The 115,294-nt window shown below is 35.2% G+C and overlaps 15 protein-coding genes across 21 annotated transcripts; 7 read left to right on the top strand and 8 right to left on the bottom strand.

Annotated features, from left to right (window-relative positions):
- The first annotated feature begins 7,437 nt into the window (after positions 1–7,437).
- LOC132795817 (trithorax group protein osa) lies at positions 7,438–14,802 on the top strand. Its single transcript, XM_060806725.1, has 4 exons — positions 7,438–7,541; positions 11,372–11,880; positions 11,978–12,629; positions 12,850–14,802. The coding sequence occupies exons 1-4, from the start codon at positions 7,539–7,541 to the stop codon at positions 14,476–14,478; spliced, it is 2,793 nt and encodes a 930-aa protein (XP_060662708.1). The 5' UTR covers positions 7,438–7,538; the 3' UTR covers positions 14,479–14,802.
- Positions 14,803–16,340: 1,538 nt separating this feature from the next.
- On the top strand, positions 16,341–19,891 carry LOC132796385 (G1/S-specific cyclin-D2). Of its 2 annotated transcripts, none has more exons than XM_060807543.1 (6): positions 16,341–16,521; positions 16,880–17,633; positions 18,088–18,309; positions 18,648–18,822; positions 18,945–19,090; positions 19,154–19,891. In XM_060807543.1, the coding sequence occupies exons 2-6, from the start codon at positions 16,968–16,970 to the stop codon at positions 19,379–19,381; spliced, it is 1,437 nt and encodes a 478-aa protein (XP_060663526.1). In that variant the 5' UTR covers positions 16,341–16,521; positions 16,880–16,967; the 3' UTR covers positions 19,382–19,891. The 2 variants fall into 2 exon arrangements, with proteins under 2 accessions (XP_060663526.1, XP_060663527.1); XM_060807544.1 differs by having other exon boundaries at positions 16,342–16,521; positions 17,122–17,633.
- Positions 19,892–21,262: 1,371 nt separating this feature from the next.
- On the top strand, positions 21,263–22,297 carry LOC132796128 (uncharacterized). The gene is made up of 2 exons (XM_060807178.1): positions 21,263–21,351; positions 21,457–22,297. Exon 2 carries the CDS (start codon positions 21,458–21,460, stop codon positions 22,058–22,060), a length of 603 nt encoding a protein of 200 aa, XP_060663161.1. The 5' UTR covers positions 21,263–21,351; position 21,457; the 3' UTR covers positions 22,061–22,297.
- A 643-nt stretch (positions 22,298–22,940) lies between these two features.
- Positions 22,941–27,979, bottom strand: LOC132796352 (autophagy-related protein 101). The gene is made up of 3 exons (XM_060807496.1): positions 27,843–27,979; positions 27,415–27,762; positions 22,941–24,938 (listed from the first exon to the last, which is right to left on the bottom strand). The coding sequence occupies exon 3, from the start codon at positions 24,616–24,618 to the stop codon at positions 23,962–23,964; it is 657 nt and encodes a 218-aa protein (XP_060663479.1). The 5' UTR covers positions 24,619–24,938; positions 27,415–27,762; positions 27,843–27,979; the 3' UTR covers positions 22,941–23,961.
- A 938-nt stretch (positions 27,980–28,917) lies between these two features.
- Positions 28,918–31,486, bottom strand: LOC132796370 (probable arginine--tRNA ligase, cytoplasmic). Its single transcript, XM_060807524.1, is given in 6 exon segments — positions 28,918–30,070; positions 30,072–30,126; positions 30,335–30,676; positions 30,749–31,092; positions 31,166–31,309; positions 31,378–31,486. Coding segments are annotated over 6 exon segments (2,025 nt in total). The 5' UTR covers positions 31,423–31,486; the 3' UTR covers positions 28,918–28,975.
- Positions 31,487–32,083: 597 nt separating this feature from the next.
- On the top strand, positions 32,084–38,596 carry LOC132795296 (ran-binding protein 16). Its single transcript, XM_060805951.1, is given in 19 exon segments — positions 32,084–32,280; positions 33,052–33,447; positions 33,519–33,748; positions 34,234–34,333; positions 34,398–34,589; positions 34,591–34,614; positions 34,769–34,915; positions 34,980–35,276; positions 35,278–35,660; positions 35,795–36,087; positions 36,147–36,300; positions 36,372–36,777; positions 36,859–36,997; positions 37,072–37,149; positions 37,205–37,266; positions 37,649–37,788; positions 37,856–37,975; positions 38,189–38,259; positions 38,362–38,596. Coding segments are annotated over 19 exon segments (3,285 nt in total). The 5' UTR covers positions 32,084–32,277; the 3' UTR covers positions 38,412–38,596.
- Positions 38,597–39,251: 655 nt separating this feature from the next.
- LOC132795297 (myb protein) lies at positions 39,252–42,459 on the bottom strand. The gene is made up of 2 exons (XM_060805952.1): positions 40,276–42,459; positions 39,252–40,107 (listed from the first exon to the last, which is right to left on the bottom strand). Exons 1-2 carry the CDS (start codon positions 41,729–41,731, stop codon positions 39,470–39,472), a joined length of 2,094 nt encoding a protein of 697 aa, XP_060661935.1. The 5' UTR covers positions 41,732–42,459; the 3' UTR covers positions 39,252–39,469.
- A 1,062-nt stretch (positions 42,460–43,521) lies between these two features.
- Positions 43,522–45,074, bottom strand: LOC132796771 (nucleic acid dioxygenase ALKBH1). The gene is made up of 3 exons (XM_060808047.1): positions 44,884–45,074; positions 44,197–44,762; positions 43,522–44,133 (listed from the first exon to the last, which is right to left on the bottom strand). The coding sequence occupies exons 1-3, from the start codon at positions 44,998–45,000 to the stop codon at positions 43,761–43,763; spliced, it is 1,056 nt and encodes a 351-aa protein (XP_060664030.1). The 5' UTR covers positions 45,001–45,074; the 3' UTR covers positions 43,522–43,760.
- Positions 45,075–45,979: 905 nt separating this feature from the next.
- LOC132796102 (uncharacterized) lies at positions 45,980–57,432 on the top strand. Its single transcript, XM_060807145.1, is given in 12 exon segments — positions 45,980–46,442; positions 48,527–48,678; positions 49,240–50,211; positions 52,110–52,206; positions 52,625–52,716; positions 52,718–53,544; positions 53,626–54,105; positions 54,631–54,906; positions 54,969–55,121; positions 55,396–55,628; positions 55,631–56,666; positions 57,043–57,432. Coding segments are annotated over 10 exon segments (3,927 nt in total). The 5' UTR covers positions 45,980–46,442; positions 48,527–48,678; positions 49,240–49,539; the 3' UTR covers positions 57,104–57,432.
- A 3,124-nt stretch (positions 57,433–60,556) lies between these two features.
- Positions 60,557–65,600, bottom strand: LOC132796375 (forkhead box protein O). Of its 2 annotated transcripts, XM_060807529.1 has the most exons (4): positions 64,527–65,597; positions 62,544–62,652; positions 61,954–62,118; positions 60,557–60,828 (listed from the first exon to the last, which is right to left on the bottom strand). In XM_060807529.1, the coding sequence occupies exons 1-4, from the start codon at positions 65,187–65,189 to the stop codon at positions 60,764–60,766; spliced, it is 1,002 nt and encodes a 333-aa protein (XP_060663512.1). In that variant the 5' UTR covers positions 65,190–65,597; the 3' UTR covers positions 60,557–60,763. The 2 variants fall into 2 exon arrangements, with proteins under 2 accessions (XP_060663512.1, XP_060663513.1); XM_060807530.1 differs by lacking the exons at positions 60,557–60,828; positions 61,954–62,118 and adding an exon at positions 62,396–62,478 and having other exon boundaries at positions 64,527–65,600.
- A 1,587-nt stretch (positions 65,601–67,187) lies between these two features.
- LOC132795240 (guanine nucleotide-binding protein subunit beta-1) lies at positions 67,188–71,130 on the top strand. The gene is made up of 3 exons (XM_060805854.1): positions 67,188–67,390; positions 67,862–68,558; positions 68,807–71,130. Exon 3 carries the CDS (start codon positions 68,919–68,921, stop codon positions 69,939–69,941), a length of 1,023 nt encoding a protein of 340 aa, XP_060661837.1. The 5' UTR covers positions 67,188–67,390; positions 67,862–68,558; positions 68,807–68,918; the 3' UTR covers positions 69,942–71,130.
- Positions 71,131–77,690: 6,560 nt separating this feature from the next.
- LOC132795775 (BTB/POZ domain-containing protein 7) lies at positions 77,691–84,342 on the bottom strand. The gene is made up of 4 exons (XM_060806657.1): positions 84,028–84,342; positions 82,199–82,726; positions 79,268–81,865; positions 77,691–79,037 (listed from the first exon to the last, which is right to left on the bottom strand). The coding sequence occupies exons 2-4, from the start codon at positions 82,574–82,576 to the stop codon at positions 78,879–78,881; spliced, it is 3,135 nt and encodes a 1,044-aa protein (XP_060662640.1). The 5' UTR covers positions 82,577–82,726; positions 84,028–84,342; the 3' UTR covers positions 77,691–78,878.
- Positions 84,343–85,856: 1,514 nt separating this feature from the next.
- Positions 85,857–86,823, bottom strand: LOC132796778 (uncharacterized). The gene is made up of 2 exons (XM_060808056.1): positions 86,393–86,823; positions 85,857–86,326 (listed from the first exon to the last, which is right to left on the bottom strand). The coding sequence occupies exons 1-2, from the start codon at positions 86,660–86,662 to the stop codon at positions 86,114–86,116; spliced, it is 483 nt and encodes a 160-aa protein (XP_060664039.1). The 5' UTR covers positions 86,663–86,823; the 3' UTR covers positions 85,857–86,113.
- A 718-nt stretch (positions 86,824–87,541) lies between these two features.
- On the top strand, positions 87,542–92,225 carry LOC132796326 (leucine-rich repeat flightless-interacting protein 2). Of its 5 annotated transcripts, none has more exons than XM_060807465.1 (7): positions 87,542–87,632; positions 88,156–88,398; positions 89,051–89,308; positions 90,308–90,671; positions 90,831–90,989; positions 91,052–91,236; positions 91,926–92,225. In XM_060807465.1, exons 2-7 carry the CDS (start codon positions 88,312–88,314, stop codon positions 92,034–92,036), a joined length of 1,164 nt encoding a protein of 387 aa, XP_060663448.1. In that variant the 5' UTR covers positions 87,542–87,632; positions 88,156–88,311; the 3' UTR covers positions 92,037–92,225. The 5 variants fall into 5 exon arrangements, with proteins under 5 accessions (XP_060663448.1, XP_060663447.1, XP_060663446.1 ...); XM_060807464.1 differs by having other exon boundaries at positions 87,588–87,869; XM_060807463.1 differs by having other exon boundaries at positions 87,588–87,883.
- Positions 92,226–98,470: 6,245 nt separating this feature from the next.
- Positions 98,471–100,781, bottom strand: LOC132796936 (nuclear hormone receptor FTZ-F1-like). Its single transcript, XM_060808297.1, has one exon. The coding sequence runs from the start codon at positions 100,543–100,545 to the stop codon at positions 99,013–99,015; it is 1,533 nt and encodes a 510-aa protein (XP_060664280.1). The 5' UTR covers positions 100,546–100,781; the 3' UTR covers positions 98,471–99,012.
- Between the last annotated feature and the right edge of the window lie 14,513 nt (positions 100,782–115,294).

Below are 115,294 nucleotides of genomic sequence, written 5' to 3'. Positions count from 1 at the left end.
CTGCAGCTGAAGTTTGTTTTTTTTTCTGTTTTTTTATTTAACTGTTAATATTCTTATTTGTTGCTACTCTAACACTCAGCTATAATTTGGTCATGTTTAAAATAAATGGCAATTAAGTGAAGTAGTAGCTGTACAGAAATCCTTAGCGAACTTCCATGATCCAAGCTATAATCATGTCTCCTCATTTCCGCTCTTTTACGTATGAATAAGTAATATTAATAAGGATTTATATTATTTATGGAGTCGAGAATATCTCATTTCATTTTGTCATTATAGCATACTATATGACAAATTTAATTTTATTTAATTTTCCATGTTCATTCGTAATTCGTGTATTTCATGTATTCAACACGGCACATTAAGCTAATGCTCTTATAACTATATAACTATAACTTATAAATAGTTACAATCCAAAATAAATAACGAAATATTTTAAGTTTATGGATTTGTTTGTAGAAATTGTAATTATCATTAAAATTTACATATAAATAAGTATGTTCTATTTACGCATCTCAACAAATAGTTAAGTCTTTCTTTCTTTCGTTTACTGGCGTAAATCAACAAAAAATACTTTCATATACAACAATATGACGCAATTTTATAGTATTTAAAAATCAAATCTTAAAGAGCAACACTCAACTAAACTATGTAAGTTGCAATAACGCTATGCGCATTAAATTTGACTTTCTGATCAATTTTTCAAACAATAACAGCTGTTTACAGCTTTATCGTCAATAAACTTTTATATTATTTTTTAATTATCAGCTTATAACAGTATTAATTACAAGTGCGAAAGCTACTGTCGACTGTGAAATACCCGTTAACCATTCGGAATGCAAAATACATTTTCGCTGACAAAGTGATGTGACTTGAGCGCTAAAATAAAATGTAACGACGATATAAACCATAATTAGTATTAAAATATACAATTCTATTTGAATGACACAATAATATGTAAGTTATATAGTAAACAGTGCCATTGTAAAGACCCCCACATTATTTAATCAATAATTTTCAGTTTTTTACACGATCGTATTGATTATAGATGGGGATTATTAGGCAAAAGTTTTAATTTGATATAACTAGTCTATTGAGATATAAGAAGAACCGACATACACAGAAAAAACGAGCTAAAATCAAGAAAGACGAAAACAATAAGATAATTCTTTAGTTTGAGACATTTTCGATCTTGAGAAAAGTAATTTAATCTGAAAAAAATGATTGAAGAACGAAATCTTTCTTAAAGATTCTGGAATTTTTGTATCAAGAAATTTTCAAGATTGAAAAGTTCTTTACTCAAAATTAGCAATCCACTTTTCAATCGAAGTTCTTCAGTAATAAATTCTTCAAAAGAATTTTAATCTCAAAGCAATGATTGAAGAACGAAATTTCGCTTAAATAAATTTTCAATTTGAAATTTTTGTTTCAAGATATTTTCAAGATTGAAAAGTTCTTCACTCCAAATTAGCAATCCTCATTTCAATCAAAGTTCCCCAATCCAGTAATAAATTCTTCAAAAGAATTTTAATCTCAAAGCAATGATTGAAGGACGAAAACTTGCTTAAAGAAATTTTCAATTTGAAATTTTTGTATCAAAATATTTTCAAGATTGAAAAGTTCTTCACTCAATATTGGCAATCCTCACTTCAATCGAAGTTCTTCAATCCAGCTTTTACAGATACAATATATGCTTCATAGAGACGGAGATGTCTTCTCTTCTTAGCACAATATTAAAATACCTCTCTACCCTTACGGATTGTCATTTCCCTTATTATTTTCTGCATTTTATCGCAAAGGCCTAACACTTAAAATCGAATGATCTTAATGATTTGTTTCTATTTGTTGATGCGGAAACTCAAAAAGAGAAATAATACCATTGCCTTATAGTCTCTGCAGTCAATGTATTTATATTTCAGCTACATATATTTCCTAATTGCACTTTATGGGGTCGAAAATACATCCTTCAATCTATCGCTGTAATTTTCCGTAGACCCAAAGTTATTATAGCGTCTACGCTTTGGTGAGTTATCTCATGATTCTGCTAGTTTCGTAACGAATGGGCCATAAATAGCAGACATAATAAGGAAAGAAAGTTTTTATTGAATTCCATTAAGCATTGGCACAGCTTGTTGATGTTGCCATACAACAGGTAGCCAATAGTGAATAGTCTACTATAGTATTCATTTACATTTCTTAATAGATTTGTGTGTGAAGGTTCGCATGAAGGAATATGCATTTCATTAACATATTATTATATAATAAATAATATAGGCGACATCGATAATAAATGTTGGCAAAGCATTTAAATTTGGAATTGCGGAATTTATTTTTGGATCGCAAATTGGTTTTATTTATTTAATTAAAGTGTATTACAGATACAACTAAATAATTAAATGCAATTGACCCATATTTTTGAATATAATACAACTATTCATATTGTATTTAATTTGCAAATACAAATTGTCGCAATCATTGGCAATTTGTATTATTCAGCAAATTAAACATATATTATTATTTGTTATTTTTCGCTTACTGTGTCAATGAGTAATCAAAACAAATCGCAAGCGATGTCTGTCAATGTAAATATAAATAAAAACTTGCGAAAATCGAAGGTAATGAACATTACTAAACATTACAATGATGTCAAATTTGGGGAATAGAATTTATCGACTATATAAGACTATATAAGATGACTTAATTAGCCCGAAGGTACCGAAAATGGAAACCATGGTTAATATGTAGTTAATTAAGCTGATGCTGGAAACTGATTATGTTAAATTTCATGGACTCACTAATTATAATTAACGATTTATTAGCAATGCCCATGACATGCAAATACAAAATAGTGTGTGTTGTTTATCCAATTACAACCAGAGAAAGCTACCTTGAAAAATGCAGAAGATATTCGTATTCGTATTCGTATTCGTATCTTTCATTGATTAGCAAATGGTTATTATACATCGTAGCATATTCGTAGTACTCTCAGCATGACAAATCTCAAATTGTTGTGTTTTGCCCTCGCCAAGAGACAGTCCCAGATGCGGATGCAGAGCCACCGCCACCGCCACCGCTACCGTCACCATCACCATCAACACCACGAGCCGCAGCCGCAGTCGCAGCCGCAGCAGCCGAAGCAGCGGCAACGTCAAGTGTCATAGAAACGATGACCAGAGAATGAGAGAGACGACAAAAAGAAAGCGGATTGCGCAATATTTGCGTCATCGCATTAAGCGAGACGACGCAGACCGTCGCAGAGCAGAGCAGAGCAGCGAAGAGCTGCGCAGAGCTGAGCTGAGCAATGGAATACAGACTAGGGGCCAGAAACCAGAAGGAAAAGGAAAAGGAAAAGGAGAAAAAAATGCAGCCACCACAAGTGCCCCAAACACGTACACAGAGAGAAAAAAAGCAGATGTCAATGATAAGAGCATTGCTTGGGAATTGATGATGTTATACAACTATAGCAAATGCATAGCATCATCTTATGTACGTGTTGACTAAAATTCAAATTTATGATATTTTAAATTTTAAGAGCTTCTTTAAGCATAAACGAAATTTAAAAGAGCATCAATTTTAATTTCTACTTTAGCTGTTTTAGCTGCATTGGCTGACAATATGGTATATTTTGACCTCTATGGTATATTTGGATTGTAACACTTCAACGATATACCAAATATGACCTTCAATATATTTTAGTATATTTTTGGTTTATTGTTTGGTATTTTTAAGGAATATTACATGACTGCGTAGCGAGTATCTTACAGTCGATCACTTTCGAGTGTTTTTTATTACTTGTTATTACACAGTAGTAGATGAGGAAGTATATTATACTGAATTAAACTAAGGTCACACTAAAAAATATTGAACGCCATACGTGATTAATAAGAGGTCCACGTAATGTTCATTTAGAGTTTCAGTACTCTAAGTGTTTTGACATGTCCTTAGTGCAATGAGAATAAGGGCAATTCCTCTTAAAAAAAAAGTCCGCAAAAGTTGTGAAGCCAATTCAAGTCAATAGAACATATGAAAGGGTTAATTTCGCAGGTGTATATTAATATTTTTTTGCGAGTTATGATATTATTTTTTAAAGTTCGAAAAATGCACATAAAGAATTTCATTTGAATTCCACATTTAGTAGGCAGCTTTTCGCTCGGTGTAGCTTCAGTTCGACCGGCATAATTGCGGATACAGATACAGCCGAAACCTGGAACCGAAATACTCGTAAACCGAAATGTGGGTGAGGCCTACGCGCAGCAGCCAGATTTGAAGCGAAGATGAAGACGGCGACAACGACAACGACAACGACTGCGTTACGTTTCAGTCTCACAACGTTGGAATGCAATTTCTCTTCTTTAAATATTTTTTCAATTGTTGTGCGTTTCGCCTTCACGTTGCCAATGCTTTAGAGTAGTATTAATCAACTTTTTGGCAGGGAGATGCCAAGCCGTCGTCATATATACATACATACATACATACGTATGTATGTACGAATGTACGTACTTGTGTACATACTTGAATGTACGTTAGTTACTAGCAGGTATTATGCGGCTTTGTCCACGCGTCTCGCGTCTGTCTAAAATATTGACTAAGTTTTATATGGGCCAAATACATAGCTGGAAATGAATTAAACTTTCACTTATATCACCTTGGATTGCCCAAGTTTCACCAAGAAAAAAAGGCAAATACCTTTAATATACAGATCTTTTGGAAGTCATGCAAGTGACGAAGATTACACACAAACACACACACACACACACACACTCATACATTCAGTATAGTCTATAGCATTGTGCGAGTCAATGTTGCACACACAACACCAATTAACTTTGGCTCTATAAAATATTTATAGCCATCGAAGTTATTTACGAGTTTACAAACTTTGTTTCTACCATATCTAAGGGGAAGGGTGCATCTAGAAAACAGCTGGAAACGATTCGATTTCAATAATTACTTCTTGCGAAGCGAAAATCCCACATTATTTATGCATATTCCCATTAGAAACTATTACCAGCAGACACTCTCATTTGCCAAGTAATGTACATTAGGCAACAATTATGCAAATAAAATACTTGAAACTGAAGGAAGTGATTCTTGCCCTTTCCAATTTTTCATATATCTCGCAGGTTGACACAAGTAAATAAATAGTAAGGAAGCTAAAGTCGAATCTGCTGTATTTGTTCTTCAAATATACCAAATTAATACACCGCAAAAAACTAAGATTTACCAATGATTATATTTAGTATATCAATATACTATAAATTCGAAATGTACCAGAGTACAAAGTATGTCAGTCAAGGCAACAAAACTTCGACTGCAAAAGCCGTTTTTGTTCTATAAAATGATTTCTTAAATAACTTAAGCTTATCTTAAAATAACTTAAATATCAATACAACCAAAAATTATAGCTACATCTCTTATAGCCTCTAAGATGCAGTCATTCAAACGGGCAATTGGACAGACAAACAGACTAAGAATATATATTCTTTATGGTATCAGAAATGACATATATTCCCTACAGGCACAAAATTATAATACCCTTCTCCCCAATGGGAATCCGGATATAAAAAGTATCTTGAGAATGAAAGAAGAGTAACTTTCCTTGAGGGAGGCGGTCGATCACATGATGGCCGAGTGGCCTACTGAATGCACTGCACCAGGAAGTCTTTTCACTTGGTCAAAGCAACAGAGTGTTATCTAAAACAGCATCCATGAAGTCATCTGCTGCAAAACTTGCTTGCCAACGATGTTGGATGTTGGATGTTGGATGTTGGCATAATCTTTATTTACGACAAGCTGGGCGAAGAAGTTGAATGATCGAGCAACTAGTTACATGGGTAACCGATTAACTCGATTGAAAACTTTTTGCAACGATTGCGAGATTAAAAAACATATTTGATAATTTGCAAGTAAGCTGCTCGTTTAAATCAATATTTGTTCTTATTTTGCCACACACTCACACAAATATTTGTTGGTTGTACATAAGTGTGAAAGCCAAAGTAAACGCGACTTGAAATTGTATCTTCCACTCTTGACAACGACACGGCCTCGCCCGACATGTTTATAAAGTTATTTATTTCTGAAACTTTACCTCGACCCTACTAAAATCGTTTTAAAATAAGCATATTTTTATTGGCTTTTAAGTATTGTCACCTCGTTATCCAAAAATTGTTGCATTAGGCCCAAGAATGTATCTTCGACCCTATAAATGCGTACTTAGTTGTTATGATATGAATATTAAATTTTAGAAGAAGAAACACCAACTTATCTTCTATTATACTATATAATATGATATATGTAGTATATCAAATTAATATATACTATCTACTATATACTATCTATTGGTTAGAGTATTTAAAAGTTAAACTGCTAAAAATAAACCCATTATAGGGCCCACAGATCAAAATTTTCATAGCGATTTGACACACCTTCTGTTGCAGACGACAAATTAAAAGGCAAAAAAAACACATTCATAATGATTGAATTTTTGTTAGTTACATAAGTTGAGAGACTTTCTATGCATAGCATAAATTTCGTATTGATCGCATTAATTAACATTAATAGTAACCTGAGAATCACAAACAACATGTAAATTGGAATCATTATGTTATGTTATTATTTGTTATGTTTTAGTTTCAGATTCACCTGCTAAACAGGTCGAAGCTGAGCTTAGTTCAGACTAAGTTGACCCGAGTACTTTAAAGCTTTACGCACTCCGCACTCCACACTCCGGGTAATGCCGGATTACATCAGATGCTGTGAGTGTCTGTCTTCAAGTACTCATACAAATTGGAGTCAACAATGAATTTGGTACCCTCAAAAAAGTCTCTTGGTTGCAGCCAATTGGCATTCAGCATTCAGCATTCAACATTCAGCATGTGGCAAGCGCTGTGCCATGTGAAAATGTTGCAAAACTGGTCGCGTCCGAAAGACTCTCTCTTTCTTTCGCCCTCTCTCTCTCTCTCTCTCTGTGTGTGTCTCTGAAATTGTCTCTCACTCTGCGGAGACAAGTTAATTCTATGAAGGCGGTCCCTTTGGCGAGCATATTGTGTTGAGTCAGACGCGCAGTCGACTTGGCTTGGCTTGGCTTAACTTGTCTGTTTATTTTGTATTTGTTTTTTTTACCTTCACAAAAATGAATTCACTTTCGATTTCCAGCATTCGTCTTTACATCGGCGGCTGCGCAGCCGCCGACGACAGCGTTGAGTATTACCTCTATATGAACTGGCGTTATCATCCATGCCGCAGCATTTTCAATTCGAGTGTGATAAGTAGCGGACGCCGGACCGGAACCGTACCGACCACCGAATACATTGTGTTATCTCGCAGTTGTCAATTCGCGGATTCGCAGTATCGCAATATAACGGTGCAAAGTTGGAATTTTTTTTATTGTTCGGTTCCTTCGTGAAACACAGTGCCATCAAATCATCATTTTGGTTACTCCTCTTATTTTTTTTTGAGTGATTATTTTTGCCAAGTCAAAAGTTTGGCTCGAAACAACAAGTTACCAATAAAATCCATCGAGTTGCTGCGTTATCATAGCCATGGTAAATTTGTGAATTGTTTATGTCCCTATAACGGGAGGACATTGAATTTGTTTAAGAAAATATGAACATTTTGTGTGGTGATTATCGCTCCTCCATCCACTCAACATCCATCTTCCGATTAGGAAATACTCTACATTGATTCCTAGCTTATTCAATGACACAACTTAAAGAACGGATCTAAATATTATATATAATAGCGAAAAAGGACGTAGGTCTAGTTTAAAATATTTATATTTCTGAGAAAGAGTTTCTTCTGTAAGAAATTCATGCTTCAAGTCTCTCACACCTGTTTAAATATTAAACAGGAAATCCCTTTCACAAAAAGTACCAAACAGGAATTCACGCTTTTTATGCGAAACGCATCATTAAAAATCGTGAATGAAAAGTTTCAACAGGTCAAAGGATTTATTTTATTTGATTGGTTTGTAATAATTGCTAAGGAAGTGTAAAGTAGCGTTATAGAGGGATATATTATTGTTAGTATTGCATTAAAAATCAAGAGCAGCGATAATTTGTATAACTTTATACAACAGTATGAAGTTATAGCATAGAAGATTATATATTTTGTTCTATAAATAGGCACAGATGCTTTCAAAGTCAACACTTTTTGATAATATCAAATAGTATGATGTTTTATATCCGCTATACCTCTATATAGCATCTAAACATTCCATTCGAAAAAGGTTTTTTAAATATAATTATACATAAGTAAATGCCAATCATGTTTATTTTCTAAAAAATAAAAAATCAACTTTTCATTGGTGTAACTTGTTTTAAAATTAACTAAATGAGAACAACACTCCCAAATATTTGTGCGGATTACACTGCAATCAGTTTTTTAATTATTGAAAACCCCTTTATACTATGATGCACAACGATGCATTGGCCCTGTAGCTTTGTCTTCCATATTTCAAGAGTAATCTTAAGCGAACACGCACACGTACACGTACATGCATATTAAGTAGTTGAACACTCCAATAGTATGGGTATTCCCTGGTGTTGATGTGACCCACATTCCATTGTCAGATAAAAAGTAAGAGAAAGAAAGAAAGAGCATAAACGTCACAACGTGCATAGCGTGTGCATCGTTGTATGCATGTATGTGACATACGTGTGTATGTGTGTGTGTGTGTGTGTGTTAAAATATATGCAATGTGAAACTGTGTTGTTGTTGCAGGGTAGCTTAAAGTCGTTCTCAGTTGGTGCAAGAGAAAGAACTTGAATGAACCTTCAGATAGCTGACCTAAAGAGTTGTAATCACATTATCATTCCATTAATAATGTTGTTATTTCTGGTGATCTCAAAATCTCAATCTCAGTCGCTGTCTCCATTCCCATTCATATTTATTGGTCATCATTTACATATATGTATGTATGTATGTGTACTATATGCATACATACATATGTACAAAGAGTTAAGGTTGTTGTTGTTTGTTTGGCTCATTCGTTCATCTGCCAACTAAATTATCGTTTTCTCAACGAGAGTGAAAGCTTGGCGCTTATTTTTTGTTATTTTGTTTTTTTTTTGCGGCTCGCGTCTCATTTATTTGATCTGCTATTGTTGTCGTTGTTGTTATTTTTACCGTCGCCGCCGTAGAAGTTGTTGTTTTTTTGTCAATTGCTTAGCATCAATAACAAATATTTGTAGGCTATGCTAATGAGCAGAAACCAAACGAAAGCTAAAACTGTGCGCCAGCAGCGACTGCGACTGCGACTGCGACTGCGACTGCGACTGCGACGCAGCTGAAGCTGAAGTCGAAGCCGAAACCGAAACCGAAGCTGAAGAGTCTTCAGGCCGTTAGCTGTTCAGGCACTCATTCATTTTGCATTTTCTGTTATTCAATCAACATACAGTGCACGCTCTTAAGTGTGAACATTCGATTATGTGAACTTTCTTAAGAGTAAACATCAAATTTGGTTCCGCTAAAAAGTGAGTGTGGTCTTCCCCCAAAGCAAAGTACTATTACAAAAGACTCAGTATAACTATAAAAATCATTCAAAGAGATCACAACACTTTAATAACGCATACCTTAATTCATTTAACTCGTTAGCGTGCACATTCCTGTCAACTGTAACGGGTGTGCACTGTAAATACGGAGTGCCAAAGCTTAACTGCATATTAAATGTTGTTGTTGGTGGCATTGTGCGGGTCATTTCAACTTTTCACAAATGTACATACATACTTAAACATCATCTGCTGCACTATCACCAACCACATTACCTCCCTTCGCATTTTATGTTAATCATTCTCTCTGTTTTTCGATGGCTTGGCACATTTTTAATTGTTTGCCATTTCTTGTATAACATATTTTCATTATGGACCGCGTAATTTCACCGCCTGCATTTATAACACCTACGAGTACTCATCTTCACTCAAGAGCGCGACAGAGATAGACAGACAGAGACAGAGACAGCACTTGGCAGCCCGCTGATCGCTGATGTTGCTTGCTACCTTGCCTTTTGTTTTGTTTTGTTGTTTTTTTTTTCGACTAACGGGAAGTGAAAGTTTTCACCTCGGACGCGGCATTTCTTTTTGGTTTTTGGCATTTTTCATTCGTTCGCTCGTTCGTTTCTTCTTCGCTTGAGGCCACTGGGAGCTTATGACATTTTGTCCAAAATCCCCCAAAATCGTTGTTGCTTTTGCTGCTCGCTGTGCGTACAACGAGCTCATTATTGCTGCACAACGCAACGCACCACAATGATCATCGAACTATGTTGAGTTGTTGATTAAACAGTGTGCGCCGGCCGCTTACGCAATTTTCATGATTATAATTGGTGAAAGGGCATCTAGTTATTACTTCACAAGCCAGTCAGCCAGCCACTTGACCAGTTGCCCCTCTCAGTGACAGGATGATGGCACCGAAAACCGAAACAGGTTTCCTCGACGTACCGACAATCAAATACCCTACTTGACCGACTGACTCACTGACTCAACTATTATTGCACAGCATAAACTGTGGGATGCTGAGATACTGAGATTCACAATTGTGTGCAAATACGAACGATCCAAGCAACACTTGAAAACTTGATATATAACATATATATACTATATGTACTATATTTAGCCAAACAGTAGTCATGTTATACAGTCGAAAGATCCTAGCTAAAACATTATTTGTATATTATTGTAGACATAAGATATCGACGGATATTGACAGATATCTAGACCCTCCTAATACTTGACTGACTGAGTCTCTGATTAAATAAGATCATTTCAATGGTGTTGGTTGTTTCTGAATGAAAGACTTGAGTATATTATTTTGTTGAGAAAATTCCATATTCCCACTTTGAATTCATTAGCTTAATAAATGCACTGGAATTAATTCAAGTTCACACTTTAATTCATTCATTTCTTTAGATGCACTTCGCACGCGATAAATCTCAAAATATTCGCTTAAAATTATGGTCGCGATAAATTATTTTAAAAAAAATCTACTTTTTCCATTTGTCGCATAGCGAAAACATTTTACAGAATATTTTTGTTAATTAGTTTGCTTATAGTTGTAAGTGTATTGCATAATATTGCCACTCAATCATTTGAGGAAAACCTTTAAAGTACTAAAACCAAAGGGGAATTAAAGGAAGACTTTTTCGCATATTTCTAAAATTCAAAAACATTTTGAATGTGGGGACTACTTTGATTTAATTTAGAACAAACAGATTTATTTATATTTATTGTATTATAGTATTATTATTGGTACATATAAAGCATAAGGCATAAATATTTATTTGTTATCTTTATAACTCTACAATTTAATTGCTTTCCAAAGTGTCTTCACCTCTAATCTGACTTCTTCTCTCTTTTGCTCATCCAATGCTAATCTCCTACAGAGGCTGTTATGGCTGACAATTGTGACGGCGTGCTGCTTTTGTGCCGCTCACGCAGTTCTAAGCGGCAAGGAAGCAAAACGTCAAGCAGGTTTTGATAGATATGGACCACCACCAAGACCGGCACCACAGTACGGACCACCACCGCCACAACAACAACATATACCACATCGCGAATACGGCGTGCCCCAGCAAATACCCTTCAGGGAATACGGTCCACCAGCGTTGAAATATGGACCTCCAAAGCTGAACTTCTTGGGCGGTGGCTCCTCATCATCATCCTCTTCATCATCAGGTTCCTTGCATGAGCAGGTCAAGACGCACTTTGGCGTACCGGTGCCCTTCTATGGTCCACCACATATTCAGAAGAAGCCTGGACCCCAATATGGACCACCTCCACCACCAAGCCCAGTGTATGGACCACCGCAAGCACAGTATGGCCCACCTCCACCACAGCCGTCGCCACAATACGGCCCCCCTCCGTCACCCCAATATGGTCCACCAAAGCAAAGGTACAAAGGCGAAGAGTAACCACCGTAACCACATATCTGGTAACCTTAATAGGGTGGAGTCGATTACTAATCTGCATTTATCTTTATCCCATCACAGGTATGGTCCTCCTCCACCACCACCATCGAAGATACAGTTCGGCGGCCCTCAGCCATTGCCTGCACCTCATCCGGCGCCATTGTTTAAGCCAGCCCATCAGCCAGCGACATCTTATGGACCACCCGCCTCTGGCCCATTGAACTTGCCACCTAAACCAGTGTACGAACCTCCACCAAACTATGGACCTCCACCACTTCCCATTAGCTTGCCTGGACCACAATCACCGAACTTCCACAGTGTGCCCCAGTCTTCTGGAGGCCCATTGCAGCAAGTGCGCATTCAAATTGATGCCTCGGGACACACACACAGTGTGAGCGGCTCCCAAGTGCCATTCCATACTGCCTGCGATGGCTGGAAACCAATTCCAGCACCTGTCGGCGCCAACATTGAGCAGCATCACATTGAGAGCCAGGGCTACAGTGGTGCAAACATCAACCAGGGTCACAGCCAGGTCAACACCCAGGGCCAGCAGATTGTCACTCAATACAATTTGGGTGGTGCTGGTGCTACCGGAGGGTCAAGCAGCATTGTTGACGGCCTTACCGACGAACAGTTGGTGGCTGTCGCTCTTCAAGGCGATGTCAACAACGTCATTACAGGTCCGTCAGGTGGCGATGCTCATCTCAATAGCATTGACTCTGATGCTTTGCAGGTACGTAGATCACAGCATTCAGTTAAGAGGTGGATAGCTATCGATCGGGTCGTTGACATCAATAATCATCGATCGTTTTCGCCAAAGCAATGATGAGTCTCAAGTTTACGGCCTTAATGACTTTTGTTAGCAGAATAAGGCTGAAATAGTTCTCCACCTTGAGCTTCATTTCAGAGTCAAGAACCCTTAATTGTTTACCGATCTTTATTTATCTATCTAGATCACCGTTGAAAACTCGAAGCCAACCGAAATATTTGCTGCAGGTGGTCCCAACTATCAGCCCACAGGTAATGGCCCAATTCCTGGCCCTCAGTATGGACCTCCGCCGCCAGCTCCTCCACCACAGTTCGCAGCTCAAACCAGCAGCCATGCGCAGTCCTCAAGCCAATCCCATTCGCATTCGCACTCACAATCAAACGTTAACATCCAGTATGGACCTCCCTCAGACAATCTACTGCCACTACCACAGTACAACGTTGGTCCACCCAATAAGCCAGTTGCTTATAGGCCACCAGTTCCCGCTGGACTGTTAGAGTCCATTGGCGCTACAGTGCAACATTTGGATCAATTCGGTGTTAAGCCGCCTCAACAGTCACCCAACTACATTCCACCCGCGACCAATGAAATTGCTTTGAGTGGTCCATCAGGTCCACCACCTGCCCCACAAGCTCTATACGGAGCACCAATCAACCAGCTGCCTCCACCACCACAACAGATCATTTCACAGCAACAGTTGCCACAAGCGCAACCCGGACAAGTCTTTGGACCACCAAAACTTATCGCTGTGCAACCCTATAACCCAGCTGCCCGACCACCACCACCTCCAAATGGTCATTTCGCACAAGGACTACTGCAACCACCAGCGATTCAGCAACAGTACTTGCCTCCGCCATCAATCTTCGTGCAACAACAGCAGCATCATCAACAACAGCAACATCACGCCGAGAATAGCTACAGTGCATCGCAGTACACGCAGCAATACATCAATTCGCAGGGACTTCCCTTGGCCCAACAATCACAACGTTTTGACTTGGATCCACGACAAAACACCCTTCACCTTCAGCCCCCAGTGACCGTGCACAACTGCGGCCACGGACCTAATCTTGTCAGCAGCACTGGCTACGCCGTTCAGCAACAACAACAGCAGCAGCAGCACCAACAGCAACAACAATTTGGCAGCATTTCGACGGCTTCGAATGTTGGCTATAATGCCATTGCACAAAGCATTCCCCTAGTTGAGCAGCACACTGAGTTCCTAAGTGGTGGCCCTTCTGATAGTTATGGTCCTCCACCGTCGGGCAACGATATTGATTTTGATCATTCCGGTTACGCTTCTCAAAAGTCCGCAGTTGCCGCTTTGCCCGATGGCACAGATCCTAATCAATTGCCTGGTCTGAATGGCTTAGATGTGATTTCAGCGCAGAAATCGCAAAGTATCCAACTTAATGCTGGTGCTGAGAAATCGGCGCAGAACTTTGAAATTCAATTTGGCACTTCATTGAATAATGCAGCTGGTAGCGGTAACGGTAACGGTAATGCTAACATTGCTAACCCCACAAACCTCGACGAACATGGTGTTAATCATGAGGAGATTTTGTCCCAGGGTCTACTGCAGTCCATACTTACGGCAATTGAACAACCTCAATCGTCGTCAGCAGGTCCACAGAACCATAGGGCCCAAAGTCGTTCCGATGAGCCATTAGATGATGCTGATGAGGATAAAGACCTGCATCATCACGATTCCAAGCACGATGAATTGCACGACGAGAATGATGAGGAACTCCATGCCAAAGTTAAGGAGATTGAACCTATTGTAGCAGCTGATGTTCAGGAAGAAGCCAAGAATTAAATCGAGTCATTAATTACTTACTAGTACGTGTCAATCCATAACGATAGAGTTCATGTCCCACATTATCGATTCGCTTTAATTCTTTATTTATTGCATCATTATCTTTATCACACCCATATAGTACTCTTATATTTTGCGTTTTGTATTTATCATTTAATTTTCCTGAACTCCCTTGTTGGACAACAAGCCATTAATAAGTGTCACAGACATGGGACGGAAACTGATTTTAGAAATCAATCCTTGTGGAAAGAACCACTGAGTCGATCGATGGGGATACAGATAAAAAACGAAAATAAAACAAAATGTCTTATTTAAGCTAATTGTTTAAAACTATATTAAATAAACAAATTTATTTATTGTACATACAACACGTCTTTGAGAAAACATTTTACATTTTAAAAGAGCCACCCCTCAAGTCCTCAATGATGTCAATGGAGTGACCGATTATTGGCGGGGAGTTGGAGCCTCCAACTCGGAGGTCGCCAATCAAAAACATGTAAGATAACTACAGTGAAAAGCAAAACAGTGCGGTATTATTCTAAATATATACCAAATTTATACACCTCAAACATTCTAAAATATACCAAAGGCTATATTTGGTATATTAATATAGTACTGCGTTCAAAATATTCCAGGATGTCAGCGAAAGCCGCTAAGAGCCAATTGCATTATGTGCTTTTAGCGATACAATTTATTTCTTAAATAGTCTGCGTGCAAAAATAACAAATTGGCGAAAAATTATATTTCTTATAGTCTGAGATATCTAGGTGTAAATACGGGCAGACAGACAGACATGTTTATATCGTTTAGGATGTTGACGCTGATCAAGAATATATATACTTCATGGGACCGGAGAAGCATCCTTTTACCTGTTACATACTTTTCCTGCGGACACAAAGCTGTAATACCCTTTTAAGCTATGAGTAACGGGTAGAAATAGTTAGCGTAAGAGCAGGAGGCTGAAAAGGAAAGAATCCAATTTTTTTCAGCACTGACTGTATAAAGAAAATTAAGCAAAATATAAAATAAAATTAACTGACATACATAACTATTGGAAAATGTTATTTATTATTTTAATTAATTATTATTATTATATTTTATGAATTACACTAAAGATTAACAGTCGTCATCTATAGCAGAGTTCTCTGTAAAAAGCTGACTGATTTTCTCGAATTATTTCATAGCAGTAAGCATTTAGGTACACGAATTCGCGTGTTGAGAACACGAATCCTATGAAGCATTTGCAATATTAACACGTGAATTAAAACTAATCGAAAAAAAAAGCCAAAACTTTTTTATGTTTATATAATTATTGCTTCTATATATATTTTTTTTGTTCATTAAAAACAAATAAAATTTACTTGGCTAATTTTTTTAATTATTATCTTTTTTTTTAAATTTTGTATTATATTTAATTTTTATTTTTTTAGTCCCCGAATTTATTTTTTCCTACTAAAGTGATTTATTTAATTGCATTTATATCTTTAAAAACATGAATTTTTGGTTTTTGAATTTATTTTGTTTTTTAAGATCAGTAGATATGAGGTCCACATTAATTTTTAAGTATCGATATGTTTTCAGACCAATAAAAAGCAACCAAACTTTAAATAATTGAATGAATTACGAGTGGCTGAACTCTTTAATATAACAATTTATTGTTGAATTGAATCTGGAATTAGGCTTCGAAAAATAAATTTTCTTTCGATTAATTATCGGACGCGGAATAGTAGAAACTCATTTATTTTTTCGCGTCGGCGTTAACGCATAAGAATGCATGGAATATATTCGATATTTGATCGTGGAATCCACAGCTTAAAACAATATGCAAATCGATGATTTGATAATCGATAATTTGTTACAACTCTATTTTTCGTCGGCATAAGAAAAATGTTTTTATAATTTATTTGTTAATTACAAACAAAAAATAAGTGTGGAACGGATAAAAGTTAAATAAAACCAAGTCGTTTTACCTAATTAAGACACTAGCGGTATACTGCGACTAAGTTGAATAAGCTTGTGTGCTCAGATAGCAATTGTACATACGTATGTTTGTATACCAAATATAAATAAGTATTGAGGAAATACCCAATATGAGAGTATATGAAAATATTTGTGCGAGAAGAAAATGATGAGAACACGTGTATTTGTAGTGTAAGATTCAAAATATTGTCTGCTTTGTTCAAAAGAAATGCTTCCGAGTTGCCGCAGATCGTGTGTTTTGTGTTATCCCTAAAAGTGCAAAGTTTTTTTATATGAAAATATTTGTGATGAGTTAAGAAGTAATAAAAAAAATAACAAAGAAAACTCAACATTGCATCGGTCCATTTTTTTTATAAATTGTATATTATGCATATATTGATAATACTTATGTATATATAATATATATTTAATTTTTTTTTAGTTGGTATGTTTTAAAATATAGTTATTGATAAAACGTGAATCGTAAAAAAAAAAACAAAAAAATAAAACGAACATAGAGCACAAACGACATGGATCTACTATGTTCGGAGAGTTTACAAACTGATTCCGAGCAGGCCTTAAACGTTGTGATTCAAAACCAATCGAAGTCCACCGCAGTTGCTGAAAGAACTTCAAAACAACAACATATTAATATTAATGGCAACTCTCCGCATTGCTCTTTAGGCTGCGATTATCGATCGAGCAACGTTAAGAAGAAGACTTCCGCCGCCGCCGACAAGAGTGATTTAATTAAAGATTCGCCCGTTGTTGCTTGCAATATGAGTAAGCTCGTTTATGTATTCACTTCTGTCGCGTCTTCTCCTTCCACTGGTGAATCAACAACAACAACAGCTACATCAAACAGTCCACAACAAAATACGCAGTCAATCGGTTATCAAGCCACTAATCAGCAGCCGCCGCCACCTACGCATAATTCTCCAAACACAAAAACAATAAATCGATCATTAACAACCATAAATACGAATGCCGCTGATCCCGATCCAGATATTCATAATAAACATGCGAATGCACATTTGGTTGTTAATGATCCCACATTCAAAACTGATCGCTGCTTAGAAAATGCGCTCAAAACTGAAGAGAAACATCAACAGCAAATTACCAAAACATATTTCCAAACGATTCAAAAAGATATAACGCCTCCTATGCGCAAAATTGTTGCTGAATGGATGATGGAAGTAAGTACATTTTATATGAATTAACTTTTATTTTAATAGCAAAATGTTAAAATCTCTCATCCATTTAAGATTATGAAAGTAGGGCAATCACAACATAATATTTTGACTACTACTTCTATATACCATAAGTAGCTTGATTTATCATGAATTGAAATGGTTGGATAAAGTGATTTTATTTTTATTTTTTAGTTTAAAGATTTAATAAAACCACATATGAATAGTAACGATTCGAATATTGGCGATCTTCTGCGCAGTTCATGTTTTATTTTATATTTTTACCAAACAAAATTTTTTTTTCAAATGAAAAATTAAACATACTAAAAGAAAAACATACAGCAAAAAAAATAAAATATTTAAAAATTTTTAAAATATCACTTCGGCATTACTACTACTACTGTAATATTTCCTACAAAAACATTTTCATAACATTTTTTACTTTTCGTATGTATTTCAGGTGTGCATCGAGGAGAAATGTCAAGAGGAGGTTGTTTTATTGGCGCTAGGCTATATGGATCGTTTTCTATTTTCTAAATCGGTTCGAAAAACACATCTACAAATTTTAGCCGCCGCCTGCTTACTGCTCGCTTCTAAACTACGCGAACCTCATTGTTATGCACTATCCGCGGAGCTCTTAGTTTTCTACACGGATAATAGCATAAACAAAGATGATTTAATAGTAAGTTTAACAAACAATTTCTTGTATTTTAAGTGCTTTATAAAATAACATTACCGCTATCTCATGGGAATTTGTCCATGTCTCGATGGTCATTACAAGCAACTTAATTAAATGGATTTAAGAAAGAGTTTCTTGGAACCTTTTATCAAGTGAATTATTTAATACATTATAGATAACAACTAAAAATAACTAAAACAAATAATAATTTATGTTTTAATAAGTCTTATTATCTTTCTTTAAATATCAAACGATCGTGTTGACAGTTTTTTTAACATTCAAAAGTAATTGAATTCAAAAACCATAAATAATTATAATAATTTTATGTTTTTTTTTAATAGAAATGGGAATTATTCGTGTTAAGCCGTCTAGGCTGGGATCTTTCATCGGTGACGCCCTTAGATTTCCTAGAGCTCTTGATCATACGTCTGCCCGTCAAGAATAAAAACTTTTCGGGCTTGAACATTGAGCAAGTACGCCAGCACGCTCAGACATTCATATCATTAGCTGCCAAAGGTAAGAAACATTTTAATATTTCATGTCATACAATTAAAGGAAAAAAATAGAAATACAAGTTTAAATCACTGAGAATTAAGAATCTTAATTAATTCCAATTATTCTTGTGTATAATATTATAGAACACAAGTTTGCTACATATACGGCTAGCACAATTGCGGCATCCAGCATTGCTGCATCGATTTGTGGTCTCAAATGGGATCTGAGCACTGGTCACAATATTCATTTTCTATTAAGCCTGCTTACTGATCTAACTAGTGTGGGACAGGTGAGATCATTAATGAAGGCACTTAAATTCTTAGATTCATTAATTTACATTCTATATCGACAGGATCAACTTCAACAATGCATGATGCAAATGGAGGACATATTTAAGGAGCACAGTCATAATTTGCAACCATATTTTGTGACCGTTGAGAATCCTCCAGCGTTAAAAGGATATTATAATCAATATTCACATCAGCAGTATCATCAGTATCAAAAGTCCATGATGCCAGTCTTGCAGACGTGCAAAATGCAGGCTCAAGGAGCAAAGGAGCTACACGAAATTGAGTTTTGAAAATTTGGTTAAATTTGATAATTTGGAAATTAATATGCAGTCACATCGCATATGCTAGAAGCTGTTAAACAAATTTTTGCTGACTGAACCGCCTTAATATTAACATAATTTAACATATATGACTCATACATTTGTAAATGTGTACAAGTTATATTTTAAACAGGATCGTATACAGGCACGCCAGCTAGCTGCCATTCTATACTATAAATAAATAAGACAAACACTGTATTCACTAGTTATTTTTTATTTAACACACTTCCACAAGATAATTTTAATTTTTTTTTGTTTCTCCATGGGCTTACACATAACGCTTTACTTTTATATATTTTGAACTTGTACAGATTTATGAATATATCTGAAACTATAATTTTATGAATTATGTATATTGAAGCTACAAATTTAATAATGAAAAAAACGGAGGAAAAAAAAAAGAAAACAGACTGATTGTGAAACAAAAGAAATCACTTATGTATGTATAATTTACGAACTATATTAAAAATGAGTAAAATATATTCGATAGTTGTTTAATATATAGCATTTACGTTACCAATTAAATATAAATACTTTTATCGCTGGGTACACCCTGCGTTGTGCGTGTTATTATACACAATAAATACATTTAATTATGTCTACGAACAGAAACAGAGTTGGTACTTTTTTGTTTAAAGATATAAACAATTTGATTAATTTTCGCAAACATTATTAATACGAATAAATGTTCAATGTTCAATAATATAAATATAATTTTAATATCTTAAAGTTAATACATTTTTTTATTAATAGTTTTTATGAAAGCGAAAGGTATTGACAATTGGTAAGTATGTTACATTAGGCCACAAAATGTATTTATATTTATATATTTGCATATGATTCAATATCTGATTTTTATACCTTATATCCTAGTGAGGTATTATGCACTTTTGTATATGCTTTTTTTATTCCAAAACGCATTTATTCAAAAGTGAAAACTTGTTTGTGCATTGGATAAGATTTAAGTACGATAATTATTTGAAAATTACAGCCTTCTAAGTCTTCACGGCTTGGGCAACTGTGAATTAACGAGCGCAAACATTCGATGAGGGTTCAGAAAACATAAATTCTACGACTGATCATTTAAAAATAGCATCCTCTTTTCCTCATTCAAAAAAACTTGAATTGCGTCTAACTTAAAATTTGTTACTATCTCTGCTCGAGCTATTTGCATGTGTATAACATTCGTATTTAATAGATCGGAGATGGCATTTTTCCCCATCACAAATATTTTTGGTGGTAACAATTTGCGCTTATTAGATTATAGCGACTGTGTAGAACCAAATTAAAATCTGCTTCATAATGGTGTATATTTAAATGATCCGTTTTATTGCTATTGAATTATATTGCATTTGGCATGTTATTATTATAGCAGTTCGGATTCGATATATGTACATAGTAAGAGATCGCGATTTAACGAATTTTGATGATGATTACTATCATTTTGACATGAATTGAATTGATACGAATTATGAAATTTTAAGATTTAAATTAGTATTATGTATACTATGCCTATGAATAAAGATATAGCCATTATTACGTATTCACTGAGTTGGGATCTTGAATTTAAAAAATTGTATAGATATGGTGCATGATTTTTATAACATGCGTTGTTGATCATATAATCATGTGTGGTATTAAATATGATCAAATTAAAAAAAAAAATTAAATCTTTAGTACTAATTTATATTTATGTTGAACTTTAATTGCAATAAAGATGGATCTACATTAGAGTGTTTTTTAGTGTTTCTTAAATCACTGAAAAAAATACATCACTGTGCATAAATACATCTCTCGCAAAACAGATTGAATTGCGCAAATCATTCCATCCTGTGTATAAAAGCATCGCATGCGGAAGCAACCACTCAAAACGTAGATTGAAACAGAACAAGTACCTTCATTTGAATACCAATTTTTTGGATTGAAAATAATATTATTAGGTAAGTTATTTTTTACCTGATTTATTGATTTAATAGTACTTAAAGTCCCGTATACCAAATGTTATTCAAATAATAAATTATTATTGTTATTATTATTACTTACAGGATGAAGTTTCCGATATTTCTAATATTGACAGGATGCTTGGCGAGCATCGCATCGCTTCCGCTGCCTGTTCCCGACGAGGAAGTAGCACGAAGTTTTTCGTCGGATAATCAAACGGTATTGATTGACAAAGCTGGCAATTTTATTTCGATTGAGCAACCCGCAGGCAAATTAGTGGAAACCAAAGGCAAGACGACCGACAAGAACGACATCTTTGTTTCAATTTCGCGAAATGAAGTTCCGTCAAAAGCAATACACCCTCAAATGCATTCAATTCCCGACATTGAGAAACAAACCACATTAACAGTGGCCACACATAAGGAACTACCTAATATTAACCAAGAAAAACAGGCATCTGAAATTGACGTTGTCAAAAGCGAAACCGAAAGCAACACCCTAGTGACAGTTCAATCTGAATCAGAATCAGAATATACTACGCTTTCGCCCACAATGGATATTCAATCTATCATCGACAAGATTCATGACAATAAGTTGTCCGAGAACAACCCCATCGCCGATTTAGAGAGGATTCAAGAGTTAACTACTCCGCCTACAAACGTATCTTCAATGGAGCCGAAAGTGACGCTGGACAAATCAGCTGCTTAAGACAACGGTTTGCATAAAACCAAATAATCTTTTTAATTTAAAAACGTTAGATAATAGGGTAACGATCCAACCATTAGGCATTAACATTAAACGTTATACTATTTTTAAGGATTATATCAGCTTTTAGCGTCCCGCAACAAACACAGTTTTTTGATTAATAAATACTTTTTTTTTTCTTATTGATGTTAAACAGGTTATAGTGAATAACCTCAGCTATTTTTTTAATAATACAATAAAGTAATTTATAATATGCTTAACAATCTATTGTGTGTTAATTGGCATCAGCTTCTAGAGTTGAAACGAACAACAAAACAAAAATTGAACTACTGACGACGTCAACGTTCGATGCCGATAGATCTAAACCGACTTGCCTCCACTAACTACTGGCATGTAGCCTATTCTCTTAAAACAGCGTTTGACAAAAGCGTTAATAAAATAAAGTAAGTTATAATATGCTTAATAATGTATAGCGTTTGAATACACTTCAGTTTATACGGCTGATGGCTGTAAAGTTGACATTATCGACAAAACACAAATTGAACGATTTATGTCGAAAGTCGATATCAAAAGATCTGTACCTAAAGACTTGCCTCCACCAAATACTGGCATGTAGCTTGCTTATCGACTCGCCTCCACAAAAGCGTCCTAAATCCAACGCTAGCTAATAGATAATATTCAAGCCAGCCACTCTAATTTACTTTACGCGGCTAAAACTGTTTTGTTGAGATGAGAAGACAGTCATCGTTTAGGAAAAAGTGGTCCTTAATTGTCTCCCTGAAACTTCATGGTCTTCAGAATTAATATAACATTTGATTTTATCTTACCAACTCCATGTTTTTTTTAGCCTAATTAAAGAAAAAATGAATGCTCATAGTTTTCAATTGTTAAAATTTATTTCTTCGCTTATTTCAAGCATTACAACAATATTTAAATTCAAATTTACATTTAATTACATAATATACAGTTACAGTGTAGACATACAAATAAATAATTGTATTATACTTGATGCACTACATATTTAGATCAGCTGTAATTAACCAAATCTTCATACCACTGCAAGAACAATCACAATAATTTGAATATTTATGCTTATCTCCTCCTTCCATCCATTCCCTTCCTACCTTCAATTTTCTCTCATGCAAGACTCCAAGGCTTAAGCTATGAATTCCCGACTAGAAGATATTCTGTTCCCAGGTCTACTCATTTATATAAACATACACACATTGGCGAACGCGCTTTCGACGACGCTCGCCACTGATCAATACAATTGTTCGGGTTTCAATTATTTCATAGTGGCCAGAAATTCGTGATCGTTATAATTAAAATGTGTTTTTGTATTGCTTTGATCCCATGCAGGTGAGATCAGCATACGGACAGACCGGCAGGGTTAAATTAACGCGATTATAGATACAGATCAATGTAATATAATAATTTTTGCCTTGTTTTTTTTTTTTGTTGTTTTTTTTTTTTAGTTTTTGTTCTTATATCTTTAACATAAAATAGTGTTTTCATTGACCAAAAAAAAATAGTATAAATTTCACAAGATTTGTATTTCCGAATTAATCTTTTCACGTGTAAATGTGTAATATATATTGTTTGTCGACCATATTACACGATTTTGTACTAAGCTGAATCGTGGTTCACACTCTTATTCTATTATATGGACGCAAATCTTTCGATCAAAAAAGAATTTATACGAATATACTTAATTGGGCTAAATATGTTTCTTAGTTTGCCCTTTTACGTCCATTTTTTTAAAGGTACAGCGTATCGACCAGCCTTCAAATCCCTTATATCAGAAGCAAGTTAAATTTTTTACGAGAACAGAAATGTTTATAAAGAGTACATAGATGTTATGGTGGCCCAGTTGAGTAAACACCCAAGTCGCTCTGCCCAGTCAGTCACATTGCAAGTGTTTCTTTGATAATTTTCTTCATAGCATTTCCCATTGACGGAACTGTCGAACCCGTCGTGGAATAATCAAATTTAAACAAATATGGCTGGACGTCGGGAAACGAAGTGTCAAAGATCAGATCCAGCTCACTTTGACTGGGTGTCTTTGGCACATAGTCGTGTCGATTCATTAGTTCCGTTATGTAGATAACCTTCTCAGTGAGCATGTCGGAAACATTTTCGCGACAAAGCTGACGCTCATCTTCGTTCTCATGCTTAATTAAGTCCAAATGAACAGTCCAAACCTCCCAGGGAATCGACTCTTGTGGAAATAACCAGCGATTTTTCTTTTTTTGAAAGAACTCCAAACTTATTTGGCCCGACCCGCAGCTTTCGTTTGAGCGTAGCTTTTCGCTAAACAAATTAATGGCACGCTTCACCCGCTGCGTCAAGCTATCGGATGTGCAACATACGTAGGTGAAGTCGATAAAGTCACAGTCCACATCCGAATATCCCACAGTGCCAATTGAGTATTGAGCATCACCCGTATACATATATTTGCCTAAGCAGCGATGGAAAAGCACTGTATGAAAAATGCTTGCAACCGCCTCGTCAACCTGCCGACCCTCCATTGTGAGGTCGAATACCTGAGACCTTGCATTCATTTTTACACGCTGTTTTTTACTTGACTTTATAAATACGGCTTAGATTGAATTTGATTTTTCGGTATAATGTGCTTATTTTATATATTATAGTGTCTCAAATTGGTCGAAGTGGTTTAAGCGTAAGTGAATACTTTGAATTTGATTATAATTTCCCTTTTTAAGCTACCTTGTGGCTGTTTACTTCTATAGCTACGTAATTACAATTTATATGATTAACTTAAGATCGTACCCAAATGAATCTTACTGTTCCATAAATATAACTCTGCTTCGACTTTCCTGATGACGTCCTGGCGTGAACTGATCAGCGATATACGGCAATTCTGAAGATAAGAGAAAAAAGGAATTAAGAATAAATAGAATATATCTGTTTACAAATATCAGTATCACCATTATTGATAAGGCTCTCATGTATCACACAGTATACATCATTGGTATTATCTACAGAAAATATATCAAACTGAGAAATGCAAATCGCGGGTTTCTTCAGTACACAACTTTTTCATTCTAGCCAATATAAGACCAATATGTTTTCCATTTTCCGAAATTAAACAAAAATAAAAAATCATAAGGAAAAGTAAAAATATATCATACTCTCTAACTCGTCTGAAAATGACGCTGTCTCTGTCTAACTCGTGTTTTGCAACAGTCAAATCCTTCAGTATCACATTGAACAGAAAGGACCGAATCACAAACTTAGGAGAAGACTCCTAAGTTTGCACATTATACTGAATAATAAAATAATAATAATGCAGATAACCATTTCTTCTCATATATAATCAAGTTTAAAATTGCCTAATATAGAATTTATCAAAAATTGTATACTGTATCATATAAACATATCACAAAAAAAATCGGGAAACGAAAAATCTACTACCGATGTCGTCCTTGAAGATATATTAAACGTTCTTAAGGAGAATACGATATTTTTCCTTTTATTGTCAATGTTTTTGCTTACGAAATTCTGACAGCACTGGGTTAGCTCAAATCTTTTATATGCACATACATATGTAGTCTTTGAGATCTACCTGTACTTACACATGCACAACATCTAAACTGTTGAGGCTAATGACCAATATATATATATGTATATGTACATACGTCACATGTACATGTCCATATACGTTTTGTGTCAAACTAGTAGAACCTACCTGAATACTCATAAATCGGATGGTTTAACCCAACCGCCATATTCCTGAGATACACACAAATAACTAAATTCGTGGAAAGCCAAAAATATGGAAAATTTTATGCTAACGATCTTAAAGTGAAAGATGAAAATATGTATGTAAGTTGCAGATGACGATTAATATTGCTTCGAATAAGTGACTTGTAACCCATTATTATTGGTATAAAATCAAGCAACAGTTGCATTTGGAGCAAGTACGTAATACCCTTCTATCCAAAGGAATATGATTACTCTAACTAAAGTCTTATCGCTTGGCATTGTAGTTGGCGCTTTTCTCATCGTCATTTATTGCAGAAAACGCAATAATACTGTGGGCAAAAAGTAGTAAGACTTTGTTCATCATTTTAAAATTCTTTATTTATTCGGCCAAATCTATTTCGTCCCCCCTCAAATTAATCCCCGCCGGCCACAATACACTTTCGCAAACGTTTTTTCCAATCCTCGAAATAGTTTTTAAAGTAGATTTCCGGAACAGCCTTCAATGCGCGTAGCTATTCTCGTTTAATGTCTTCAATTGACTCAAAACGATTTCCCCGGAGCGATCGTTTGAGTTTTCTGAACAGCCAGAAGTCACACGGAGCTAAATCAGGCGAATACGGTGGTTGTGGAACGATATTGGTTGAATTTTTGGCAAAAAACTCACTAAGAATCAATGCAGTATGCGACAATGCATTATCGTGCAGCAGAAACCAACAGTTATTGATCCATAATTTTGGTCTTTTTAGACGAATTGCCTCACGCAAACGACGCATAACGTTCAAATAATAGTCCTTATTAACAGTTTGGCCGGATGGAAGGAAATCATAGTGCGCAACACCACGAAAATCGAAAAAAACTGTCATCATGACCTTGATTTTTGAACGACTTTGACGAGCTCATTCTTGACCCTCCTTGAAGTCTTTGTACCACTTATAAACCTTTTTTTGTGACATGGTAGAATCACCGAAGGCCTTTTGCAACATTTTGAAACATTTCGGCACCCGAAATTTGATTCCGCACACAAAATTTAATGGAACTTCTTTATTGAAAAATTTCACTCATTGTAAAAAATCGCCGAATGCACTTTTTGTACTTCAGAAAAACAGGCATATATTAAACACTAATGATTATTTTGATATGATATTTGGCATAGAAGTTACTGACAGTCTTGCCAACCTAGAAACAAAATATTTCGACGAATGGACTTCCGCACGAAATATAAATTAAAAAGTCTTACTACTTTTTGCCCACAGTAGTAAAACGTGTTACATCTGTTACATACAAATACGCAATTATGGTCAAGGCAATGCAAGGATTTAGTGCATTTTTCTATATGTTCTATGTACCCTAGTTCCACGCCAATCCAATAGCCACGATTTAGACTGCCCCTCATTTACCGCAGTATGGAAGCATGTGTGGTAAGCACGCATTACCAAAACTATAGTCCTTAGCTGTACACAAAGTAGATAGTTGGAGACATTCGACACCACCATACCTAAAGAGATGCGCATTGTATTTATGCATGCCCCTGAACACTTACATATATAAGTATGTATGTACATATGCATGTATTTGTGTTTGTGTATAAGCACGTTGTGTGAATTTACTTTGTACGATTTATGATTACATACCTGCTGCTGCTGCATCGAGTGATTTGATATCAATGTGATTACACCAGCTAATAAATGCTGATGTGTTTGTTGTTGTTTTTGTTGTGGGGGTTGGGTGGGCTGCGGTGGCTCTGCGTAACAGTTTTTGCAGCTGCAACCGCCGCAGCCAAAATGCTTTTGATTGTTTTGTTGTGGTGTTGCTTGCTTGATGACTTTACGAATTGTACCTCGTTCAATGTGTCACTCCTCGCTGTATAGTCTCGCTCAATAGATAAGAAAATTGAAGCGCAGGCGTTTATACTTTATTTCCATACTTTCATGCACGTTGTTGCCATTAATAGTTGTTTGTTTTTGCTCACACTGTTGTTGCTATTATACAAAACACAAAAACAAAAAAAAAACAGTTTAGTAATCAGTGTTTCACTAAAATGTCAAATGAATTCAAGTACCTTTACGATCTTGTAATGGAATATTGAAGCAATTTCGTTTTATATACTATACAAATCTTTATTTTGTGTAACTTCGTATTTAATATTTATTCTGCGATGCAGCAAACACACGGAGTAGAGGTGGATTAACATACGCTCATTAATATCGATATCTTTACATGTTTTTCAGAATCGATATTATTGCGAGCATCGATATATTTTATTGTGCAACTCACGTATGTTCATATGTTTGATTTTTAGTTTTGGAGACAATTTTTAATTTTCGATATTGAATTTATATGAAAGATATACAAAATTGACTACTATACAATATCAAAAGATCGTTTTGCCGAAGCCAAACACTATTATATCGCATAGTTGTTTTCCGAAATCAATTTTCTGAAATTAAAATACTTTATTACTTGAATTTACATAAAAACGTGTGCTTTTTATTATTAATAATAGGTTGATCATATAAAAATATGAAGTTGAAGTTACAGGTGGAACGTTCGCGGGCTTTAAACCATTTTTTTTTAAGTAACTTGTAACTTTCATCGATTGCTATCGAGTTTTATTTGAGCGCCAATTCAAATCTCATTAGTTAAATGTTGTTTAAATATCGGTTTTTATTTTAGAAATTTAAATTACAAGAAACATGTAATTTGTTGAAATTCGGTCCAGTCAGCTGTTATGTAATTGAAATTTAATCCAATCAATTCAAACCAGCACCATTAAGGATTAAATTGTTGTAGAAAATAGAAACAAAAATTTGAATCTGATGTTTTCAGCTATTTGGCCAGATGCAACCTACCTCTGTTCTTACCATACTTACTCACAATAATGTAAAACTACTAATAAAATTCTTAGGCATCAACATAATATAAGTTAACTGTCATGTCGATGGTCTTAGTAGCTAGCACTCCCCTATTTTAGTTATTATATTATTTTGTATAATAATTAAACACGTAAATAAATAAATAACAATAAATTTGAAGAAAAATCGAATCCGACCTTTGAAATATTTTTCACAATAGTTATACAAATAAATGAACACACCATTTTTTATATTATAAAAATTGAATTTATAATATGTAATTTATATATTTATTATTTTCAATTACTGGTTTGACAATTTCATTCTTTTGAAGTTCTGATTAAATTTTAGCAACTGGCTTCAAGCCTAAAATTTTAAAACATTGTCGCAAAACAGCGGCGGTTGCTTCGCATAGTAAAATGCGGCTATGATTAACTTTAACAATTTTGCCTGTCTTGTCTTTTTCAATGCAGTAGCAACTGTCATAGAATTCGGTGAAAGCAGTGCAGACTTCATAACAAAATTCGCAGAGGAAGTGAAGATACAAGCCACTGGAACATTTGATAATGATGTCAAAGAATTTGAGCAATGTTTTCGCAAGCTTCCACTCCTTTTCATGATCCAATACAATGTTAAATGCGTCCAATATCTTTGCAGGATTACTGAAATCTTCGCCAGAGCTGCGAGCAATTGAACAAATACGAGAGTATGTGTACAGTAAATATACGGCAGTATTTCCTCGATCATCCAGCATTTTCTCAAATGAAAACACATAATCACTAATACGATTGTGACAAAGATCAGCGTATTTGATACAACCGTATGCCACTGATTCTTGAGCATCGCTCAACTCCTGTGGTGTTAGTATTTGATCACGACCTCTGTCCTGCAACTGTTTCAAAGAACATTTCATTCCCTCGTCGAGTAAATCAGACAATTTAACGGTATCGCCAGAGCGAGTCTTGAATTTTTTGCCATCTTCACCCAACACGACGCCAAATTGCACATGATCGATACGATGTTCGTTCGGATTAGCAATGCCGCAACGCTGAGCAGCTTCAAATATGGAATTAAAGTGCGTGCTTTGTCCAGAATCCACAACATAGATGATCCAGTTAACACATTCTTCTTCTATGCGGTGTCTAATTGCAGCCATATCTGATGTATCATATGTGAATCCTCCATCCGATTTCACTATTGTTAGCGGTATGCCAGTTTTATTAACATTCGGCCACATAATTTCACGGCCATCGTCGTGCTCCAAGAGATTCTTGCTTCGCAAAAACTCGACAACAGACAACATGCGCGATTGATAAAATGATTCGCCACGTTCCTCAATCGTGACGTCTAGTCGATTGTAAATCTTTTGGAACTCCTGTCGCGAAACGTCACATATGAGTTGCCAGGCCTTTATTGATTTTGGATCACCTGCTTGGGAGAGTGACAACGTGCTGGTAAGCCCGCTTTTTGAAGTGCTCATCATCGTCAAATCTGTAAGTAAAAAAGACAATACACCAATAATTTAGCTTTACACAAATAAAAAAGGGTTTCCTACAACTTTTACACAATTTAAAATTAGTCTGCGAACGAGACTTTCACTATGTTTTCTTAATAATAATTTAAGAAGACATAAACCAAGACAACATAATATAAAGTTAATGATGAAACTTTCGGGTCTTTCCATTAAATGTGCTAACACTCAATACTTACCGCTTTTTTGGACTCTTTGTAAAATGCTTGTAAATCCCCAATTGGTGGACTCTCATTAATGAAGTTGGGAAACCGATCTTCCAAATGGGCAATGAGCATGCCGAACTGTGTACCCCAATCGCCCAGGTGATTAATGCGAAGCACATCATGTTGCAAAAACTCAAGAAGGCGGCAAATCGATTCGCCAATTATCGTTGATCGCAAGTGACCAACATGCATTTGCTTGGCAATGTTTGGCGATGAAAAGTCAACGAGAATGCGTTTCTTGGGCACATTCGGTGGACTGATACCATCACGCAACATAGTGGTCAAGGCACTTACAGCATGTTGCCTACAAAGAAAAAAGAAATATATATTTGTATGCACAACTAATTAAACGTGGAGGAACAAGTAGTAAACTTACTTGCTGAGGAAAACGTTCACGAAGCCAGCACCAGCAACTTCGATTTTATCAATTAATGGTGAAGCCGGGCAACATCTCTTGATCTCAGTGGCAATATCACGCGGTGATATGCTAATGCCGGCTTCTTTCATTTTCTTCGCTAATCCCATGGCATTATTGCATTGGTAATCACCGAATTTGGCGGACACATTATTCACAGCTGCAATAATAACTGGAGTTTTACTGTATAGAGGATAAGCTTCTGCAATTGCTGCCGAAAAGATCTTCTCCAAATGATCCATTATCAAGAGAGTATTATCCGAATCAGTTTCTGGCGACATATTCTTCTTCTCATCGGCTATTGCCTGTTGTAACACAATATTGAGCAACAGATATAAAAGTCATTGGTCAGATATATAGATAAGACAAATTACATACTTGATTAATTATGGCAAGACGATGCTTAAGTTTCGCATTCTCATTCAACAGCTTAACCACGGTGTCATCACCCTCTACATATGGCGACAATTCTTTTCGTGTCGAGTATTGGACTTTCGTGTGCAATTCTTTCGCTACACGTTCCTATTGAACGGATTAAACATAGTTTGTAAATAGTGAAAACAATTCTAATTTTTCCATTATGAACATACCAAACTATTCAGCTTGTTTAACTCTGTTATTAGCCCAGTAGACATACCGCAGTTGTTATTTACTTAGATCTGACCACGTTACAATTCTGAATAAAAGTAGTTGATGTACAATAGCTCTATCGATACTATCGATATTATAAACAAGTTAAAGGAGGAAATAGCGTTGTATTTTCACTCGATAACATATCCGTGTCAAGCAAATGCTGACACGGAATACTACAAAACATATGCAAGTGGGTTGAACAGGTTAAGTAATTCCAAAATACATAAAAATACAAAGATAAAATTTAAAAATCACCATAAACATAAACTCTTTTGGGCTATGATTGGAAAAACACGTGTAAATTATCAAGGACTGTTTTAAAGGTTCAAAGTTATATAATGTTAAAATTAAGTTTATATTAAATCATCAAATTTAAATTTATAGATTTATTTTCAAATTTAAGGATTGGGAAAACTATTTCTGAAATTTTTAAGAATTGTTTGCAATAGTTTTGAATTTAATGAAGCAAACGATGATTAACATAAAGTAAAATAAATAAAAATACTACTTAGGCATACTTGGTCCAAATATTTAAATTATTTTAAAAATAATAAGTGTAATCTAAGCATTCGATGATTTAAACGTTCATCTCAATCAAAGAAGCGTTTAGAAATCGATAACAATATTGTAGACTCCTAAATATATCGATGCATCTTACATCTCTATTCGCTGCATAAATTGCTTTGTTATTGCAGTTATAGAAATTTGACATCGTTTTCTTTACAAAAAATTGAAATAGTTCTTTTTCTGGAAAACTGTGCTAATTTACAGAAATCACAGCTCTTTGAGCGCAATCGTTAATGGTCTAACGAAATACAATAAAGACATTGCTTGTACTTTGTCATCAAAACAGCATTATGGTATGTCTTCCGACATGTTCGTATTTTTGTACGATTTGTTATTTAGTAGATTTGATTAATAATTTTAATATAGATAAATGGAACATTTATATTGAAGCGGTCTGTTATAAGTGCATTAAATATTTATACAACAAAACCAATTCAATGCACACGTCAGTGCAGGCAAATTGAACTGAAAATGATTGTAAATTGCAATGCGACTCGTGATTGGTCTAACATTATTCATTTTGCAGAATTGCGTGTAGTTCTTGCGAAATTGTGATTTACTTCAGCCAACTTATCATTAACAAAATGCGGATTTCCCTAATGTACCGCTGCTTAAGTGCTTTTTTATTTTTGTCGTACTATATTGCAATTAAAGGTTAGCTCTTGTATAGGTTAAAGGTATTTGACAATACAGTGAAGACTCGCTCTGTGGAACGGTCTAGAAGGCTTCTAGTGATTGTTTTTCAAACTATAGTAAATGTGTTAGGAAAAGTGTACATGAAGCAAACTGACCGGCTAATAGAAATGTTTGCATCGGTTTGCAATGAAATCATTGCAATGTAGTAAACCATAAAACTGTAGCCACAATTCTTAAATTATTGTCTAAATTACAATTAGGTGCAAACACAAGCGTAAAGCTACAAGATAACTAAAAATTGCAGCCTCCTAGGTCTTCCCCATTGTGTGTTATAAAATTTGAATGTCCTAAACATGCACATCCATTTATTTTATTGAATAGAATATCTGCAAATATCATAATAATAATCATATTATATATTTTTATAGGATATCCAACAATTGGAAATATTGTGCAAGCAACTTTATGAAGCAACAGACGCCACCATTCGAGCTGATGCTGAGAAAAGTCTCGTATCCTTTGTCAATAGCCAGGATGCCTTACCAAAGTGCCAGCTGCTGTTGGATCGAGCTGATTCAAGCTACGCCCAACTGCTTGCTGCATCAACCCTAACTAAACTAATACAGGGTATCACTTTGACACAGCGCATTGATATTCGCAGCTATGCTCTTAACTACTTGGCAACCAGACCAAACTTGCAGCACTTTGTGGTTCAAGCACTCGTCACGCTGCTAGCGAAGATCACAAAGTATGGTTGGTTCGATTCATACAAAGGTGAATTGATCTTTCAGAACCTGCTTGAAGATGTCAAAAGGTTCTTACAGGTATGCAATGCATATACGATATGTGTACTTCGTATTTAATAGTTATTTATTTATTTATTCGATTCGTTAAGGGATCGGTTGAGCATTGTACAATTGGTGTACAGATTCTCTCACAGCTGGTGTCCGAAATGAATTCAATTGTCGAGTTGGATGCACATCTATCATTTTCCAAAAATCGAAAGATTGCCACATCCTATCGAGATCAACAGCTGTTCGACACTTTCCTACTCTCCTGCTCGCTTTTGGATACAGCGCGCGACAATAGCAAGAACTTGAATTTTATGGACGAATCACAACAAGCGTGAGTTAACATTTAACTTATCCATCCATTTTTTCGATTTGTCTATATTAAAAAAATGCGACATTGCATATCACCAAAGATAACCTAGCTTATGATCCACGATATTTCAACAGTAATAAGCCATAAGAGACACGGGACTATTCTGCACGAGATTATTTTAGAATTTTGGTATTTCTACTTGACTTCTTAATAATTACAGTTACAACCACGAAATCAGCATATTGGCTTTTTATATTGATTCTATAAACTTCTCAAAGATCGAACAATAAGTGTAAAAGAGTGAATTTCAATATAAAATTGCGACGTAAAGTTCGTATGTTAATGTTTTCGTTTGCAGAATAAAAGAATCAAATTTTTCTAAAGTTTGCATTTTGTGAACATTACAATTAATGTTTTAAATAGAATAAGTTTTAATAATAATTAATTTCGTGTATATAAAACAACGGTCTAACGGTTGATTTTTCTTTTTTTATTAATCTGTTCAGTTTAATATCACAAGTGTTACGTCTTACAAAGAATTGCTTGAGCTTTGACTTTATTGGCAGCTCTACAGATGAATCAGCTGATGATATGAACAATGTGCAGGTTTGTGGTTAATATGATGAATGGTAAAACGATGAATGGTTAATTTAATTATTTTTACCCACAGATACCGACAGCATGGCGTCCGGCTTTTCTTGATTCCAACACATTAAAATTGTTCTTCGATTTATATCAAATATTACCGAATGGTTTAGCGAGTTACTCACTATCGTGCCTAGTGCAAATGACATCGGTTCGAAGATCTCTATTTAGTAACTCGGAGCGAACAAAGTTTTTGACCCATTTAGTTGAGGGTGTCAAAAAATATACTCACCAATTTACATGTAAGTATCAATTTGTATTGCCATTGAAAAAGATAGATCAAAAGAAAAATGTTTATTATGAATGATGCTCAAAGAATGAATGAATAACATTTCCAGATAAAACAACACTTTACTTCTTAGTTATCTAATCACATTTTAAATGTATCTTTTACAGGGACTTAGTGATCCTGATAATTATCATGAGTTCTGTCGTCTGCTTGCCCGTCTCAAGTCCAACTATCAACTGGGTGAACTTATTGCTGTTCCTTGTTATCCCGAAGCCATAGAACTGATTGCAAAATTCACAGTACAGTCGTTACATGTAAGTTTGTACTGTTTTATTTTTTTCGAATTTGTAATAAGTACTGATTTATTTGCTTCATCAGATGTGGCTCTTTGCTCCAAACAGTGTCCACTATTTGCTTACGCTTTGGCAGCGTATGGTTGCGTCAGTGCCATATGTTAAATCGCCGGATCCGCATTTACTTGGCACATACACTCCGGAAGTGGTTAAGGCGTACATTGAGTCTCGCCTGGATGCTGTGCCTTTAATTGTTCGTGATAATATGGAGGATCCATTAGATGATCTTTGCATGGTGCAGCAACAACTCGAGCAGTTGTCGGTTATTGAACGTTGCGAGTACAACAAGACGTGTAATTTTCTAGTGCAGCACTTTGATCAAAAAAGCACGAGAATACGAAAATCTAATACAAATGCCAAATGCCAACCCCACAGATATCACTGTACATGAGCTGCAGTTAACGTGGTTGGTCTATATAATTGGCTCGGCCATTGTTGGCAGACTTTCAGTAACAACCAGCGACGAACATGACAATATGGATGCCGAGCTTGTGATTCGTGTATTGCAATTAATGAGTTTAACTGACTCCCGTCTACCGCAGACCGGATGTGAGAAGCTAGAGTTGGCAATTCTAAGTTTCTTAGATCAGGTTCGGAAGATGCACAGCAGTGACCAAGCTCAGAAAGCAACTGTATATAAGCGACTAAGCGAAGTATTTGGATTGAATGATGAACAAATGTTGCTCAGTTTCATCAATCGTAAAATGTAAGTGTTATCTGTAATCAGTACAGAACTTAATGCATTATATGTTCGAAGGTATTAAGGAAACTTAAATCGACCTTTTCTCCATAACTTTTCTTTCTGTAAGTCACGTCTTTTTTATATTTCTGTCTTTTCAGTATAACTAACCTTAAATTCTGGGGTCGCTCTGAGCAAATAATAACAAAAACATTAATGTTATTGTCGGACCTTTCGGTGCACTTTAATTCAGTGCGTAAATTGGCACGTTTAGAAGAAGTCCAATTCATGTTAACACATCACACAAGCGAACATTTTCCCTTCCTTGGTACGAGTTCGTCATTGAACGAAATGCGTTGTCGCACAATGTTTTACACTTCGCTCAGTCGCTTATTAATGTTTGACTTGGGCGAGGACGAAGAGCGTTTCTACAATTTCTTAACACCACTCACAAGTAAGTCGCATGAGCTAAGTTTAAATTATACATATATATTTTATACAGTTTGCTCTCAGATCAATTTGAATCACTTGGCAATGTGTTGATGGACACCAAATGCTTTCCCAATGATGAAGTGAAGAAGGCGATTATTGGTCTATCGCGAGATTTACGTGGTCTGGCATTACCTCTTAATGCTCGCATTCAATACACCATGCTATTTGAGTGGCTGTAAGTATTCGTCGATTCGCCCTCGATACTCATTCCCACTTGATTTCCTATTGATGGTACACTAATTGCAGTTACTACACTGATTATTTACCAATACTTCTTCGTGCTGTTGAGCTTTGGGCGCATGAACCTGCTATCACGACACCTGTGTTAAAGCTGTTTGCCGAATTGGTGCATTGTCGCACTCAACGTTTGGCTGGCAATGTGTCTAGCCCAATGGGCATTTTATTGTTTCGAGAGGCATCAAAACTGATCTGTATTTACGGCAATCGTATTTTGCACCTTGAAGTGTCAAACGATCAACTATATCCGATGAAACTGAAAGGGATATCCATATGCTTTCTAATATTAAAAAATGCACTTGGGGGTAATTATGTTAACTGTGGGGTATTTAAATTATATGGAGACGACACATTACACAATGTTCTTGACATCATCGCTCAGCTTATTCTGTCTATTCGCCAAAGCGACTTGTTGGTAAGTTAAACTGGTAACCGTAACTGGTAACCACAAAGTAAACATCCTCACATATCTTAAATACACATTTACAATCAACAGGAATACCCAAAACTGGCGTCAGCATATTACAATTTATTGAACTGCCTATCTCAAGATCATGTCACATATCTTGCTGCTTTTGAACCTCGTGCGTTTGTCTACATTCTTGAAAGTTTGACGAAGGGACTTGCCGCCTTAGGTGGGTATTTTCATTTATTTGTTGCCCCCCTTTCAATGCTTGAAACTAATGTTCTAATTTTTATTAAATTTTAGATTCAGCAATTTACATCAGCTGCTGCACCATTTTGGATAGCATCGTTTCGTATATCTTCAAGCAACTGCAATTGAAAAGTAATTTATTCCGATATTTTGTTTTTAAAACATATTATAATCTTTATTTTTCTAGTTTCAACATTCCCCAATAAGAAGCTACGTAGATTGACACGTGAAAATTCACAGTTTCTTAAGGTAAGTATGTGACACTTCACAATTATTTATAAAATATCTCATTTTTGACTTTAAAAAAGTCAACTTTCAATCTTCAAACAATTCCCTTCATAAGCATTTTACTTTGTTGTGTGTCGTCCCTCTCTTTCTATTTGGTGTCTGCACTTGGATTGGGAACCAATCAGACGAATCACACTACAATTATAAACAAAGTACAGTGTACCCAACATAGAACAAACTGGTTTGAATGTAAAGAAAGTGAGTTCTCGCTTTCTGAAATTTCAAGTCGGAAATTCCTTCATTTAAATAATGTAAATTATTCAAGAATTATCTTATTATATGTTAGGCATTATGATAATATGAATATTCTCACTAAGTAAACTTTCTACTTCAATATTTTTAGGTGGTTGAATTGAACTCGGAGTTGTTACAAAGTATGATGTCATCTTTGTTAAACAATGTACTCGCTGAAGATGGTAGAAACCAATGGTCCATGTCTCGTCCACTTTTGGTACTTATTCTGCTTTATGAGGACTATTACCGGTAATTATCCTTTAAAATGATTAACAACAAAAATGCAAATGAAAAGTAACTTTTGTTTGTTATCTAGATCATTAAAAGAAACAATAATACGAACACAACCTGTAGAGAAACAGCAAACAATGGCTCAGTGGTTTGAGGACCTAATGCTTGGCATAGAGCGTAATGTGTCCAGTAAAAATAAGGAAAAGTAAGGATAAAACCACATTGTTTGTATTACAATAATTAAGTAAATTAAATTGTTGAATATGTGAGATCAAGAGATTGCAAAACTTTAAAAAACACTTTTGGTAAACACAAAGGCATACAAATTTGAAAGTAGGAAATCATTAATATTTTAAAGAGTTTTACTTTATAAAGTTACAAGTAATTTATGTGAATATTTCCTTCTATTTTGCTTTAGGTTTACGCAGAATTTATCAACGTTTCGGCGAGATGTCGTTAATCTACCAAAATCGACGACGTACTCTACAGGTATTGATTACTTTATATACATATTCCCTATTCACAATAGAATAGTATATGAGTATGCATCAGAGTTAATAAAAACCGAATTCTATTAATTTATTTTTGCAGAGAATTCATACCAGGTGTATACTGAAACAAACTACTCAATATCGGTATAACTGTTGGATTTGGATTTTGTTTGCTTACATCTACTGGTGTTACCTGTCAACAAGCTGTCATAACACAATTTTATTAACATTATCTTGTATTTGTATATAAGTAACTCATTTATAAAACAAACTAATTTAAATTAAGAAATAATTCTTGATAAAATTATACAATTGATAATGTCAATCAAAATAAATGATTAGTTTTATTAATATAACATAAAACGATAAAATATTGAGACAGCATTCCCACAAAACCACAATCTCATTCCTATCGGAATATTCTTTACATATTTATTTTATGGTATAACAAATACAGCTTGTTCTTGTAATTTACCAGTTTGGGAGTACAAATTGTAGTCCGGTTCCTTACTTGAATTTTCAAATTTTAATGGTGAAATTAAAAAACATTTAAAAACTTGTTTCAGGTCACACAATTTTTATTTGTTGTTTTGCGCATTTATACATTAATGGTTCAGAGTTTTCAATTAGTTTCCCCAATATTCGCATTATTATACCAAATCTGGGAATAATTTTTGTTTTTTGGCTTTTATACAATTTATTGCAAACAGTTATGGTCAAATGTGAACAATGGTAGCCTTAACAAATTTATAGAGATTTTTGTTTACGAATGACTTTGGTCTAATGGATACAAGTTATCACTGGGTAAAAGAGAGAGAGTATAAAAAATAAGTAAATTGACTTTCTTATATTTGCCATTTCGAACGAAATCCTAGGAGTAATCGCTTAGAAATATATGGATGACCTAATGCATATTCTACCAATAATATGTATATTAATTACTATCATAAATATGATATAAAACCTTTATGAAAATGCATTTTGCTCTCGTGGTGTTTATACGTTTATTTGTTGTCATTCTACCGCTTTTATTAATTCTCATTCAAAAGTTAACTACATTTGAAAAAAAATATTAACAATCTTGTGCCCATCCCTGTTAAAGAGCGCAAATTGAAGTAAAGTGTAATAGCAATTAAATGAATTTTCGATGTAGTTGGGAAAGTTCGATTTAATAGTTTCTTTTTACATGATCTACATTGATTAAGAACTCATTTTTGCTTCTCAAAATTTAACGATCGCGGCATTAAGGCGAGACATGCATGCGCCTGCTGTTCCATGAAAATTTGATCTTTGGTTTTTCCGCAAGCAACACGAGCCCATTTTGGATCTAACAGATGATCGCTCGTTGAGCCACGAAGCCGATGATAATATGGCCGATTCTCTTTTTTGCCCTCATCGAAAAGCAGATCCTGACCGCCGCATAGTGAATCTTTCATAATGTTGCTTGGCGAAAAATGTGCAGGCGATTGCTCCGATGATAAAAATTTACTTGGTGTTTCGGTTTCGAACGGTAACGTCTTCTTTCCATATTGTATGTTATAGCCCCAACTAGGAAGCAATGATTTTCTCGTACGCTTTGGCGCTGGGGAATGTACGCTTCTGTATGCAAGTGAATTGGAACACTCAAGATCCGAGCGATCGTCGCGTTCAGTGTTTTCGCCGACACCTTTGCTACTGTTGTTAAGGTCTGAATCATTCATCTGCTCCTCGTTGATAATTTCGGCCAAATCCTCAACCAGACTCGACGGGCTTGAGGGAATATAGGAGCGTCCATCACGCTTCTCGCGTTTACCAATGGCAGCGAGAGCATTCTTAAACGGAGTTGGCGTCCGCAGCCCAACAATACCTGCGGAGGGAAAGCAAGAGGGATACATTTTTAAGAGTGTACAGTGAATAAAATATATAGAATTTTAAAGAATATGATTCTTAAGCTATTCTACAATCTGTCTGCCTTTAGCAATAATTCAATTGGATATTTAATCGTTTTATAGATTATCATTATGACTGTACTCACTTTTATGTGGTGTTTCAATTGATGATGATTCCAATTCCTTCTTAATTTCCATGCCAACGCGATTATAGACTTTAGTCACGGGCGTGCTAGCTCGCAAGTTCATATCCTCGAATGTGGTCAGACAGGGTGATCTAAGGAATTGACTCGGCGAAAAGGGTAATGATTTGATTGGCGTTATAACTGGCGATTCGGGCAGCTTGTTTTTATATTCGCTCTTGAGTTCAACATACGGATGTTGTGTCGTTGCCTGCCCATTGTCGACAGCAGCATTTTGCTTGCGGGATCGCTTCAAGATATTGGGTGTTGGTCTGTGGCCCAGTTTTAGATCCGTGTATTGCAAAAGCGATTGCGCCGAAGCTGATATCGATACTAGTTTGCCAAGTCCATCGGCTCCGCCCCCGGCAGCTGCTGTTGCATTGTTTGCTTTGACATCCTTCTTGGCAATATTCTCCTCATTGCAAGAGTCACTTGTGGCCATATTCGAATCACCATTTAATTCGTTTATCTTGCCATGGCCAGCCTGTTGTTGTTGCTGCTGCTGTTGTGGTGGCTTGGCACCAATGCCGCCTATGCCACCGGATTTGATCAAAGTGATGAGATGCGTGCGAGAGCTTTTCAAATCGCCCGTTGTTAACGTATTCACCGATCGTCGCTCAGCATCATATTTGCGACGCATTGTTGAGTTCCAATGATTTTTAATCGCATTATCTGTGCGTCCTGGCAAAAGTTTTGCAATCTTTGCCCACTGATTTCCCAGCTTGATGTGAGCATTGTAAATGATCTTATCCTCCTCCTCGGTCCAAGCGGTCTTCTTGATATTGGGATTAAGGTGATTGTGCCAACGTTCCCGACACTGTTTGCCAATGCGACCATTCAAATATCGCGCAATTAGTGTCCACTTCTTGGGCCCAAAACGTCGCACCAATTCAATAACTTTCTCATCCTCATCGCGGGTCCACGGGCCTTTGATGAGCTCCGGATTAAGGACTTTGGCCCAACGCTGCTGGACTTGTTGCTCAAGCCGATCCTTAAAGTGTGTGCCAATAATGTCCCAGCTTTCACCGTGTTTCTCCACCAACGATTTGAGCAAAACATCTTCGGACTTCGACCAACGCTTGCCAAAACCATAGTTTGGATGTCCAGTCGTCGCAATCTTTGATGTCTGTGTCTGCAGCTGAAGGTGAATTGTTTTACCCCTCGCCAATTGTCCATCATTATCGTCATCATCATCATCATCGCCATCCCCATCCCCATCTCCATCACCGTGAGTATCGTCATCATCGGCAGCAAAGTCTGCCTCCAATTTTGCTTCTTTATTTTTTAAATGATCGGCTGTAGCAGCAGCTACTTCGTGGCCATCATTTTCATGGTCGCTATATTCAGATGCTTCAGAGTCCTCCGAAAGAAATTCCAAATTCTCATCGCCAAGATTGGCGTTGCACACACTGTCTGCCATGCTGTGTGAGTGTCTGCTTACGACTTTCGTGGTGAGCAGAAATGAAAGATTTCAGTGCGCAACGTGCTGTCGCCGCAGTTTCTAGTGTAAAAATGAACGTGTCCGCGACAGTACAAACACTTTATAGCACTGGCATGCGGAGGCGGATGGTGTAAATAATGTTCGCAAATATCACTGAATGTGCTACTGGGTATTCGTTCTTTACAGCTGAGGCACTGTATCACATTGACCGGATGTCGCTGATCTCCAGACAATAATGGATGCGTTGCATCACTTTCAGATCGGCTGAGGTCAGTTGTACTTGCAACCGAAGATAACATTAAGCATTTAAAAAAAAAATAGAAAATAAACGACTTGTGTACAATTGTGTTTTCTTGCAATCCTTAATAATCACAATCCAACACATCAAAATTAATATCTGCATATATGTATAATTTCAATCACAATGTCGATACGCCTTAACTGACGTCTCCTCCAACTGTAGATTTTTTAAATAGCATGTAGTTTATTGTAAATATTGCGTTTATCCACATCCGTGATTTCAATTTATCCGGCTACGACGTAACTTTAGTTATTTTCATACTAGAACCGAACTCGTAGTTTTGTTAACATTTGACAGTTATTTATTCGATTACGACTTTTAATAGTCCACTTGCAAGTAATAAACAATTTAATTAATTCTGTCACAAAAGCATTGAATTTACTTGACGGCGTCGATTACAGTTTGTTATCGAACCACGAGTTTCATGAAACGGAACCAAAACGATATCATTGAGCAAGATAGCATCTAATCAATCCGAAACGTGGAATTGGAACAAAAAATTGGGAATTGTTTATTCAGTTATCGATTGACAATTTTTCATGTTCGTTATATTTATGTGACTTAGGAAAATGTTATCAAACAAGCATAATAGCAGGAATAACAACGCGAAACGTTTAAAATAAATATCGTACACAATATTTAAAATTACAAATATCGATATTTTATTATACTTATTTATTATTTTTATTGTTCTGTGTTAAAATTTGGAGAATATAATCCCGATATATTCGTTGTTAAGCACTTGTTTTTATTCTATTTATTTAATTTTTTGTATAATTAGTGTTTTATAACATTTAGCCAACAATCGTAACTATAAGTAAAAATGCATTGCCAAACTACAGCTTTATTGTAAATTATTTCTCTTAAATTTTTCACGACGTCTGTCGACCATACTCGAACCCAAGTGGATAGCGCGATTACCAGCGAACATTATATTTTATTTGCAATTTAAGCTTCGATAGGTGTTTTGCTTGTCAGACTTAAACCCCACACTCTGATAATATATCATTCTACCCTTTAGGCCTTTGCCAATATAATGATAAGTCTTAAAATTGAGCCTTTTAGCTATTACCATTTCGGTTGTGCTTGATTGGTTCAGTCAGTTAGAACAAACATAGATTATTCATTAGACATAAACATATTTTCGCAAATTTTTGAGGAAAATTCGTTATCCAATTAAAAGAATTCAGGCTTCTCAGTTGAAAAAATATTCAGGAACTAAGGACTCAGAGAAGGTTGCAAAGTGTTGATTTTACAGACCTCCCAATTATTGTCGTATTAAATTATATTGCTCATTACTTTCCTCAAGAAGTTTATATTTTTAACTATTATACACGTATTTCGTTGAATTTTAAATTTTACTATAGGTCTTAAAGTGAAATGTAGAAATATTACTCAGTTTCCACCTATAAAGATAAAAAACTCACGATGATCATAGTTAAAAAAAAAGTTAGTTCCAGATTATTAGTCATTCACATTTGAGGTACATTCTTTTCATTTATTGTAGGAAATTACTTGTATCACAAAAATTGTATGGGTTGTTAAATGTATTCCTCATGAATAGAAATTATCAACATATTATGATAATACTCAGTTAATTTAAATGTACAATAAATTACAACGTCTTTGTTCTTACAACGTAAAACACACACATAAAGTTTTAAATATAAGTACATACAAGTCAATTGCCAATGACAGTCAATAAAATCAGGTCGGGATTTGATGCATACCCATTGGCAACACTTGACGTACATTCATGTTAATGCGCGATTCGTGAATGAACTCATTAAACGGTTGCCAGAATAATTCATCCTTCACTTTTTCGAATAATTTCGAGTCCAATGCATTATTAAGATTTGTATCCATGTTCCCAACGTCATTGTTTTCTTTAGAGGTATTAGCTTTTGATTCGACAATATTCCATGGCTCCTGATCAGTTGTCATAACACGTGGAACAGCATGATAACAAAGGCGGGATGCTTCCGACATTACTAGTACATCGCCGCTACGAAGATATATCGCCGAAGGTTTCTCATTTAATGTCGTGCCACCTATAAGGAATATCGCAGATTGTCCGAAACTGTAAATATATAACGGAAAGAAATAGAATGTTTTGCAAACTAATTCATTATTATTTATGTACCTATATGAGAACAATGGTGCCGAATGATTTAGCTCCGAATGATCTGTGTGTCCTGATAAACAAGTGCCGATGGGATAATAATTGACGATGGCAGCTTGTGGCACAAAGTTGGTGTATCCAAGTGTCACACAAAATGCTTCGCATAAACTTGCCAAATCTGAAGGAAACGTTGAGTGCATTGCTTCATCGTAGACTTTGGTGTCCCAATTGTGATGATATCCTAACGTTGTCCAGCGCATTGCAACCTTAAGGCGGCTGGCCAGCTTAACATCACCATTGTTGCTGCAGTTTTGCAGCTCTTGCCACCAGTTGGATAGAGCAGCAGGTGAAAACTTTGTGGCATCCAAGTTAGAGACGTATGGCGGTTGTGAATAGTCTCGAAGACCGCGTGCAATCCAATAGCGTTGACCGCTCAATGTAAACGGATTCCGAATGAGCAGTAGTCCAGGATGATTTGACAGTTGGTAACATCGCCACAAATGCTCCGGCTGCAGTCCAACAGCCTGCCGCAGTCTTGCCTCACTTTGAATGAATGCAGATTCAGAGATATGCACAGGTTTCACCAACTACATATGTATGTACATATGTGTGCGAACACACACACACACACATACATGTGCATATGCAACTCATCAGTTTGCTTCCCACATGTTTAGAACATACTCTGTATTGTATTTATGTACTTACATTATGCCAACTGTGAGATGTAATTTTATTTTCTTCGTACAAGTCAACGTCAATCACATCTTGTAGGTCGGGCGGGGGATTTTTCTTTTTATATTGCTGGAACGCTTGTTTGAACATTTTGCAAATCTTTTTTTGTAATCACAATAAACTCTCATATCTCTGAGTAGCTAGTTCTACCAGCTGTGAGAGCGTGTGATTGCTATCGATTCTTAATCGGACTTTTTGGCGTTTTTGGTATATTCCAACTGTGTTGAAATGTACATTTTTTAAATATTGATCATGGTTACACTCTGGCAAGTAAAACAGTTTTGGGAAGTTATTTTTTTATGAAACAAATTGTCCCAATCGATCATAAATTTATTTTTCTTCGAAAAGAAAATATTTTATATTTTATTTATGTTGCTGCAAAAAATATATTTTCATCTCTAAATGTTTTTTCTTTACAAGAAATTTAACTGCTAAATAAAATTTCAAATTATGGTTTTGTAACAAACAAAATAGCAAATAAATTTAAAGGAATAATCTATAAATAAAATTCCATGAATTTTGTTGAATATACATATGTTTGAATTCTGGAAGCTATGAAAACGGACAATAGTCCTGTATCAAATTCTTCAAATTGTTTTGTAATATTGAATGGGCACATATGATATTTCTAAAGGAACCCAAAAGTCCTTTTGTGTGTGTGACGCAAGATCCCCTGCAAAATACCAACCGACCAAGCAACCAACAATAACAATATGAGAATTCATTCATCTAACGAGCATAAAAACAGCTGGTCGCACTCAACGCTGTATTCTTATTAGACAGTCTGGTGTATCATTGTGTGTACCACAAAAAAATGTACCGAAATGTACCAAAAATGTTCGGCGTACACTTGCTTTTCCTCTCAATTATTCTCTTACTTTCATTTTATACTGTACACGTTGTATACGTGTATGTATGTATGTCTGTACATACATACGTATGTAGGCATGAATGTATATCTCTCTCTTTTTAATCTTGCACTCCTTGTAATTGCGCTGCGCAGCAAAAGCAGCGCGCGCCACAGAGCACCGAAAAAATTCATTTTCCACATTTTTGTTAGCCACAGGCGGGCGGACACAGGCTCAGAGTGCCGAGTGCGTCGGATGTCCTCTAATCGTGCGAGTGTCCTTTGTGTCTCTTGACGTGCGTCGTCGTCGTCGTCGTCGTCGAAAGTCGACAGGAGAAGCAAAAACCAAATCGTACAATTACACAAAAATTATATCACAATTTCTCTCGACTGCAAAAGAAGCGCTCCAAGAATTCCAATAGGAAAAATATATTTTAGTTGTATATCCAATTGGATCGTCTATAAAACATACATACATATAAATGTAATACATATTGCCTAACAATAATAATAAGAGCGAATATTTGTCTGTTTTTTGTATGTGATTTATTTGTTACTTACAACAATATTGTGTGCGAAAAAAATCAAAGAAAAAATTGAAACGAAAATCGGAAAAACGAAAAAATAGAAAAAGTTTGTAGCCCAATACAGAGGGCAGTATTATGGAATCGAAGCAGGTTGCAAGGTAATGAAAAATGTCTGCGAATGTGTCTGTGTGCGTGCAAGTGTGAGTGTCTATGTGAGTGTGTGATGCATGTGACAGTGCTGTATTATTGTTAGGTGCTAATATACACACACACACACACACAGAAACAAAAATAAAAGTACATATTTTATGCTTCTATGCCGTTTTTGCAATTTCAATCGTCTTTCATAAATAACACGATATCTATGGGTGTTGTGTATGTATGTAGCTTTGTTGCGCCGCCTTTCTGTCATATATTTTGACATACATACATATGTATGTATGTATACGCAAATAGTGTATGTCGATGTATGTACATATGTACATAAATGCGCATATGTTTTTATGAACGAACATTGTTCAAGTTATTTATCTTAACTAAACGTATCTGTGAATATGCATATGTACATACATACTTATACATATGTATGTATCTATATTATGTGGTTCATTCTGCACACACATACTCATGCAAATGTATGTGTATACACATATATATTTACATGCATATGGTCACACACACACAGGCAAATGTATGTGCATGTTTATTTACATTAAGCGCACAAAGCATTCTTTGCTTTTTCAAGTTCATATTGTTATTGTAATTAATTGTTGTTCATTTGTAACGACAAGGTCGTCATTCAATACTTCAAGCCTACGTACGTTTGTATATAGACTTCTCTATGCTCTTAAGGATGTCTGTATGTATTTCAAATATACATATCTATATACATATTATGTGAATTATATGTGCAAAGCAATATGTGAGCCTGGATCCTAAGCTATGTGCATTTACATAAGTTCAGCTGTAATTTTTTTTTTGTGATGCATACGTAAAAAATGTATGTTTACACTATCGTAAACATTTGTGCAGTTGTTGTGCATACATACGTATGCATGTTTGTATGTACATACATAGAAAAATAATGAATAGGATGAGAAATACAAAAAAACGGTCTGTCGAGAGTACTCGACAACGATTTACCAGCTTCGAGATGCCCTAAACACGCACGTATTATCCCTCATTAGTATGTGTGTGTGTGTGTGTGTGTGCATTAATACGTATACGTATGTATACATACCTCCATGCCTATGTTTGTGTGTGTGCATACATCTATAAGCGAATAGATACGACGAGGGTACAAGGTCGTTCCAAGCTACGCAGCTGTCGGCGATACTGCTCCACACATCGGTACTTATTGCATTTTGTACCAAAGCTTGTGTGTTCTTCTTCGTACATTTGTAGATCACCTTGTGTTCCAAGCGGTACAATTGGTGTTTCTAAATTATGTAATTTAACTCGGTTTGTTTATTATGTAAGAGATGCATTATTATGATTTCACGGATATGAAAGTGAAACATTATTTGGTTTTTATGTTTGCACTTTATTTTTTATTTTTATTAAAGAGTTGCATCGGATTTATATTGAGAGATTATACATTTTAGTCAAGTCAAGTTTGGAGTAGAATTTATCCGAAGATTAAAAAAAAGAAACTGCTTCTTTCAAGGTAGTGTTTATTTCCGGTGAACACATTCAAAACTATATTGTAAATAATATTTAAGTACAGTTTCGGATCGGATGTTAATCGGATCTTATAAACGAAAGAGTTATTGTTTTCATACTCTTATCAATCGACTGCTGCTAACTTCTATTCAGATCTGCTGAGATCAGGTTCATAATATATGCATATTCTGATATTCAGATATTGATGCTCGTTCCTTATGATTATCAATCATCTTTTGATGAGCTAAATTTTAATCATTTGAATTTAATGAATGGAGCACAATCAACCGAATCAAAGAAATTGAAGGATGATCAAATAGCTTCAAGCAATTTTTTTTATTCGGATAAGCAAAGATTCTCTTCTTGCATTTAAGACCTCCATAATTAACACTATGTAGTGTTTCTTAGGCATTAAAAAACAATAGTCCCAATCCGCAATTATTATTCAAATTTCCACAATTCATGAACCTTTGTGATAGATTTGAATATCATTAATAAAAATCAGAAGATCTTCCTATGTAAGTCTGTTGATGGGGTACAAAATCTATTATTTATTTGTGTTATTTGTGTTTATTTGCAGTGGTATACCCGAAACATTCCGAACTCCAATCACATTTATGATCACTCAAGGTCCTCTCAATTCCCTATATGGATAACGCAATATTTTGTTAATTATAAGGATTCTACGCTTGTCGTAGAACAATTCTAGAAAATCATCAACAATGAAACTATGTAAGTATAATAATAATATATCATTAAGTTTTAACAAATCAGAATCAGTGCCAGAATATCGTTGATAAGTTAATAGTGATAAAGCAGTAATAATTTTCAAACAAATTTTAAGAAAAAAAAAACACAATTATTACAAAAATGTTTCAAAAAACCTTTAATGTGATCCGTTGATAAAGTTAAAAATGATTTACGAGATACTTTTTATAGTAAGAAATTTAAATCTATAAGCTATATCTTCAGTTATTAGAACAGTTTTTCAGTATTATTGAAAAATACAGTACCGTTTAATACATTTGTGTCAAGCTAGAAAGCTTTATGGTACATTGCAAATGGTACATCCCCAAGAACGGTACATTTTTTGATAACCTATGTAAGATCTTCAACTTGAAAGCCTAATGGATTGGTTCAATTTGATTGAAATCATGGTTCAATGCAATGGTAATCAGTGCAAATAGGCTGAAATGAAAGATTTTTGTAGCAGACAGATTCGATTTACAATAATTACACAAAAAAACAATAGAACACTTTTCTAATAAAGCTGATTTCTTCTGCAATTTACAGCAAACATTTTTACATACTACAACACCTTGGAATTCGGGTAACGGCAACAGGAAGTCTTCAAATATTGTAAACATATTAAGTATTCAAAACCAATTTAAACATATTGCTGAAACCGACAAGAAAATAGCCCAAAGATACGTTGCAGTCACTTAAGCAATTCGAATACGTAAAAATCAAGATCCCAAGAGAAAATCAAAAACACCCTGCGAAAAAAGAAGCAAGAACAACAAAAACAACAACAACGGGGGGTGCTGAACCGTCTGAATAACGGCGGTTTATCCATTATCCGAAAAGAGGGCCATGGAACCGCCTGGCTTGCCCGGCTTGCCGCCATCTAGAGATCGACAGTTAGTTCTGTGCAATGAGTCAACATCGCCACACATTGTCGTCACAACTTCCTCAACTATATCGAAAGAGCCACAGATTCAAAATCCGCAGCAACATGTGAAGCCAACTTCATTGAGTTTGCAGCCGCTGGTTGCGTTGCCACAGGGACAAGGACAGACGCAAGAGTTGCCCGCACACACACAAGCAAACAACAATCGAATAACGTCCACAACAACAACAACAACAACTACAACAACAGCAGCAGCAGCAATTGGCAGCGGCAACAGCAGTAGTAGTAATATTCATTGTGCCAGCAGCATTCCCGATTTGGCATCCACGGCAACTGCCATATCTGCCACGACTCAGGCGGCAACTGCATTCAGTGGCAGTGCAGTAGGTCATCACCATCCACATCAGCATCAGCACCCACATCAGCATCAGCATCCACATCAGCATCCACATCCGCATCCACATCCGCATCATCAGCAACATCAGCCAGCGGGCTCAACAACAGCGGCTTCTCATCAACACCATGGCTCGACCTGTGGCTCTGGCTCAATCGGCAGCAATTCGCCGTTTTGTGCAACCCAACTACCGCAGCCCCAAACAATTGAGAAGCTCTCCCGTCCGATGTCGTTCGACAAGGTGAGTGTACCTTTATGTAGATATATATACCTTATATAGAACACATTAAATTATCAAGCCTGTTGGTGATCGTGAAGTTTAATCAAGTTGACGTCACAAGTGAACATTCAATGAGTGAGCTTTTGTAGCAATACAAGTAATGTTTATCTATTCAACTTCACTGAAACCTTAAACTTTACATATACTCTGTATGGTTCCGATTTTTATACCCGCTAACTATATCATAGAGTGGTATTATAACTATGTGCCTGCAGGAAATGTATGTAACAGGCAAAATAAGTTATCTCCGATCCTATAAAATATATATATTCTTGATCAGCGTCAACAGCCAACACGATATAGCCATGTCCATTCGTCTTTCCTTCCGTCGTCCGTATGAACAACTATGTTAGATCTCAGAGACTATAAGAGACAGAGATATAATTTTTTTTAGGCACCACTTGTGATGTTTACATGCAGATCAAGAAATACATGCGTCATTTTAAAGCTAGAGCCGATTTTTGGTACATATAATAACAACTGCCGTAAAAAATCAGATAAAAATTGTACATGTTATTTAAGAAATAGTTTTGTATGGGGAGAAACTCCTGCCAAGTACGGGACTTAGTTGTTTTGGCTGACAACATGGCATATTTGGTACTCTAACGTATATTTTTAATGTTGTACTATATCAATATATATATTATATCAAACATAGCCTTTGGAATGTTTTAGTAGTTTTGCGGTATATGAAATTGGGAATATTTTCTGAATAATACCGCACTGTTGCACACTTGAATATAGATTCCTTACTTGCTTTTTAGTTTGGCTTGATAATATTAATACAAAGCAATATAAGCTACTATTGCTGAAAAAGAAACTCCGAAAAAAAGATATAAATACAAAGAAAAATATATTGAAAACAAGACGAAAATACGTGTACTTTGAGCAATCGTTAATTAAAACAAGTAAGAAAGCTACAGTCGAGTGTACTCGACTGTGAGATACCCGCTACCCAATTTGATTAAAGCCAATATATTTTGCGGTATTATTCTCAAAATATACCAAATACACTGCAAATATACCTAAAATATACCAAATAGTATACTTATGTGGTATATCGATATAGTACCGCATTCAAAATATACCATGGACGGCTCAATATACCAGATTGTCAGCTAAAGCAACTCAGACCCCTAGTAAGTAGGCGATTTGCCCATACAAAAGTATTTCTTTAATAACTTTTTTTATTTTATCTGATCGCAACCAAATTTTCAGGAATCATAACTACTATAGTAATTATACTATATACCAAAATTCGTAACTCTAGCTTTAAAATTACGCTTTCTATTTGATTTTTTTTGATTTGCGGGGGCGGAAGTGGGCGTGGCAAAAATTTGAAACAAACTTGATCTGCGTGCAAACATAGCAAATGCAGTCGAAAAAAAATTATAGCTCTATCTCTTATAGTCTCTGAGATCTAGGTGTTCATACGGACGGACGGACAGACACACAGACGGACAGACGGACATGGCTAGATCGTCTCGGCTGTTGACGCTGATCAAGAATATATATACTTTATAGGGTCGGAGATGACTCCTTCTACCTGTTACATACATTTCCTGTCGGCACAAAGTTATAATACCCTTTTACCCTATGGGTAGCGGGTATAAAAAAACTTTCAAATTTGGAATCGATCGATGCGTTCTTTTATTTGCTCAAATCCGAATAATTGATCGCAAGTTTGTTTTTCGATTTGTGATGATTAACAAAACATGTTCCTTGAATACATTTACTTATATTACATTATCAGCAATATTGATCAAAGCTACTCACTTAGATCCCATACTCAAATAAATATATTTTAAATGTACATTTAAGCAAATATTTTACATTGCACACGATTTTGGTCTTTTCAGATGGAAATGCTGGTGCGTGAGATGCAGGATCAAGAACATGGAGTTCCAGTGCGACAACAGAAGATATTCCTCACATCCATACCATATGCATTTATGGGTATGTAAATACGTAGTACATATGTATATAAAAGATTCATAAGATGTTTGGAGAATAGTACAAAATGGTTCTGATCTCTGTAGCAGCAGTTTGGCGCTGAGTATCTGAGATCAGATTCAATATTGGATTGATTGTGATTTAAAAATATTGTATTTGCTTTTAAGCAGTCAGAATCCGAGATTAACAGACTTAAAAGGATATTTGTGGGTGGAAATATGCAAATTTTAAATTTTAAATATATGTAGCATCAATATATATTTGAATATTAGACTATAATAATATATATATAATATTTCAAAGGAACCTTTCTCAGAACCACAAAATTATGTACCATGAAACTTTTTCGCGTTTCCTAAATTTCCCTTTTTTGTGTATAACCAAAATGAAAAGAGAAAATATTGTTTTTTTGGTATTACAGGTTACGATCTAATTGAGTGGCTCATGGATCGCCTTCAGATTGAGGAGTCGGAGGCGTTAAACATTGCTAATCAATTATGCCTTCATGGCTACTTTTTTTCCTGTCAACGACTCCAAGATGCTGACCGTCAAAGACGACTCATCGCTTTACCGCTTCCAAACACCTTACTATTGGCCCTGGCAGCACAAGGCACCCGACAATGTTGAATACGCGATTTATTTGGCAAAAAGGTCACTACGCAACAAGCAGAGACATGCCCTTGAGGATTACGAGGCGGAAGCCTTGGCATCGCTGCACAAGAATCTAAAGGGCAAGTGGGACTTCATTTCCATGCAGGCCGAGGAGCAGGTGCGCTTGGCCAAGGATCGCAAGAAGGGTGACAAAATCGTTGGTGATTCGCAAGAGCGTGCTTATTGGCGCGTTCACCGTCCACCACCTGGTCAATTTACGCCGCTTGAGCCGTGTCCGGTTCCATCGCGGGATCGCCAGGGTCTTAAGTCAAACAAAAAGAAGACTGTTGTTGATGATCTACAACGCGAAGTCGACTATTTGGAGAAATCGTTGAATCGCACACGCATGAAAATGTCGCAAGCATGCGAATCTCTAGTCGCGTATTCGGAAACGTTTAGCGAATACGATTTCTTTCTGCAGCCAGCTCTGCCCTCGAATCCCTGGGTCACCGAGGATATTGCATTTTGGCAATTGAACAGCACTTTTGTTGATATACCCACAGAGAAGCGTGTCAAACGCTGGGCCATTTCCATAGATGAGCTTGTCTCAGATCCAACGGGCTTGCATGAATTCACCGTGTTTCTCGAGAAGGAGTATTCGCATGAGAACATCCGATTCTGGATTGCCGTGAATTGTCTCCGCCGATCTGCGCAGTCGCAAGTAGCGCATAAGGTTAACGAGATATTCGAGTAAGTTGCTCGGTTTTTGTTGTTGTTAATGGAAACATCAATTTCTAATGCAAATATCAAATTGAAATTTCACATTTGCAGAGAGTTTCTCAAGCCTGGAGCTCCCTGTGAAATCAACATCGATGGCAAGACAATGGAAAGCGTTTTACGCGGTCTTAAAAATCCATCTCGCTTCACATTCGATTCCGCTTCCGAGCACATCTACATGCTGCTGTTGAAAAAAGATTGCTACCCACGATTTGTACGCTCGGAGCACTACAAACGTCTTGTAGACAGTGGCATTCAGCCGTCGCACAAAAAGCGCTTCTTTAACTTTGGCGGCGTTAGTGGCGCCAAGAAAAAGATGACTGCTGCCCTTTCCAGTCAGCCGCATTTGGGGGATGCGTCCAAAGTCTCAATTATACCCACACCACCTCCAGGAAACTTGGCTCGTCGTCGAGGCAGTGATCGGAGTCTCACTGGATCGGCACACGAGCTCGCTGTCATTGGGGTTGACAAGGACTCCGGCTCGAAAGTGCCACACTCCCATTCGCAAAACAATCTCTGCGAGATTCCATACAGGTAATAAAAGTGCTCATCTTTGAAATCACAATTCGTAGGGGTAAGCTTAGATCAAGTTAAAATACTCAATGGGAAATCTGCTAATAGTGATAATACACATTATCAACGAAAATTTTAACTTAGCACTAACTAATAAGCATTTGCTTAAAGCTATGCAATAAGATAATTTAGAGAAAGCAAAATAGAATTTGGACGATTTCAAAGTCAATAAGAACATGTAAGAAAGCTACAGTCGAAGAGAAACCAAATTAATATACCTCAAAAATACTAGGGTAAATACCGAGGGTTACATTTAGTATACCGATATACTATTATAATCAAAATATACTATAGAGTATGAAATATACCAGATTGTCAACCGTTTGTGTCGTATAAAATCGGTTGTTTGCCCTAAAACTAAATGAATTAATAAGATAGAAAGGGTTGAGCTTTGTATTCCTTAATCAGTACTCCTTTTGTAGATTTTAGCAGATTAAACAATCGTCAATTGAACTTTAACACATTTGCTACTTTTTGACTTCACAGAGAAACACCTAACACGAAAGTCATTCAGCTGGAGGTCACCGAGGAGAATTTGCCAGCTGCAACTTGTAGTGTCTGCCCTTGGGATAATTTGTCACCAGTTCCAGTTCCGCCAGCAGCACCTGTTAAGCTGTCTGTTAGTCCATGCGAGCAGAAAACTCAAACATCCAGTTCAATGGTGACTACATCTCCATTTGATGCAGCTTCCACTTCAACTTGGCTGTCAACTTCGAAGCCAGATAAACTCAATGACAGAAGCGATCCGAAACCTTTAACTGGGTAAGCAATTGATCTCAATTATAAAGTATACTTAACACTAATGACGGTTTCGACTCTTTCAGCACATTTCCGGAATTGTGCGAGTTAGGCGATCGCATACAACGTAATATAGGCATACGGCATCAAAACACCGTAGACAGTGGCGAGGCGGACAGCAAACGTTTGCTGCCCAATTTGGTCGAGCAACGACGTGCCTCCGTTTCCTTAATGCCCAGGTATAATCTTTAGCATTGTAATTGACGTATAAACTTTAGCATTGTAATTGAATCTCTATCACAAGCTGGATCGTCCGATTGATACTGATATTGTATACTTTCTACTTCCTCGCGGAGAGGTTGTTGTAACTTTTTTTTTATAATTTGTAGTATCCGATTAATTATCTTGTAATACATCTTTTGGTACCACATCACATTCGATTGGCGCCTATTATTGTTGAATACTATTTTGCCATACAAATTCTATAGCCGATATTTGTACTTTTGTCCATAGCTTCAGGGAACCTGAATTCGCACGCACTAGTTGCTTGTCGTCTGCAACCTCGCCCAATGTTAATGACAGCTTCCCACCAGTAGAGGTCCGAAATCAATGTGTTTCCAGTGAGAGTCAGAGCAGCATTACAACTACAACTGCAACAGCAACTGCAACTGCAGCTACAACCACAACAACTACAAAAGATCTGCCAACTAGCAGTGGTGAAAAAAGTGGAGCTTATGGGGGGAACTCAACAAATTGTCAATGTCACAGCGTAGCAGCGATTTAGCTGTTTCCGAGTTGCCAGCATTGACCACACCAGTGCCAACACCAACACCAACCGCAACCGCAACACCAATAGCAACAGCAACAACAACACCAACACCGCCGTCTAACACCAAGTTAACCCCATCGCCCAAAATATGCACACCTTATGTACAAAGGACTCTTAAAAGTCAGGACTCAACGTCCGCAAATGCAAAAGTTGAAACAGACGATCCAACTGGAAGTGTCCTCAGCAGCATCAGCAGCAATGAGGCGGCGGACCAGAAGTTCGACTTTGACTCCCAGACTGTCATCAAAGAAGTGCAAATTGAGCTAATTGAGCCGATAATTTACAACAATAATGAACTACAGCTTGAACTTGCCGATAATAAAGTGCAGGAACAACAGGCTCAACACGCCAATAATCCGTGTCTGAGCAGCAGTAACAGTAAAGATATCCAATGCGATCCACAACAAGATAAACAATTTAAGGAACTGATTGAGATGGAAATCGCCGAATCGGATGTAACATCCGATTTGGAGGTGTTTGTACAGGAAAGTGCTGAAGGAGAGCTATCGCCCACCACCGAAGAATATCAGGAAGGAATGCATTTTGGAGATGCCAGAAAGGATATTGTTTACGACATCGGTGATACGGACAGGCATCTTGGCTATATACCACCCGCATCTACACCAGTGCCTTCAATGGCGCCACTCGCTGTCCTAGATATCGACACAGTTGATGATGAGCACTTTGACGACGATCTTGTCGTCCAAATACCAGTGCCAGTGCCAGTGGCAGTCCCAGTGACGGTCCCGCTGCCAATTCCAGTGCCAGTGCCTGTCGCAGTCCCAATGTCGGGAGTCTTGAGTAGCGACGAGGTCCGACGGCGTCGCAAAAAGCGCAATTTGGAAGCTGGTAAAAAGGATGAAAAGGACAAGAAGAACGAGAAGGCAAGCGGCACAGCGGAAACAGTCACGGATGTCGAGGTCGAGCACAACACTATATGTCCTTGGGAAGATGAGTACGTATATTTTGAAAGTCAGGGCTGCAATCCTTAAGCTAAAGATAAAGAATGCTGCTTTACTTCTTGGAATTACTTTAGGCCTAAATACCAATGTTTCAAAGTTTTCTTCAGTAAAGCGACATAGAGCCATAAACAAAATTACTTATTTATAGAAAATAATCAAAGAACTACACTTTATAGACAAGCAGTGAACATTGAAGGTTACTCGAATTTAAAGAAAATCGGTTACACCATCGAAATAGTGTTGTATATATATATTTTCTAAAGGGACGTCTGGTTCAGGTTTTGTTTAATTCGGTTCCGAATTGGTTTGCAGCCCTGCGAAAATCTATGATTAATTCGTGTACTAACTTTTCGTCTCATCCATCCACAGAAACGTTGACACAAGTGACGGAACCTTTGTAAAGACATACGCTACGCTTGGGTACTTATGAACAAAGCCGAAATTTTTAAAATTAGTGGTCAACAAGTTTCTGAAGAAGTAGCAAACAAACAAAATAATAACACTTATCCATACAAGAGTAACTTATTTATTGTACTGTGTACTAAAGCACATTTTGCATGTATTTATACAAAAAAATAATACGTACATATATAAGAATATTTATCTGTTTGTCTTTAACTCAGTGTATTTATGTATTTATATATATTTATACATACATACGTATATATATACATATATATATGGTAGATGCATAAACGCTTCACAATTTCAAACTAAACAGATACATATATAGCTAGTTGAAAGGTTTGTTTATGTCTAAAAGACCTATTAAAAAAACGAAAATATAGTAGTAAAGGCAAGTAAAATGAAATGTTATTTATCGACTTATTATACTAATTATTGTGAACAAATTTGAAATATAAAAATAAACAAAAAGTATAAGAAACAGATATCGTTCCAGTATGCTTGAATACTGAATATATTTATTTGAATTTGAGTACAATCTTGAACAAGAATGTGAGAAATTATCTTATAGACATCTGGGATTCATCAGACTAGGTAAGAATCTGATGAAATCGAACATTAATCATTCCAAATTTAACAGGTCGTTTAAATTTTATATTTATTTGAATACCTTATTCCTTCTGATAAAGAATTTTTTAGTTCGATCCTTATATGACCTTAACATTTGTGCATTTATGTGCTATCATTGGGAATTCAAGAATTCCCAGGAAAAAACAAAATTATTGATTGCTAATTTCTCAAAGCAAAAACAAGGTGACTACTTGTATGTCATCTCGCTCTTAGTTTATGTGCGCCTGGTCACCTACTTATTTGGAACTTCTGAAGAAGTCAGCAAAAACAAATAAAACAGCTACAGTCGAGTGTACTCGACTGTGAGATACCTGTTACCCATTTCGAATAAAAGAAATATATTTTGCGGTATTTTCTCAAAAAATACCGAATATATTGCAAAAATACTAAAATATACCAAATCGTATATTTGGTATATCGATATAGTACCGCATTGAAAATATACCATAGACGGCACAATATACCAGATTGTCAGCCAAAGCAGCTAAGACCACTATTAAGTAGGCGTTTTTGCCCATACAAAAGTATTTCTTTAATAACTTCGACAATTTTTATCTGATCGCAACCAAATCAAATCAGGAATCATAACTACTATAGTAATTATTGTATATACCAAAATTCACAACTCTAGCTTTATTACGCTTGTTATTCGATTTTTTTGATTTGCGGGGGCGGAAGTGGGCGTGGCAAAAATTTGAAACAAACTTGATCTGCGTGCAAACATAACAAATGCTGTCGAAAAATTATAGCTCTATCTCTTACAGTCACTGAGATCCAGTGTTTCATACGGACAGACGGACAGACACACAGACGGACATGGCTAGATCGTCTCTGCTGTTGACGCTGATCAAGAATATATATACTTTATAGGGTAGGATATGCCTCCTTCTACCTGCTACATACATTTCCTGCCGGCACAAAGTTATAATACCCTTCTACCCTATGGGTAGCGGGTATAAAAATCCACAGCAATAATTATTCCAACAAAAACTGAATTTGTTGATATGTACGGCTCCGAGAAATTTAGACACGATTGGTTGAAGTAGTAAGTTTATTTATTTACTTATTTATTAAGTGAAGAGCCTGTACAACTTAATAAGCACCTTAACAACACAGGAATGGTAAATGAAAATTAAAACAAACGCCAATACAATGGAATAGTGAGTGGAAATACAGAAGAATATTTATAGCATACTTTCAGGAAAATAAAAATTACGACAACAACACCTAGGTGGCGCCACAAGCAACTTGATTTTTCCATGCGCCTGATGTAAACTATACTTACGAAGTTCTCAATTATCAATTATCTCAATTATATCATGTTGAAGATAGATTCAGTATATAATCGAATTTCAAAACGCATAACAGCACTATCGATAAGCACTCAAGGATTTGCAGGATCAAAGCAAAATAAACATCAAAAGTGCTTCAAATAGGAAGGCATGCAAAAATCGTCATAAAAGCATTTTTTGCGTAACTTCTCAGTTGAATAGAATTGAATTGAATTGATTAATATCTATCAAAAAACACAAAATTGCAGAGTCCAAATATTTACACGGCTAAGATAATATGATTTAACCGCTATCTCTAAAGTGGTTGGTATCTTACTATATTAGTTAAAAATAAAACATTTTTAACAGTGAGTAAAATAAAACATTCATAACCAGACTACGCTAAAATGTCATCTAACTATATCCGGAGATACCAAAGATTTTATGGTTTTGACCTTCGCAATACAAGACATTCTGCATGCGATCATTATAAATGTAAAATATGTATGTATATATATAGTATATATTCTATTCCGTATACAAATTTTCCAAGCAAATCTGTGCTTTTTTATTTTGTTCTAGCTGAAGAAAATATTGAACTTTTATTGCCCGGAACTTTGTCATCTTTTTGGTGTTGTTATACCCTACATTTTCTAAAACGATGAATAGGTTTCCAAATCATCATACCATCTCTTAAAGCGGAAAGCAACACAAACAAAATGCGAGTCGTTTCTAAAATTTCCGGACTTTACCAGTTGGCACAATCGTGATGATTCTATTCAAATGTATCAACTTATTAAAGATATAAAAGTAACGCATTAAAATTGTTGTAAGCATATAAATAAAAAAGAACCGTGATATTGATCTAAAACATGTTTAGCAGTCCTTTTTTAAAAAACTTAGTCTTTTTTTCTGTTATTTTCACCCCTGTCACTTTTTAATTACCTGATGGCAACAGTATTCCATATATGTATATAGCTAGCTCTTTGTTCAGACTGACAAACAACTCCCAGTCCAACGCCAGAATTTAATAAGATAGTTTTTATAACTTGAATCCATGAAAGCCTACAAGTCGCGTATATTTTTCTATATTTTCATATTATTATTAGCTCTTCGCAACGAATTATCGTTTACTTTGAATATGAGTACAATAGCAATAAATAGCTCTTTTCCTGAAATAAAATCCAAAATTAAATATGAAAAAATAAATTCGGGATCAAAAGCTAAGTTAATCCGCAGCAGTGAACAGTAAATTGGCTAAATTTAAGAGATTGGCAACTTTGAAGAAGTTTCATACTAACTGATCGAGCAAGTGAAATTAGAGTTCATCCAGCGACTATTCAAGAGTGCTCTGACAATATTGAATTAAAATTGATGCCATCATGCTGAAATTTTGTGTTTAACGACCGTTGATCGATAGAGAATAGGATCGCAAAAAAAAGAGGACGGTGATCAATAACTTTTCGATGTATTACATAAGTGTTAATCATAAACAGAATGTACAATTTACACTTTTATTATATTTACTTTGTATTTTTCTATATTTTTTAATCTAAAATCTAAACAATTTCAAATAATTATACATTTCTATTTTAGACCTCTAATAACATACAATTAAGAGTATATGGTACAATATTTAATGCAGTCAAGCATACTTATGTAATATTAAAAAAATTTGGTATATTTAAATTTAAAACAAATGATGCTACCTGCAAAAAATTATTATGTTGTATATATTTTCTTTAAAACTTAAGATATACACATATAACTATGAGACAATTTAGTTACAAAATACAGCAAGAAGTAGAACAGCAACGTCCAGATCCACCTTTACTCTTCTGTCTTTGATCTGAAAAATACAAAATAAATAAATAAATTAATGCTAATTAGTGACTGCGAAATCTGGTCAATATTCATACAATTTGTACAGAACGTATAAAAATTAATAAAAATAAAAAGAACTCAAATAAATACAAAAATGTAATGAAGGCTTTTTTTTAGTATATTGATATACTTTCGTTAAAAATATACCAATATACTCACCAAAGAAACTAAAACCCGACTGCAGCAGCTGTTTTTTGTTTTGCCATATACAATTTTTTCTTAAATAACTGCAAACATTTGTATATAGTCGCAACTAAATTTTCAAGAATCTGTGTAAATCGGGCGTGGCAAAAATAATCGAAATAAAATAAGTATGAATGCTACAGTCGACTGTGCCATATTAACATACCCCAAAAATACTGAAGTACAGAAAGCATTTGGTATATTGATATAGTACTACATTTAAAATATGGAATAGAGTACAAAATATACCAAATTGTCAGCTAAAGCAAGATATCCGTAGGAAGTAGGTGTTTTTCCCATACCAAACTATTTCTAAAATAACTTCTACAATTTTTATTGCAACCAGATATATGTAGGTTTTCATATATGAACGTATATACTTTATGGTTATAAATACTGTCTGTTACATACATATGTACATTTCTTGTTAGCACAAAGTTGTAATATACTTTTACTCTATTGGTAGCGTGTATACAAATTTGCAGACTGTCTCTATTCAGAGTTGCAGTTGCCATTTAATGAGTCTTTCTCTATTTGTTATATTGTCTGCAAATAATAACCAATATTAAAGCAATTTATTTCCCATCCATTCATTATTGTGCTTTATTATTAATGCAAATAGTATAATGATCGAGTCGATTGCGACACGAGAGATGAGGAAAAGTGTCTTCATAATAGCCAACGGCAAAATCGATACGCCCCTGCAAGACGACAGAGAAAACTATCCCTGCAATGATGATGAATTGAAAAGACAATCCTAAAGAAAAATAAGTACACGATTCCATTTGTAATCATGGGTTGCTTAAAAAGGTAAAATTACAACCAGCATTCATTCAAATTTAGCTTCCGAACGAGATATTATACCATATTATTAAAATCTTTTTTAATTGAATTATATTTCACTTACCTTGCGAATTAGGTTCCGGTAAATTATCACGGGGCACTAAATGCATAACAGTAGTTTTTCCCAACGGAAGTCCTAATGCTCCCAATGTGACATTGCAATGTAAAAAGCGACCTTGATATATTAGACGCAAGATTTCGGCTTTAGTTACGGCTTCTTGTGACCAATCTGAAATTAAATAAGATAAAAATGTAAAATCCGTAAAAAAAAGATTTTTCTTTTATATTCTCACTTGTTTGACTTTTATAAAATTGGTCTAAATTCATTGGAATACATTTTAAAACCAATTGAAGTAGTCTAGAAAATATGTCACACTTGACATTAAATATATGTTTTTGTGAATTGACCAATAAATCAAAACAAAATCATATAAAATCTTATTATTGTAATAGATAACATCACATTAATATATACATAAATCCATCGATATAATATTGGTTGTTTCATTTGTAACTTTCTACTAAATCCGAAAATTTGTTCGTTGATATATTAAATTCCTTATAACCGAAATAATAATTGTAAAAATCTCTATAAAAAAAGCATCAAAGCTATATAAGTAGAGTATTCAATAAAATGAGGAATCATTTTCTTACCTGTGGGCCAATTCTCAAAAACAGTTTGTGCAATATCACCAGCGGAATCAGATGGATTAAATAAGAATTCTTTTGTTTTTCCGCTGACAAGGATTAAACGTAAGTTAATCTGCAAAAACAGAAAATAATACTTAGTTCACTGGGAGATTCTGATATTCTATGCGCGATTCGTATATAAATACGTAATAGTTTTTTTTATGGCTTATGGGTGTAATTAGAAATATACCTTATATGCATATTGAATCCAAAAACCTGCATGGGAAATTTAAATATTTCCTTACTTTTTAAATAGTTTGAGATTCATGTATTCCATAAAATTGTATACGTATTGTTTCTTCTCATCTTATGATATCCGGATCATTTTTCTTTATATAATTTCGAAATTTTTTGTAAACTTTGCCCCATTTTCACCTTACGATAAGGATCAGATCATTGCAAAAGTAGTTGATTTCTTCTGAATAAATATTCTTTCAAAGGCTAACAGCAATGTGTTCCTGTCTCCACTGAACTTATAAGCAATCTATTAGACAGACTCGCAGTTATCCTGAGAATTACAATGCCTCAAATGTGGCATTTTATTTATTGCCAAAATTTCATAATGATCAAGAGAAAAATAGTGAGGAAAAACTAGTATGCGAGTGGTGAAGATTTTAAGTATTTCTATAAAGAAAAACATATCCATTACAGTAAAAACTTGACATGTATTTGCCAGAATATCTCAAGATATGCGGCGTAAAAATTCTCAAAAGCGAGTAGATCCCACAAAAGAAAAAATAATCAGATATAAGGATAGATCACACTCTATTGATAGAGCGGATGTTGAAACCTAGACTCAGATTTTTAATGTACCCTAATTTAACTTTAATGTGCCTTATTATATTAATTAATCGGGCAATTTATGTACTTCGGACAATAATTAAATTGTTTTTCAATTAACATAGCTACCCCTTGAAGGTTACATCAGGCTATGAAAATTGACTCTTAAAAAACATGCTTAACTCTTTGCAACTTGTTATTAAGGATCGATTTTTCGGGTTATAGTAAAGGTGATAGTCGCCACACGAATATACTTTCTGGCCAGATAAAATAATTAGAAATTCTTAATGTTCGTGACACTCAATTGATCGATAAATGATCATACATTTTTTAAAAATCAATTTTAAGCATCCTCGACTGTTTATGCCTTGTTTACAATTGGAGGATTGTACAAAATATTATAATTTTTATATTATACGCTCAATTAGTGTAATATCCAATGATCCAGATCACTTGGTTACCAAATTGTGTAGCATACATAAGCTTGAAATTACATGCAGTGCCTAGGAATGCATTTAAGTACATATTAATTTTTTGCGTTATTCAGACAGCAGATTATTTAACTTGAAGCTTAGCAACAGTCAAGCCTTAAGACTTGACGCATTGTTCAAGTGGTCAGTCGAGGTTGAAAAAGTGATCCTAAAGTTATTCAAGAATTCCTTGAATTCAATTAAAGATCACTGCCTTATCTCGTTAATGTCATTATCCAGTTTATCGTCGATAGTTATAAAAGCTTAACATTACAAATGATGCAATTATCTGCAATTACAATTAAAAATATATTTGTGTTTATTTATACTTCGAACGTATGCGCACAAACATTTCACAATCACAATGATCGTACTTTGTTTCTGCTGACTCGATAAATGATGCAACGTCAACAGCTGTTGTCCGTGCAACTGAAACTACTCATGTATGTATATATGTATACAAAGAAAATTCCCAATTGGCATTGCCATTAAACAGCTGTTGTGCGTTTAACTGAAACTATTTTATGCCCAAAAATGATGCAATAATCCCAAAGGATATCCCACGCACTTTAAGTTACAAAAATTGAGAGTAAATAAAATTAAATTCGCAATTTCCATATTCTAGCAGTTGCAATTAAAATGTTTCTGTATCTTTTTTTTTAAATTTAAGTGTCAAATATAACCATATAATACTTACTTTATCTGATGGTATAGTTCGTGTCATCTTTTGTAAAATCAATGGATTTCCACTGGCTTTCATGGCAGTGCTGCAGCAAAGCGATGATGTTGGAGTCTCTAGTGCAAGTGACGTATTTTGTTGTCGCTCTCTCCACTCTTTGTTGTTCTTCGAACTGTTCTCAGATGCAATTTGCAGTCCATATTGTTGTTGTTGTTGTTGTTGTCGCTGTTGTTGCTGCTGCTGTTGCTGTTGTTGTTGGTGATGGACGGTCGCTATAATGGGTGGACTTTTAATGCAAGTTGTCAAGGATGAAGGGTGGTGATGATGATGATGATGATTGTGGCTGTGGTGAGTAAGCAACGAGCGTGTTGTTGTTGTTGTTGCTGCTGCGGCTGTTGATGCGTTGCTCATATCGGATGACGATGATGATGATGCATCAATAATTAACGAATCTGACAAAGTGCTGGATAATTTGTTGCTGCGTTGCTGTTGCTGCTGTTGTTGTTGCTTGTGACAAAGTATTTGATTTTGCTGCTTGCTCGGAATGGGAACTATTGCTGTTGTTGTTGTCGACGAAACGATCATATTTTCATTATGAATAATGTCCTCTCGCGACTCTCGCGAGTCAATAATAACGGGCTTTCTTCCAGTTGGCAACGATGTCGAAGACGTGGAGAGCATGACGTAAAGTTGGCAACTCGATTGAAATCCTTGCACAGTCGTAATTAAACTTTATTGATTTTCATTGATTTAGTTATATTCATTATTTTTGTGCTTTTTTTCTTTTGGAGGACACGTTAATTTTGTTAAGACATTTCACTGCGCATATCTGTCTGTTTTAAGTTTCTGATTCAGTTTTTTTTTTTGGGCCTTGTACTTGACCTGTAAATACGATTTTGCACAAGAGATGGCCACAAAAAAAAATACAATTACATTTAACGTATCTTGGATTTTACAACGTCCAACGCGACGACGACGACGAAGTGTATGAAAATACCATAATATCAATGCACATTGACAGCAACATAGGACAGTCGACAATAAGGAGATAATATATTCTCCATACACTCAGTAGAATTAATTACGATTTTTGCTCACTTTCATTTGATTGTATAAACTGTATACATACACATACATACACATGTGTTTACAGAAACTGGCATATACAAGCTTACATGCATACATATACATATATGGGTATGTATGATAACTTTGGCGCACGCGTAGAAATGATTACATTGAAAATGTTAACATAAACGACGCCAACAAGCACTCATACACTTTGATTTTGCAATTATATTTGCACTACACCCAAATTGTTTTGATTTTTCAAATTATTTATGTTTTAAATCATTATTATTGAATACCTAAATTTTCTTTACCAAAGGAATGCACTTTTCTAAACGTAAATAGGTGTCTTTTATTTCGATGACACTATCGATAAATCCAATAAGCATATATGAACACTTCGCTCGATAGCTTCCCTCAATCGATGAGCTCGATATTAATAGCACAGAATAACAATTTTCAAGGTAAATCGATAAAAAAATGTAATTGGTTTTCACTTGTATTCATAAGTACTTATATTTTTTCAATCTTCGCTATACCAGATATTGCTCTTGGTTCATAATAATAAATTAAATAATAATGAATCTAGTCATCACTAAATTGTAAAGAACTGATGAATTATAAAGCTCATCTTTTATTTTTATCGGTTAAAATTTTTGCATTATGAGAAACTTATATTTTGAACTCAAATTTTAAAATTGTTACTAAAATTTTTGTTGAATTTTCCTATACAATAACTATATATCTTAATTTTGTATGTCTGATGTTTGAGTTACTGAGTTTCACTATCCACAATCGAATGTAGAAGAGATCATTTTTTTATTTATTAAAAAAATTGTGAAACACTTGTTAAATCAATTTAATTGGTTAAACAAAATTGTACATCTCTTCTTTAATTATTTGATTATTTCTATAATTTACAATTTTTGGACGGATATTTAAGTTATTTTGCTACACCATCCACAATCGATTGTAAATGGTATAATTTTTTATTTGAAACATCTTTCTTCTTGAAAGTTTTGAAATGCCACGAAATGCCAATTTATTGAACTTATTTTTAAATTATCCTATGCTTAATACATTTGTTAATACTATTTTAACGAATTTCTTAATTGAAATTTATTAAAAATTTTTTTTAAAAAAAGATTAACAATAATTTTTGGAATAAGATTATATTGTTTCTATTTTTTTTCTAATATTTTGACTATTGTAATATCATATTTTATTATTTTATTCATACAAAATAAGTTAAAAATCGCAATCTACAATCGATTTTAGATTATGATAATGAAAAGAAATCATGAATTTTAAAATCGTTATAAATAAATTTGTTCTATATATTAAATTATTTTTGACATTTTGGTATTATTTTTTCACACCTGAAATCAGCTGATTATATTTAAGAATAAAAATCCTATAATAAACGTTTTTAATATAAACAGTTACAGTTTTACTAATTTCGCAATGAATGTTGGTCTTCCAACTACTATAGGAGTTTATACGGCTATCTGTTGACGTAAATGCAGTGCGGTGTAAACGCAATGTTTTATTTTAAAGTAGGATACATCGATGAAATTATTGTAATCGATATTTTGTGTGCATTCCTGGAATACTAGGTGTTGGCTGCCAATTGTAGAGTGCAAATGAAAAGTTGTGTTAAGATTGATATATGTGGAAAAAGTTGTCTACGGACGATAAGTTCACAATAAATAAATACAAATATCTAAGTTTTGCATACTGATTTTAAGCTGAATCTTTGGAACTAAGAAATAAAGCTGTAAAGCAACTCATACGCGACAGAGGTGCCCCACCAGGTGAACTATTTTAAATAGCTCAAATACTTATGTGTACACATATATCTACATATGTATATACATACATATATGCGAGTACTTATATATTATATTGAATACGATTTTCAATTTGAGTTTTTCGGTTAAAAATGATTGTATTTGCTTGAACAAAAACGGTTTGTTTGTGCTAAATGATGAAAAATACGTCAATTTTTACATGCAGAATTTAAATAATGTAGTATAAAATAATATTTGAGTATTTAAAATTGATTTTTCTTTTGTATTTCTTTCTCGCTTTATCAATGTAATGGAACATCACTTTTCATTGGTGCGAATGGGATAAATGGTCATTATCATTTATCTATGCTTGTCGCGCCGCTGCCGCCTGCTATGTGTGTGTGTGGTGGTCACGTTCGAGTCTGCTTTCGCTTACGTTCGTACCGTATACTTGCCACAACGCGAAACACTGGCTGTACTGCTTTCTCCTATTAGTTTCGTTGCCATTGACAGCGGTGGTGCAAAAATTGCAATTTTGGTGTACCAAAAAACCGAATCGAGTAACCAAAAGGAAAAGGCAGCAGCAAGCAGCACTGGTGAATTCAGGCGGACCAAACGAGCGAGCAGCCAACATCAATTTTATCATCAGTGTAAAAATTATAGTGCTGTATAACTAACAAAAACACACAAAAAAAACAAATTACTTAAACGGAGTAACCTTTTTGTTCAAGTTCAAACCAACAAACCAACAAAAACAACGGCTATAGTCCATCAACTAAATATTTTTCACTAGAAGACTCGATTTTGTAAAAGGTGCATACTAAAAAAAAAGAAAAAAGTACGAAGGCTTCTTTGAGACCCCCAGCAAAATACCATCGTATTGTTAGAGTTTTAACTTGAAACAAATGCGTAAAACGTATAAATCGTAATAAATTATAAATAATTCAATTGTCTGCAAAGAAAAAAAAACGAGTGTATATAAGCAAGTAAACTCCAAAGATAAAACCCAACGAACATTTTGGCTGTAAGAGAAATACTGCAGATCAGATAAGTCAACATCGCTAATACGCTGTGAACGCTCCAGGAACATATATATTTATATATATTACGGTTATTTGTATGACGACGTGAAGCAAACGGAACACAAAAAATCAACAGGAGACGCGCTGAGGAAATCAAAATAGTTATAACAGTAAGTTTTCTTTTTTTCTTGATAACGTGACCGACTAACTGCTATTTTATATATGTTCAAACCAAAATCGGGTGAAAACTATGTATATACATTTGTGGAAAAGTCAAAACAGATATTGATATTATTTTGTTTTTTTTTTCGAGTTGCCTCGTGAGTTTGACTATATATATAGCATGTAAAACCCGGCACGCTGCATTTTGTGTATTTCAATTACTTGAACCTAATTTCGAATGTTTGTCTTCCTTCAGTTTTGAAAACACAGCAGCAGCAGCAGCGAATAAATCGAATCGAATCGAATCGAGCAAAGCAAACCAAAGTTGCAACAAAGAGATTTAAACGAACCTCAACCAGCATATAAAGATGAATGAACTCGACAGTCTACGACAAGAAGCCGAATCTCTCAAGAATGCCATTCGCGACGCAAGAAAGGCGGCGTGCGACACATCGCTGTTGCAAGCGGCCGCCTCGCTGGAACCAATTGGCCGCATACAGATGCGCACACGCCGCACACTGCGCGGCCATTTGGCCAAAATCTATGCCATGCACTGGGGCAACGATTCGAGGAATCTGGTATCCGCATCACAGGATGGCAAACTGATTGTTTGGGACTCGCATACCACAAACAAAGTGCACGCCATCCCATTGCGTTCGTCGTGGGTGATGACCTGTGCATACGCTCCATCGGGCAGCTATGTTGCCTGCGGTGGCCTCGACAACATGTGTTCAATCTACAACCTAAAGACACGCGAGGGCAATGTGCGTGTGTCGCGCGAGCTACCCGGCCATGGTGGCTATCTGTCATGCTGTCGTTTCATCGACGACACTCAAATTGTGACCAGCTCCGGTGATATGACGTGCGGCCTGTGGGACATTGAGACGGGCCTGCAGCTGCATTCATATCTGGGTCATACGGGAGATGTGATGGCTCTATCGCTGGCACCGGACTTTAAAACATTTGTGTCGGGCGCCTGTGATGCGTCCGCCAAGTTGTGGGATATTCGTGACGGTCAATGCAAACAAACGTTTCCCGGCCACGAATCGGACATCAATGCCGTTACCTTCTTTCCGAATGGACAAGCCTTTGCGACTGGATCGGATGATGCTACATGTCGCCTGTTTGATATACGTGCTGATCAAGAGCTGGCGATGTATTCGCACGACAACATTATTTGCGGCATCACCTCGGTGGCGTTTTCAAAAAGCGGCCGTCTGTTATTAGCTGGCTATGATGATTTCAATTGTAATGTCTGGGATACAATGAAAGCGGAACGCTCTGGAATTCTGGCTGGCCATGATAATCGTGTATCATGTTTGGGCGTCACCGAGAATGGCATGGCAGTGGCAACAGGATCGTGGGACTCATTCTTGCGCGTGTGGAACTAAATGTGGGCGGTGTCGATGGCGGTGGTAATGGTAGTGGGTGGTAGTGGGGTATGAAGTAGGGTCAACGTGGCATAGTGGCTGCAGGCAGTCAGCGTTCAGTTCAGCAGTAGTAGCAGCCAGCGACAATAACAACAGAGCACAGCAGCAACACACAAAAGACATCATCTCTCATAATGTGTAGATGATGGTCAAATGGTTCCTTGTAACTGTTGTTAAGCTAAACAAAATAAACAAACAAACAAACAAAAGCACAAGCAGGCAGAATATGTTGTAAAGCGCTTGATTGATGATTGATAATGATAATGGAGATGGAGATGAAGATCAAGAAGGAAATAGAGATTGAGATGGAGATGGATATGCAGATGCAGATGTTGAAGGGGAAATGTAAACGACGTTGACTGCAACAAAGACCACAGCAAAAACAAGAACTTTATATACAAATTATTTATATTGCTATATACTTATTATACTTATACAACAACAACAACCAAAACACACAGACACAGCAACAAGCAACATGCAAACATGCAACAAAACAACTAGACATACACAGACACACACACATACAAGAATATTATTAGTGTAAATGAAAATGAAAATTCGAAGCAAAAACCTATGATGATGATACTGATGATGGAGCTGTCATTGATCAGAAGTCAGATTGAGAAAGAGAGATAACAGCTACAGTTTAAAGTACGTAAAGTTAGTTCAAATCGTATATAGTCATATACAACAACAACATTTAGTGTCGGCGACGTCTGCTGCGCTGCTGCTATATTGTCAAATGAAAATGAAATGAAATGAAAATGAGTGTGCACCATTGTTGATTACTATGATAGCACCGTACATTATGGTAATTATACTGTACTGTATTATCCGTACATAACTGTATGAATAACGACGGGGTGACGTGACGACGACGACGCTTCACTTTAATTTGTCAGACATCAAAACTTAAACAAAAATTCTTATATGACTTCATATATATACACACATATACATACACACGGCAGAAAGTTGTTCTTAATGAAGTAAAGTCAAATAAATTTAAAGCATTTACAACAACAACAAAAAAAAAAATAAAATTACAGATAGAACATAAAAAGGCATGAAAATATTGCGTAAATTAAAAAATTTAATGTAATGAACAAATTAAAACCAAAAACCAAAAAAAAAAAAAAAACAACAATACACTTTATAAAACATTTTTCTTATAACGTTTAAGTCCTTAATTTATATACAAACAAAAAGAAGAATGATTTAAATAACATAATTATTAGTGAACAAAAACAAAACTATTTACATATAATTGACGGCCATATAAGCTACAATAATAAATGAAAAACAAAAAAATTAACTTTAAAACCTAACAAAAATTTATAAATGTTTAACGAAATCTTAACATATAGACTAACAAAAGAAGTATCGATCGCGAAGTACAACACTCAACCAAAAAGCATAACTAGTAGAGGTGGATTACTATCGCTAGTCGTCACCATCGATGATCGACGATCGATTTTCACCAAAAACCATCAATAATTATCGATAGTATTTTCCATTAAAAATTTAATTGGATTTTTATTAAACTTATAAAGTTTTTGTTATAATTTGAACTCAAATATGCATTAATATTATTTTCATTACACTATAAGTTGATACTAAACTGTTCATGTAGCCAAGCTCTTCTATCAGATGCCTGTAAGATCCTTTCGAAGAAATTCATACAATTTTTTTACTATACAATCTCTCTCAAAGAATAGCACAAATAACTATCGTCCACAGTCAAATAGTGCAAAGCGCCTAACTATCGAGAATACCGATAGTGACGTCGATAGTTCTCCACCTCGAATAACTAGTAGCAACGCAGTGTTTGATTTGATGATGAATAGTCAAACCTTGTGACCGGCGCATGAACTTCATCAATTGTAAACAGGATAAGTGAATTCGCGAGCTCGTTATGAATAACTTTACAACTTGAGAGTTGCGATTTCATATGTATTTTAGTTATTGTTTTGACCATAAGACACGTATGAGCTTCTAATATTCCAAATGTATTTATGTTCATGTACCCGCAAAAACTCACTAAAAACCATTCACAACGGTAAACAAAAATGATAGATAAATATGTTGTATGTCAATAAAAACAACTTAATTTCAATATACTTTTAAGTTTAACTGGAACGAAAAGCTTGCACGCAGTAACATACACAAAACACGTAACACGTTACTAAGTAAAAATGACTGGTCCCCCCTAAAAAATATTATAGTGGAAATAAAAGTTAATTCCTTTAAACAAAAAAATTCAAAAACATCACAAGAAATTTATTCTTATTATTAAAACAATGAAGGTAACACAGTTTAGTGCATATATGAAACAGCCTGCAATCAAACAGACAATTAGCTTAATTCCGTTCAAGGGTAAGAACGAACGGAAATTCCAGAAAATAAACTTGTTCATGACCTCTATTAAAAACATCATAGTTGTATTGTGCGCGTAGAGATTTAAACAGATAATTTAAACAATTAATTAATCTTCATAAAACCCATTTTCGTTTAGAAGACAATTAATAAATAAAACAAAATAAAATTGTTAGTTATATGCAAAAAAAATTTGATAATATTCGTCAAACTTTGAAAACGCGTCAAAATGGAAGATAATGCTTAACGAAAAAACTACTCTTTAAATGTTTTCTGGTTAATAAAATCACATTACAAGAAGAAACCATATATTAATTATGTTAATATCAGAATCTTTATACAAATTTATATGTTTATATGTAAATTTAAAAAAAAAAACAAAAACTGTATACATGCAATACATTCTTACTTATGTATATGCCACAAAATCACAACAAATGCATACGTACAATATTGTAATTTTATTATGATTTCTTATGTACAATTTATACCTAAATCAAAAGTAATAAATAAAATGAATGTCTGTAATTAGCTGAATTCATCAAACAATGAAAGTAACCCAACAAATAACAAAATGCTTATGGTATTATCAATAAACTAATAGATAACAAAACGAAAAATACATGTTCATGTTAAAATTACATTAAAACTCAAAAATACATTTTGCTTACATACATACATATATGTATCACTTATGTTGAATCCGATTCACTCGGCATTTATAATGAAAGTGTACTTTAATTTTAATAAGTAAACATGTGGCACCCACTAGCAGCTCGGGAGCTAGTTGATTAAGATTAGTATGTTGTCATTGGTGGGCGGAATGAGGAATTATGATGTATGTGACGTAACGTATGTAGGTATTTCGAGCAATAAATTGACATCCCAAGAACTTAAATGTGAACAAAAATCTGCATTTATGTATTCGTTCTGAATACCTGATGTATGAGGACATGATGTAAGTACTGCAAATAATCAAAATTACTTATAAATTGAAGTCTCTTTTTCATCCATATTCAAATATCAACTATAACAGATTGAATCAAAACTTCGCAATACATTCACTGAAAACTAAATGTAACTTAGAAATCTTAACTCAATCTTCATGCCGCACAGAAAAGTGATATTTCAAAATGAGGACAGTGACATCGCCTACATGATCAATGTTAACAAGTGGATATATGTAAACGTCAGTCGCGTCAACATCTCATAGGCTATGAGCCATCGTAAATTCAGGAAGTAAGAAAGCTAAAGTCACTCTTCAAAATTATTGCTTGTTATTTTGGATCATCTCAGAATGTGTAGAAATTATTCAAGTCATAGTTGCTAGTGTGTGCATCAACAACAAATCATTTTGCTTAAAAATTGCACTTGTAAAGTAGGTATGGCCCTTAAACAAAGTCAAGACCTCTTTGAACACGGATTTCAAGTGAAATTACGGTTGCATTTTGGGAGAATTAACATCCTAATCCGTCTGTTCTAACTAGAACTGTGACTAACTTTTGGTGTTGGTACATATAAAAAAAATTTGAAGAAATGTGTAAGCCAAACTTTTGCGGAGATTTCAGTATCGTAGCGCCTACCATCTGATCAGTCAGGCAAAGACATTTTGATAATGGTCTTATCCAGGATAACGTAAATCGGAAAAGAGACCTTAACTTATGTTGAATTTATATCAAATTATTGTTTGTAATTTAACATAACGCTTCAACGAGACGATCTTTGGAATTTTCTTTGGTACTTCCACAAGTGCTTAAAAGTTTAACGAAGACACGAACCTGATGTATCTATTAAGCATTAAGAGCTGTGTGAATGCACATGCGATTACATATGCAAAAACATTCGTAACTAAAGATAATTGAAGTGCAATGCCTTCTCGCTCAGACACAGTTGTTTATTTTTCTTAACTGTGAGTACATGCATATGTATATATATGTACATACAGGCATAAACATCAAAAAGAAAGAGAAAGATAATATCGGCATCCGACCACATGAAAATAATTTTGTTGTGCCAACACCCATATACTATGTATGTATATATATATACATATGTACCATTTACGATAAAATACAAAATCAGAGCCACAGTATACATTGTTGAGTACAATCTTTACAAAATGATTTGTAAAACTTAGTTTTTGCAAGGAAAAATACACGTAAAAGTATTTAATGAAATAGCAGTTCTTATTAAAGTTTAGAACTATGTACCATTTAAAGGAAATGGACTAAATGTACCAAAGAAAAACGCAATGGAACATATTTTAGTACATTTACATTAAATTTAGCAACTATAAACGCAGGCGCTATGCTGTATTGTTTGACAAAATTATTTAATTTTTTATTATATGTATTTATGCATAATTATTTAATGTTACATTTTGTTTATTCCACTGTAGAATAATTTACTATTTAGAAAAATGAATCCAATGTACCAATGGAAAATTTTTTGTACGTTCTTGTGAAAATCAAGAACTAGCGCTAAACGGAAACGCTGCGCTATGTTCTTTAGAAATTGTATTATTTTTTTTGAGTAACCAAGCAAGAGCAACTTTAGTCTTAATTAGAAACGCGGGAGGGATATATATTTGCTATTTATTTATATTTACATATATATTTAAATTTATACAATATACTGGTAAAGAATCGCTTAAATTAAATTTGTGGTTGGTGCTCCGTATTACTATCCGCAAAAATACAAATGATTACTAAGCGTAGCGCAGCTGAGGGTGAAAGATTAGTAATCAAGTTCCCTCATACTCATACCTTCATTATATTTGTAGCTTAGAAATATATTACTTTTTGTATAAACAATGGAGTTATGAGTTTGTCTAATATTAACTCTGCAAATATGTTCTCAGAATTTCAACTTGATGGCTCCCATTCCGTTGTGTTATGGAGCTGTCCCTGATTTCATGCTACACATTAAAATTATGGGTACACAAATACTATTAGAGTTTCCAGAGTTCCTTAAGTGAAGTACATATAACACTAGGATCCGTAAAATGAAAATATTCACGAGTAAAGTAGTCCAGTCCAAAAGAAGTACTCTTTAATTACATATTTATACCCGCTACCCATAGGGTAGAAGGGTATTATAACTTTGTGCCGGCAGGAAATGTATGTAACAGGTATCAGCGTCAACAGCCGAGACGATCTAGCCATGTCCGTCTGTCTGTCTGTCCGTCTGAACACCTAGATCTCAGAGACTATAAGAGATAGAGCTATAATTTTTTGTTCGACAGCATTTGTTATGCTTGCACGCAGATCAAGTTTGTTTCAAATTTTTGCCACGCCCACGTCCGCCCCCGCAAATCAAAAAAATCGAATAACAAGCGTAATTTTAAAGCTAGAGTTGCAAATTTTGGTATATAATAATAACTATAGTAGTTATGATTAAAAATTGTCGGAGTTATTAAAGAAATACTTTTGTATGGGCAATTGCTTTGGCTGACAATCTGGTATATTATGCCGTCTATGGTATATTTTGAATGCGGTACTATATCGATATACCAAATATACCATTTGGTATATTTTTAATATTATTGTATATTGATTTTATTCAAATTGGGTAGCGGGTATCTCACAGTCGAGTACTCTCGACTATGTTCAAGCTGAAAAAAAAACTTAAAATCATTTATGTAGACATTGTTGCTGTTATTATTGATTTTACTGTTGTTGTTGCCAGTTTAAGTCGTAAGATATGTAGTTATTATTGGCTGCTTGATGCCTTCAGAATCTGAAGTTTAGATGCATGGTTATTGCTCTTTGATTATGTTCGCCTGGTATTTGTCTCGGCCTATAGCCAGCTCAGAGAGCGGGTTGCCGGATGCTCTTTGGTCCCGGATTATAACAGTGACAGTTGCAGATAATGTTTTGTGGTTGGGGGACAGCTACAGATGGTGGCAAGTAGTCCATGATTGTTAAGGTAGGGTTACAATTCTTCTTTTCGACACCAGCCCACAATAGAGGATTTGCTACACAGTTTCAGAACCAATATCTCTATCACATTTTGCCAGGATTCGTGGAAAGTAAATCTATGAATTGGCATCAAAAAAAAAAACTTGGTGGCATTCAACTCTTGTAAACACACGGTAAAAGGAAAATCGTCAGAAAGCGAAAATTTGAATTTTTCAAAAAGTAAAACAATGATTTCAATATTCATTGGTCAAACAAGAGCGCCTTAAAAATTTAGCTGAGTAAACAAAATTATCCTGTTATATCAGCCGCTTGGCAAAACCCCTATATCTATATCTACAAATACAGCTGTGAATCTTGAAATAGCAGTGATAGCGACCTGTGTGTTTAAAATTTAAAAAACCTGTCATAAACACAAATTTCAGATAAAATTTAGTTATAACAGCATAAAGTATTTAATTTTTAATAATTAAACCCTTATTCCAGTTTGGCGAATTCAATATTTTAGCGAATATAGATAATACAAAATGAAATTGGGTGCTTTATGAATAACTTTGAAATAGCAGTGTCAAAAAGTTAATAAATTTCAAAAAATCATATAAATAACTTTATTCTACTACATTTCAAAGTGCCTCCCAACAATGGTGCACGAATGTAAAAATATCAAAATATCAGAAAAAGTGAACAAATCTATCGGGGGTTTTGCTTGTTTCCTATCTCTATGTTCCATTTTACAAAAATAATGTGCCAGAGATCAACTAACAAAAAGGAATAAGCTAAAAATCCGTTACTTAGTTTCTTTTGTGTCGCACTGCTATTTCAAAGTTTACAGCTGTACATATTTGCAAATTTGATAAACGTCTTTTCAATCGATTGATCTTAAAATAACGAAGCTTCTGCAGAACATTTTGGACCATTTTTGCACGTCTCACACTTACTCTTGAGGTCGTCGATGACTTTTTGGTTTGAATCTGCAAATCCTTGAATGCCAAACTATTCTGCTAGGACTGTGTGTAAGTCAACAGATTATAATTCGACCACATCCTGCAGCGTAATAGATATAATTATGATAACCTTTATCGAAAAAACGGACATATTCTTACTGCGTATAGTTTGTGGCCATAAACGATCAACTTGCATCATACGAAATTACTTTCTGTCAAATCAAAATTAGGTATTTTGCGAAATGTTGTTAAGGATATGCTAATCCTTCGTTTTTATGGCATACAGGCAGCAAATTGCAAGAGTTTATTTATTGCTTAAATTAACCAAGAAGTGCAGAATTACATACATCCTATTCCTCTAGTCACAATTTTGAAATAAACACCTTACAGAATTATAGGCGCATCTCAAGTTGTTCGTTAAAGGAAGTCGACTAAGCTTTTCCGGTAAAACAGATTTCCAAATTGAAGACACAATTGGTAAATATGAGCAGGATTTCTTTTATTCGAATTTTCCCAATGTATCCGATAATATACGTACATAATTATATGGTTAATTTGTCGAATTTGTTGCCATATTACACTTGTTTTAAACCATTTTGTTTCAAACCCATATTTGTAATATTATTTTAACCTGAACTGTATATTTGTTTGCAGCTATTGAATGTTGAAAATATTTAATTTTTAACTAATAATATACTCGTAATCAGTTCTGTTCATTATCAGTCTGGCAAAGACAGTACAATGACAGCTACATGTCGGAAGAGGAATGCAAATATACCTTGATTTTTTTTTATGTTTTTTCCTTTGTTTTTGTCTGACAACAAGTTAAAAATAAGCCTTATTGTGAATAATATTTTATATAAGCTTTTGCAATTTAAACGTTTTTAAATAACAGCTATATGTACATAGTATATATTCTATATATAATATAAATATAAATACAGACATATATATATATATATATACTTGTGTATATTCAGGACTACAAATCTCTAAGCACAAGATTTTGAATTTGAATTATAAACTGAAGTTCGATTTGTGGAACAGTTTTGAACAGAGCCATCAATATTGTGATTTAACTGAATTACCATTATGAATTCTTTCCTAATCCATTTATGTTAATTCCAAAACAAAAAGTTACACTTGAGTTGATTCCTTACTTCAATATTTGTATCATACATTGATATAAATGAATAGAACCAAAATGTACAATTAAATTCTTTTTTTGAACCAATCTTCACGATATATAATTTTGACGCTTCGGCTTTTAATATGGTACACCGAGGATCGGTTTAGAACCGATTTGCAGCCCTGCTATATGTATATATTTATATATATACATACCCAGATATATAGCTGTTATTTAGATCATTATTGTTATAAAAAACTAGCTTTACTTTCAATTGCGTCAAATGTTGGTATGTTAATATTCATATTTTTTGTTTTTTTTGTCATTTGTACATACGCCAATTACTTCTAAGATGTAGTTGAACGAATCGTCATTAAGAACGCACATTTTTAGTTTTTGTACGGTACTTACATTAATTTGTTTTTAATTTAACTATATATTTTGTTGAAATTTTAATATTAATTATTTTTATTATTTATTAGAAAGGAGTGCTAAAATAAAGCCCCTTATCGGGAGCCACTTGTAACCTCTATAAAAATCGAGGTGGCCCGGAATTCAGCGCACCTGATGGGGGATGCGGGTGCTGCGGAGGAGCAGGCGAGTGCAGCCCCTGTCGTAGAATATCAAATGGCGAGTTGGAGCGCTGCTGCATGATGTGGTGATGGTAGTTGTTTTGCGGCAATTGATGCTGTGCAGAATGAATATTATTAATATTTTGAATTTTGAAAATACATAATTAATGATTAACCACAGTATATATTGGTTGACGAATCTACAAAAATTGCACAGATATAATTGCAATTTATCAGTTTAGTCGTTAAATAAGAACAATCACATACAGCATTATGCTTAGTAAACTGTTTTACTGATGCGTACAACCGATATATAATGTATATAGCACACTTTATAAGTACTCACTTGCAAATTACGCAAAGATATCACACCAGCAGCGGCAGCACTATTGATTATGTGAGGACTTGGGCCATCTCCTAGATCAAGTTGCAAACTTTCGGACATATCACTGTTGCTGCTACCAATGAGACGATTGGGATGATTACTCACGCAACCAGAGCCAGATCCTCCACCAGCGGAGAGATGCAGCTGGCCCAGTGATGCTGTTGCCATTGCCACATCTGGCATCATATCAGAGAGATGCCCATTGCCATTACCGCCGCCTGTGTCAACCAATCCACTCGAACTGTTTTCAGCTATTCGATCCAAATTCAAAGCATTACCGCCATGCGGAAATCGAAAATCTCCTTCGGTTATCAATGCTGGCAATTCATTGCGATGATGCATTGCTGATGCCGATAAGCGAGCGTAACTCGATTGCAGTCGTCCAGCACTTGAGTTGTTTGCCAATAGAGTTGCAACACCAAGTAAGCTACTTGATTGCTGCTGATGACGTGGGAAAGTCAAATTTCGACTATAGCACTGTTCTGTGCCGCACACAGAAGATGCTGCTGATGATGATGCCATCGATGATGTTGTCGTCGACAAAAATGAAGCGCCAACGGCTGTTGCCGTATGGCGAGCAGCTGAATCTGTAACTGCTGGCGACGGTGGTGGACTTTGGTCGTCATGATCTTCTAATAGGCATTCCTCTGTTTGATGAGTGGTCGAAGCAACATCGTTGCATTCTTCTCGACTGGTGTTATCTCCCTTATTGGTTAACATGGAGTTTTCCAATAGATCGGACACCTCGTCTGGCAAATTAAACTCTCTGACAACGCGCAAGCGAATTTGCCGATCAATTTCATGACGCGATGAGAGGGGCAACAATAATGCTCTTTGACACATTGGCGACTGTCGAAGCTTATGCTCACGCTTGCGCATTGCTGAAATCGTTAGACTATCTGGTGGTGGTAAAGCGGTTGGATCAACTTTATCCGGTCCATCGTTGCCGATACCAGCAGCAAAGCCACCGCTATGCGTGGACGCGGCGTTCATACGCGACACCATATAGAGCGTATCGGGTATATCGGGGAAATGTCGTGATCGACGCATGCGCTGAAGTTCAACTTGATGATGCGAGGTGGCCATGCGATCCTCGAGCAGGGCCTTCACCTCCTCAAAATACGGCATAAAGAGCCGCGGGCGCACAAAGAGTCCTTGATTCTTGCCACCGCGAATCCATGCATTAACCCGCAAGTTTTCACGTTCATCGCTGATCATATGCGATGGTGGTGTGCTAACAAGACCACGACGAATCGCTTGACATAGGACCTCACTGTTTGGCGGCAACACGTGATCCATTCGCACCAATGGCAGCAATTCGGATAGAATTTCACGCAACTCAATGTCACTGAGATCACGTCGCTTAACGCCTTTCCTAGAGACCGAGTGCGCTGTGTGTGATAAGAGATTTGGCTCGCGATCCTCCATGCGCCGAATAAGCTCCTGTTCACCCCACTTGAGCACAGCTTGTAGAATCTCCAATTCGGAGGCTTGCAAAAAGTTACTTTGCAGAATGTGCACAAGTTGCCCCTTGTCCAATTGACAAAGCACTGGTGAAGCGCTGACGGCAGCAAACTCTTCCCGCAAGTATTGACAGGCCTGGCGAAATACCCAAGCGGAGCCATGAGGTTGACATCCCCACTTAAGGACCATTGACAATGTATCCAATGACAACCACTCGAGTATCAAGTCTTCACAGCCTTGCGCCAATATATCGAGCTCCAAAAATCTTCCAATTTGATACAACTCCATTGCTTCTTCCAGCGTTGTCGGCCGCACCCGTCCCGTATTCGTTAGGGCGTGCACCTCACCAAGTGAGCCGAGGGAACCAACCGAATTCCCAGTGCCACCACCGCCACGCAGTATCAGCGTCAAATCGACAGTGTCCAAATAAATGGCTTGAAGTAGAACTCGAGCGTAACGCTTCGGTATAACAGATTCATCGAGAACTATGCGTGTGGGCACATGAGTCGATCGCTCTATGTACTCATCAATGTTACGCGTTCGGCGGGCAATCAGATTACGAAAGAACGGTGAGCGGGCACTTAAGATGGCCTTGTGACATGGCAGCTCCAGCTTCGGTCGAAATCCGTACTCGGAGGTACCAGCGTCCTGACGCAAGCAGCTATCATTGGAACCATCCGCTGTGAACACAAGTGCAGCATCCGCATAATCTCCGGTTTCCAGCAAATAACGTAGATCATGTTCTAGGGGATTGGGTGTGCCGAAGTCATCGCCCAGTTGACGCAGCAAATTGATATTAATCGTTGGATCATGTGGACAAAGATCACCGGTATACAAGTAACGCAACAATGATGAGAAGATCTGCACATCGATTGGTGATGATGACAACTCCAGACAAATGCGTGCTCCAAATCCCGGACAGCCCGAAAGCAAATCGCGAAAATAAGTGCAACGCGATGATAATATGGAACGATGCACGGGAAATATTGAACCACGAAATACGAGATCACAATCTGTACACAAATTTAAATCATATAATGCTGCCAAATCTTGTTTGTATGTTGTAGCCGGGGGTCGTGCCAATTCCGCTTGTACCTAAAAAAAATATATATACATATATTATATACTCAAATATTTAATAATCATCTTAATAACTTCATTAAATTCAATTAAGTAGATTATATGATATTATGTAGAAAAACTTGTTTATTTTATCTAATGTAAATGTATGTATAGAAAAAGTCGACTCAAAAAAAGAATTAATTGAAAAGAACAAAAAATATATTGCACTTTATGTCGGACAAGTATTGCTAAATTCTGACCTACAATCCATGTACTTTTTATGATAGTAGCAGATAATCTATCTAAACCTAGTCCAATGTGGTTGCTCAATTTCTTAATAGTCATTTTGTTTAGATCATTACTTACGGATAAATCTCTAAGAGCCGACAATGCTTCAAACTCCTCGCAGAGTGCTGCCAATTCAAGGGGGGTCCAGTCACAGACAAAGTCGCGTAGAACACGTGCGTGATCGCAGGCTTTGGATGAACGTCGACGTCGAATGAATTTCCTTTTTAACGTGGCAAATCCAGTAACTCGCTTTCGCCTTTGGTCTCGATGATGATAGTGAATGCCGCTATATGCCACACTTGTCCCAGGTCCTCCACCAGAGCCCGATGAGCCCATTCTTGTGGTCGTAAGGGACTGAAGGACTGATACGTTTCCGCTGCCATTTTCACTATTCGCACCTGCATTGTCAGCAGGTGTGGCCATGGGATAACCACCGCTGGAAGTATTTGCTCCCATTTGCTTCAGTTCCAATCAAACTGCTTCCAGGTTAGCAAACGTATTTAATATCCGTGCTTTTTATTTGATTTTGTTGTATTTAGAGCAACATTATTTGCAACATATGTGGTTTTCTCTTCATGTTATCATCTTTTAATTCATGAGTAGTTTCTAAAATTAGAAATTTATATTTGTGAATATTGGTTAAAAACGGTTAAAAAAGTAAAGCTACAAAATTATACAGAATACAAATTATTCAACTTATTTATTTTAATAGTTCGACCACTATTGTTAGCATTAAAACATCGAATGTTGGACTCTTCAAATCCTTTTAAGCTGTACATCCCACAATTCAGGCTCAAGGCCTGATATATAAAGACCAACATGGGAAAACGGTCGAAATAAAGGGACTATTAGAATCATTTAAAGAATTTTCAACAATGCATCGTTAACCAAATACAACCAGTTTTTGATAACTGATCTAAATTTCAATATCGTTACTATTTTCTACGTCAAAATTGATCTCTAGATAATACAATTATAACAATCTGTGTCTACATTAATAGTTACCAAGGCTGAGTCTAGGTTTTCACAGAGGAGGACGGACATGAATGTTGTTTATAATTTATTAAACATTATGCCATACGTGATACCAACCTCATAGAAAATAAATGTCTACGCAACAAAACCATTTACAAGATAGCACTTTTTGTTTAGCTTTTGCATTGCAGTGGTTAAGTTGCAATTAAGTAGATTTGTCCACTGCTGTTATTTTTTGGAAACATATATGGTATAATTATAAAACAATCTTGTAAAATCACTTAAACATTTATAGTTTTAATTAAATTTTACTTAGAATTGCTGGGAAAAATATCCTTCTTTATGGAATATCGAAAAGTTGCATACCATATTTATCATTTACTTTGTGTGCATTAAATGAATGGAAAAGCGACCACAATACAGAAAATATGTACATATATGTATGTTAGTATGTGTGAACATTCATGTCAATAGGTTTGTATGCATTAGAAAATAAAAGAGATGCACACATACATACATACGTGTTCGCTTATATACATGCGTACATATATCCTTGATACACATACATTTGCATTTAGATGTATGCGCATACACGCATATGTATGTATGGATGTGGGTTCCATCTCAATGCATTTTTGCTACCAAAAATGAAAATATCACGCACTATGTAGTATTTTTTTTCAAGTCCTTCAAGATTTAAAGGTACACACATTTCACACACATACATATGTATATGAATATATAAATATATTTATATAGGTCTATTTACATACATACATACACACACACACTCGCGCATACACACACACAATGTGTTTATGGACAGCCAAATCAATGTACATACATATGCGCTTATGAAATCCCAACAAGACATTCACAAAACCAATTCAGAAAAATGCAAACTCTCATGAAATGGAATGATTTTTACTTACACCTTCAACTATATGTATACATGTATCTAAATTTCAGCTGCAAACATCCTACACGAATTTCAGCCGCCTACAACATATTGTTATCCTCTATACAGAGCCAATAAACACTTTTCGCACAGCAGTTTGGATCACTTTAAGTTGCACTGCACTAGCATAAAAAAAAACAGTACATTTGTATAATTGATTTTCAAAATGTATCCCATTATGATGTGGACACCACACTATTCACATTATTCAATTGTTTATTTTATATTCATTTTCATTTATGTCGCGCACAGTGTAATTTTCACAAATTTGGGGTGCAGGCCAAGAATACAAAAATACATCGATTGTATCACCTGATTAATATCGTTTACAGCGCATTCAATACTTCATTACCTATCGATGTATTCGATAGACCATTGAATGAATTGGTTGCTTACGGTGTTGCTCATCAGAGGCTTCGACTTATAATTAATGGCGTCAAAAATAACATTAAATCGACGTCGAAATTATAATAATAGCAAATTAAAAAAAGACAGGAAACTAAATAATATTATAAAAATTATTTTTAAAATATATTTTTTGTATCAATAGAAATAAAAACACAATGGCCAAATATTAAACCAAAATTGAACAGAATTTCAAGCAATTATAAAACATAACTTAATAATAAATCTGCTTGGTCGGATTTGCTGGACCAAATACAGCAATTGAAGTCATAGTTGATCATACCGAAAAATTATTTTTGTTTTTGAAAAATTAATCAAGTAAGACGAATTACCCATAAAAGTTAATTTTTAATTAAAAAAATATATCTTTTGAATTTTGATGTAGCATTTAGAGATTAGAATTTTGTCTGCAATACAATACAATATTTGAATGTTATCAAACTTAAAATTTTTTGTTTAAGTTAAAAAAACAGATTTTTAAATCAATATCATATTTGTACAGTACTGATTTAAAATGTATTTATATAAATTGTATGTGGCTTAAAAGTATAACGAATATAAAAGTCTGGATAAATTACGATGTTTTTAAATTAATTAAATTAAAAAATTAAATTTAAAAAAAAACATCACCGAATATGAATTTTAATAGGCCAAATAAAATCGATTATCGATACAATATCGGAGCTACGTTTATTTATTTACACATTTCTTGTTTAATGTTTTGAATGACAACACGTTTGATTATACTTAATAGCCTCTGACAATGTCTGCTTGTAGGAATTAAACACAAATAATCTGTTTATTAAAATAGCAAATATCTTAATTCCTGAACTATTTAAAACTAGGCAAGAGGCAACTACATCGTACATCAACATAATTTTTCAAAAAGATCATGACTTTGAGGAACTCTAAATTAGTATAAATATTTTGATATTTGAAAATTCTGGAGATTTTAATGAAGTGCGTTTTAAAGAACATATGTATATCTTTCATGTTGGCATATATGTTTCATGGTGGCTTATGCGGCAACTGCACAATTGAAAAGAATCTTCGATTGGCACATACAAATATAAAGAATAAATGACAACAAGTGCACAGATCTCATTTCGAAAAAAATACGTCGACAGGCTTAATAAGATAAGCATCCATGATAAATCAAAAGTTCATGAACCCAGTACATCATCCAGATTTGCTGGACATTTTGCCTGAATACACGACCATAACGACAGCCAAGAAAAATTATGCATAAGTAGGATACACAACTTGTTTTAGATGGTTCATAAAATTTCCAATATGCTTAGTCTATCAAATATGGCAGTAATATGATTATGGCTTTGGGTTCAAAGCGAGAAAAAGAAATAAAAACTTTACACAAGTTAAACAATTATTTGTCCACTGTTCGTTTAAATTATTATTTATTGATGGGTAGAGTGAACCAAATTGCCCTTTGATATATAAGCAGCAATTGTTATTAATGTGTTTTTCCTTTTTACCACATTTAAATATGTTTATCTTCCTCCAGCTCAACAAATTTAAATATAAAAGTATATTTTTTATCTAGGCACTAATGTATTTGTTTTTTTTTTTTTTTAGTTGTGTGTATGCGGGAAACGCTTTTCGTTTATGCTAGTAGAAGCACCATGTCAGATGTTCATTTAATTTTTACTAGCACTTTCTGCTAAGCTGCGTTGATATTGCTCTTTGGTCACCATGATTCCATCCATTTCAATGAAGCGTGTGTGCATTCCCGATGCAATAAAGCGTTTGCTTGCTGCGATGTCCAAGCGTGGTGCTGTTAAGGAATCATTTATTTCCTTTTCACGTGCTAACATTTCTTTGGCTCGACGCAAATCATGTAAAATGTAGTGCTACGGATAAAAATTAGGCTGAGTCAATATTTATGTACAATACAAACAATGGCTCATGTGTCTTACATTGGACAAATCGGTTCCATTGAGTTTTAAATTCATCCAAAACAACGTGCTATTTACATAGGCCAAGTATGTGTCCAGTTTAATTTTATCGTCTGTATTTAAGCCTGACAAGCTATGCGTAATTGCATAATTTAGATCCTTTTCCACCATGTCTAAGTTTGCTGCAAATTTGTTTATTTCCTCAAACATTTGTTTGTTTTCCACAGTTCGTTCATTAGTGGAAGCCGTCGAGCTATTTTTTCGTTTTTTGGAACCCTTTACTTCGGCCATCACGTGTTTTTGAGGGTATGTTCGAGTTATTAGGAATAGTCAGAAAGCAATGACGATTTTGTAGTTAGAATTTAAACAATTTAAGCAATACAATAATTGCATAGAAACACATTGACCGCGTTTGGGATAGAGCTGTCAAACTTTATAGAGTAATATCGATAATATATGATGGTGACATCTGATCAATATTATTATCGATATATTAAATACATCGCATATTATGTGTTGACGTTGTTATTTCGATTCATAAAATATTCGATTATCAACAGCGTCTGCATTGATTGTTTTTAAATGTTCAGAAATTTTAAAATATATATTCTTGTTCTTCAGTTAATTTATATTGTTATATCATTAATTATCCATAGAATTTCTTACTTATTACTAATAAGTTGGTATCTATTTAAGTTGTTATATTTTTGAAATATTATTACTGATGAATGCTTCAAGTAAATAATTCGATTAAAATAAATTTAATATAGATTGGAAATTTGAGTGATAGAAATAATTCGAACAAAGAAATAAATATAAATAATTATTCTTGGCTGTAGTTTCAGCAAATGTGTTCTTTAAATGTATATTGGTTTTTTTTCTAATACTACTACTTTTCAAAATTTTTTATGTTGTCAATATTTCTTAACAAAATTAGAATTATATTCCAAATTTACAAATAATTTACAATGTCTTATATTATAAACTATCAAAATTGGGAGAGAAACTTAAAAAAGAATTTATATAGAGCGCTATAATCTGAAGTCCCTATTATCGATTTTTTAATGGATGTGGACGTGATATGGTGGAAATACAAAATGATGGATTAAGACTATTCGATAACAATGCAAAAATGACTCAAACGAACAAAATAGGCAAAACGAAGGAACTAAATGACCTCGTTCAAGTTGGTGACTCGATGTTCAATTGAACTTATTTCGAACAATTCGACACAACTAATATGGACAGTTCTAACCCCTAAGTAAACCGTAAAATATATTGTTAACAGAATATATTTTTGATTCGCGAATATCAATTATTCAATATATGTATATAATAAAATTCCGCTATAATATTGGTAGCAATTGTCGCGATTTGCCTTTAATTTTAATTTGTATGTGCTATGGGCTATCGGTCTAATAATAATACGCAACTCAACACTAATCAAATAAAACAAATATAGTCGGTTTGACATATATATTAAATTCTTTGATAGAATGTGTGTACATAAAGGTGAACACAGACATACATATTTGTTACTTGTATTTACAAGCAATACAGGTCCCATTACGGATTAACCTGCACACATACAAACATATGTATGCTTGTACAAATCTATATTTTTATGCATGTATGTATGTACAAACATAAGTAAATGTGTTGTGTATATTTGTATGCTACATGTGTAAATATATATGTACTAATAAACATATGTACTTACATATACTTACATATGTAGTTTGAATATCTGAAAAGTTCATTTTTTGAAATCAATTTAATTGCAGATTACAACAACATTGATTTGCCTTAATAAATATAACTTAGCAAACGTGAATTCGGTCAGCCAGCGATATTCAAGCCATAAAAGAGCAACACTTGATGCGGTTAATGACACATATGAACAATAGACATATAAAGATTTCATTAATTTGGTGAACACCATGGATACCACAAGTACCACAGGTCGGAGGCGAAACAATATCTGTGCTAATGCCGAGGATAATGCGCTCGACCAAATTACAAAGGAGGTAATTTCCGTTTCGACTCTAACCACTTACACTTGATTTTTTATCCCAATAGCGAAGGGGTTTGATGAATGACTTATCCATATGTTTGATTTTCGGATCGTGGTACGGACTGATCATGATTTGATGATGAGTCAACATTTGCAAGCAAAACTTGACGCCGATCATTAGTATATAGTTATTTTGAGATAGTCATGTTGCCTAAATTTATTTCCTGACACTACGTTTTGAATCCGTTCTACCGGTAAAGGGCTGAACCTTATAGAATCTGATTATCTATTAAAAAATTAAAAAATAATTTATACAGCTTCGATCATTATTAACATAGATAAACAATTTTGCTGTGTTCCTGATTAGTGATTTTATAATATTTACGAATTTCTATTATTTCAAAGAAGAAATATCTATTGAAAGACAGACCAAATTTAAATAGTTTTTTTTCTTCTCAAATTGAAACTGATTTTGTCATGACTATAAACGGATTCGAATGTCAACGAGTTATTCAAGAAACACTTTATTATTATATCATTTTGGATTAACTAAATTGGAGTTTAACTGATCTTTTATGCTTGAATTATTGAAAACTATATGGATTACACATCTGTTGTTGGCGCCTAACTAATAATATAACTTATTCTTATACCTTTTTGCACAGGCTGAGGCGCGTCTGGCAGCTCGTCGTCAAGCACGCGTAGAAGCTCGAGAAATACGCATGCGTGAGTTGGAGCGGCAACAAAAGGAACAAGAGCACAATGCCGATCGTGCCTTTGATATGCAAAATATCAGTGGCAGCGTCATTCACGATATACCTCGTCTTCTAAACTTAACACGTGCAGCAGCTTCGCGACGAAGTAGTGAGGATTCATTGGAAGAGGAAGGCCGCAGCGTTCGTGACATCAAACATGAACTTAAAGTAGGTACCTAATATTTCCGCATAGTATAATGATATTATTATAGTTTATAAACTCAATAATTAATATATATGTCATTATTGAAAGCCAGAGAGCAGCTGTAAAAAAGAATATTAAGTAATTATCCCTTCTAACAAGTAGTTCTTTTTTCTATACTGTGGATTGTTATTCAAATTTAAGAAAGAGGAAAGGAATATTACGTTTAAAAGAATAAGAATGTTTAATATTACCCTAATATCCATATCAAAAGTCAAGTTGATAAACTAAGTCAGCATACCGAACCTAATCTTGTTGTTAAAACCATATTTTTTATTTAAGGCAGTGATAAACTCCTGAAAAATTTGAGTATGGACAACTTATTAAGGACACAGCTTTGTTGAGGGCACCACATGATCAGTTGTTTTGGCCACTTCAGTTTTTTTTTTATTCATTTGCGAACTGAAGCTGTCAGAGTAATCTTTTAGCAATATTTCGGTGCTAAGTCGTACTTACGTATGTGCTTTGTAGTATTTTAATTATAATACAATAGTTATGTGTAGTAATTTGGAATTGTTGTTTTTATGTCATACATAATTTTTTTTGTATTATTCGCACTTTTAAAGGAAAAATGCTGGGCGTCTCACAGTTGATAACATGGACTGTGGCCTTTCTGTCCTGTTTTATGAGATCGGGCAGATTGATGTCCTGTCCTTAATATTCGGAAGAGGAGAATTGGAGAGTAATTGGTGGTTTGGCTGTAAGATATTTTCTTTTGTTATGTAAGATATTTCTACACGGCATCGTCCAAAAGTTCTTCTTCAGATAATTGTCTGGGTGGAATGTTAATCGTTATGCCAAAGGGTTAGCAATGAGATAAAGGTCAGCGCTGACACAATCTCTTGAATTGAATTATAGTCTAGAAGTATACTATTTATGAATTGTAATGAATTAAATTTAAATTGATTGCATTTTTACTATATCTTTCTTGTTGGTGTTATTTATAAATGTTGTTTGTTTTGCAGGAAGTCGAAGAGCGCTTTCGGAAGGCAATGATAACAAATGCTCAATTGGACAATGATCGCTCATCTCAAACATATGAGGTTAAACTACTGAAGGATAAAAGAGAAACGATGCAGGAGTCTGTTGCCCAACTACAACGCGAGCTTAAAAATAAATTGCGAGATTGTAATGCGCTTAAACGAAATTTGGACCGAACAACACTTGAATTGAGTTTGGTCCAAGGCCAACTAAGCGAACGAGATACGTTAATAGCAGAGCATGGTCTTGTTATTGTTGCCATTGAGAATACGGACGGCAGTGATGCCAAGAGGGCGTTAGTTAGTGTTGAAAACGCAAATATTTTGGCTACCGTTCAGGGATCAATTGGTGAGTACAATAGAATGTTAATAAAATGATCATTGGATTTTTGCAAAGAACATAAATGCATATATCGAATAATTGAATTTTTTTCACTGTCTATTTCATTTATTAAAATGAATTTTGTATAATCGAAGTGTGATTTAATTTTTAATTGAATACTTTCAGATGTAAGACTTAAAAAGTTTGCAGAGGAAAAGCAGCTGCTTTCAACGCAAGTACAAGTACTGCATGAACAGTTAGATGCTTATAAAAGTGAAGGAAGATCCGGTCGCTGTGGTTCGTTAAATAACTCATTGGGCTATGACGATGATTATGATGTTCAAAGTATGTATCAAATCGATTTGTTTACGTATATTTTGGAATTAATATTTTTGTGTAATTCACAGGAGAAGCAAATAAAGTCATATCAGATTATAAATATAAACTGCAAAAAGCTGAGCAGGAAATTGCTAATCTGCAAGCAAGTTTGTCACGTTCGGAGTCGCAGGTCATCCGCTACAAAAGTACAGCCGAAGCAGCGGAGAAAGTTGAAGCAGAATTAAAAGTGGAACGACGAAAACTGCAAAGAGAGGTGTATTAATACTGATGAAATTAAGTATACTATATAAGCAGTAGAATATCAATCTTCATAGCTCATTTTACCCTATTTTATTCTTACCATAGCTTGCAATTTATAACTGCAACTTGAATTCATTATCAGCAAATTTTTAGCTTGTGAATCATTTTCGTTTATTTTCATTTCGAAGTTCGCTGATTAGTCCGTTGGCTGATAACAAGTCCAAATGTGTGGATATAGATACATACACGCAAATATCTGAACCCATTCTTCGTCAGCGAAAACCTCAAAACACGACAAAGAAAGAGAAAATAATACAGAGTTGGAGAAACTAAAGAGAGATAAAAAAAAAATTGATGTCTCTTTCTTTTTAGATATAGAAGGATAAGAGTGAGATGGAAAGACGCGAAAGACATAAAAGAAACATCCTATGTTCGCAACATGAATAAGAAATATTTTTGTTAGTTGGTTTTTATAACAATTAAATTTTGTATGGAAGCTTAAGAGTGACACGAAAAGAAATATTGCAAAAATACAATTTATATTGTTTATGCTAGTTCATAGTTTTAATAAAGAACCTTCATACTCACTTTTCATAATGATTGTAACTGTTGTGGAGGCTTTCTTTAAGCATATTTTCGATATGCATTTATTTGCGTCATTTACATTGCATTAATGCCATTATTTTTTCATTTGTATTGCAGCATCGCGAGATTCTAGAGCGTCTGGAAGAAGCAGAAACTGCAAACAACCATCTTCTGAAGCGGCTCGATAAACTAAAAAATGCAAAAAGTACGATCCTGAAGGATTTATGACCGACGATGACAAAGAACCCAGTAACCGAAGAAAGAACAACGATTCTTCCGTAACAAGCTAAAAGAAAACCTTTGATGTCAGCATAAACCAGAATAATTGCACAAATAATACATTTTTACAACAGTCATGTCCAAAATAATAATCTGAATAGCAAAATATTAAAAATTCACAGAAATAAACTATTATTCAATTTCCATTTATTTATATTGAACACAAGGGCCACGTTGATTAAAAATCTCTGCACATGGTTCTAGTACAAATTACGGGGTAATATTCATAGAAATCAGTATAGTGCATATAATATTATAGCATACAAGTTTGTTAATCGAAAAGGTTCCAATTTTCAACACCAAAATGTTTAGTCACCGCCGAGTTCCGAGTAAGCGATTAAGTATCCTGTGGGAACCAACTGCACCGATTTCTTGCGGAATAGTGTAACTGGAGAACTAACAGGAAGACTGCGTATTGGAAGTATTCAAAGAGTATAATTGGATTCGGTGATACATGTGCAGCCTAGCTTAAATTGAAGCGTATGTGCTTTTTTACCGTTGCTTGAAAACGGGAGTCAAAAATATCACATTTTGTGCAATTCTTTTTCAAAGTTTATTTCGCTCTTTTTCGTTTTCCCTTTCAGCTACGAGCGACAAAACAAATCTTTAAGAGGGGTCGTATAATTTTGGACAGGAGTGTAAATGCTTAAATTTTTAATTCACTTAATTGTGTTTTTTTTACCATGAAAATACTTCAAAGTTATATATTTCAAATTAATTCATATTTATTTAATATTCAACATTTTTAAATTAATGATACTTAAATCAACTTAAACCTTAGTATATATAGTTCAATTAAATTACAGTTTATTTTACCATAAAGGTTTTCAAAAGCACTCTTTTAATATTACATTCATATCATTAATTATAGTTAATAGTAAATCAAAAATCGACTATTACTTTGATGTGAATTTTTTAAACTTAAATATTTTAAATCTATTCATTTTAGTCATATTTAATTTTTATATTTATTATTTTTTTTATTGGTCGCTATCGTTTTTTTTAGATAATAATTTTTGTGTTTCTAAAGTTGACTCCTCAAGTTCAGCAACGAGCTGGCATTAACGTGCCCGTTCCTTTTAAAAATATAACAAATAAAACCAGATATATGTATGTAAATCAAACCATGCTTTTTCCGCAAGGCTAGCGTATAGAAAGAATAAAATCTTCCTGTCCTGATCCTAAACTTCATCTCTTGACGTCACAACCTGGCAAATAATAAAAAACATTCAGCTTCCCTCGCAATTATTATTTTTTTTTTATCAACTGTTCTTAGAGTTGTTCTTAATTTATACAATTCAATGTTGATGACACCCGAAACCCAATGGGTCATTCGGTATGTTAACATTATTGCAACATTGTTGACATCCGCTGGATATGCTGATCCACGTCTGGACTATTTTGCCGACTAAGCGGAATAGCCCAACGGCAGCGATCAAGCCAGCTGCCTTTCGAAATCTGCCGACGATGCAGATTCCGATTTCATTTATTCCATGTACCCATGTACCCTAGAATTTTTGATACTCTGACTAGCGTCCGCCCCTTGTACCATCGAGGGACAATCTGAAGACACAGCCGGCAGCGCAACCAAGTTCGCACAACAAAATACTACAAATTACTTAATTTTAATTTGCACTGCGATGCAAGAATAGTTATAGATAACAATTGTACAAACCAGGCAGTTTCTAGCTGCGGGTTTTCTCTTTTTCTTAAAAGGTAGGGAAGTATGTACCAAAAAAAGGGCAAATAATTTTTTTAAATGAAAATATTATAAATGCCTAAGAATAATAATAAGAAAAACAAAAGAGGAGGTCAAAAGAACTTCCTCAATTTAAAAATTAAGAAATTGAATAAACAATTATATACCTCAAGAACTGAAACAGTTTCCTGGGAAGAAAATGTGGCTCTAAGACAAGAATTAGAGGCCACATATAGAGAATAAGAAGCATACAAAAATAAGAAAGACTTAAAAGAAGTCAGAAAGCCAAAATGCCCAGCAGATTGTAAGGGTGCTTTTGACAATCCTGGCTGCGAATACACATGCAAATACACATGTGGCGAAAATAAAAACTGAAATAATAATAATAATAATAAATTTTAAAATGAAAAAGTTTTCAGTTCAGTTGAATAAATAATTTTTTTTTTGATACTCTGACTAGCATAACGAATGTTAAAAACCAAAATAGAAGCAGTCAGAGAATCAAATATAATACCCCAAAAGGGCCCAGGAATTTATCAGTTAGCAGTTAAAACTAAGTATTCACCCAATAGTAGACGTTAAGACAGTGGATTCCACTGCTGACGTTATCAATAAGGTAGAGCCACAAACAGTGGATTTAGATTTAATTAACATTCTGTTAATTATAATAGCCATTGTAATGTGCGCAAATTGTTTTTTTTAAGCTGTATAAATTGCACAATAAGTGCTTGAAAAAGAAATATATGAGCCTGGCAAATGACCTGGACAAAGTATAAAGAATACAGTGAAAAAAAAGAGAAACAATTTGCATTTAATAAAAAATAATGGGAAAACCCATTAAAAGAAACTTAAAACAAGTCTTATCTAGAGACCCAGAATTAGTAGAAAGAGTTAAATTCCTAGCATCATATAGCCCTACGTATATATGTAATTTCGAACGCATATATATGAGAACATATGATCTAGATTTCTCGCCTTTCATTGGTCTGTCTAATAAAGAAAAGGCACAGCTATTGGCACAAATACCTGGCATAGAAATTATGACGGTATTCAATAGAAATTTTGAGGAAATTAACTACGAGATATTCAAGTACTAAACCTCGTATAGAAACAGCTTGCTAGCCCATATTATGGAATGGTCAGAACTTTCTGAGCGAATCCATAATATAAAAATCAGATTTGAAAAAGCATACAAATGCTTAACGCAGAATAGACAAACTCATAAAGACACAGTAGACAGACATGCAATAACCTTAATCGACTGCTTCAATGAAGCACGAATATTAATATATAATCATAAAGACGTATTAACCGATCAACATTGGTCAGAAACGTCGAGGTTATTGACAAGATTAAGAAATAATCTGCAAAGTATAAAAGAGAAACATAATCTTAATCTAACTGTGCCGTCTATTCTACAAAATTTGAGGCTAGTAGAGAAGAAGATATACAAGTTCAAGAAGATGACTTGGCAAATCTTACTATCCCGGCCATTCTAATGTCCACTGTAGATTCGGATTCTGATACACATTCAAGTGTAATAGAAATCAAAACAATCACAAGGGCACAATCAAATATTGATTTTATTAATACAGCATCCAAGCTTATACCAGTTTTTGATGGTAAAGCTGAAAATTTAACAAGTTTCGTTGATGCTTTACAAATAATACAATCAATAAAAGGCGAGCACGAAGAATTAGCTGTCTCCATTATTAAAACTGAACTAAAACTGCACTGACGTGCATGAGTTTTCAATTGAACTTGAATTCAACAGCTCAAAGATACAACTACTGAATAACTGTGACGTTATACAACATGGCGACCGTGACGTGGGTCTAGCAAGACCAGGACCCCAGGATCTCTATATCCAATAACGAAGACAACTAATAAGACAAACTGGGCTGGCTGAAACAAACTGGCGGAACTGAACAACAATTGTAACTGAGTGAGTACTGGGGTATGAGCTTCACAATCACCAAAAAGGATAAAAGACGCAGTGATTCGCAGACGAATCAGACAGAGAAAGTCTGAGATTTTAAGATTTTTATATAAGTCCGAAATCCCACAACCCTGGGAAACTGCAGTGAAACTAACAAGTGAACTCGAACATTTAGAGTCACTGTTAAAGGTGAAGAGCAACCCCTGTCCCTCAGAAAATACAAACATTCAAATTAACAAAAATACACATCGCCCACAGCCAAAGGAGATACCAAAAAGGAAACCCCAATATCCACCGGACTGCGATACACATTCAAGTGTAATAAAAATCAAAACAATCACAATGGCCCAATCAAATATTGAATTCATTAACACGACATCAAAGCTTATTCCAGTTTTCGATGGTAAAGCCGAAAACTTAACAAGTTTTCTTGATGCGTTAAACATTGTGGACGCAATAAAAGGCGAACACGAACAATTAGCTGTGTCGATGATAAAGACAAAGCTAAAAGGTGTTGCCAGAAATTTAGTCGGGAATGAGACTACAATATCTGAAGTCATCTCCAGACTACAAAACAATGTCAAAGGCGAAACTGTAGCAGCAAAACTGATGAACCTACAGCAGCGCAATAAAACTGCCAATCAATATGTAACAGAGATTGAGCAATGCATATATAACTGACGGGTTAACTTTAGAGTTAGCCAGAAGTTATTCCACCCAGCACGCAGTAAAAGCAATGACTAAGAACTGCACAAATAAGAGCAAATTGCTTTTTTTTACAAATCAAAAATGACGATTTGTTAATTTATATAAATTAACACTCAAAATATTACGAAACTTAAATCATTACGAACTACGAATCCCACAAGTCCAATATGCAGACTCAGCGTCTGACCAACTTCCTGCACCTTCAATATTCCAAGAAGACCCAAAACCAATTTGCCCAACACATCTGCCACATGCCGTTGCAAGGTATTTCAAGAACATCGAGCAATGCACCCACTTCGCCAACCAGAAGCAGCGCTGTCAACGCCGCTGCTGAAACTCACAGCTTTATATTGAGCTAGCTTCAGAATTAGTTTTTAGTCTCTAATTTGATTTAATAAAGAACCGTTCTGAGATAATAATAAAAAGTGAAAAAAACAAAAGTTAACAAAACTATGGTGTGCACATCCGCACACTATAGCAACGTAGGAGTAGCAGACGAGCTACAAAAGAAATCCAAGAAGCTACACTAGCGAATGACGACCAGGCCAACGTTTCAACACCCTGCTCCTGTCGAGCAAAGGGACCTGCCAAGCCTTCAAGAGGCAATAGAGGCAGATCCAGCCACGGGACCAAAGCCTTTGACTATCGAAGAATACAAGGCAAGGACAGCAGCGAGGGGAGCAGCCACCTAAGAAGAAGCGAGGTGGCTGCCGATTAAAACTACTCAGCATAAGAAGACTAAACATCGAGTTGCTGAAGACGGCAACCAACGAGGAAGACCGACAGCGCTACAAGGAGCGCCTTGCAGCCCTCAATCTTCAACTTCGCGGTGCGAAGTAAAATGGCGAGCTGCTTTAAAAGCCATAGCTCCAACCGCCTCAATATAATTAATGTTGCCAATGCGGTTTCCGCTGCAACAAAACAACAATACTAACACGCTAGGGCACATTCTCATTATTAACACATTGTACTCAGTAGTAAACTTAAATAAGTAAAAACATTGTAAACTTGATAATTTGCAACTGATGTGAACTGAGTACAATGATTTCATTCATTATTCAGGGAAATGATATAGAGTTTTAATAGGAACAATACAAAATAATATAATAATTTTCAAATATTCAAGGCATATCTATGTCTTAATCTTTCCATAATGGGAGGCACACAGTCCAAAGCGGACGATAATACCGCAAATGTCGTAAATACAGTAGTCAAATATATTGTAGCATGCGTCTATACATGTGTATATAAGTTAAGGCCAGACATTCTACGAGTTCATGTCCACCACAAAGTCGGTTGCCATGAACCTTTCCCATGCCCAACGACACGTGCGCTGCGTCGGCACTTTTACTCCAACAACACTTGCGCAACTCCACAAGTGCAATGCCCAGACTTTTCCGCCCATCCGTGGGATCGCCGGATCAGCACTTCAAACCAAGGGACACCCGACACCAGCGGCTACAACAACAGCCACAGCGACAACGGCAGCAGCAACGGCGGCTTCTTAGCGTAACATAGATTGTTTAAGTTTTAGTTCTAATCAAACCTTCAATTAAAAAACACTTGCTTTTTTTTAAAAACCAAACTACCCAGTTTGTTAATTTATGTGTACAGCTACTCTTCTGCCGCTGCCAACGGCAGCGCAGTAGCATTCCCATATTATGTACTTAGGCTAAGTCCCCAGAATGATTTTAAATAAAGAACAATTAAGAATCAACCACAGAAGAGCACAGACGTGCTGTCTTGCCTACTAACTGAAAACATATTATTACATTATATTCCAAATATTATTTAAATATGCATATACAAGTATTAAATAAAAACGAAATAAAAGGATCAACACCCCACTGTAACTCTGTGAACCTGTAATGTATTTTATTTTAAATAATTTGTAATATACAAATTCAATTGATAAATAAACGTCCACTGGAGCGAACCTTCGCTCGTGGTTAAAAACAAACACGGATCAATTCATATTATTCAATACAAAATTCTATTCCAAAGATTACAATTTGAAAAAGACGACACCAATATATGAAACAATAAATAAAAGAAATACACATTGTATCACTTTGTTGCAATGTTTACATAAACATAAGAGCCAACTACTGGGCATGTTTTATACAGCTTTTAAGTTGAAAAGAAGACAAGAGATATTCAATAAAGTGCTTGAATAGAAGACAGAGGTCTTCAAACACAAAAAATACAATAGTGTTTTAATTAAAAATAATACACCCCAAACACCTAGGACTACAATCAAGAACTAATTCAAAATTCACGAGAAGCACATGTTGGTGGCCACAAAGTGCTGTGTGTCGGGACACGGCTGGAGGACCTGAAAGTCCTAGGACATCAAACCTACGAGGAAATACAGATGTCAATGACGAAATCCTACAGGAGAAAAATAAATATATGAGTGTGTAGAGTGCGAGTAATGGGAAAATGGGGAGGCATAAAGAAAAAGTGAAATAAAAGAATAGCATACACATATGGACACCATTTTGAGAAAGGATCTTCTTACGATTTCATTTATTTTATTGCTTGCATTACATGGATTTTGTATTGATCACAGCGTGGCTTCACACCTTTCGCTTGGCGTGCAGCATCTCCATGAGCAGAGTCCTCGTTGGCGCATTGCCAGCACAGTGCTTCGCATAGAGATATTCTTCGCCACGCGAGGCCATGGCATGGATTTCCTGTATGATGGTCAATAATCTGCTGAATTTGCCATTCATTGAGGGATAACAGAGAAGGGTGTAATCGAGCAGAGCTGCTTGGACACGCTCGTGTCCCTCGAGGACGATCTTGCTGTTTTCAACATTGATGCGCGAATCTGGACTCAATAGCATCATGAATTTCATGCACACATACTCGCCCATATCGAACTTGAGATCGATGAGCTTATGCTGCAGCTCGTCGAAGTAATCACGCAACCGGGGCACCCCCAACAAGCCGAGACTCATCAGATCGAACACCTGACCGTTGTGCAGGTGCGTCACATCGGGCAGAGCGTTGTGTATGCGATGATGCAGATGATCGAGTACAAGGAGATCGGACCACGAGTGCTGCAGCAGTTTCATTTGATCGTCGACGTGGAGATGCTTGAAGAACACGCTGTTTCGCGCCCAATCGACTTGCGAGAACAGATTTTGATCCAGCACCTTGCACATCAGCTCAAAGAGATCCACCTGCACTTGATTATGCGTCTGCTTCTGCAGCAATCCAAACAGCTGCGTCTGCCACTCGCGATCATCGATCAACTGCGCTTCGACAAATTCCCGAATCATTGGCGATACACTTCGCGTCGAATCCAAGCACAATTTCCTCTCAGCGGTGTTGTTATTATCGCTGGCAATCCAATGGCTGCCACATCCAGGCGATGACGATACCTGGGCTATTTGTATATCCTGCGAACTGTGCAGCGATTGCAGCGCCAACTGTCGCTGCCTCATCGCCTGCAGCTTGCGAGCGCGATTCCTTTTGTACATGGGACCAAACATGTTGCGACCGCCACGCATGCGATCCGCTCGCACCGCCTCCAGCTTCATGCCCACCTCGAGGCACTTTTCGAAGCGACAGTAGGGACAACGCTTGCGCTGCGTCTTATCGATCTGGCACGCACGCTCTGCCACACAGGTGTAGACCTTCTTGTTTTGCACGGTCCGCTTGAAGAATCCCTTGCACGATTCGCACGTCAGCAGGCCGTAATGATAGCCGCTCACCTTGTCGCCGCAAACGGGACACAGCTCCTCGAACAGCTGCTTCAGATCCATGGAGTCGCCATTGCCCGATCCTGATCTTGATCCTGATCCTGATGCTGGACTGCTGGCATCGCCACCGCTAAAGCTGCCGCCTTCTGTCTGCTGATTGCCACATTGAGCCGTATCAAATTCATTAGTCGAATTGGATTCATCCTCCAAGCTTTGGTAGCAGGTAATGAGCGCATCAGTCTGCTCTTGTCGATTGGGCAGATCGTTGGCAACTGCAGTTGCATCCTTGCAGATGACAAGCGATGGAAAACTCTGCAAGTCACAGTTGCTGAACTGTGTTGTGGTTGAGCTGAGGAAGTTGGCAGAACTTGAAGTTCCATTCTCCACTTGGTAGTAATCCATGTTCACAATGAAAGCAAACCAAATCTATCGGGAATTTAAAACTTGGAAAGTTTGACTGCAACTCTCAGTCATTAAGTAATGAAGAAATTAATTCAAAAAGAAAAGGTATTGCTAAAAGAAAGAAGTTGAATCTGTTTGGACTCTTAAGTCAAGCAATAAGTAAGTAACAATCATCAGATGTGCGAAGGACACCGATAACCACAACTCTTTAAGAGTGAAGAACCCTTAGACTCCAAGACGAATAGGACTTAATAACTTACAGATTCCGCACTTCATAAATATGTGTTCGAAAATCAACTAAGCTGAGATGCTGATGGCACAGTGATTATCCATTGACTGTGGTGTGATTGCAGAGAATGATCTCTTTATATCTGAACCTTTCTATCGGAGCAGGTAGCGTGCGTTAATCCGCGGAGAAACTCCAAGTCCTTATGTTTATATTTGTTTATAACCCTTATTACCCTATAGCGACAGATGTGTGGTCGTCAGTTTACTTGGAAAGGTGTCAGGTATCAAGTCGAGTCTTGAAAATGAGCGATATATACAACCCACAATAAATACCACTTATTTTTATGATTATTGACTAAGACATGCAGGAGAACATGTTAATGAGATGTTCAGTAAACGAAGACTCTTATACAAGCTAAACATCAAACTACCCTCGCAATCATAAATCATTAAAGTGTTTCAGCGCTGCGAGTAGGTTGAGGAGCATTCTCTCCAGTACATTCGCTCTCATTTTTTATAATGATATATAAATATCTATTTTTTTATATAAGTTAACAGTTAATCGCTTCAGACACGACTTGGCAAAGATGCAAACCAAGCAGTCCGTTCTAATTATAGGGAGGACAATCTGTTTATGCCATGTAATTTAATTACAATTCATATGATAGTCCCATATTGACGTTAAATCTAAATAGAGTAGTGTAGCATGCGTAAATATGTATATAAGTTAAGAAGCAACACTTCCCAACATTAATTAAGCAGCCCTCGCATGCGCGGGCCGGCAACTTATTAAGCGACCCGCGCGGATAAGTCTCATGTGCCGCAATGATTGTGCACCGTTATCCTTAGCAAGCAGCGACGGATTTGTAGCCAGTACAGTTTATTTTATAAGTTTTAGTTTAGAGCTACCCAGCAGTCATAGCGTACGAATAAACGCTTCGGCACTTGTTACATCGACTTAACATATTTTTTATTGGAAACTTCACTGAGCCACAAGGCCAGTGATTAAAGGGGGAATAGTTTCCTCCAACATATTTCATCTCCCAGGATTCCCAGCGGACAGCGAAATCACAACACTGGAGCTGATGACTTTAATAACTGGCGCCCAACGGATAATATTTTAAGAACCAGAAAACCCCCAAAGAAGCATGTAAGTGAGTGATTATCAACTTAATTTACTTCAAATCGAGCACCAATAAAAGATATAATACTAAAGTACCAAAAATTTGCAAGTGACTGTGAAATAAGTTCTGTGGTTAATTTCTTTTAATTTGCTCTGCGATGCAAACATAGATATAAATACCTATTGTACAAACCAGGCAGTTTCTAGCTGCGGGTTTTTTCTTTTTTTTTCCAAGGTAGGGAAATATGTACTATTAGAAATTACGAAAAAAAAAAATAGGCAAATCATTTTTTAAATGAAAGAATTATAAATGCCTAAGAATAGTAATAAGAAAAATAAAAGAGGAGGTCAAAAGAACTTCCTCAATTTAAAAATTAAGAAATTGAATAAACAATTATATACCTCAGTGACTGAAACAGTTTCCTGGGAAGAAAATGTGGCTCTAAGACAAGAATTAGAGGCCACATATAGAGAATTAGAAGCCTATAAAAATAAGCAGGATTTAAAAGAAGCCAGAAAGCCAAAATGCCCAGCAGATTGTAAGGGTGTTTTTGACAATCCTGGCTGCGAATACACATGTAAATATACATGTGGCGAAAATAAAAACTGAAATAATAATAATAATAATAATAAATCTTAAAATGAAAAAGTTTTCAGTTCAGTTGAATAAATGATATAAAAAAAAAATAAAAATAATTTTCTTTTCAAAATTTTTTTTTGATACTCTGACTAGCATAACGAATGTTAAAAAACAAAATAGAAGCAGTCAGAGAATCAAATATAATACCCCAAAATGGCCCAGGGACTTACCAGTTAGCAGTTAGAACTAAATATTCACCCAATATGGGTCTAGAAGACGTTAAGACAGTGGATTCCACTGCTAACGTCATCAATAAGGTAGAGCCACAAACAGTGGATTTAGATTTAATTAACATTCTGTTAATTATAATAGCCATTGTAATGTGCGCAAATTGTTTTTTTAAGCTGTATAAATTGCACAATAAGTGCTTGAAAAAGAAATATATGAGCCAGGCAAATGACCTGGACAAAATATAAAGAATACAGCGAAAACAAAGAGAAACAATTTGCATTTAATAAACAATAATGGGAAAACCCATTAAAAGAAACTTAAAACAAGTCTTATCTAGAGACCCAGAATTAGTAGAAAGAGTTAAATTCCTAGCATCATATAGTCCTACGTATATATGTAAATTCGAAAGCATATATATGAGAACATATGATCTAGATTTCCAGCCTTTCATTGGCCTGTCTAATAAAGAAAAGGCACAGCTATTGGCACAAATACCTGGCATAGAAATTATGACGGTATTCAATAGAAATTTTGAAGAAATTAACTACGAGGTATTCAAGTACTAAACCTCGTATAGAAACAGCTTGCTAGCCCATATTATGGAATGGTCAGAACTCTCTGAACGAATCCTTAATAAAAAAATCAGATTTGAAAAAGCATACAAATGCTTAACGCAGAATAGACTGTAATATGCACATATGTCATACATATCGGGTGTACACTGTGATTACCATTTGTATCGAGTGTACACTGTGTTTGGCACTTATGTGGCGGCAACACTTTGTGCAGCCACATACAAATCGTAATAAACAATAACAAACTCAAGTGAGCGCGTAACATGATCGGCCACTTGCGAATTTGGCTAAGTCAGCATATGCACGCTGACCGCCAGTGCCCTATGCATAAGTGCATAATACTCTCTCTCACTCTAAAGAATTTATGTAAGACAAAGCATGCTTGTCCATTGACGTATAAGTATATACATATAAGTAATATATAATGCAGCCGGCTGAACCGGCAGCGCAGTGCGCGCTGAACTTATGTACTTAGGGTAAGAGAACATTTTACTCAAAATAAATGAAGAAGATGAAAACCAAACCAAAACTGCACTGACGTGCACGCGTTGATTCAATTGAACTTCAAAAGCTAAAAGATTGAACTACCAACTGTGACGTTGATATAACATGGCGACCGTGACAGCGGTCTTGGATTAAGACACAACAGCGACATCTGCAACAACAACAGAGGCATCTGCAACAGGAACAGCAATTCGGCAACAACAAAGGCAACATTGGCAAAGAAACTGAAAAGAAAACTGATGAACAACAAAGGAAATAAAATCTGAGTGAGTAAGAGTTGAGTAATGGGCAAGCAGCGCGGTGGTTTAAACCACAAGATTAATAAAAGAATAGCCAAGCTAAAGTGGCTAATCTATAAACAATCGCCACCGCCTGCATGGTCAACAGCACAGAAATTACAAATTACATATAAATAAATAAGGCTGCAACACTATGTTTTTATGCCAACAATGTTTACATAAGCAGCGACTTTGTCGCTAACGCTAAGTGCCTTCTGCACATAATCAAGTGCATTCGATATATGATCCGCAATTGATAACAGCGACCGCCCAAATGGCTAAGTCAGCGTTCTCACGCTTGACCGTCGCTATCTATACATATATGCGCGCATGACTCTTCCTCTCGACATACTTACATATTGTTATGATATATATATAATATATAACGGCTGCTCTGCCGCTGCGCCGACAGCTAGCATGCTTTAGCTTAAGAAACCAAGATTCATTCGAATAAAGACGCTAAGCATACTCAGTCTATTCTTTTTATTACTACATTGGTTTGGACTACATTTATACATACTACATGGCGACCGTGAAAAAAGTGCGAGTGACAGTCCGTCATTTGCGCCATCGATGGACAGCCTGAAGAGACAAAATTAATCAACAAGTGCGAGTGGCCGTCCGCCCCTTGTGCCATCGATGGACATCCTGAAGACACAATATTAAGCCGGCAGCGCAACCAAGTGCGCACAACATAATACTTAATTTTAAAACATAGATATAAATACCTATTGTACAAACCAGGCAGTTTCTAGCTGCGGGTTTTTTCTTTTTTTTCCAAGGTAGGGAAATATGTACTATTAGAAATTACAAAAAAAAAGCAAATAATTTTTTTAAATGAAAGAATTATAAATGCCTAAGAATAGTAATAAGAAAAATAAAAGAGGAGGTCAAACGAACTTCCTCAATTTAAAAATTAAGAAATTGAATAAACAATTGTATAACTCAGGAACTGAAACAGTTTCCTGGGAAGAAAATGTGGCTCTAAGTAACTAGAAGCCTATAAAAATAAGCAGGATTTAAAAGAAGCCAGAAAGCCAAAATGCCCAGCAGATTCTAAGGGTGCTTTTGACAATCCTGGCTGTGAGTACAAGTTAACAAGCAACTCTCTCAAAGATTACACGAACTGCCCTCGCATGCGCGGGCCAGCAAGTTATGCAGCGACCCGCGCGCATAAGGTTTCATGTGTCGCAATGATTGTTTGTGCCACGTTATGCTGAGCAAGCAACGACGGATTTGTAGGAGGAGCTGCATGCCAGTACTTTTCCACTGGGGATTCTTAGGTTGAGCTTTAAAATGTTTATTTCATAAGAATTCAGTTTTGTTCTACCTAGCAGCCTTGACTGTTGAATAAATGCTCAGGCACTTGCCGTCATACAATTGATTCTTTACTTGAAAAACTTCATTGAGCCACAAGGCCTATGATTAAAGAGGAACAGTTTCCTCCACCATAACCCACCTCCCAGGACCAAGGATTTCTAAAGGACATCGACTTGGCATCACTGGAGTGACGAGCTTAATAACTTACACATGTAAATATACATGTGGAGAAAATAAAAATTGAAATAATTGAATGTAAGATATAAAATCCCATAAAATAAATCTTAAAATGAAAAATACAAAATTTCAGTTCAGTTAAATAAATGAGATAACAAAAAAAAATAACTATTTACTTTTCAAAAAAAAAACTTGATACTCTGACTAGCAAAACGAATGTTAAACAAAATAGTAGCAGTCAGAGAATCAAATATAATACCCCAAAAGGGCCCAGGAATTTATCAGTTAGCAGTTAAAACTAAATATTCACCCAATATGGGTCTAGAAGACGTTACGACAGTGGATTCCACTGCTGACGTTATCAATAAGGTAGAGCCACAAACAGTGGATTTAGATTTAATTAACATTCTGTTAATTATAATAACTATTGTAATGTGCGCAAATTGTTTTTTTAAGCTGTATAAATTGCACAATAAGTGCTTGAAAAAGAAATATATGAGCCAGGCAAATGACCTGGACAAAGTATAAAGAATACAGTGAAAACAAAGAGAAACAATTTGCATTTAATAAAAAATAATGGGAAAAACCATTAAAAGAAACTTAAAACAAGTTTTATCTAGAGACCCAGAATTAGTAGAAAGAGTTAAATTCCTAGTATCATATAGTCCTACGTATATATGTAAATTCGAAAGCATATATATGAGAACATATGATCTAGATTTCTCGCCTTTCATTGGCCTGTCTAATAAAGAAAAGGCACAGCTATTGGCACAAATACCTGGCATAGAAATTATGACGGTATTCAATAGAAATTTTGAGGAAATTAACTACGAGGTATTCAAGTATTAAAGCTCGAAATATAAATCCACCTACTCGTTCATTTTATTTAATGGCCAGAACTTTCTGAGCGGATCCAAAATATTAAAACGAAATTTGATAAAGCGTATAAATGTCTAACTCAGGATACAGTTAAAAGGCACGCCATAACATTAATCGACAGCTTTAACGAAGCTCGATTATTGATATATCAACATAAAGACGTATTAACCAGAGAACATTGGTCAGAAACGTCAAGGCTCCTAATAAAACTAAGAAATAATATCCAAATAGTTAAAGACAGGCATAATTTAAATCTAATTTTACCATCTGTTAAGTTGAAACTCGGTGAAAACCTTGAAGTTCGGACGGAGGACATTCAATTAGAAGAAGAAGACTTAACAAATTTAACAATCCCTGCTGTTATCACACTGGATTCCAAAGATATGATATTTTGGATCAACTAGGAAGAGCGAAATATTTCTCATGTCTGGACTTAATGTCTGGCTTTCATCAAATTGAACTTGGAAAAAGTTCAAGATATATAACGTCTTTTTCAACGAGCAATGACACGTATCATTTCACACGATTACCTTTCGGATTAAAGATAGCGCCTAATTCATTTCAGAGGATGATGACTATTGCATTCTTTGGATTAGAACCCTCACAAGCATTCCTTTATATGGATGACTTAATAGTTATAGGTTGTTCCGAAAACCATATGCTTAAAAACTTAACTGATGTTTTTGAGAAATGCAGGGAATACAACCTTAAGTTACATCCTGAAAAATGCTCATTTTTCATGCATGGAGTCACCTTTCTGGGACATAAATGCACAGATAAAGGAATCTTGCCAGACGACAAAAAATACGACGTCATTAAGAATTCCCAGTCCCTCATGATGCGGACAGCGCTAGAAGATTTGTTGCATTTTGCAATTGTTATAGACGTTTTATCAACAATTTTGCCGACTATGCTCGTCACATAACAAGATTATGTAAAAAAGATGTTAAATTCGAATGGACAACTGATTGCCAGAATGCCTTCGAACATCTCAAATCGGCACTAGTAAATCCGAATTTATTACAATACCCAGATTTCAGCAAAGAATTTTGTATAATAACGGATGCAAGTAAGCAAGCGTGTGGAGCGGTTTTAACTCAAAACAAAAATGGACTCCAACTTCCAGTTGCTTATGCATCAAGATCGTTTACTAAGGGTGAATGTAATAAAAGTACAACAGAGCAAGAATTGACAGCAATTCATTGGGCAATAACTTATTTCAGACCATAATATATAAGAAGTACGAGAGGCAGACCGCCCCTTGTACCAACGATTGGAGCAAGAAGAAGTACGAGTGGCAATCCGCCCCTTGTACCATCGAGGGACATCGAGACATCAACAGCGCTGCCAAGATCGCAATTTTTTTTTTAATGCACTGGGTTGCATATTTTTTTTCTGAATGCACTACGATGCATATTCTTTTTATAAAAATATTAAGAAGAATTGTAAAATTGAGCGACATTAAAGTTGCCCAATTAGAGTGTAGCCTGTAAAGCTACACAAACATTAGGTAGGCAAAGAGAGAAACAACTCTCACATTTGTAAACTAGTAGGTAGGGAAAGCTACACAAACATTCTTAAGAAACATTGATGTCTATAGAGACAAATAAAATAAGTAAATATCCAGAAGAATACCCATACAAAAACATAATAACATTAAAAGAAATTAATAATCCAACTAATATGGGGTTAGTAGACGTTAAGACAGTGGATTCCACTGCTAACGTAATAAATAAGCTCGAACCAAATAATATCGATTTGGAATTCGTCAATAATATGTTATTAATAATTGTTATAATAATGTGTGCCAATTGCTTTTATAAATTGTATAAACTTCATAATAAATGCTTAAAGAAAAGATACGCGAGCCAAGCAAACGACTTGGACAGAATTTAAAAAAAAGAAAAGACGAAGAATGATTATTAATAAAGAAAATCGTATATAAACAAGAAATTATATATATATAAGATATAAGATCAAAAAAAAAAAATAATCTTCCAACTACAGTAAAACACACAGTCTTAATAGGAAGTATTTTGAAATATGAGCCGGAGTTTTTAAGAGATTCTCGGCCATAGGTACAGACACTCTCGTGTCGATTAATGAAGTACAATAAAAGTACATTGACAAAATATTATGAGTAAATAAACAAAGAGGAATTTAAAAAAAGTCTTGGTAAAAGAACCAGACCTAGCTAAAAGAGTTAATTTCAAAAAGAGTTAATTTCCCACGTATATATGTAATTTCGAAAGCATATATATGAGAACATATGATCTAGATTTCTCCCCTTTTATTGGCCTATGTAATAAAGAAAAGGCTCAATTATTAATGTTAATACCTGGCATAGAAATTATGACGGTATTTAACGATAAATCGGAAGAAATTAACTACGAGGTATTCAAGTACTAAACCTCGTATAGGAACAACTTACTAGCCCATATTATGGAATGGTCAGAACTTTCTGAACGAATCCATAATATAAAAATCAGATTTGAAAAAGCATACAAATGCTTAACGCAGAATAGACAAACTCATAAAGACACAGTAGACAGACACGCAATAACCTTAATCGACTGCTTCAATGAAGCACGAATATTAATCTATAATCATAAGGACGTATTAACCGATCAACATTGGTCAGAAACGTCAAGGTTATTGACAAGATTAAGAAATAATCTGCAAAGTATAAAAGAGAAACATAATCTTAATCTAACTGTGCTGTTTATTCTAAATACACCAGTAAAATTTGAGGCTAGTAGAGAAGAAGATATACAAGTCCAAGAACAAGACTTGGCAAATCTTACCATCCCGGCCATTCTAATGTCTCACGTAGACTCGGATTCCGATACACATTCAAGTGTAATAGAAATCAAAACAATCACAGTGGCACAATCAAATATTGATTTTGTTAATACAGCATCCAAGCTTATACCAGTTTTTGATGGTAAAGCCGAAAACTTAACAAGTTTTCTTGATGCATTAAACATTGTGGACTCAATAAAAGGCGAACACGAACAATTAGCTGTGTCGATGATAAAGACAAAGCTAAAGGGTGTGGCCAGAAATTTAGTCGGGAATGAGACTACAAAAGCTGAAGTCATCTCCAGACTACAAAACAATGTCAAAGGCGAAACTGTGGCAGTATTATCAGCAAAACTGATGAACCTACAGCAGCGCAATAAAACTGCCAATCAATATGTAACAGAGATTGAGGAAATGACGAAAACATTGGAAAATGCATATATAACTGACGGGTTAACTTTAGAGTTAACCAGAGGTCTTAACCTCGTTGAATAATCATGAAGTCAAAATAAATTATAAAGTAATGGGCACCTGATATTACTTGTTGTTGCTTAATTTGGGTAAAGGCTTTTACTGGTTGGGAGGGTAAAGAAGAAGAACACAACCATCTTCGTTCTTCATATTTATATATTGAATGCATATACATCCTCTTAGTCGTAATTACAATTACAACAACTACAACGGTTCCAATAATAACAATAATGGACGAGGCCAAAATAGAGGAAACTCAAGAGGCCGTGGCATCTCGAATCGAGGCCACAATAACAACAACACAAATACTAATGTGAGAGTTGCCCAGAATAATTCGGGAAACTCTCACCCTTCAGATATTCAAAGCCAATAAATGGCACAATCAAAAGCATCAACCTTGATCTAAGTATCTTTGTAAAAATTAATAATGAAAAAACAGGTAAAACAGTTACGCTGTTAATAGACACTGGTGCAGATATATCTATATTGAAAGAAAATATAGATATATTCGATAATGTAAACAAAGAGGTTACTACCCACATATCGGGTATAGTCGAAGGAACAATAATTTCAAAAGGCTTAGCCTTCGTAGAACTCCAAACAAAAAATTACATAATTCCACATGACTTTCATTTAGTCGATACAAATTTCCCAATACCTAGTGATGGCATACTAGGCATAGATTTTATAAAACAATACAATTGCCAAATAGATTTCAACGAAAGTGGCGACTCACTATTTCTTCGTCCAAACAACTTAAATTATCCGATTAGACTGGAAATATTTCACACTTGTGACAATAATGCCACAGAACTTCCAGCTCGGTCCGAAGTCGTCCGTAAAATACAAATTCCTTCAATTACTAATCACATCTTGATACCGAATCAAGAAATTGAAGAAGGAATTTATATTGCAAACACCTTGTCCGATCACAACCATACTTATGTCCGAATTTTAAACACGACAAATTCCAATAAAATCGTTAATTTAAATAAAATAACATATGAAAAATTAAACGATTACGAGATATTGAAAAACTCTAATAAAGATAGAAGTAATTTAGTCATGAAACAACTAATCAAAAATTTTCCACCATTGTTCAAAAGCCAACTAAAAGATCTATGCACCAGATATACAGATATATTCGGACTAGAAACCGAATCAATTACTACAAATAATTTTTATAAACAAAGACTTAGATTAAAGGATGATGAACCCATATATATTAAGAATTATAGAAGTCCTCATAGCCAAGTACAGGAAATACAAGCCCAAGTAGAAAAACTAATAAATGATAAAATAGTTGAACCTTCAGTGTCAGAATACAATAGCCCACTACTTTTAGTCCCGAAGAATGGCGATTAGTAATTGACTATCGTCAAATTAATAAGAAGCTATTGTCTGATAAATTTCCACTACCTAGGATAGATGATATTCTAGATCAACTAGGTAAAGCAAAGTACTTCTCATGTCTAGACTTGATGTCTGGTTTTCATCAAATTGAACTTGTCAAAAGCTAATGGCTCATATCGCTTCACGCGATTACCTTTCGGCTTAAAAATAGCCCCTAACTAACTCATTCCAAAGAATGATGACAATAGCATTCTCTGGTTTACAACCATCCCAAGCATTTCTTTATATGGATGATCTAATAGTAATAGGTTGTTCCGAGAAACATATGGTCAAAAACTTAACTGATGTTTTTGACAAATGTAGAAAATACAATCTGAAGCTACATCCAGAAAAATGTTCATTTTTCATGCATGAAGTCTCATTTTTGGGACACAAGTGCACTGATAAAGGAATCTTGCCCGATGATAAAAAATACGAGGCCATTAAAAACTATCCTGTCCTAAGTGCATCGACACCCGAAATGCACTCAGCCAATTCTGCAAGCTCTGCAAAGTCTGCAGAACATCCGCCACATGCCCTGGGTCAGCACATCGATCGTGGGACACTTGCGCAACGCGGGATCGCAAGCAGCAGCGAGTGCCACATGCCCTGTGTCAGTACAATATCCATCGTGGGACACTTGCGCAACCAGCGCCAACGCGGGATCGTCAGCAGCGACGGCAGCAGCGGTAGCGGCAGCGAAGGTTTCATTATAAGAATTAGAATTGATTTAAGTTAGTTCCATTTTTGCAACACAATAAAGCAAATCGCTTTTTTTTAATAAAACAAAGTCAACGATTTGTTAATTTATATATGTACATCTACTCTTCTGCCGCTGCCAACGGCAGCGCAGTAGCATTCACACATTATGTACTTAGGCTAAGTCCATATAATGATTTCAAATAAAGAACAATCATAAATCTACCACAGAAGAGCACTGACGTACTGTGTTGCTGAATAACATAAAACCTATTATTATACTACAGAAAAAGCTTCTCAGCCCAACGTATACAACGTCATAAACAATGACGAAATACGAAAAGTAGTGACCTTGCATATAAAAGATTCGCTATGTTTCTTTAAACATGGTAAGAAAATTGTTGCAAGAATAGATATTGGTGACATATATACAAATGGAAATATTGATTTAGGTCAACTATTTCCAAGGCTCGAGAAAGAAGCCGGTATATTACAAATAAGCTAATTAAAAATAGCACCGTGGGAAAATATCTTTGATGACATTTCAATAGATACTTTAAAAAATATGGGCAATTAGATATTGAAAACATTGAGAGTAGCGCTACTCAACCCGGTGACTACAATAAATACAAATAAAGAAATAGAAGCTATACTGTCTACACTACATGACGATCCAATTCAAGGAGGTCATACTGGCATATCAAAAACCTTGGCCAAGGTCAAAAGACATTATTACTGGAAAGGTATGACTCGTGATATAACACAGCACATCCAGAAATGTCAAAAATGCCAAAAATCAAAAATAGTAAAACATAATAAGACCCCGTTAACCATAACTGAGACACCAGTAAAAGCTTTTGACAGAGTTATAGTGGATACAATTGGTCCATTACCAAAGTCAGAGCATGGAAATGAATATGCAGTCACACTTATATGTGACTTGACTAAATATTTAGTAGCCATACCAGTTGCAAACAAAAGTGCAACAACAATAGAAAAAGCAATATTTGAATCTTTTATTCTCAAGTACGGTCCAATGAAGACGTTTATTTCGGACATGGGAACGGAATATAAGAATTCAATTATAAATGATTTGTGCAAATATTTAAAGATTAATAATATAACATATACTGCACACCACCACCAGACCGTTGGAACAGTCGAAAGAAGTCACAGAACCTTCAATGAATATATACGATCTTATATATCAGCTGATAAAACTGATTGGGACGTATGGATTCAATATTTTGTATACTGTTTCAATACGACCCCCTCTATGGCACACAACTATTGTCCATATGAGTTAGTTTTTGGTAAATTGCATAATTTACCAAACGATTTTAGTACTATAAATAGAATAGATCCTTTATATAACATAGACGATTACGCTAAAGAAGTTAAGTTTAGGTTAGAATCAGGCTATAAAAGAGCAAGAATAATGCTCGACAAATACAAAGCTAAGAATAAAGAAATTTATGATAAAAAGGCTATAGATTTCAAACTACAAATAGCAGATAAAGTTCTATTTAAAAACGAAACTGACCATAAATTGGACACAGTATATTTAGGACCCTATACAATAGTTAAAATAGAAGACAGGGATAACGTAGCAATTAAAGGTGAGAAAAACAAAACCCAAAAGGTCCATAAGGATAGGTTAAAAATTTTCAATTAAAAAAAAAATGTATAAAAAGAAACCTGGCCTGATCAACCAAAACAAAAAAAAATATATATATATAATTACTTTATTATTTACATTAAAAATATAATGTAGCATGCTACATGGCGACCGTGACATCGAGGGACTAAAAGTATAAATATACCCAGGAAATATATAAATAAATATACCCAGGAAAACGTATAAACCGAGGAAAAATATACCCCAAAAAAAAAAAAAAAAATATACAAAAACCTCAAACTGGAAAAGGCAAAGTGCGAAATGGACAAATTGCCAATAATCATTACATGGCCAAAATCTGAGTGAGTAGAGTGAGCAATGGGCAATCGCGGAGGAGTTACAAAGAAAATAAAGAAAAGGGTAGCACACTTAAAGTGGCTACTCTATGTCAATACTCCACCTCCCGCGTGGGCTACGGCCCAAAAATTACAATCAGAACTTGATTTTCTGAAAGAACAGCTTATAAATAATAAACGCCCAAAATTTGACGCCACTCACTCAGTGCCAATAAGAAAAATTAATGAAAAACTAATAACAACAAAACCTCCATCACCCAAGCCATTACCAAAACTTAAAAAAGACATGCCCGAAGGATTGCCCTGGACCACTGGACAGCCCCCACTGCAACCACACCTGTGCGAGGACCGGCACCGGTAACGCCTGAGCCCAAAAGGCCCCGGACAGCAGCAGCAGCAAATAGAGTGCGGGAATACGCCACCTCCTGCGCCACCGAGGGAACGTCAGCGTAGCCAAACCAGCGACGACTAGCTGACGTAGAAGGAAGTAGGGAAACCAACCCAGCGGAGAATTTTTTTTTTACCCATGCACTGCGTTGCATAATTTTTTTCGATTGCAATACGATGCATATTTTTTTTTTTATATAATATAATATTTTGAAAAATTGCGCGGGACCTCTTCTGCCCAATTAGAAAGTATGGCCCGTACAGCCGTACAAACAATAGGTAGGAAAAGAGAGAAACAACTCTCAAATTTGTAAACCGATATAACATGCAGAAACAGAATTTTTATTAAGAAAAATTAATGTCTATAGAGACAAATAAAATAAGCAAATACCCAGAAGAAAACCCATATAAAAACATAGTTGAATTAAAAGAAATAAATAAGCCAACTAATATGGGGTTAGTAGACGTTAAGACAGTGGACTCCACTGCTAACGTAATAAATAAAGTCGAACCAAATAATATCGATTTGGAATTCGTCAATATCATGTTATTAATAATTGTCATAATAATGTGTGCCAATTGCTTTTATAAATTGTATAAACTTCATAATAAATGTTTAAAGAAAAGATACGCGAGCCAAGCAAACGACTTGGAAAGAAATTAAAAAAAAAAAAAAGCAAAGCACAAACAATAGCTGTAAATAAAGCTAAATACAATAAAATGTAATTAAAGAAAAGATATAAAGAAAATCGTAAATAAAGAAAAAACTATATATATATGTATATAAAATATAAGATCAGAATAAAAAAATAATATCCCGTAATAATATACATTGACAAGATATTAAAAGATTATGAACCAGTTTATATAAAGAACTATCGAAGCCCACATAGTCAGGTGAACGAAATACAAAAACAAGTAGAAAAATTAATCTCAGACGGGATTGTCGAACCGTCAGTATCCGAATATAATAGCCCGTTGTTACTTGTTCCTAAGAAATCATCCCCCCGGATCAAATGTAAAGAAATGGCGATTAGTAATTGACTACCGCCAGATTAATAAAAAATTACTATCTGATAAATTCCCATTACCTAGAATTGAAGATATTTTAGATCAACTAGGTCGAGCA

The sequence above is a fragment of the Drosophila nasuta genome, chromosome X, assembly GCF_023558535.2.
Source record: "Drosophila nasuta strain 15112-1781.00 chromosome X, ASM2355853v1, whole genome shotgun sequence".
NCBI classification, from domain to species: Eukaryota; Metazoa; Arthropoda; class Insecta; order Diptera; family Drosophilidae; genus Drosophila; species Drosophila nasuta.
This window is presented reverse-complemented; position numbering and strand designations above follow the sequence as displayed.

What these genes read in the sequence shown, in the direction of transcription:
- LOC132795817 (XM_060806725.1), top strand. An exon ending in TATGGTCCACCAAAGCAAAG is followed by an intron (nt 11,881 to 11,977) that starts GTACAAAGGCGA and finishes ATCCCATCACAG; the next exon opens with GTATGGTCCTCCTCCACCAC. An exon ending in TTGACTCTGATGCTTTGCAG is followed by an intron (nt 12,630 to 12,849) that starts GTACGTAGATCA and finishes TTATCTATCTAG; the next exon opens with ATCACCGTTGAAAACTCGAA.
- LOC132796385 (XM_060807543.1), top strand. Translation starts at nt 16,968, where the DNA reads ATGGATCTACTATGTTCGGAGAGTTTACAAACTGATTCCGAGCAGGCC. An exon ending in CATATCATTAGCTGCCAAAG is followed by an intron (nt 18,823 to 18,944) that starts GTAAGAAACATT and finishes ATAATATTATAG; the next exon opens with AACACAAGTTTGCTACATAT. An exon ending in ATCTAACTAGTGTGGGACAG is followed by an intron (nt 19,091 to 19,153) that starts GTGAGATCATTA and finishes CTATATCGACAG; the next exon opens with GATCAACTTCAACAATGCAT.
- LOC132796128 (XM_060807178.1), top strand. Translation starts at nt 21,458, where the DNA reads ATGAAGTTTCCGATATTTCTAATATTGACAGGATGCTTGGCGAGCATC.
- LOC132796352 (XM_060807496.1), bottom strand. Translation starts at nt 24,618, where the DNA reads ATGAATGCAAGGTCTCAGGTATTCGACCTCACAATGGAGGGTCGGCAG.
- LOC132795297 (XM_060805952.1), bottom strand. Translation starts at nt 41,731, where the DNA reads ATGGCAGACAGTGTGTGCAACGCCAATCTTGGCGATGAGAATTTGGAA. An exon ending in AATTGAAACACCACATAAAA is followed by an intron (nt 40,108 to 40,275) that starts GTGAGTACAGTC and finishes TTCCCTCCGCAG; the next exon opens with GTATTGTTGGGCTGCGGACG.
- LOC132796771 (XM_060808047.1), bottom strand. Translation starts at nt 45,000, where the DNA reads ATGTTCAAACAAGCGTTCCAGCAATATAAAAAGAAAAATCCCCCGCCC. An exon ending in CATCTCACAGTTGGCATAAT is followed by an intron (nt 44,763 to 44,883) that starts GTAAGTACATAA and finishes ATACATATGTAG; the next exon opens with TTGGTGAAACCTGTGCATAT. An exon ending in GCACCATTGTTCTCATATAG is followed by an intron (nt 44,134 to 44,196) that starts GTACATAAATAA and finishes ATATATTTACAG; the next exon opens with TTTCGGACAATCTGCGATAT.
- LOC132796375 (XM_060807529.1), bottom strand. Translation starts at nt 65,189, where the DNA reads ATGCTCTCCACGTCTTCGACATCGTTGCCAACTGGAAGAAAGCCCGTT. An exon ending in GAACTATACCATCAGATAAA is followed by an intron (nt 62,653 to 64,526) that starts GTAAGTATTATA and finishes CTGTTTTTGCAG; the next exon opens with ATTAACTTACGTTTAATCCT. An exon ending in ACCGGAACCTAATTCGCAAG is followed by an intron (nt 60,829 to 61,953) that starts GTAAGTGAAATA and finishes TGTATTTTTCAG; the next exon opens with ATCAAAGACAGAAGAGTAAA.
- LOC132795240 (XM_060805854.1), top strand. Translation starts at nt 68,919, where the DNA reads ATGAATGAACTCGACAGTCTACGACAAGAAGCCGAATCTCTCAAGAAT.
- LOC132795775 (XM_060806657.1), bottom strand. Translation starts at nt 82,576, where the DNA reads ATGGGAGCAAATACTTCCAGCGGTGGTTATCCCATGGCCACACCTGCT. An exon ending in CGGCTCTTAGAGATTTATCC is followed by an intron (nt 81,866 to 82,198) that starts GTAAGTAATGAT and finishes TATTTTTTTTAG; the next exon opens with GTACAAGCGGAATTGGCACG. An exon ending in TATCTTTGCGTAATTTGCAA is followed by an intron (nt 79,038 to 79,267) that starts GTGAGTACTTAT and finishes CATTCTGCACAG; the next exon opens with CATCAATTGCCGCAAAACAA.
- LOC132796778 (XM_060808056.1), bottom strand. Translation starts at nt 86,662, where the DNA reads ATGGCCGAAGTAAAGGGTTCCAAAAAACGAAAAAATAGCTCGACGGCT. An exon ending in ATGGAACCGATTTGTCCAAT is followed by an intron (nt 86,327 to 86,392) that starts GTAAGACACATG and finishes TTTTATCCGTAG; the next exon opens with CACTACATTTTACATGATTT.
- LOC132796326 (XM_060807465.1), top strand. Translation starts at nt 88,312, where the DNA reads ATGGATACCACAAGTACCACAGGTCGGAGGCGAAACAATATCTGTGCT. An exon ending in TCGACCAAATTACAAAGGAG is followed by an intron (nt 88,399 to 89,050) that starts GTAATTTCCGTT and finishes CTTTTTGCACAG; the next exon opens with GCTGAGGCGCGTCTGGCAGC. An exon ending in ACATCAAACATGAACTTAAA is followed by an intron (nt 89,309 to 90,307) that starts GTAGGTACCTAA and finishes TTTGTTTTGCAG; the next exon opens with GAAGTCGAAGAGCGCTTTCG.
- LOC132796936 (XM_060808297.1), bottom strand. Translation starts at nt 100,545, where the DNA reads ATGGATTACTACCAAGTGGAGAATGGAACTTCAAGTTCTGCCAACTTC.